The sequence below is a fragment of the Ruditapes philippinarum genome, unplaced genomic scaffold (assembly GCF_026571515.1).
Source record: "Ruditapes philippinarum isolate M1 unplaced genomic scaffold, ASM2657151v2 ctg865_1_1_1_1, whole genome shotgun sequence".
Lineage (NCBI taxonomy): Eukaryota > Metazoa > Mollusca > Bivalvia > Venerida > Veneridae > Ruditapes > Ruditapes philippinarum.
The window spans coordinates 84,575-226,831 of NW_026860212.1; the positions used below are offsets into that span (position 1 = coordinate 84,575).

Below are 142,257 nucleotides of genomic sequence, written 5' to 3' on the forward strand. Positions count from 1 at the left end.
CAATAATTGTCCAAAGTGACTTTCAAATTGCAGCAAGAATGACCGTTGCAATGTAGCATAAATGACAAGCAGAAATAATAAAAAAACAGTCGACGCTTCCGTTATAAATGAATATACATAAACACATATTTCTTAAACTTATTGTTGAAATTGGCAGTTTGTTCCAGGGGCGTGACAAAAATAAATACATGTACATAACAATGGATACTTTTTCATTCGATTGACGAAACATGCACAATTACATTTTGTTCCAGGGATTTGAAAGAGAATCCAAAAAGATAAAAATGCATAGAAATTCATACCCACTAAAAGAATTACAGCTAAACCATCTTTGCCCTGGATAACAAAATCCATTAAAAAATTAATTCATAAAAGAGACCAGCTCTATAAAAATATTAAAAAACCAAAAACAAATAAAAATAAATCTGATCATGATCAATGGCTAAAATTTAAAAATTTGAAATCGCAAATAAAAGCTAGAATTAAACAATCATACGAGTCTTACTTAGAAAACATCCTGAACCTTGCAGATGATGATGATGAAACTAATACACAAAGTAAAGTCTGTACCAAAAAACTATACACACTTATAAAAAACTCTAAACAAGATTCACAAAGTGTGTCTCCATTAAAAGATCAAAAGTCTGGTTCTCTCAAAATTAATAACACTGAAAAAGCAAACATTCTTAACAAACAATTTCAATCAGTTTTCTCACCAATTATACCACTTACACTTAAAGATCAATGTATATAAAAACTGAGACTCATGGATCCCAGAAAGTATTGTCAGTACCACCAATGACTGACATCATCATCAGTAGGGCAGGTGTACTAAAGCTCCTCGCCAACCTCAATTCCAACAAAGCTGCCGGCCCTGACCACATTAGACCAATTGTCCTGAAGGAGCTTAGAGAAGAGATTGTTGACATCATTGCAGTTCTTTTCCAAAAATCCCTGACCACAGGTAATATTCCCAATGACTGGACCCGTGCAAACGTATGCCCTGTCTACAAAAAAGGTGATACAAGTGATCCAGCAAACTATCGCCCAATTTCCCTTACATGCATCCTCTGTAAAACACTTGAACACATAGTTGCCTCTCAACTATCCTCTCACTTTACCACCCACAACATACTCTTTGATCTTCAGCATGGATTCAGAGAAAGACGATCATGTGAGACACAACTCATTGAACTTACTGATTACCTTGTGAACAACCTTTCAAATGGCAAACAAACAGATCTCATACTTCTTGACTTCTCCAAAGCATTCGATAAAGTAAACCATCTTAAACTCTTAGATACCCTTGTATCCTCAAATAATAAACTGGATACAGTCCTTCCTTATTGGCCGTAGACAGACAGTAGTTGTGGATAGTGACTGCTCATCTGAAGTCCCAGTTACCTCTGGAGTGCCCCAAGGCTCTGTCCTAGGGCCCCTTTGCTTCCTTCTATATATCAACAAGCTACCATCTTCTGTCCTTAAATCCCAAGTCAGATTATTTGCAGACGACACTGCTGTATACTTAACCATCAATTCCTCCTCAGACCCCCAACTCTCCAACATGATCTAGACAATATGGTTCTGTGGGAGAAGCAGTGGGACATGGAGTTTAACCCTTCAAAATGCCAAGTCATCCATATCACCAAAAATAAAACCATAATTAAACACAAATATATGCTCCATGGCCAAGTCCTAGAGTCTGTTACAAATGCTAAATATCTCGGACTAGATCTATCTGCTGACCTTAAATTTAATACATATATATCTCGAATAACTTCCAATGCAAACAGATCCCTTGGCTTTATTAAAAGAAATGTCATTACTAAAAATGAGAAAATACAAGTCCCTGGTCCGCCCACAGGTTGAATATGCCTCAACTATTTGGTCTCCTTACACTAAAACCAATATTGACAAAGTTGAGATGATCCAGAGACGCGCAATAAGATGGGTTAAAAGGGATTACTCCCCTCACTCTAGTGTCGCAGCCATGCAGGAAGAACTGGGCTGGCGATCCCTTGAACATCGCAGACTGGACTGTAGACTGATAATTTTTTATAAGATATACCATAACCTTGTTGCAATTAATCTCCCAACTTATGTTCAAACCCCACATAGATTAACCAGACATATGCATCCCTTATCCCTACGCCAAATACAGGTATCCTCTGACTACCATAAGTACTCTTTCTTCCCTCATAGCATTATACTATGGAATAAACTTCCTAGTAACATTGCCACCCTGCCCAACCTGAGTCAGTTCAAACAGGCAGTGGTGGGTTTGCAGTACTAGTCTTACTCCCAGTGTTTTTAAACTATTTTATCTCTTATCATCTTGTTTCACTATTAACATTTTAACCATGACTAGAATACATTTTCAGTCTCACCTTCCAAGCATGTCAATGTTTGGACTTTTCTTTTTTAGCTTTTCTTTTCACCTTTTACTAACAATCCGACGTGCACTAAATTCCTGCCTTTAACACTCGTAAGAGGGGTTGGCAGTATCCAGAGATAGATAGATAGCATACTAATAATATATGTTCGTATAAACTTGGTTTGATGATCAGTGATCATTTATGTGTTGAGTAACACAAAGATAGTGAAATTTAAGGCCAATACTAAATGTTATCACAACTTAGTCTATAATTTGGCAACGATCCTGATTTCTTGACTTTCAGGTACACTTTTTTGTATATACCGTTATAATTTTCATTATCCATATATCTATTTTAGTTATATACCAAAAATAATATATATCATTCTGGTGATATCACTGTTCTATTGTGTATATAACTAAGAAACAGAATATAGTCTACTATTGCTGATTCTATTTTACTTTTTCTGAACGATGTGCCAGTATTGTATAAAGTGTATTGCAATTAAATAATGCTATTCGTCATCAGTCTTACAGCTTTAAGTCATCATTTCAACTATTAAATTATGTAATAATTATTTGCATTCTTTTTAAATGTTAGATAAAATAAGTTGCAGCTTCCGTTTAGTTTTATTTCACATATAATGCAAGTGGTTAAATATAATAATTGAGCCGCGTCACGACAAAACCATCATAGTGCGTTTACGACCAGCATGGATCCAGACCCGCCTGCGCATCCGCGCAGTCTGATCAGGATCCATGCTGTTCGCTATCGGTTTCTCTACTTGTAATAGGGTTGGTAAGCGAACAGCATGGATCCTGATCAGACTGCGCGGATGCGCAGGCTGGTCTGGATCCATGCTGGTCGCAAATGCATTACGTTGGTTTTGTCGTGAGGCGGCTCATATTTATCGTCATGGTATACGTTGTATAATGTTGACACCACCAACAAAAACTACATCATTATGAGATAAACATTGTAAACCTATTCATGTACAGATGCATTACCGTTTGACAATAAAACGGTGCTAAGGGCCAGAATCAAATAAATCTACTAATCTGCTCCTAATTCAATTCATTTTTGGCTAACGTTGTTTGTTCGGTAGATCATGCGGTGCATATGGACATAGGACATTTAATTATGGCTTATATAAAACATGATACGACAGCAGTTTACTTATTGACATGTCTGTCGGTGCGGCTTATACCAACAAATATAGATAAGCTACATAAACTCATTCAATCCTGTTACCAATCTCAAAATACCACATAGTGAACCTATACGTATAAAAAAAACAAGCACATAAACAATTTCGAAAACGTTTTATTAGTTTCACTTATATATAGACTTTGTTCATCTCTTAATCGTAAAAAAATAATACCGGTATTTCAAAACTACATTCAAAGCACAAAAGCCAATCAGACAGCCCTGTACCTATCTATACACTTTCAAACATTTGATGAAAAATTTAAAGGTTAAGATATAAAAGTTTAGAAATTTATTCGAAATTTTATTTGTTTTTGGTAATTTGGTGATATTTTCCAAATATATCGCTACATTAATTTTTCAGTATAATTTCCCAAACAATGAAGCAGCTGCATAAAGTCAAGATACATTTAAGTATACGTTCAGAAATCTACTTGCCTAACGAGCTAATGAATTAAATAACGAGTACAATCATATCACAGAAGACATAATACTGTCGGACAGAAAAAAAATCATACATATAATAAATAATGAAGAAAAAGTTGCAGGTGATATCAAACCTTTCAAAAATTGAACCACAAATGATTGTCGCCAAAGTTGATCAAAGCGACATCAGTCTTATTGATAACTTTCTAAGAGAACAACATGAAATTGGCGAATCGACATGAACCGACATGGATCATTCTAAAAACTCAACTTAAACTATTTTCTAATAAAAAGCGCATTTAAGCATACGTTTTGCACTCATATGACCCTAGTGCAATAACATATTAACTCTTATTTAATTATAAAGAAGTTAACCTGTTATTGCACCAAGGTGACCATTTGTGCTTTCTATCGCCTTATATATCTTATATAGTGCTATTTCTTAAATATGATATAATCCATGCATTTTAATCTTAATACTTATTTGAATACTTGTTAAATATACCATACATTTACTCGCGATTCTTTATAATACTTTAATGCAATAAAATACTTTTGGCAAACATGTTATGTGAAGGCAAATGCCCGATATTTAATACTATCAACATTCAAACAAAAAAAGTTTTAGAAATATGAATAAATCATTTTTCATTTACATATTCAATACTGATTAAAACTGTATTTGAATACAATACTGATGTGCCCGACGGGCTAAATGAACATATGATAAAAAATGAAAACACGCAAACAATGAATATAACCAGATCATAATTAAAGATTAATTGAAAAAGCTCATTTACACATGCTCAAAAATAGTAAAATTATGTAAAAATTATCCCGAGTAATCTGGAATCTTTCATCGTGGCAATTCAGTCTGACAATCAAATACAAAGTTACATTAATAATTGATTTGAAAAAATACTCTCTGAAAATAAACATAAAGCTGCATTTTCTACCGGAACAAATGATGAAAAGAATTCAATGATTGTTAAACCGTAGTTCTAAGCACATCATAAATCAAGAACATTAATCAGGCAAAAATATCCAGTTTCGTAGTTGATTCTTCCCTTATAGTTATCTCCCAAATGTATGCCAGGAAACGGCGTAGAATTGGTGCGATTTCAAAAATGGTAGTGTTACATACGATCGAATCTGTCTTGGTGATGAAAGGTACATTTCTGTAGAGATACTGAAGTTGATTTATGAGATGTTTTGAACCACGAGTAACAGTGTTCTTCAATTTGACGCGTTTGTTTTGTTTGTATTTAATCTTTAACTTCTACAATTAGAGGGGCCTCGTACTGGGTGTGTCGTATTCCAAAAGTGTAAGCCGGACGTCGTACCTTCTGTACCCATACCTGTTATAGAAAATAATAGTGAAATATTAATACATGAAATTATCGTAATGTTTTCTACATGGGTGCAGTGAAATATGATAATATTTTAATCAAAAATTCAATGTGAAGTTAAAAGCAGGCTATTTTGTTTTCATTGTCACGTTTTTCAATTAATATACTGGCAAGTTTTGCATTTATTAGATAACCTTTTAACAGCTAGTTATGCGCACTTTAACAAAGCTGCTTACAAAAGAATAACTTAAATGTTATTCATGGGGCAGTATTTTTAACTATAAAAGTGCACTATGATAACGCTATAAGTCAAAACAAGCAATTTTAGATAAATAATCTATAAATAGAAATCTTCCGGCACTTTTAAGTGTTGAAAATTTAGTAAAGTTCTAGCCGGTGTTTGGGGGCATGAGGGATGTTGCACTTTTCCATTATCCCTCATGTACAGATTAATTTGTGATTAATGCTTCCAAGGGATCATATTTTGCCGAGATCTTTGTGATTATTTTAACATAAGAAAAAGAGTACAAATGTAAAATATCTTTTCTTGGGCAAAAATGAAAGGATCTTAATGCATGTATATTTTACTTTCAATTTTCAATTCGACAAAAGGATTGCATTGGTGATATTGAACAATAATTTTAGATCCAGCGGCTTCGTCGTCCGTAAAAATAATGATATTGCCCAATTATTTAACCTTAAGACATTTGTTTGATTTGATAATATGTGATAAGGCAAGGTTGGTAAAACCAAATGATGCCCCACCCCTCAAAAAGGTAAATAAATAATTTAAAAAAATGAAATATTAAAAAATATAGCAATTTCGTCAAGAAAGGTTAATGTTCCCTAACGCTGAGGCAAAAAACATGTGTAGAGATATGAAATAAACAATTAGAAATGGAACAAGACTAGTTATTATTCAAAACTAAGGCAATGAGCATATACCATACGTTGTGGTACATTAATCCATGGTACATTAAGTATCTTTTTGACAATCATATCGATGTTTTTATTTTCAGTCAGTTTGTTATCATATCAACCAAATCACGTTCCTTATTCATTATGCACATTAATATGAAAACGAAGCAAAATAGTGTGCAGACTATTCAGTCCTGTTCGCCATCTTTGTTTTGTAAAAATAGTACATGTATAAGGTTCTTTTAATTACTGCAGGATACTCTCTTGTTACTGTTTTTTTTTCATTGCAATGCATAATGATATAACAATTGAGAGATTAATATACGACAGAGTAGGGCCGGAAGGTTATAATCGGTCAGCTTGGTGAATATGAGCCCCGAGGGTTTATGCCCGAGGGACATTATTTAGGGCCGATTATCTATTTTCAAGTTCGCATTCATACGTGAAATTTCATCACCTTAAAAACGTATTGCACTGGAGATCTTTTTCCTTGGCTACCTTTGCTATCGCATCCATATTAACTGCCTAATGATTTTGGGATAATACGTAGAGCAGCGAAGAAAAAAGTAAATAAAACTAACTTGTTCCTTCGATCATCTCATTGTATCAAAATATGGTCTAATGTTTAAACAGACTTTAGCAATATTCTTTTAGACGATCTAATGATTTTTAACAAGATCTTAAGAGTGGCATAATTTTGACAGGTAAAAACCATTGTCTAGTTAATATTCACTTTTGCAACAATAACTGTTGAAGTTTAGAAATAAATGACTGACTGCAATAGTTCTCTGCTTAGAATATAGTCAAGCTATAAAGAAATTTAAGATATCATCAACGCATTCCAAGTTTAAATTATTTAAGAAAGCTTTATTCATGAAATGAGGTAATTTTACAATTGATCTGCAACTTGAAACACCCTACGCTGGTACATGAGTTAATGAAGGACAAGAGGTTGTAAAAATGGTGAACACAGCATTAATGTCTATAGAGGCATTTTAGTTGACACAGGACTTAATTTGATGATGATCTTTATGAAAGAATACGGGAAACTTTTCAACTGAACATAGAAATCTCGCTATTGATACAAATCTCGAAGACTTACAGTATGACAATTTCAACTTTCACCGAAGGGATTCCGCCCATGCGAATAAAAATGTTAGGTATTTTGAAGCAAGAGAAATGAACTTGTACGAGGGCATGGCCACACGTTCGTGGACAAATGTTATAACCACATATATGAGCCACGTCATGACAAAACCAACATAATGGGCAGTCTGATCAGGATCCATGCTGTTCGCTATCAGTTTCTCTACTTGTAATAGGGTTTGTAAGCGAACAGCATGGATCCTGATCAGACTGCGCAGGCTGGTCTGGATCCATGCTGGTCGCAAACCCATTACGTTGGTTTTGTCATGACGCGGCTCATATTATTCTTATCTAAATGAAGTGATATTTTGAAAATCACGCCCGAAGGTAAGCTGAAAACCAGATTCATCATACAGTTCTTTGTGAATTTTGGGTATGACGTCAGTTTATTCGGCCGTGTATGGTTTTTACATGGAATTCAATGTTGCAAGGAGGTTAATTTTTGAAACATTGATGCATCAGTAACATATTAGACATAGACAAGGAGTTGAAAATCAGGACAAAGCATTTAAATTTTAGTGAAATTCTCATTAGTAATTAAAAAGAGTTCAAATTCTAAAAAAGAGGGATCAAGTTATCTTAAATCATCGGCAGAATAAATTCAACGTACGTATTAAGATTTTTTACTCTAGTTCCCATAAAAAGGGACAAACAAATTAACTGACATAAATTTGGAAAAGAAACAACATCCATCGATTAATTATTGTACGACTCCATCAAGTGGGTTATGCAAAGAAGCCGTCTCAATGGTATTTCGTTTTCAATATTATCGGCTGGCCAAATTATATACAGAACTTTCAAATGGATGCAACATACCAACATTGATGATAAGTATGTATTAGTTCTATTCAAGGTATTGATTGCCTATAAAACGGGACAAATCAATACTTTTTTGTAATCTTTGATATTCTTAAAGAAAAAAAAACGTTAAAAAAAGGGAAAAGATTAATCAGGATTTCCTTCCCTTTAAAAAAAGCATTCCAATTTTGCTAGTGAACAACAAATTAGGTCTAAATTCAAAGTGAATAGCTTTTGATAGTTTTTGAGAAATGTACTTAAACAAAAGGTTAAACAAGAAGTTGAACAAGCAAATTCGTTGAATTGATATCCAGCGCCGAATGATACAAATCACTTGATTAAAGCTTCTTTGTATTACCTCAGTAATTCCCACACAAAAATACAACATAAACCCTTCATAGAGCAATAACTACAATAGTATACCTTTGGTAGTTATAATTTTTGTACACAGCACTATATCTTATTAAGGCCTATCCATTAAAGAAGTTTCAAGTTGATAATTATCTCATTGGACAATATTATAAAACAAGATTGCATTTGAGAAAAATGCTATGCCACCGCATTAATACAACACTAAATAGTAGTGTAGGAACAGATTTTCTTTGTTTCTATACAATTTTGAAGATTGTCATAATGCATAGATCCCTGACCTATCTAATTCTTATTATCAGATGAGTTAAATCTGTTGTTAACTCAATAAAAGATCAGAGTAGGAATATATCAATGCACTTGAGTCTAGTGAATTTGGTGTTGAAGGTCATATTTCACACAGCCTAAATTTCATGACCACATCAAAGGACAACATAGTAAGACACTTTGTCAAAATCTAGGTCAGCTGAAATCAAAGTTCACTTAACATCTTAATCTGTACACATGGTTCAAATTTCATAGCTGTACATCAAAGGACAAGAAAGTAGGTCACATCATCAAAATCTAGTTCACCTGATATCAAAGTTCAATTTTACAACTAAAACTGTGCACATGGTCAAAATTTCATTGCTGTACATCAAAGGACAAGAAAGTAGGTCACTGTCCCCTTGGGCAAGGCAAAATTTTGGACCCAAGGGTTTAATTCAAAACAATCTTGATACAGGTCCACCAAACAACATTTCAAGTCAAATATCTAAGCTGTAGCTTTCTCCTATTCAGAAAAGATTTGTTTTATTTTCTGTTTTTACTATGTGAACATAATGAGAATCACTGCCCCTGGGCAGGGCCAATTTAACACTAGGGGCATAATTTAAAACAACTTTAGTAGAGAACCCATAGAATATATTATAGAGCAAACATCAAAGCTCTATGCCTTGTACCTTCAGACAAAAATATTTCTTTTTTTTTTTACTATATGTACATAGTGAAAATCAATGACTCCTGGGGTGGGGCCAATTTTGACCCCAGGGCTATAATGTGTACAATCTTGTTACAGGTTCACTACATAATGTTTCATGCAAAATATCTTAACTCTAGCCTTTGTAAATTTAGAGAAGATGTTTTTTTAAGTTTTTACTATATATACATATAAGGAAAACCTATGGCCCATGGGGCGGGTCTTATTTTGACACAATCTGAGGCAAAATTTGAACAACTTTGGTAGAGTAACTATAGATGATATCATTTAACAAATATTCAAGCTCTAAGCCTTGTACCTTCAGACAATACGATTTTTTTATTTTTTACTATATGTATATATTGAAAATCAATGACCCCGGGGCAGGGGCAATTTTGACCCCAGGGCTATAATTTGAACAATCTTGCTAGAAGTTCACTTCACAATGTTTCATGCAAAATATCTAACCTCTAGCATTTGCTAGAAGAAATTATTTTACTATAAAGTTTTTACTATATACATATAAGGAAAACCAATGACCCCCGGGGCAGGGCCGATTTTGACCCCAGGGCTATAATTTGAACAATCTGAGTAGAGGTCTACCAGACAATGCCTTATGCAAAATATCTAAGCTCACAGCCTTTTGGGTCTTTACAAGAAGGTATTTTAAGTTTTTACTATATGTACATATAGTGAAAATCAATGACCCCCGGGGCGGGGCCGATTTTGACCCCAGGGCTATAATTTGAACAATCTTGGTAAGGGTCTATCAGACAATGCCTTATGCAAAATATCTAAGCTCTAGGCCTTTTGGGTCTTTACAAGAAGTTATTTTAAGTTTTACTACATGTACATATAGTGAAAATCAATGACCCCCGGGCGGGGCCGATTTTGACCCCAGGGTTAAAATTTGATTAAATCTTGGTAGACCTCTACCAGACAATGCCTTATGCAAAATATCTAAGCTCTAGGCCTTTTGGGTCTTTACAAGAAGGTATTTTAAGTTTTTACTATATGTACATATAGTGAAAATCAATGACCCCCGGGGCGGGCCGATTTTGACACCAGGGTTATAATTGAACAATCTCGGTAGAGGTCTACCAGACAATGCCTTATGCAAAATATCTAAGCTCTAGGCCTTTTGGGTCTTTACAAGAAGATTTTTTAAATTTATTCTTATAATTCCTTTTGGTTGCCATGGCAACCAGATTTCTGCATGGAATGAAATTCTTTGAACAACTTTGGAAGCCCTTCACCCAAGGATCAATCCTGCCAAGTTTGGTTGAAATTGGACAAGTGGTTTTTCACAAGAAGATTTTTTAAGTTCACTATATAATCTATATAACACACACACACACAAACAAACACACACACAGGTGAATCGCTATATGCCACCGCATCGCAGATGCTGCGGTGGCATAAAAAATCAAAGGGCAAAAGGAGTTAAAATGGACATTGGCACTTCTTCCCAGTGATATGTAACCATTTATGAATAGTTTAGTTTTATGCTTCAGTTAAAGTGTAATGGACTGACAACAGATGGAAGGGCTGAAGGACAATTGTCCAGACAGCCCATTCCAAATGTGTTGCCTTTTGGATAAAAAGGAGCATGACTGAGCAAAAATTAATTTCAGGTTAATTGGCCTTTTTAAGATTCATTCTAATTTTGACAGTGAATAAGTATTTCAAGTTTAAATTGAATACATTTAACAGTTTTTGAGAAATGCACCTTAAAAAAAGGGTAATAGGGCAAACAATGTTAATAAAACAAAAGGTTAAACTTTGCCGAATTTTGGGGGGTTAAAAATATTACAAGTTTGGGGTGAATAGCCTTGATATTTTCTACGAAAATCGACATTAACAAAAATGTTAACTAACGCCAATGCAAATGAAAGGGTCATAACAATTGGTCTAAATTTTGCCTTTGTGGGGCTAAAAGATGTATAACTTTTTTATAGTTTCATCTCTGGTGACCCCTAAAACTGGCCAATAATATTATCTAATATAAGCAATTTGCATTCATATTTGTTTAACACAGATACTTTGAAGAATGTCCGACTAGTAGTTTCAGAGATCATTGTTGAAACTGGAAGAACCACACCTTAACATCGACCCTTTCATACTAATTTATTTTATTACTACTAATTCACCATTCTATTGGGCTTATTAATGTAGCTGCTAAGATGTATCACTTTGGGTATTGAAGAAGAACAAGGTTGAAGAATATCACACTGCACAGAAACTTTAACCTAAAATCTTGATGCAGATGTAGGCAGATGTTGATGCTGTGATGAGTAGGATAGCATTCCATACACACACTACCGCTTTAATTGACAGTTTGACTATCAAATGATGTGTTTTGTTGACAAAAAAGGATGGTACAAGGATGCAGTAAACTAACTTTTGTTAGTTTTGATATATCCATTTATTTATGAAAAAGGTGTCATTCCATTACAGGGAGCACTATGTTTGACACTGTAAGATGGTAAAATTGGCCAAGAATAGTGTAATCAAAACATTCTTTGGTGATGATCCTTCCAATAGTTCATAAAGTTTTACAATGTTTTTCTAATTTCAGCTTGAATTGCTCCTATGATAGGCTGGGGATTTGAAAATGTAGAAACATGAAAAGATACCACTACATATATAAGTTTATCACACACCCGTGCCGTTTTTGCGACTCCGTAAATATGGTATTGCACGGCCGTGCATATATTTTGACGTGACGTCATTAGCGTTATACAAACATAGTGTAATGACGCGCTAAATGTTAGCGTTATACTATAGGCGCGTCAATGAAAAATGACTCTTATTTCTCTTTAAACGGTCTTTATTTTTGGTATGTGATAAATAGAATATTAAATTCGTGTAAGTTCATTACTGAATTTATTGCACTCGTTGAATAAAATAATATTATGCTCGCCAGAGGCTCGCATAATATAATTTTATTCAACACATTGCAATAAATTCAGTATTGAACTTACACTCATTCAATATCCTCTATATATGTTTGTATCAAAAAAATTAATCTCACCAGCAGTTTCAACGAGAAACTGATAAATGTCAGTATTGTCCATCCATCTTGTCTTTACAGCTTACCTTGTTCCTTTCTATATTTTATGCTAACAAACTAGCTACAATCGAAATACATACTAAATAGTATTATATAAAATCTGGCCATTATGTATTATAAAAAGCATTCAATAAAAAGCACAGGAACAAGGACTCTCTGTTAGCAAAGCAAATATTAAGGCCATTCTTCCTTTTCTAGCAGTTATATAATAACATTTAAACAAACAAAAAAGTCAAAGCAACAACAAGTTTATTTAACATCAGACATTTTATTGTTAGACTCACTACATGTACACATATGATGTTCAAAGTATAAATTTTCAAAGTCTTACTCAATAATGTTGCCCATATATATTCTCGGAAATTCATTTTGTTTTCAATGACACACCCAAAATTGATTTTACCCAAAGTTTAAATAATTTAAAGAAAAAATAGAAGAAAACTGTTCTTAATATGTTAATAAGATAAAGTCAAATTCTGATTACATAGGGAATAATAAACTTTGAGGTATTAGTGCAAAATTTCTTTTTAAAGTTCGAAAACTGAAATTTTCCCCTAAAAACCATCAAAGATATAATAAGAGTCAAAAATATAGAAAATATTATGCATCAGAAAAACAGTGTACCTTGTGAAAATGGTAAATAATAATCATCTAACAATTTAACATTTATCACAGAATTGAGCAAGAAAATTAAAAAGAAAGTAAAATAAAAAAAAACCCTTGGACAGGATTGTTTGACAATAATAATACTACCTTTGAAATAGAAAAATACTGTTTTGTGTACCGTTACATTCAAAATACCGTGAATTTCATCATCACACACAAAATGTAGCAAGGAACTGTTTGTACACAGACCTCGACCATTTCAAAGATGATGGTACAATATTTGACAACAAAGTAAAACTTGGGACGGATATCATGATTAATCTAATATGTAAAACACGACATTTATGTATGTAATGATAAAAAGCAAAAAAACTTTGTATAAGTATATATATATAAATATTTGTTTAAAAGAAAAGTAATTATAAATCAACCTGTGTAAAAAAAGAACCTAAATAATATGCATCTTTATATCTACATGTATTTTAAGCTATGTAATACTAGGTTGCATTAATGATTGAAATTAAACGTGTAATACAAAACCAACATTTTATGTAAAATAAGAATAACAATGTGTAATACTTTCAAAAATACTAGACGCTTGTACGTAATGCTGATTAAATTCCCTGCTAGAATTTTACTGTGTTATATATCTGTGCCAAAAAGAGTTCTAAAATAAGAATAATGAGTACGCGAAACACTATATACGTTATATAATATACGATATATCTAAAAATGAAAAAATATATTTTACAATAGTATCAAAAACTCACACAATCTCTCAAATTTCTGACATCTAATATCCATTTATAAAATAATACTTTTGTGGGAAAAGTTGACAGCTCTGTGTTTAACGGCAATTATTCCATATCATTGTCATGGGCTGCGATCAAATACTGGCGTGTTAAACCATATCACAGATGCCTTACTTTACAGTATAATACTTTAGATAAATATCTTTATAAAAACATTCATAAATAAAAGCAGACTTGACTTACTAACAAAAAAAAATCTGTAATTTGTTCTTTAAAAACATGATTCATAAACAAATATTTCTTAAAATTCCCTCAAAAAGCATTAACAAATACTGCATTAACTAAACTGTGTTGCAATTTATTTTAGCAATTTCAATGTTATATTTCCTTTATTATTCATTAGCCATAGTTAAAAAAAATTCCAAGAAAAAGGTTATTTTTGTAGCAGATAAGGGAAATAAATGTAAACAAATGCAAAACTTCTACAATAATTTGCAACACTCCTACTGTTAAAATACTCAGCAACATATATATAAACCCAAGCATTCTAGACATTCTGTCATTTATTAGAAAATGCAAGCATTACAGCAAAAAAATAATATTTGATCACTCCATGAATAATGTCTTAACAAGATAAATATAACATATATAATCTAATGTACAAATTTTGAAAGAATGAACATCAATTTCCTCTTTTGTTATAAATAACCAGTGTTATCACCAAAACTTGTTTAAATATAAATGTCAGTTGATTCTAAAATTTAGAAACATTTTAATCTTGAACATCAATAATCAAAGGAGCCATATATTGGGTGTGACGGATTCCGAAGCTGGGCTGAGGGGCTTGTCGCTTATGTAAAGAAACCTGAAACATATAATTTTAGCTCATGGAGACACATATCTATAAAACACTAGCTTCTATACTGTTTTCTTTATAACATCTACATAAAAATTTCTTCTTTTCCAGCTAGCTATTATTAAGAAAATAACATTCTGGTTGTTATGCAACTCTACTGAAAGCATAGCAACCAATGATATAAAGTCCTATAAAAAAAACCCATAAAACATTCAAATATTTTTTTTTCAATATAAAATAATTCAATAAATTATTTGATTTCCATTCAGTCCATGTTGCTAGTCAACCAAAAATAAATCTGATTAACATAACTTGATCAATTTCCATATAAGTTTCTTAAATATATCTAGCTGGAAAAACAAGAACAGTTTCTGTTAAATCTTTGTTGCAATTAGTTAAATTAGCAACATGTAAATAAAAAAGCAGCAATAAGTAAACAATACTGAAAATCATACAGTTAGGGCATAAATAACTATAACATTTTTTTAGCCATTCAAAACACTTTTTATAGCCTAAAACACACAGGAAAAGAAACTCAAGTTTTCCCATTTATATTTATAATGCACATAAAGACAACAGGATTACAGCATGCAATTCACTTTACATTTATTATGTTGTCATCATGCAAATGGGTGTTACATCATGTCGGAGCTTTGTTATAATTGAAGCTTTACCAAACATTATCTCCCTTTTAGTTTTAAACATTTTGATTCTTAAGACGCTCCACAACAGAAAGTAACACTTGATGTAAATGGCACAAGATAAAACAGCATGTTACCATTACATACGTTGAAAAATGGTTCCGTTAATCGCAATCTTGTTGCACTATAAGAGGTGCAGTGTACTGAGAGTGCCTGATTCCAAAACTAAACTTTGGTGCAAATCTCTTATGGGTAACTACCTGTAAATGCAGTAAATTTTCAAAACATCAAAATAAATGCTTGTTCTAGTTGTACAATGATTGTTCTAATAATAATTTAAAGTATTTGAAAATTATTCCTTTTTTTTTTTTTTTTTATCTCTGTTAATTTGATAATATCTGCATAAGAAATCTAAAACTTTAATATCATAAAGTTTTCTTCTTGAAGAAATTGATACTTTTTATTCTCCTTCTGAAGTTATTAAACTACTTTGACTTTAATTTTTTAAGAAATTAATATCAAACTTGCAAAGTTTTCTTGATAAAATAAGTTAAGAACTTATAATAGTTATTGAATCTACTAGAAAGAAATACTATTTGGTTTAATGATTATTTTTTATAAAGATAACCATACCCTAATCTAAATGCACTAATATATATGCTGCTCTATAACTGAATTACAAATAGTGGGACTGCATTAAGCTTATATTATAATGAATCTATGTTGTTTTAGTAGAGTATTTTTATTTTTTTTCTATGAATAATTACTGTTCTATAAATAGAATGCATGCATAAAATATATATAGATTAAATAATACTAATACAAGAAGATAGTTATATTTGCATGCTGTGAGTTGCATACATATGTTAGCATGTATTTAGGAAGTTGGCATAATGAGGTTCTTACACAATACAAAGTTGTTATATGGGTGATGTATCGATAACGAGGTATAAATGGTAAATATTTTGTCTTTTTTTTTTTCAAAACAAAATTCAACTTGTTCTATTGTGGCAGACGTGACACATGAATTCAACAACATGACTACATACCCCCAAATATAAAACTTGAATACTGATTTCAGTACCAGAAATTCAAGTAGAATAATGGTTGAGAATCATTTTATATTTAAAATTTTATGAACCCAGAGAGCACCATCATCGCAGAGTGAACATCAGTGTAAGATCTACACCAAAGACTTAAAAGATTTGTCTTCCGTTGTGTAATTATATAAATATGATTCTTGACCCAGTTGTCTATTCAAGATAGGTGTTTAGTTGAAATGTTAACATTTTACCAAACTTAATACTTAAATACATCCTGGATGATGATGATTATGTAAATGTGTCTTCAGGGCAGCTATTTATATTTACAGTGAACCATGCACAAGGTCAATTTAACAAAGTGAACCTATTCACAAGGTCACTGATACAGTCACAGAGAACCATGCACAAGGTCACTGATAGTCAAGGTGAACCATGCACAAGGTCACTGGTACAGTCAATGTGAGCCATTCACAAGGTCACTGATACAGTCACAGTGAACCATGCACAAGGTCACTGATAGTCAAGGTAAACCATGCACAAGGTCACTGGTACAGTCAAAGTGAGCCATGCGCAAGGTCACTGATACAGTCACAGTGAACCATGCACAAGGTCACTGATACAGTTAAGGTGAACCATGCACAAGGTCACTGGTTAGTCACAGTGAACCATGCACAAGGTCACTGGTACAGTCACAGTGAACCATGCACAAGGTCACTGATAGTCAAGGTGCTGGTACAGTCACAGTGAACCATGCACAAGGTCACTGATAGTCAAGGTGAACCATGCACAAGGTCACTGGTACAGTCACGTTGAACCATGCACAAGATCACTGATACAGTCACAGTGAACCATGCACAAGGTCACTGGTAAGTCACAGTGAACCATGCACAAGGTCACTGGTACAGTCACAGTGAACCATGCACAAGGCCACCGATACAGTCAAAGTGAACCATGCACAAGGTCACTGATAGTCAAGGTGAACCATGCACAAGGTCACTGGTACAGTCAATGTGAACCATGCGCAAGGTCACTGATACAGTCACTGTGAACCATGCACAAAGTCACTGATACAGTTAAGATGAACCATGCACAAGGTCACTGGTAAGTCACAGTGAACCATGCACAAGATCACTGGAACAGTCACAGTGAACCATGCACAAGGTCACTGATAGTCAAGGTGAACCATGCACAAGGTCACTGGTACAGTCAATGTGAGCCATGCACAAGGTCACTGATACAGTCACAGTGAACCATGCACAAGGTCACTGATAGTCAAGGTGAACCATGCACAAGGTCACTGGTACAGTCAATGTGAGCCATGCACAAGGTCACTGATACAGTCAAGGAGAACCATGCACAAGGTCACTGGTACAGTCAATGTGAACCATGCACAAGTTCACTGATACAGTTAAGGTGAACCATGCACAAGGTCGCTGGTACAGTCAATGTTAACCATGCAAAACGTCACTGGTAAGTCACAGTGATCCATGCAGGTCACTGATAGTCATTGTGAACCATGCACAAGGTCACCGATATAGTAACAGTGAACCATGCACAAGGTGACTGGTACAGTCAAGGTGAACCATGCACAAGATCATTGGTACAGTCAATGTGAACCATGCACAAGGTCACTGGTACAGTCAATGTGAACCATGCACAAGGTCACTGATACAGTCAAGGTGAACCATGCACAAGGTCACTGTGGTACAGTCAAGGTGAACCATGCACAAGGTGACTTCACTGATACAGTTGCATCAAATGAATCATGCATAAGCTCACATATAAAGTGATAGTATACTATGCACAAGGTCACCCAACAGATGCACCAGGTGACTCAAGATATAGTAGCAGTGAATAAATCATGCACAAGCTCACATATAAGGTGAAAGTGAACTATGTACATGGTTAGTTCACTGACACAGTGAAATTGAATCATGCACAAGGTTACATATACAGAGACTGTAGGAAAACAACAATATAGAAGGAGAAGAGTGTATAGCTTGAGAAAGATGGAGATGTCCTGATTTCATATCATAAGTCAATTTTAGTAAAATGACAATCTTAAAGAAAACTCAATTAAAATGAACTTTTTTCATTAACATATTTAAGATAATTGCTGACAGATTAACTTTATTTACTGATTTACAATACTGTCTACAAACAGCAATGTACAGATTTTTTATTTAAATCCTTTATTCGCTTTATTCTTAGACTAGACAAAATATTATTGTTGAAATGATATGATTGGTAGTTGAAGTAGCGAGGACATGATAAAGATAAAGCTGTGTTTATACGATCATTATAAAAGCAAAGACGTGCCTGGATTTGAAATGATTGATACATGTTCTGCAGACTTTACTATGACAACAACACTAAAAGAAGGATGCTGTCTTGATGTGCATTATAATATAATAGCGTGAGATACAACTGAATTCTTTGCCTTTCTTCCCTCAGAATTAATATATAAGCCATATAACAATTTTACATTTTTTTAAGCTTTGCATTTATACAAACACACTTTCAAATAAAGAAGTAGTTAAGCATAGCACAGTAGCCATTATGTAAACAAACAATATTTTAATTTAAACTTAAGAATATTTAAAATCAAAATTAAGATTGTTTTAACTTGAGTCATAATTGCAACACAAAGCATTCTTCTTATTATAAATAATTTAGACCATAAAATGGTCAGACTACAAGGATGTGAAGGCTGGCATAACTCTATATTGGTCGCAAAGGTAAATTACTTTTAGTTCCATTAAGGTGGGGTTGACTTTAGTTCGTCAGTCAAATGATCAAACTTATAAACAGGAATCCTGTTTATGAACTGGACTATAAAAGATGAAACAGCCTATAAACCAAATGTTCATACAGCTAGACATTTTAATGATAACATGTCACTAAAACTTGTTTTTCAGCCAAGTGCAATTCTGTAATTTGTTTACTGTTTGTCTACATCTCGACATTACTGTGCAATACCTCTCATTTAATTTGTTCTGAATGTAAAATTGTTATATTCTATGGTGTTAGTTAAGCGACATTATTTGAAGCTCTTATGTATGCAAAAACAACTCCTCTGGAACAATACTGACAAGGTGTTTTTTTTAGTACTGATAACAAAATCTATGCTTTTGCAACTTATTTTATGAAAATAATAATGTCTGCTATTTACATTTTATATCTGAATCAGATACATTTTATCTCCTTTTCTAAAGCAAAAAAGAAATAAAACTGTGTATATACATTCTTTTTTTAAAGAATTTACTTCATCAATAATAGATATTTTTATAAAAACTTTTATTAACCTTCTTCATTTATAATGACTAGAAAAAAACAAACTAAGTATGTATACTTGTTCACATTAAAAACCCTTGTCAGTCATGCAAGTCCCAAGAGTTATGTAACACTGAAAAACAAAACTGTTAGATTCTGGCAAATAAAATCTACATATAACATCAAAAAGTAAAAGAAAATCTGGTATGCGAGTATATGACTGTGTACGTACGTTTTCTGGTGAGTGGGCACCTGGGCCTGGTTTCTGGGTCGTGTCACCTGGCATCACATTTCGACTGGTCATACTGAATTGAGGTGATTTGTCCTTGTAAATCTGGGGTTCTGTTGTGTTGTATGTACCTGGACCTGGAGTCTGCATAGCAAAAACACATCATACAAGTTATGAGTTTATTTGTAGATAATATGACCCTTGGTCATAAAAATTTTCCCTATCAAATGTCTTACAGTATAGAAAGAATACAGTCCTATCATACACGTACTTTATCTAATCAATTTTACAATTTGTAGTCTACTTGGAATTAACCATAAAGTTATCTTGTTGTCTCCTATACACATCAAAGAAACATTTTAATTCTTTAAAAAGGAAATAAAAGATTTTATATATGCCTGTTAAATTATCAGTGCTATGTTACTATATTTGAAGGTTGAAGCATATTCAGGCCCTAAGACTTAAATATTGTTATTTATTGTCCAGTCAACTGTAATCCCAACATATACCAGAAGACATTATCCTCCAACTTCCTCACATATATGAGTTAACAGTGGTGGAGAATAAATGTTGATCAACATAGTGTCTTTAAATCAAATTGTTACAAAATAAACAATTGGTTTTAAATGGAAAATCTATACTCTATCTTTATTGAGCTTATCAGTAAAGTTTATTGCATAATAAAGGAAAAAATAATAAAACATAAAAGTGCATGCATATTCTCATAAAATACTCAATTCAATAGTTATAAAATAGTTATAAAATTTTAAACTTGAAGAAAACACAAATAAGTAAGCACACAAATACATATACATTGCTTTCATTATATAAATCGCAATACACATTGTAAAAAAAGAAATAGGAAATTAAATATGGTTATATATCAGGGCTCATCCGGAAGGGCGATTCAGGCGAAAACTTCGCCGTGTATATTCCAATTTCGCTCTCCCGATTGATCAAAGAGAAGTCAACATCGCCGATAAAATCTCAATTCCCAAATAGTAATTACTTAGCGATGTAAAGAGCAGAGATTGTATCCGCCCATATGACGACCGCTAATTATCATTATCCAATCAGAGCGTCGCTTTATACTACCCTTCTACCTGTAAGCAAAGCGATAGACCGCCTACTCTAAACAGTAAATAATGAGAGCATCGGCCCGAAACGGTATAATTGTGTGATAGTTTTGCGAGTTTAATACGGGATTTGGCGATAATTATAGATTGTTTTTTCCCGATTATCTAAACATGTGCAATCTTCCCTAATTGATATACACGATGCACTTCGATGGCGGGTTTTTAACCCGAGTAAAGGCGATGTGCAATGGATTTTTCACGGCTATCACAAAACTGTTAGTCAATTAAAAATAATCAATTTCATTAATGATCAGCGACCGGATTAAAAACTTAATCATAGTCTTGAATGATTTCAGTCTGTTAACATCAATTTTTACTGTAAAATTGTTATGTCGCTCACGTCATGGCTACAAGGCGAAATGCCGAAACCGAGCAACTTAAGAAAGTTACTGATTCTGATAGTTACACCTACGCGAAAATTTAAGAAAGCCAATTCGCAAAAATCTTGCGATTCAATGTTATGTTGTAGACAGTGGGGCTGTTTGGCATTAAATGCCAAATTTGACACAGTTTACGCACGTGGGCACGACATCCCGGCTAAACTACATATCGGTCGTATATCATGTAACGTATATAACAACAAAATTTGTCAGGAAAGAAGTGTTCTTTTTGTTTCAATATATATTTGTTTTAATGTCGTAAATATGACGCTCAGATTAAGATTATCAATATTGTAAATGTTAAAAAGCATTATTCTAATATAAAGATATTACCGAATTTAACATTTCATGAAAATAAAGGGAGGTAATTAGAAATTAATTTTCTACAATTTCTCAGTCAAATTTTTCAATAAGAAATGAATGTTTGTAATTTTAGTGATCAAATATAATGTGCACAAATGTTTGCAGTAATATTTTACATATTCTTTGATGTTTGAAAATTGTTTTATAAGCATAATAATATGCATATAAATGTGACATTACAACATTTAAGAATTTGAAAGAAATTTTCTGTAACCAGAACAGAATAGAACAGATATTATTAATCAATATCCAATGTGACTTCATCTTCTATTAAAAGTGAGGAAAGTAAAAAATATAAAAATGATTTTATCATCATATCTTTTCTTACACATTATTATCAACAAATCTACATGAAAATATATAAACACATATTTAGAGAAAGCTTATAAATAGCTGATCAATAGATATCAAAAATATTTTTTTTTATTCATATTTGCAGCTCAAAAACATTTAGATGTCATTGCCAGATCTACTATTAATTAATCTACTATTAATTAATAAACTGGAGAAATATTATATGTGATGTTAATTGTATTTATATTATAATTAAAGGATGTATAGCCATGCATGTTAATGCATACACATTGGGTTGTTTCCATTCTCCCTAATTTTCGCGAGGAAGTCACTTCTCCCTAAAATTTCCCCCCAGGATGAGCCCTGAATATATTATTAGTTATAAAGATTTTTTATGGGTTATATGGCCCTATATAAATGGTTGCTTTTACATATAACCAATTAGTCTCTAAATATATATGTATTAATAAGCTGTTGTTATTGTTATAACCTTTACCCCTGACCAGAATCCTATAATTTCTTAAATAATATGATCACCTTAATACAAGTTAAGTAACTTATATCTATAAAAATTTAACATATCTATTCAAGTCATTAAATACAAAATTCTTATGAAATGTTGTAGGATTTTTCAGCTTTGAAAAAACATTTATTTGTACTAGTTTTTTGTTCTAAACTACTATCAATTTAAGAATAATAAAAAAAGTTTGCATGCAATACAATATGTATCAGTAAAAGAAGAAGAAATGCATAGATTTTAATTCTTTTTTTTTTTAAATCTTTTTTTCTCCATAACATGCAGGATAGGGTTTCCAAAAAACAACAACAATTTTCTGGAAAATTTAACCTTCCATAACGGATGGACTTAAGGACTATGCAACAAATGGTTCCACATAGGTCTTAACCATAAAATTGACTCTAAATTATTTTAATGTACTTAATGATGCATTCAGTCAGCTCTATTCATTTGGACTGGGCAGTTTGAAGTTACTAATCATATACAATATGCAACATTAACCTGAGCACTTTTCAACAATACCTTTATGTACTTATTCTGATCACAAGACCCTCATAAAAGGTCTGCACATTTAATAATATCTCTTTAGAACTGAGGTAGCTTGAATATCGTAAATTCTTTGACAAAGTACCGGTCTTGCTGAAAAAACAGCTGACTAGTATTATAAAATGAAACCACACAATTAGTGTTAATTTTAAAGTTAAAGAACAATTCTCAAAATGTTAACACAATGTGCATTAGTCAATGCTCATTGGTTATTATAATTTCATTGAAATTTCGCAAATAAAAAAAAAATCACTGCAAGCTGACATATAAAATATGTCTTAATGCACAACTTGTTTATTACTATACCTTGGCCAAATCCTCGCTAAATGCTCCTACTTTTGAGCGGCCAGTTAAAGAGTAGCACGGGGCCTGTTGTTTACTGCTTTGGGCTGTTTTACCGATCATGTGTGGTAAAGTGTAACTATTGGCAGCTGTAATAAACCATTCCAACAATAAGCGTAAATAAAAAATAAAGCAAAGAGAAGTGGAGATAAGAGACCACTAAAAACCAAGTTATGCTCACACATTATTACATTATGCAATATTATAACATACATTCATTTTTATTTTTAGTCTTTTCACTTAAAATGTTCTTCACAAGTTATATAATATATTGTTCCAAAAGTGTGCAATGTTTCATGACAATTGTTCAGACGCAAACAAAATCTAAGCAAAAAGTGATAAGAATTGCAATAAAGACTTTGCCTCTTGATTGATTTCTTCTTCAGATTTTGATTCATCTTCAAACCTGTTTTAATATATTGCATATTTTTATTGGTGTGAGCATAAGTTGACTAAATGGTAAATTTACATAGATAAGGGAAGCCATTCTGATTGATATCTATCTCAATTATTCATGATTATAAAAGGGTTATAATCAATATACTTTGAATTCAGTGTCTAACTAGGCAAAATGTATTTTAATTAAATATTTCTGAAATAAGGTGTGATGTTTTTCAAATGAATTTTTTTCCAAAATTTGCGAATAATCATCAAAATGGCTGTCAACTATATCAACTTTTTTGACTCCCTGTACAGGAGAGATGATAGCAGTAACAAACACAGCTACAATCTCAGATCAGTTTGCATAAAAGTCAATGTCTATAGGGTGCGTATACAATGATTATAATATATTATATTGTTGGTGTTGACAAACCTTGGCCAGGTCTTCATGGAAACTATTGACATTATTACGTCCTGGCAGGGAGTAGCAAGGTGCTTGCCTTTTACTACTCTGAACAGTTTTACTGATCATGCCAGGTAGTGTGTATGAATTTGCAGCTGAAATGTAAATTTGTATACAACAATTCATGTTACACAGTCTTCCTGGCATTGTTTCATACTTCCAGCTCACAGGCAGTTGGTGCGTGGTTCTTTTAATGTTATCCATATAAACTATAAATGAGCCATGTCACGACAAAACCAACATAATGGGTTTGCGAGCAGCATGCATCCAGACCAGCCTGCGCATCCGCGCAGTCTGATCAGGATCCATGCTGTTCACATAAAAACCCTAAAACAAGTAGAGAAACTGATAGTGAACAGCATAGATCCTGATCAGACTGCGCGGATGTGCAGGCTGATCTGGATCCATGCTGGTCGCAAATGCACTATGTTGGTTTTGTCATGACACAGCTCAAATAAAGACTTTTTTTATAAATTATGTAATTAAGAGTACCATGCACCGACTGACTGTGTTCCAAATGTAGCTTTGACACTATAGAAAATAATGTAAACCAGAAGAGTTCAATATTACCTTGGTTGGTAAAAATGTCAAATATTGATAAGGAACAACTGTATACGAGTATAAAAAATACTTTCTGAAAACATTCTAAACTCATTGTTTTTTTAAAAAAAATTGATGCTTAAGAGTGTTTAAACTTGAAAAAATACAGGCTTGCTAGTTAGAAGAGACTGCTCCATTAAAATCAATACAATAGTCATACTATATTCCTGCCACAGTTCTAATGCAGAATAGTAAAATCAAGGACAGTATGATCAATAAATGACTATAAACATGCATTATAAATGAGATACAGGATGTGATTAGTACAAACCACCTGTTATTGCATGTCAGCATGAGATCAGAACATACAATAGAATTAAACAGTTGATGTCACATTCTCCATGTTTGAACCACTGACAAATTGAAAATTCTCTTGATAATGATTTCTTGTTGGTGCATCCACATAGTCTATCAAATATGAATGAATTATTATCTATGATTTTATAGCCTTTACAGGTTATTCTTGTTCCTGATTTTCATAATTATGCTCCTATTTAATTTATTGTATCTATTATATAATATGAAAATGCAATTGTCAATAATTTGTGGTTTAAATATAAACTACCGTAAAATTCCTAATAAACACCCCTCCCCTAACTAGAACTCCCTGAGTCGGATGTGTCGCTATGTGAAAAATATAGTTTAGGAGAAATGGCCACGACAAAAATGAAATTTGAAAATCAACAAAGGGCAATAACTGAAAAAATAAGAAATGCAGAGAAGCAGTCTCTGTGCACTGCACTTTTCTCTTAATGAGATCTATCATCCTATGATTTAGTTTCAAGTCCATAGTTTTTATACTTTAGGAGAAATGGCCCGGACAAAAATAAAGTATGAAAATTAACAAAGGGCAATAACTCAAAAATAAGAAATGCAGAGTACCAGTTCTTGTGCACTGCACTTCTTCTTAATGAGATCTATCATCCTATGAAGTTTCGAGTCCATAGATTTCATACTTAAGGAGTAATGGTCCGGACAAAAATAAAGTATGAAAATTAACAAAGGGCAATAACTAAAAAAATAAGAAGTGCAGAGTACCCGTTCTTGTGCACTGCACTTCGGGTCATTATAAGAAGCATGCATACCAAGTTTGATTATTTAGTCAATCCAACTGATAATGACTGACTTATGCTCCGGACAAGCTTTAAGGGACGCTGAGAACGCCGCCACCGCCCACAAAACAACCCCTATATGTTATGTCGCCCCCCCCCCCCCAGGCTTTTTGATATGGCAAAAAATCTGCTTGCTCTGAGTGGTGAACTCTTTAATAAATCCGTCATTTTCATATCCTTCAGAATCCATTTTATTTCATAGTAAACACAAAAATGTATCACATGAACTTTAAAATCTTAACACATTTTAATGTTATAACCAACCAATGTTACACTAAAGTTTTTTCAATGACTTATGGATTTAGGAAAAACGTGTTGAAATAAAAGCCCCCCTTTTGGAAAATGTTTAGCCCCAGGGGGCGTTTAATAGGAATTTTACAGTATTTTGAGAAATAATCTTAATATATAAAAGTTTAATTTCAAGTGGCACACAAAAAACTATTTCAGAAAATACCTGGTGTGTTATCAGTCCTTCGGTGTCTGTGTCTGATTCCAAAAATAAAAGCTGGATGTTTAAAATGGGTTGTCTGGCCGGCTGCCTCTGGGGAGTAGGTACCTGGTCCGGGTACTTTGAAAGCCATTTGATCCTTTGTTCTGGAGTACAGAGAGTAATGTGGGGTACCATCAGGGCCAGTCCTTGAATATTTTGGGGAAGGGTAGTAGCACGGTCCCGGGCTACAGTCGTCCTTGAATTTACCGTGACGGACACCAAATGGGTATGCTGGTTGTTTGGTATGTTCACTTCTAGGGTCGTGAGTTTTCTGTCCCACAAGTCCTGGTAAGGCGTAACATGGGCCTGGGCTGCTGTACATGGCAGCAATTGGCCCTCTTGGCTTAGTATAATTGTACACCATGATTGTAACTTTCGTAACTTAACTAATCCTAAACACTCCCTGAAATCAGAAGAAAAAAAACCCAACATAAGTAAATAGTGCAGTTCATGGATATTATGGTCATTCATAACTTTTAATTCAAATTGAATACAAATATATGCTCAAACATGAACTGTAAAGTTCATATTTTATCTTTTTGATAACCTTTTTTGTCTACTTCAAAAATTGCTGACCAGTCTACATATTTTCCTTTCCTTTTGGTCTGTTTTAAAAAGATCAATCAGACAATATAAAGTTTAGACAGTGTGGACTATGTACAGATTTTGTTCTTGCCTTTGACAGTTTTAAGCTTGTCATTCACTACTGTATTAAAGATAAATGTACATCCTAATACTCGTGCTGTTATTTAAATAAATATTTCAAAGTGGATCATTAATGGACCGCTATCTTTACTTATCTACTAAGATCAATAATGAAATATAAATGTTGGCTACTATGGTGGGTGATAATATACACAAATACTTATTAAAACCATCCATCAGTCTATTTGCTATTTCCCACTTATTTTAACTTGTCTTACACTATCTGGGGTTTGTTTATTCAGATATACAGAAAAATGTAGGCAAATATTGACTGACAGTCGCCTTTTCTTACTTCTTTAAAACCCATAAGCAGTGTTGTCAAGCAGTTATTGCGTAACTTTATCTTAAATCAATACGAAGAATATTGACATGAGAAATAAATAGAAATTAGACCTCCAAACACATTAGCAATATAATTCTAATTACAACACTTTTATAGCAACACAATATCCTGGTAATTAATAAAACTTCTAGGTCACAAAGATAATAAAAAATTGCTATTGAAATTTTTTTCCTATTCATGTTTTCTTTGTGAAAAAATGTTTTCTTTGGAAAATAAACAACAAGTTTTCAACTTGTACCATTAATTTGCTATTACAATCCAGGAGAACTTTCCTTAAAGTTTTAATCTTGTATTGTTACATATATCTTTTGTGTCATGCATGTGAAAAATATCTCAAGATTATTACAAGGTATTATTTCGCCCTGCCCCCCCCCCCACCCCTCGAAACATTCTAATATAGTGTTGTAATTTAACATCAACAATGTTTTTATGGCTCTTTACTATTTAAGAGTATTCAATAAATATTATGATTATGAAACAAATAAGGAAAAGCTGTAAACATGAAGCCCTTATCTGTGGTAAAACAGTGAAGAGGTAGAAAAACAAATATCTTCAGAGAAAAGATTATAAAATTTGTTTTAATAAAACATTCTTAATTCTAAACACTGATTATACCCTTCACATTCTCTCTTTTATACATGAACAATATTATCAGAGGCACTCTTAACTATGTTTTGGAGCCTGGAGCAAAAGTCTTGCGTGCTATTAATTAATTTTATCAAATATTTGCTTATCAATCATTAATTCCATAAATAAAGAAGTATTGTTTATTTAACAGTGAAATTGCAGATAAATAAGTTTTCCAAATACAGTAATCGGTCAGATATCTCCATCGTAAAAGCTTTGTATAATCCTACTAGAAGCTTCTGTCAACAACACACAGATAGATTATCAATAATTCTCTATAAAACCCGATGTTCTATTATTTCTTCCTTTACAAATATTGTTCAGTTTGACACTGATAATAATGGAATTATGAAAACCTGCACAGTGTTTGTTTTCAGATTAAAGCACATTGTATATTTACCTATAACCCTATCAGTTCAATATATTCACCTATGATATTTCTCCGCATAAGTCACTTTGTATGTAACAAATGCGCAATTTTATTACAGATTGAAATATTTTTTTTGACATTTAATCATTTATGTTAACATGTAACATTTTCACAATGTTAGTTAACTTGGAGCAGTTTTGTCACTAAGTCCTTTAAACAACTATAAAATATATCATTGAAGTAAGACATACAGTAATAGTGTTAATATCTATTCATGATACTGATAATCTATAATTTAAATCAAGATATAGCACTGGCTAACCCCAACCACCACAAAAAAGAAAAAGAAACTACCTTTTAAAGTAATACGTATTTCCTTAAAAAACTATCTGCATTTACAAAACACAATTCAACAACAGCAAATTCCTTATCAACCTATAACAATATTATTAATGAAAGACTTTATTTGTTGATTCCATTTAGAATAATTTTAATTTAAATCAATTAAAAAAAAACATTTAAAGACTATTCCTTCATTTGTCATGCAATAAGTGTATAACTATGAATGCAAACTTCTTCTTTCTGAGACACAAGATTAATGTACGTTTATAATTTGCTTGGTGAAAATAAACAAAAATGTTTTTCACAAGTTATTAAAAAATTAAGAAAGTTTGTAACTTAAGATTAAGACTGTGAAAAACTGTATAATATAGTTCCAACATGACAGGTTTAAACCTGCCTGATAAGTCAATGCACACTATCAACTTACACATTTTAATTCTCCATTAAAGTCCAATACTACATGTATGTTTAAGAAAAATGTCCTTAGATAAGAAAGTTTTTAATTTATAGTTTACCTTAAATTCAAACATAAAATTTAAAAAAAGGAAATTAAAACAGTACATAAAACTTTACCAGGGAGTTTACCTATTACATCATGTATCAAATATGAATTAATTTCTTCATTGATTGATTCAAAATGGCCGTAACTTGTTTATTTCAATTCACATTAATCTTTTTCATGAAAGTTTCAAATAATCTAAAATATACTGCTGTTAAACAAAACTAAAATATATATATATTCATAAATCAAATTAAAATATCCCACTTACTGTTTAACACACACAGTATCCAATTTTTTTTTAAAACTCCCTATATCTAAATGAATAAATAATAAAATGGTTTTAACTTGTGTGTTTGAATAGTTTAATCTGTTTGTATTATATTGTTTAGGTTCATGGTTCTAAGCAACCATGCTTCGATACAACGCAATTCAATAGCTCTTGTGTATAGAATACCTATATTGAATGTGTATAAATGAAAATCCTTCTTTATTGACTGACCTATTCAGGCTATTATATTTTTACATTGATCTACATGTTTAACTTGGACAAGAATAAAAAAAGGTTTAATTTCGTTGTGTATCGCCATAAAAACCAAATTGAATGGATAACAATCTCTCATGAATGATTCACTCAAAGAAAATAAAAGTAATTTATTGTCACATTAAATAAATCATGCTTCACGTTTTTAGGTGTAAACAATCATGGACTCGCCTTTTGTTGTGTGTTTTTTATTGTTTATTCTTGTATATTGTGTAAAATTCATAATAAACGTAAAGAAGTATGTTATTTTACATTATAATGCTGCTGAGGAATATCAATACTGAAAGTACTTAAGAAATTTTAATTTAATTTATAATAGCCTTTAAAGTGCTTAACTTCAATTTATTTGTCCTTTCTATCAATCTGAACTAAATCATTCACCTTTTTTAGGGTAAATTTCAAAATATGTACTATCAGGGATTTTTCATCTTACAAAACAGAGGCCTACAAAAGGGTTCCTCCCAATGGATATTTTCCTTAAAATCATGCAGTTCTTCCAAAGCCACAAATTAGCAATTCCTGTGGTAATTTTTCCCAAAATCAAGAGGCCAATGACTTCCAAATTAAGATGTATATTGAACAGTAGAATCGGTTTACAGCCAGGGTACTAAGGTACTTAGGCTGGCATAAAAAATCATATCAAAGTCATTTTACCTGTACAGTCCAAAATGATATAACAAAATTCCACAGACTTGATTTTATATAGTATTAAAGAAAAATTTGTAGCATACAATATGAACAACATATAAACAGTAACTCTTTAATGGTGGCTAGTTCCCCTCTCTTTAAGAGAAAATTTAAGCATTATAATTGACAATTACCTTCACTTTGGTTGAAAATAAGTAAAAAACAACATTCATTTTGATATTTAAAAAAAACACTGCAGAAAGTACTGAGAATTTTTATTCATTCCTTTGAAGTGAGTAGGGGAAACTAGAAACAACACAGATACCACTATGTTTCACTGTTTTGTCAGTCTACTGTCAGACTGACAGGCAGACAAGTGCAAATCTATAAAACTATATATTTGGTAAAATGTTAATCATTTGCCAATTACCTTAACCATCTTTTGTTTCAGGCAATAAGTAAAAATATGTTATTTTATACTTTTGTACAAAAGTCAAAATATTTCTTTGTTTAAATTTTTATACTTTTAAGACAAATAATTCAACATCGAGTGCTAGTTTTTTTAGGTGATATAAGCGCCCAAAATGCTTGTTTTAAAACTTATGTTTGCCCTTTCTGATGAAGGAAAAATGTTTCATTTCTGAGGCTTAATATGCCTTTAATTAGATAGTACAATGTTAAATATATGGTAAAAAAGAAAAGGGGTTAATTTGGAATGATGACAATCAAATTTTTGTGTACAATCTATTTGCTTTAGTGAGTTTTAAATTTGTTGTTATTCTTAAAAAAGTTTCTTTCTATAAAAGCATAGGTCATACATCTTTGTAATATTTACACAACAGTTTTTTTCTCTTCTATATCTACATACAACTACTATATCTTAAAAGATAACATAAAAGTATTCTTTATAAGATAATCTTAATCAATCTTTACTCTGTATCTTAAATTGTAGTTAAATTATACAGAATTGATATAAGTTATCTAATATGTACCACAGGACTGTTCGGTGCCTTGATTGGTCACTTCGCTAAAATAAACAAAATAAAATTTAAAAAATCACACATATATATTTTACTAAATATTTATGTCTGTTTTTCATTCTTTTTTGTAATATGTACATGCTACCAAATATGTATTGTCACAAAATGTGTGTACATATTATCAAACATGTATGTCATCAAATAATTGTATACACAAGGTATAACAAAAACTCTATTTACACATATTGATTTCATTTTTTTTTTTACTGTAAAGAAGTACAGTGTCTAATTTGACACCATTAAAAAATTAAACCTTATTGAATATTATATTGATTTTCAAGTATACAACACAGATTATGATATAGGATTATGATATTTGTCGGTAGATTAAATGTATATCTACAGCAATTGAAGACAATAGGTCCAATCATATGGCAAGATGGATTAAATGATTACAATTGGCACAGGAATATACATGATATCTTGAATTAAGGTTAATCTTTCAATATATTGTTGGAAAAATAATGTAAAATGTCTTCTTAAATATTAAATTAAAGTACATCAATTCTTTGTATTAATCAGTCAAACAGTCTATAACAAATACACAATTACCACCATAATATATACAGACACTGAAGTTATATTATAATGTGGTTTATTTAGATATATTGTTAAAAGCATTATATAATGTTTATTTTTTATGATAAACAAAATAATGTCCTCTGGAAACCAAGATTTCATGTTATTATCAGTCTTTAACCTGTGCAAGTTACTGCAAGTATTGCAATATTTAATTTACTTGAAGACAAGTTGCAGATTAAATTATGTATCATATTTTAACCAAATCAGCTTTCAATAAAAGTATATTTAATGGCAAAACATCTAGGTTTTAAAATCCCTGAGTTTTCATCATAAATCATTTTAAGAAAAAAGGAAAATTTATATGGAAAATCAACAAGTGTTCCCCGATTTTGTAAGAAAACCTGATATAAATCAATATGGAACTACAGTAGAATACGAAGATATTTAAATCTCTTCTGATGTTTAATTTATACCACATATATAAAAAAGTTTTCTTTACACAAACCTATATAACCTCACTGACTGGCAAAAATGCTAGTTAGCATCAAGTTATTATATAAAATTCTATAACAGTGAGGCCACTATGAATGATAAATAAAACATATTTGAGCCGCGTCACGACAAAACCAACGTTATGCGTTTGCGACCAGCATGGATCCAGACCAGCCTTCACATCCGCACAGTCTAATCAGGATCAATGTTGTTCGCTATTAGTTTCTCTACTTGTAATAGGGTTGGTAAGCGAACAGCATGGATCCTGATCAGACTGTGCAGATGTGCATTCTGGTCTGGATCCATGCTGGACGTAAACGCAATACTTTGTTTTTGTCATGACGCAGCTCATATTAATCTTTGCAACCATGGTCTCAAATAATATCAAATAATAACTGTAACAACATTATTTACATTAAATACTTAAACATCACATGTTTGTATATATATATATAAATATGTTCCATTTCCATATTTTTTACAAATGTTAAACGCATTTCAACATTTAATCATTCATATTAGAACATGAATAATTCTGCTTTCAGTAGTTTTCACATTTGAATTAATAAAAAAAAGGAGTGAATTTAATCTGCATCTTATTTCATAGCTTATGTACAATAAGGCATTGTTTGCATTTCATATTATGGATATTAAATTCAAGTTTACACTATAAGTCCACTGAACAGGAAAATTTCTGAATATTGAAATACAAAACAAGGCACAGAAAAATGCCCCCTACATCAGTATGTTACCCATATGTATTCAGTATGATTCAGAAAACTTGGAGAATAAAAGAGAACAATCAAGTACAGTAAATGTTTTGCTTAAAATTACTTAATTTGAACAAAGTCATTGTCTAAACAAAATAAAACTATGCTTTAAAAAGTCTTATTGACTTTCAAGACACTATACAAAACAATTCAGAAATAGTAGGAACTAACCATATATAGGCATATTAAAATAATTCAAAAAGTTCTAAACAGAATCTAAATCTAGTTTAGCAGACCCTAGGAATAATCAAGAAATTGCACTTGTTTCTGTTACTACAGTGTATTTGCTGTTACTCTATTACTACATAAAGGTACCATTCTAAATTTTAAGTAATTGTGTAAAAGAAGCAGGGATGTGGGGGTGGGGGGGGGGGTGCAGCAACTGCCAAAAAGCAAGTGTGCTAATATTGTTTATATGCAGGGTCCTCCAAAAAAGAATTCATAACATTCTTCTGTATAATCTAATAAAAGCTTATTATGAAAAATTTTCTACAAGTGGCCAAGTTTGATGCACTACATGTCTACTGTTGAATAATTCAAACTTAGATGTTGACAAAATTTTGCAGATACATATATAATTTAAACCTTACATTCACAAAAAGTGCAATTGCATTCCTTTTAACAGACATCTGTCAATACTTTTAGGGCATATACAGAAACAGTGTTGACTCTTTTTTTATTCTACCATATTTAAATTCATGTGTATACCACTGATATGATAGCTATATGTAAATGTCATAAACTAATAGATAAACATCTTGAGAAGAATGAAGATCTATTTAAATTAAAAAAATTAAAACAAAAAATATTCATACACAAACACATTCAATCATATTTATGACATCCTACTTTTTGTCTTACAACTATCAGTCACACATTTAGCACACAGTATGGTTAATTGTGAAAATTTAACCCCCATAGTCTTCATTTGCCAGAAGTCAACATTATTAAAAACTCAAGTGCTCGAGAATGATATTTAGAATAAATCATGATCTGCATGATATTTTATGACTGTCATAAAATTATCTCAAGTGTTTAATCATAAATGTCTATGGTCATCTCATACTTTTAGCATACAGATAAATCAAATCAGCAAACAATTAAGGACATGTGCAAATTTAATCAGTAAATTAAATGACTTGTTAACTTTTTGAAGAACTGAAAGAAAAGTTGGGTCTAGCGTTTCAAATGCCTGTAAAATATTTAAACGGAGAGAAAAAGTATTTAAAAACTACACTGTTAGTTAGAAATATATAAAATCTTCTTAACTCTTACCTTTATCTCGGAATAATTGACCAAGATCACAATTGGGAACAACTTTTTTACTGGAACCCCTTACCAAAAGGTTGTCAAACAAACATGGAGACGTCACTGCAGACACCACGTGAATCCAACTAACCAATCACAATACACAGATTTGTTGAAGTCGTTGTCAGCTTTTCCCTTAGTAACAAGGGACGCTACTCTAGCTTTACCTTGAATAAGACATTATTCGTACTCAGTATACTCGTATTCAGTCTTGATAATTTTTTTAGTAAATTTCTATTTGGGGTGGATACAAAAAAAATCAAAGTGTATGAAAAATATTAAATGAATGCTAAACCATTATCAAATTTTAGCAAAACAGTAATAGAAGTCACTTGACAAAATTATTTGATTTTTTTTTTAAATCTACAGTAAACTTGTAGCATGAAAACAACGGGTCCCAATAAATAAAAAAGAAAAGCATAGAAAAAAGAACAAAAATCAAAAACATTTCCCTCACTGAATGTTAATAAATACAGTACTTTACAACTTAAGGGTATTGTTGACACTTTGAGGCACTATTGCCATAATTATATATAGGGCCTACATATAATCATAGTACATGTATTATTATAGATAGCAGGTTGGTACATTTTTATAAGCCATGAAGGTAAAACCATAGAGCTAGTTATATAATACCTACATTTTCCATGAAAATAAAAACAAGAATGCAAAAGGGCCCTATACCGCTCACTTTAAGTGTGAGTTGATGTACCAGACATAATATTATAATGTTCAGATGAGCTAACAAGAGGGCCATGCTGGCCCTGAAGTCGCTCACCTGTATATAGGCCCCCTGAGTGGGGCCAGTTTAAACCCCAGGGCTTTTTTTTAACAAACTTGGTAGACACCCATTACAAGATGTTTCATGCTAAACATCTAAGGTCTAGCTCGTTGAGTTTTTTAAAAAATGATTTTTTAAGTTTTAACTATAATTATACACATATAGTTCAAAGCAATGACACCCCTAGGGCGGGGCCAGTTTTGCCCCCTGGGTTTTTTTTTAACAAACTTTGAAGGCACTCACTAGAAGATGTTTCATGCTTAATATATAAACTCTAGCTATTTGGTTTTTTTCAAAGAAGATTTTTAAGTTTTTGCTATACACATATAAGGAAAATCAATGTCCCCTGGGGCAGGGCCAATTTTGACCCTAGGGCTTTTATTTAAACAAACTTTGAAGCCACTAACTGGAAGATGTTTCATGCTTAATATATTAACTCTAGCAATTTGGGTTTTTTCAAAGAAGATTTTTTAATTTTTTGCTATACACATAAATAAAATCAATGACCCCCAGCGCAGGGCCAATTTTGACCCCAGGGCTCTTATTTGAACAAATTTGGTAGACACCCATTAGAACATGTTTCATGCTAAATATCTTAGCTCTGGCTCTTTGGGTTCTTTAAAAGAAGATTTTATAAGTTTTTACTATATGCATATAGGGAACATCAATGACCCCCTGGGGCGGGGCCAATTTTGACCCCAGGGCTTTTATTTGAACAAACTTGATAGACACTCATTAGAAGATGTTTCATGCTAAATATCTTAGCTCTAGCTCTTTGGGTTCTTTAAAAGAAGATTTTATAAGTTTTTACTATATGCATATTGGGAAAATCAATGACCCCCTGGGGCCGGGCCAATTTTGACCCAAGGGCTTTTATTTGAACAAACTTGGTAGCCACTCATTAGAAGATGTTTCATGCTAAATATTTTAGCTCTAGCTCTTTGGATTCTTTAAAAAGAAGATTTTTTAAGTTTTTACTATATTCATATAAGGAAAAACAATGACCCCCGGGGCGGGGGCAATTTTGACCCCAGGGCTTTTATTTGAATAAACTCCATAGACACTCACTAGAAGATGTTTCATGCCAAATATCTAAGCTCTACCTCTTTGGGTTTTTTAAAAGAAGATATTTTAAGTTTTTTCTATCGGTTGCCATGGCAACCAGAGCTCTGCATGGAATTAAATTCTTTGAACAATTTTTAAAGGTGACCGCCAAAGGAACATTCCTGTGAAGTTTGGATAAAAAATGGCTCAGTGGTTTATGAGGAGATGTCATTTAAAGTAAAAGTTTACGGATGGACGGACGCCGGACGAAAAGCGATCACAAAAGCTCACCCTGTCACTTTGTGACAGGTGAGCTAAAAAGTGTATCATTGGCTAAAAAAGGTCGGTTAACTGATATCAAAATTCAACTCCTCCTCTGAAACAGTGGGTATAGTCCAAATTTCATAGCTAAATTAAATTAGTAGGCATATATAATTATAAAGCTCTCAAAACAAAAAAGTCACAAGGTCACTGAGTCAAAATCTGAATCAGGATTTTTTTTAAAGATTTTACTATATAAATATTTGAAGAATATGGCAGGGTCATTTTTTACCCTAGGGCTATGATGTGAACTTAGTAGAGAACCACTACACAATGTTGATAGGATATTTGGTGTGTAGCATTGTCTTAAAGTGGGTCTCTAGCCCTTGTCAATGTTTTTATAAAAAAGTTTTCTTAGTTTACATGTACTAGTAACTATGTACATATAAGGAAAACCAATGACCCAAAGCATGGGCCAATTTTTTTCCAAGGGCTATAATTTCAACAAACTAGGTAGGGATCCACTAGACAATGTTTCATGCCAAATATTTAATCTCTGGCCTTAGTAGTTTCAGAGAAGAAATTTTAAGTGTATGTTTAAGTTATGGTAACCTTGGACTATGACACAGAAACCTCAAATCAATCAGCCATTTTTGTCAATACAGTATATCAAGTTTAAAGGTCTTGGGTTGATCATCAAGTTGTTGTGTTCTTTTCCTTTAACATACCCATGTCGCAGATATTGCAATATAAATGTATCTTAATATACTACTATTTTTTATCAAGAACCATTTTCTTAGTCAGTTACATCATATATCACCGTGCCTTTAAAGTTCTATTGTTACGTGTTTTATCAGCCACTTCAATGTTTTTCATGTGCATTTAGTAAATCTATTGTTTTAGTTCCCCCGACGGTGAATTATTGTACATGAGATATTTATGTTTTCATGTTTTACATGCTTTTCTTGCCATGCTTAATTGTAAACGGTTCTTAAGTCAAATAATTGGATTATATTTGTGACAATTAAAATGAAATTGTTTAAATGGATTAAAACTTGTTAAGTTAAATTAAATAAATAGAGGATATTGAATGAGTGTAAGTTCAATACTGAATTTATTGCACGAGTTGAATAAAATTATATTATGCGAGCCTCTGGCGAGCATAATATTATTTTATTCAACGAGTGCAATAAATTCAGTAATGAACTTACACGAATTTAATATTCTATTTATCACATAACCCAAAATAAAGACCGTTTAATAAGAGTCATTTTTCATTGACGCGCCTATAGTATAACGCTAACATTTAGCGCGTCTTTACACTATGTTTGTATAACGCTATTGACGTCACGTCAAAATATATGCACGGCCGTGCAACACATATTTATGGAGTAGCAAAATCGGCATGGGTGTGTGATAAAATAAATTAATATTAAAAAAGGAAATGTGTTCTTTCTTCCAATGTCTTGGATTATAAATTAAATTAAAAGGAAATTCACGACAACCCACACACAAAACTGGAATGATCTGCACATAAGCTCAACTATTTTATTATATTGAAAACAACAAAAAGTGTTTTACATAATATTTATTCTGGGAAAATAAAATATGAAAATAATAACAACATGCAAAATAACATGATAACATAACTGGTATGACAATTTTTTTTATTTCGCACAGTGTTATGCTTGTCAACAATTATAAAACAAGAGGGCCATGATGGCCCTGAGGTCGCTCACCTGTATATAGGCCCCCCACCCCCGGGCCAATTTTTACCCAAGGGCTTTTATTTGTTTATTTGAACAGACTTGGTAGACACCCATAAGAAGATGTTTCATGCTAAACATCTAAGTTCTAGCTCATTGGGTTTTTTAAAAGAAGATTTTTAAAGTTTTTACTATACACATATAGTTAAAAACAATGACACCCCTGGGGCAGGGCCAGTTTTGACCTCCGGGCTTTATTTGAACAAACTTAGTAGATATTTACTTAAAGATGTTTCATGCTTAATATCTAAACTCTAGCTATTTGGGATTTTTTCAAAGAAGATTTTTAAGTTTTTGCTATACACATATAAGGAAAATAAATGACCCCCCCCCCCCGGGCGGGGCCAGTTTTGACCCCAGGGCTTTTATTTGAACATACTTGGTAGACACCCATTAGAACATGTTTCATGCTAAATATCTTAGCTCTAGCTCTTTGAGTTCTTTAAAAGAAGATTTTTTAAGTTTTTACTATATGCATATAGGGAAAATCAATGACCCCCTGGGGCGGGGCCAATTTTGACCCCAGGGCTTTTATTTGAACAAACTTGGTAGACACTCATTAGAAGATGTTTCATGCTAAATATCTTAGCTCTAGCTCTTTGGGTTCTTTAAAAGAAGATTTTTTAAGTTTTTACTATATTCATATAGGGAAAATCTATGACCCCCTGGGGCAGGGCCAATTTTGTCCCCAGGGCTTTTATTTGAACAAACTTGGTAGACATTCACAAGAAGATGTTTCATGCCAAACATCTAAGCTCTAGCTCTTATGGTTCTTTAAAAGAAGATTTTTTAAGTTTTTACTATATGCATATAGGGAAAATCAATGACCCCCCGGGGTGGGGCCAATTTTGACCACAGGGCTTTAATTTGAACAAACTTGGTAGACACTCACTAGAAGATGTTTCATGCTTAATATCTTAGCTCTAGCTCTTTGGGTTCTTTAAAAGAAGATTTTTTAAGTTTTTACTATATGCATATAGGGAAAATCAATGACCCCCTGGGGCGGGGCCAATTTTGACCCCAGGGCTTTTATTTGAACAAACTTGGTAGACATTCACTAGAAGTTGTTTCATGCTTAATATCTAAGCTCTAGCTCTTACGATTCTTTAAAAGAAGATTTTTTAAGTTTTTACTATATGCATATAGGGAAAATCAATGACCCCCCGGGGCGGGGCCAGTTTTGACCCCAGGGCTTTTATTTGAACAAACTTGGTAGACACTCACTAGAAGATGTTTCATGCCAAATATCTTAGCTCTAGCTCTTTGGGTTCTTTAAAAGAAGATTTTTTAAGTTTTTACTATATGCATATAGGGAAAATCAATGACCCCCTGGGGCGGGGCCAATTTTGACCCCAGGGCTTTTATTTGAACAAACTTGGTAGACACTCATTAGAAGATGTTTCATGCCAAATATCTAAGCTCTAGCTCTTAGGGTTGTTTAAAAGAAGATATTTAAAGATTTTTCTTTCGGTTGCCAAGGCAACCAGAGTTCTGCATGGAATTAAATTCTTTGAACAATTTTTAAAGGTGACCACCAAAGGAACATTCCTGTGAAGTTTGGATGAAATTGGCTCAGTGGTTTATGAGGAGATGTCATTTAAAGCAAAAGTTTACGGACGGACGACGGACGGACGGACGGACGCCGGACGGACGCCGGACGAAAAGCGATCACAAAAGCTCACCCTGTCACTTTGTGACAGGTGAGCTAAAAACACTTGTTTTTGTTCATTGCATACATTATATAGTAAAATTTTGGGTTAACCTTGATAATTGTCCCTTTATTTCATATGTGTTGCAATCATTTTGCCAAAAACAAATGAAGAAATCAAATGCCAGTAATTCTCCTTTGCATTACTTTCCTTATCAATTAATAGACTGGGGTGCATAAATATGCACGCCATTCTACCTTTTTTAAGACCACTTTCAGCATTATACGAATTTTAGGCAACTCAAATATTTTGTATCTAATTATAATATAAAAAGTGAATATTTAAAAATATCTTTATTTTCCTTGTCACAATGTTTATCTTAATTGTAAAGGTCATACATTGCAAATTTTACAATAAACTTTAAAAAATCTGTACAATCATATTGCACAGTTATTATCATGGTCATACCTTACCACACTAAATATCTTAAATGGAAATGTGCATCTTTTAATCTGGACAAGCCATTCATCATTTTATTTTTAGAGAAAATTTCAAAATACATACAAAATGAATAGGGAAAAGTGCAGACCATGATTAGATCATGGTCTGCACTGTTCACATTGGTTGAATCAGTTGTTACAAGCAAGCTTATGGTTAAACAAAAATTGAATCTGTAATTAACATGAAAATCTAATAAAAAAGAGAAAAAAATGGCTATGAAGGAATAAATATTCAACTGCTATTTTAGTAGGTTAAGCGAGGGTTTAGGACGAGCACCACCTGATTCTTAGAAAATTTACAACAGATTTTTAAATGTAGGTAGATCTAGCTAATGATATTTATTAAGATACAAACTATTATTCTACTTATCATGGAAACTCAAATGGACCTTTCCAGGCTTTGCCTGCAAAAAATTAAGCCCCACCTTTTCAATTCATTGCTAGGTCAACTGCCCACAAAAAGTATCACAAACAATTAATCATGTTGTTCTTTTGTTTGATTTTACGGTGCAACACAATATAGGTCATATAGCGGTGAAACATGAAAAATGATTTTAGCTAACCTTGGGTGTTATAAACTTAAAGCAACACCAGGAATCAAAACCACATCACCTGCTGGAGCTAAGAGATGCATAGACTCCAGTAATTTCGAACCAATGTAGTCAACTCCTCCAATCATGCAGGGAAAAACAGTGGCAGCAATTCTGATGACTTGATCCTTAAAGACAACCCCTCAGCCCAAGGGGAACAAAGCCATGTGTTCTTTAGTGAATACCAGGTCAACCAGGGACTATATATAACCCCAGTGTTGCAACTGGATAGCCAGTCAACAAATTGGCATAGAACTGAAAACAATGGTGGCAGTGTTGGTAGTTTACCTTTCCCGATCATGGCAGTAAGCCACAAGGTACAATACAAATGACTGTATTAAGGATTTTATGATCAAACACAACAAAAGTGTCCAGCACACTCAAGAAATTGAACTCGGGGTCTCCTTTTCACAGTCCAAGGCTCTACCAATTAAGCTATCTGGACAGTTTGAAAACACTGGAAAGGTCTATTGGCTTTATATCCTTTCAACGGAATAGAAAGTAGCAATATAATTCATATTTTGTTTGTGATCAATAAATATACCTAAACTAATTAGAAAATGACAGTACAAATTGTATAATTCATGATAAAGCTTACATGTTAAACTTCTTTCACAATCAACTTTGCAATAGTAATTCTGTGGGATGTCTCAGACACCTAAAAATCACTGTGAATAATAACCATAAATGACACAAAACAAATAAATAAATAAATACAGAAATGATGGGAATGTTATGAGTATTATAATGTTTAAATTGTCTTTATTAAAAGCCTAAGACCAGCCTTAATAAATATCTTTGTTTCCCATCCTGCGGCACATGCTAATTTGGATAGGATAGGTAATATATCTTTTTTCTAAGACATCTTTTTTTTAATATAGAACATTATAATCTATATCGAAATTATATGGATTAAAAAAACAAAAACAAAAAAACAATGAAATTGTAAATGCTTAGCATCTGTGCAAATTTAGAACCAAATAGAATTTACAAATACAATGATGGTATTCTCATTGACAGACTCTGCTTCAATGTGTTATAAAAAAATTACATTCTTTTGTTATGTTTGGCAATAAAATAAAAAAAAAAATTGAGATAAGAGTGATTTTTGTGGGTACATAGCCGGAAGGGAAACAAAATTTTTTTATTTTAGGCCTAATAAGACAGGAAATTGCACAAAAAAATACATGTAAAAATATATAAATAGATGTAAGTTTAAAATCTGCATGTTCACAATATTGTACAAAACTTTTCTTCTAAATGTCAACTTTGCCATAATAACTGTACAGAGGAAGTTTCTTAATGTCAAGCAAATCATTCCGTAGAAATGAAAAAAAAATCTAAATATCTTAATGGTCATGGACTATTTAAGCTTAGCCTTAACCAATCAAAAAATACTAAGTTTGTGGAATTACATGTATGTGAAAACATTGATCTGGCGGTATTTAACAATTTGGCACATAACAGAAATAAAAATATTTAAAACAACAAAAGTACAAAATTTATTTAATATACAATCAGAAAAACTACATTACAAGATAGAATTTATTTTATTTTCCTACAATAACCTTAACCCAGCTAAATTTGCTTTTAGTTTTTAGCCACCCATTGCTAAATTTAGGGATTTCATTAATAAATATTAAAATCTGTCATTAATATTACATGAATATTATCAAAATGTAGTTGTCTTAAAACTAAATGTACAGACGGGCCTACCTCTATACTTTTAGCATATTTATTACTCTTACTATTTAAATTTTGTGTTTTTAAGTAGCACAGACACTGTTATCAAACATTGACCATCTTATGCAAATACATGTTTTATTGAAAAAAGTTAAAGAAATGAAAAACTGGAGGGCGTTAAAGACAATTTTTTACTTTTTTCTTCATGTAATTTATCAAATTTCAAAATGGTTAAAAACCATAAAATGTTGCATCACTGTATTCACATACTAAATCTGGTAAACTTGTCTAGGTAAATATTGTAAGCTGAAATAATGCCAAGCATAGTATTGGTTATATAATGACACATATATAATTGTATAATACTAAAAACATAGAGTGACATCTGTGACATCTTTCTTGCCATTATACATACAAGTATGCTTAGCTTATCTTACACAAGATTAAATATTTAAATACAATATTCCATACATTTGTACCATTATATTAGAATTGTACACTATAGCACCCATGTTAACAGTCTGGTACAGACTTCATTCTTAAATGTATATTATCAGAATAGTGATGTAATGTAATGTCCAGTTTTATACATTTGGCACAGATGTGATATGATACATGTTATAAATTAAAGACATACTATGCTCATCTTTGGGTAAAATATTTTTATTGCAGAATTTTCTTATCGAAAATCTAGGAAATCCTAGTGAATATGTCTACTGTGAATAAGAGAATGAATAAACTATGTTTGGGAAGCTGAATTTCACATTACTGGTCAAGTTAATTTGATCCTTTCTTAAAAAACTGCCAGTTTTTTTTTAATGTAACTAGTATGTATTTATATGATGTTTACCTTTAGTGTGAAAATTTTAAAACGTATCTTCTCTGTTTGTACTCAAAAGATGTTTATTTTACATCTGTATAGCAATTATCAATATTTTCAAATATCAAATTTGAGCATGATATATCTTTAACACAGATTAAATGTGGAGTTCTATATAGCACTTAAAAATATATGATGATGAATGATGAAATAATCCAACTTATAAAAGATAACAATTTCCCTAGTATGCCACTTACAAAGAAATGTCTAATTTGTCTATGTTTGCACATTAAAATAATTCAACTTGGACATGTTCTGTAATATTTCATCCTCTGTTGGTTCTTTGAGATTGGACCTAAGATAAAATATAACAGAAATACTGTAATTTAAATGTTTAAATTCTACACAATTTATTAATACAATAATATAGAAATGTGCTGAGGTAAAACAAACACATATACTTTCAATATTAATACCAGAAGATCTGACTATCTAAAAGCCACGAGGTCAACATACTGACCTGAAAAGTTTTGTTTTGTTTACTTTATTTAGCTAATTTGTACAGTGAAAAAGCCTTAAAAAAGAAATATTTTCTAAACTCTAGAAATAAACATTTTTTTCGAGAAATATTTAAAAATTGCACCTGTCATTATTAAATATGAAGACAAAGACATGATTTTTGATAAAGTTAACTTCTATAGTTAGAAAGTCATCATACAGACTATTGTCCAAGCACTTACTTGAATATATCATGGACTGTTAGAGTATTCATATTTAAAGAATTAGACCAAGTTCGTCTTCTCTGTACAGACTGTGCTGGTGTATAAAACTTATCCCACTTCATTATGAAATTCTGAAATAGAAAAAATTCATTTTGTGTTCATTTTATAAACTGCTACACAAGCCCTTACACACTGTTATACAGTAACAAAAAAATAACCATAAAATTTTCATTATTTCAGATTTAAGATAATTACAATGTATTACAGAGCAGAGCTAAACTAAAATATATATGTTCACACTATTTCAATATACACTACAGCCTCATTATAACGCTCATGTTGGGGTCCAATGTCTCAAAACCGCGTTCTAACGAGGCTCTCATTAGAACGCTCATTGCGAAATTACTGCATTACCCCACCCACCGCCTATACATACAACGCTGAAGATTTTTACTTACTTTTCAATGAATATCAACATTATCTTTTTCTAAAACAATTCAATAATGTAAACATATATTATATTCACAAATAATACTAATTATATTTAAAAGAAACAAAAAACTTTCAAAAGAAAAACATAAATCATAAATGTAGTGTAAACAGTTAGCCATTACAGTCCAGCTTTAGTTGTGTCCCCTAGTTAATCAAACGCCATTTACTTCCTGTCTGGGCCGTTCTATATACAGTGCAGGATTTTAAATTGATTTTGGGCTTGTGTGGGTTATTTAATTCAGTGAGGTTTGCATGTCACAGATATGTGTGTGAATTTTAGTTTATTTATACACACCACCGGCTGCTCATGTCACATAATTATGATATGAATTTGAGATTTTGGAAACAATATAATGCCTGACTGATCGATAGGTAAAACAACAAAAGAGCAGATAAACGCTAACCTGTGCATGTTTTTCACACCTGTAGCGCTCATAAATGTCCTAATTACATTGTTTATAGTACTTGACTGTCAAATTGAACAAGCGTTAAAGCGAATATGGTGCGCTATGAATCTAGATCTACATGAATTTTTTTTTTTTTTTTAGGGGAGCCAAGGTCTATGAGCGCTATACTGAGATAAGCGTTATAACGAACAGCGATTTATCGAGGCTACAGTGTACATTTGTAAAATTTTGAACAAGCAAATTTTCTAAAAATAATTTCTTCTAAAAATAATTTCTTAAAGTATTTCATCACTATACAGCAGTCTTGATATCATTTAAAAATCTAGCTTCTGATTTTAGGTATGGTACACCTATTATATTCATGCTGTTATACAGGTTGTTTAGGGTATCATTAACTTGGATTGTTGGTGCTACAGGGGTAAAATTTGCTTCACCTACCTCTAGAATAAGAGCTGTAAACAAATTAAGCACTATCACAACTGATGTTAGCCACCATACAATAAAATACAGATATGACCATCTGAAATAATACAACACGTCTTTATATATTATTAATAAATAGGAAACAAATTGTCTAATATGTTATTACTTTCGATGGCAGTGTTTAAAGTCTATAAAATTGCACTTGCAACTAGCAATGTGTCCATAAGACAGGGATGCCCCATATTCCACTGTTTAGTCAGTCTATGACTGTAGGACAGATGGACAACCCAGGGTAAATTTATATGTGATGTATATCCATACATAGTAAGGGCATAAATTCTTTAAAAATTCTTTGCAAGACAAAATAATGATATATACTACCAAGAGCTATTTACATGTAGATCCTACAAAGATACATCAGAAATGGGGTTACATTTTAAATATATCTTTCTAAGAAACTACATTTTAATGGTGCTATGACTACAAAATGTACAATTACAAAAAAAATCATATTCACAGGTACAATGACGAGAAAAGTAAAGGCTTACTTTGTGGTGTATTTAGCATAGGCATCTAGGAAAACAAACCAATTGTTTACAACCATTACATCCCACAGTACTACAATGGCTGCCTGAAATATTCATCATAAAATATGTTATATAGCATTAAAATAACTCTGTAAAAGCAATTTTCAGTTATACTATTTCGAATGTATGACCAAACATCTAGTACAACAGGATTTGCATATTTTAATATCTGTCTATTATGTGTAACATTACAAAGCATCTGTCTTTTTTGGGTTTTACATCACACCAACACAGTATAGGTCATATGGCTTCAATCTTAAGTTCCTTTCAAGTTTCGAACCCACAGCAGTGAGGGGCTTTACCGGTGCCCCTTTGTGCATTATTTCAGGCACAATTGAGCACCTGAGTAGAACCACTGACCTTCCTTAAACTAGCCAGATTGTTTCCTCTTAAAAAACTCTGAAGTCCCTGACAGGATTTGAACCTACATTGGTAAGGTGCAAGTGGTTTGAAATCAGCTATGTTAATCACATAACCACAGAGGCCCTGAAAAAAAGCATTATTCTGATGTATAGTGAAATAACCCAAAGAAAAATCTGTATTTGATATGACTTTCACATTGAATAAAAAATTCACATCACTTTGCGTTCTTTATCAAGTAAACTTAAAACACATTGTTTACCAATACATACTAAAGAAATATTCATGAAATACTTACTGAAAAATCATCAAAATTATTGGCCCAGTATTCCAGCTGCTCATATGTGCCACATTTACTTTCACTAAAATACAAAAATATACTTGCAAATTAAAGACATGTAATAGTATCACATAATTTGCTATAATTCAAATATCATGTAACTTACTTTGAATTTACACATTAAATTAGAAAAGTCTGAGAAAGAATTTCTGGAGAAGATCTGTTAAAAAACTTCTTTAGAGCATTTATGATCTAGTCACTGCTGTGTAGTGATAATTTTGTTTTGTTAAAAAAACATTGTACATGGGTAAATAAAATTTTTGCATTTTTTTCAACTTTGCAAATGTTATGATTAAGTATATACAATAAATGTGAATTTCTATCATATTTTCAGAAGAACACGTTAATAAGCCTGATAATAGAAAGCAGTATTTGAGCCGCGTCATGACAAAACCAACATAGTGGGTTTGCGACCAGCATGGATCCAGACCAGCCTGCGCATCCGCGCAGTCTGATCAGGATCCATGCTGTTCGCTATCAGTTTCTCTACTTGTAATAGGGTTTGTAAGCGAACAGCATGGATCCTGATAAACTGCGCGGATGCGCAGGCTGGTCTGGATCCATGCTGGTTGCAAACGCATTATGTTGGTTTTGTCATGGCGCGGCTCATTTTACTCTGGCATAAAAAAATATCTACAATGTATACATACCTGACATTGCCTTTTTGTGTGGGATATGTTATTTTATCTTGAAATAGCTCCATACCAAGCATAGCATAGAAATAATATATCACCTGAAAATAAACAAATACACATAGAACAATTCAACTTCTCTGTAACTTTATACATCGTTAAATTTAAAATGTGTACACCCTGCATTTCATTAATATCCTAGTATAGTATTTATTCATAACAATAGTCCCTATGATAAATTCATGCAGCAATTCATACTTAACACAAGTACATGTACTCAACTCATGAATCAAGGAAAAATCATGTTGTTTTTTTCATTGTCTAACACAAGCAGTATAATCTATGTTCACATTATTTCTAAATAACTAAACAGGATACTACATGTACTCATCTGTCAATCAGAAACAAAATATACAGAATTATAAAAAAGGAAGGAATACTCACAATTAAAATTCCTCCAAAAGATTTAAGATTCTTAACGAGATCTAGCAAAGTGTGTGCAACAATTGCCATAGTCTGAAAGAAATATAGAAAATACATTTTTAAAATTCATTAATGAATAACTCTTTTTAAACTCTACAATAAACAGGCCTTAAAAGACAAAGGACTTTTGTAACAAAATGTTAAGGAGCATTTGTCTACAAAAAGGTATAGAAAGTTTCTAATAAATATCACAATCTACCATTTTCCTTGAAATTAAAGCATACCTTATCTGGTTGAGACTGCATTTGTGACCTTAAAAATAATCTTTGTCCTTATTGACTTAATTGGATGCTAAAATGAAAACTTCATGTAAAACAGCTAACAATTATCAGTCTCTTTCCCCTTTGGTAATGGCCTGATTATCCCAATTTAAAACCATGGATATCTTTATAATCTAGATAGACTTCATAATGTTGTCTGCTTAATTTCTGTATATTGCTATAAAAACTCTCCCATTAACATTGGACAGTCCATTATAAATTTCAGTGTGTCTTGAGTTATTTAACATACCTTTATATGCCATATAATGCGTAGCAATCTAAACATGATGAGAATATTTATCACTCTGACAATATTCCACAGTGCAAAATTTCCATGTGTTTCTTTATTACTGAAATGTCAATTATATATTGTAAATATACATTTCTAAATTAACCTTTTTCCTGTGGAAACAAATAGTAACTAGCCTTTGCCACCAGTATAAGCCAGGCCAGCTTGCATTACCCTGCAATCTGGCTGGACTCTATACTGTTGGCTGACCAATTTAAGATTTTTATCTCGATATTGCCATCAATAATCATGGACAACTCGTAAATGGAAGCTGGACAAGTCCATTTAAGAAATTCAGCAGGTTATAGATTAAATGTAATATATCAACAATATCACTGCAAGAATAGTCATTTTAATACTTCCATTATAATAAATGTAAATATAACAGCAAAAAATATATGACTGAGGTTTATTTACTATGAACAGCATGTAACAGAAGTACTGTTTCTGACTAATTAGAAAACCAATATATAAGAATATTAATAACATTGTTACAATTTACAAACAAAAATCTCACCTGAAGAAAGGAAATCCATACAAGGAAACTGTGATCAGTTCAGAAAGCTGTTGCATAGAAAAGAAATACATGAAATTTAATCTAAATTTATACAATGTTAGTACAATACTTCAATGAAACAGATTTTTCTATGATCTTAAATCATGTGTGCTATCAATATACATATACACAAACTTATAGGTATTTCATTACACATCTGAAGAATATTCATGACATTTAATTTAACATACTTATAAGTCTTGGCAAGAAGCTAGAGTGATTCTGAATTCTACAGGTTGTAACACCTCAGTCTGTGCCAGTCATTTAACAAATTATCTTTTCACAATTTTTCACAATAAAACAATTTTTGCCTCATTTTTAAAAAAAGAAAACTAAGATTTTTTTCTTTACATACAAGCCCCATACAAAAATAGAGAGGTAATGAAAGTAAACTTGTCTGAACTAAAAACTATAAATTACTTACAAGAAGGATGACAACAATAGAACCATCATATAAGTTTGCCCAGCTATACCGATATCTTCTCCAGCCCATACACAATATAATCAAACTCTGTTCTACCACATAGTATATGATAAACAGAAAGTTTATTATCTGTAAATAAAACATGTGAACATTGAAACTGATTCTTCAAGCTGTAGATAAGTGCCAAAAGATAATACAATTGAGCCGCGTCACGACAAAACCAACATAGTGTGTTTGCGACCTGCATGGATCCAGACCAGCATTCGCGCAGTCTGATCAGGATCCATGCTGTTCGCTACCAGTTTCTTTACTTGTAATAGGGTTAGTAAGTGAACAGCATGGATCCTGATCAGACTGCGTTGATGCGCAGGCTGGTCTGGATCTGTGCTGGTCGCAAACCCATTATGTTGGTTTTGTCGTGACATGGCTCAATTTACATTTATCTATTTTACAGATCAAGTTTTATGTCAAGCACACAATGTTCATGCCACATGAGGACTTTGTATATTTACTAGTGAATAAATAACTACCCCAAACATTTCACACAGGTAACATAAAGATGCAAATTCATCAGAAAAATACCACCATGTCAGGAATTTGAACTTGTGACCAACAGCTTACAAGCAAATAAAGACATCACTATAGACCACAGACCCAATCAATTGATTCCCTTTATGCAGCTTTGAATACTTGTAAGTTGTATCTAGAGTTATTAGGGCAGGTTTACACATATACCTGAATATTTCATGTATAATTTACAGCATAAGCCAGCTTCGTTGTAGACAAACTGACCTTCAATATATCATATTATAAACAACATTTTACACTAATCATCCTTGTAATATATTCTTTCTTTTTATATAATGATTTTCAAAACTTTAAGCACATTTGTCTTCAGACTAGGTCAAGATGTACTAACACTTATACATACATATAAATTTATGAAGGCAGATTTTAACTATCAACAAGAGCTGTCGGTAGGACAGCAATGCTCGACTATTCTTAGTGCTTGATAGTAAAAAAAGCCTTGATAATGTAAAAAATTTTAAGTCAAGAAAAGGGTAAAATTTTTCTTTAAATCCATATAACAGATATAGGCCTTGGAGAGAGTCCAATTATGCTCTCAAAAAAAGAGTATAAAATTTCAACTTGTTTCAAAGCCATATGTCAATGGACTTTGAAAATATTTGAGGTATAGCAAGAACTTTAAAGTAAATTCTAAGTCGAAAAAGGGGCATAATTCTGTCAAAATGCTTGATACAGTTACCTTCCCCTGTCTACAGGTTGAGGTCATGATGGTAAACAAGTGTGCAAAGTTTCAAAGCCATATGTCAATTGACTTTGAAAATATTTGAAGTATTACAAAAACTTTAACATAAGTGGTTACGCCGACGCTCGGGTGACTACAATAGCTCTACTTATTCTTATTGAATAGTCAAGCTAAAAACTAATTACACTCACTCTTAAAGTTGATTGACTGGAGTTAAGAGACTTGTCATACTGTGTGGCCAACTCAAACTGCAAAGCAAACAGAACTTACATATTTAACATAAGATTAGAAATTAGAGAGTCATTGTTATAAATTAGAGATATGCATACTTATTTTCACAGGGATGCTATTTTAATATAATATGTAATTCAATTCAGTGCACTCGTATTCCTAATATTATTAATCTTCAATTAAGCAAATGCCTAAACAGTAAAGATAGTGTGGAAATATGGTTTTATGGATGTATTTAAATGTATTAATCTCAGGCAAATTTATGTATTGCGTTACGAACAATGATAAATAATTCACAGTCTGTTTTGAATAATTCATCATATGAAGTTAGATCTTTTCATTGGCATAAGTCTTGATTTACATGTACATAAAAGCACATAAAATGAATAGAATGAATAACACATAGGCTTTAGAAAAGTATGTAATTGCTATGTTCCCAAAAGAATTTGCAAGTCTATTTGCTCAGTTTTAAAGAAGGAATAAGCAAATAATCAGTCACATTTTTAATAAGGAAATTTGTCAAGATTTCTATAGCTGGTGGTAAAATTTCCACTTGGCTTATATAAGATCAAAATGTATACATTATAAATTCACTATGTGACAATTTGGACAAAATCTATGGCATACGTCTCCCTTTACTGTTATTAAATGTTTATTGAAAATACAGGCATTCAATCATATAACTCAATCGGCCTTTTGTACAGTACACATAGTATATGTTTGGGTGTGTTTTTTTTTTACTTTAAGCTTCAAATGGAGTATGAATGCTTGTATGTACATGTATAAGACAATTAAAAAGCTTAAAACACTTATGAAAATGAGACAAAAAGATGCAAATAACATCAAATGTTTTAACAACCTTGAAATTTAATGGTCACATTTGATTAGGACAAAGAAATTCACAATTTAAATATTTTTTTTTTTCAATCTTAAACCACTATCAATAATATTTTAAAGTCTGTATAAATTTAGAGATATAAAGAGAAGTGCTTCAATCAAATAGTATAAAAAAAACTCAGTGTTATAGTTTATACATAACGTAATAATAATGAGCAACTAATTTTTATGATACTAACAGCTAGCTAATTAGCAAACTGTTATAGGTATATACTATTGTAAAGACTAATTGAATAATGGTGATGCTGTAGGTATATATCATTGTAATGTCTAAAAGAGGAATGGTGTTGTTATACTTATAGGCATACATCATTGTAATGTCTAATAGACTAATGGTGATGTTATGGGCTTACCTGATCTTGAATTTTTAATATCTAATATACCATTGTAATGTCAAATATACTAAAAGTGATGTTTCGGGCATATAAAATTGTAATGTGTCCTATACTAATAGTGATGTTATAGGTATATATCATTGTAATGTCTAATACTTATAGTATTGTTAAGATAGCTATAATTTTAAAGTAATTGAACTGAATACAGGTACAGGTAAAAGTTGTATTGAAGATGAGTTAAAGGTTATTCTACAATATAAGGTTTTTATGAAATAAAATTGCATTTTCTACAAAAACAAGCAAATTCGTTGAATTTATATCCCCCGCAGAGTACTGGTTATTATTAACACAACAACTGAAGACATAAGGCTTTATTTATATATTAATCATGGCACAAACAGTAATATTCTTTGAACTTGATAAATGTTCAAGGCAATAACAGAGTCATAACTTTGTGTTAAATAGTAATATCTAGAAATGCCAATGAGATGTATGCATACCACATAACTAATAAAGGGCCATAAATCTGAATTATAAGTATCTGACCGGAACAAGGTGACTATATGCACATCTCCTCTTAGTATCCCATAAAGTTTCATTGAATTCCAGCCAGTAGTTACAGAGAAGTAGCACGGAAACGATTATTGCTCTGGTTGTATACTGCCTAAGTTATCAAGGGTCATAACTCTTAGTTAAAATGTCTGACACAAACAAGGCGACAATATGCGCATCTCCTCTTGGTATTGAAGGTTCCAATAAAGTTTCATTGAATTCCAGCCAGTAGTTGCAGAGAAGAAGTGAGGAAACAAATATTTTTCTATATGGATACTGAATAACTAATCAAGGGCCATAACTCTGTGTTAAAGTGTCTGACCGGAACAAGCCGACGATATGCGCATCTCCTCTTGGTATTGAAGGTTCCCATAAAGTTTCATTGAATTCCAGCCAGTAGTTGCAGAGAAGTAGCACAGAAACGATTTTTACTCCATATGCATACTGCATAACTAATCAAGGGCCATAACTCTAAGTTTAAGTGTCTGACCGGAACAAGCCGAGGATATGCACATTTCCTCTTGGTATTGAAGATTCCCATAAAGTTTCGTTGAATTCAAGGCAGTAGTTGCAGAGAAGTAGCACGGAAACGATTTTTACTCTATATGCATACTACATAACTAATCAAGGACCATAACTCTGAGTTAAAGGGTCTGACCGGAACAAGCTGACGATATGCGCATCTCCTCTTGATATTGATGATTCCCATAAAGTTTCGTTGAATTCCAGCCAGTAGTTGCAGAGAACTACTCCGGAAACGAAATGCGGACGGACGGATGGAAGGACGGAAGGACGGACGCCAAAGACGAACGCCAAAACTATATCCCCCTCCCGATTCCATCAGCGGGGGATAATAACCAAACAAATAACTGATAAAACTTTAAGAAATACATGTATTGTGAAGGACACTAAATTATAAAATATGATATTGCTTATTCTTAATATTATGGTTATATAAAGCTACAAATATAGAACATGTTTATTTTTCTTCCCAGTTTGATCATAGCTAACCCTTATCCTGATGGTGGTTACAGAATTTACCCTTGCTGCCAGTGCAGACCAAGATTAGACTGTTTGTCTGTGCCAGCTGATCATGGTCTGCACTGTTCATTGGTGTTTTATTTATTTTTTACTTTCCCTATAAACGATGAATGGTTTTGTCGCGACTTAAAGATAGACAAGTCTATTCAAGATATTTATTATGGTACTGGTTAAACATTGAAAGCAAGCAGAATTTTATAGAATTTCAAAACAAATGTTTTTATTCATGATTTTGATACTTTTGATGATAAAAACTTTTTGATATCATTTCAAATGTGTTAAATTCGTTATTAACCAATTATACAACTTCTACATCAGTACTAACCTGATGTTTGCTGGTTTCTGCCAATGATTTAAACGTTTCAGTACAGATGACTTATATTACAAGTGAAATAAGTCAAGTTGAAGTTAACATGTTCAATAAGAAAAGTTAGATAACACGAGTTCAACATCCCTACAGAATGAGGACCATAGGTTTAAAGGCAGACACACCATGCATTAGTTTACATACCTCCATAAAATACTGTAAGTAAATAATGGACAACTTATAAATGACCATTTTAATAAACATCAGTCATTATAGGTTTTAGAAGAAAAAAGATATCAGAATCTACATTGTGCGATTTTGCATGTACAGTAAATTCTGCTTATAACAAACTCACTGCAATATCATTATATCAGGAGTTTGAGATAAGCCTTTAGCCAATTTGTTTCTTATATCAAATGATTTAGTGGATAATTATAGGGAAAAACCTTAATGTTCAAGTAACCCACTATCATCAATACAGGTCAGCTCATATGCCAGCTAAATTTTAAGCTCATTCAAGATTTTAAAGCAACAAGATTGAATTAAAGGCGTAAGACCTATAAGTATCAAGCATCATATAAGTTTTTTTTTAACAGGTCTAGAAGCTAATTGTTCTATTAATTTTGGTATTACAGACACTAATGAGAATGTATGCCAACTGCCATAAAGGTACTTTCTTTTCAAATAATGATGTCAATGCTGAAAACACTCTGGTCATGTGACAAAAATGTACTAAAAGTAAATATATGAAAACTGTTGAATTAAAGAAAGAGCTGTGTCGATGGTTAATAAATATTACATGACATATTAGCCCATATTAATCAGTTCAATAGACTTCGTAATTCATAATTTTCACATGTAAAATGTTAATATATGAGACTTGCACATGCAGCTAACAATCTCTATTATTCCTGATCTCTACAAAATTAATATTGTGGTAAAAAAGTAGACACAACAAATATCACTGAATATTACAACTGCATGCATTTGGGTCTAGAAGCACTTTTTTCATAAAGCTTTCCAGTCAAAGACTATCAGGTAATTATGTCCTGGATTCTTACCAACACTAACCTGTCTATGTAACTGCCATTGGGTACACCATAAGCATCATACAAGCCATATCAAACTGATTGCATTAGACTTAATGTAACCAATTAAGTTACCATGAAAATAAACATAACCTGCACATTGGGCAAACATTCTGGTATCTGAAGTCTGTAAAGCCAATGTTGTACTGACCGAAGTTAGCAGGCATAATGTATCATACAACTTTCATTATTTTATGCGGGTAGCAAGCTGTGGGCATATAAGTTTGAAATACTTACAGATATGAGAATTACATTGATTAGTGCCATAAAGTTTCCATAGTAACTGAAGTATTTATGACAGATTATTTTCTGCAAGGCAACAAGATGTCTGTGATGCTGGAACCATCTTATGCTTGGTTTCTAAAATATATAGACATGTTATGCTTATAAAAAAAGGTTTTAGAAAAGAACAAACTAAATTCAATTAAAATAATATTTTCATATAATTATTATATAAAAAAAAGAAAACAATTTAAACAAGAGCTGTCAGTAGTACAGCAACGCTCGACTATTCTTAGTGCTTGATAGTAAAAAAAATGCTTGATACAGTTACCTGCCTCCTGTTTACAGGTTGGGGTCATGATGGTGAACAAGTGTGCAAAGTTTCAAAGCCATATGTCAATGGACTTTGAAAATATTTGAACTATTTACAAAACTTTAACATAAATTCTAAGTCGAAAAAGGGCATAATTCTGTCAAAATGCTTGATAGAGTTACCTCCTCCTGTTTACAGGTTGGGGTCATGATGTTTGAACAAGTGTGCAAAGTTTCAAAGCCATATGTCAATGGACTTTGAAAATATTCGAAACTATTACAAAAACTTTAACGTAAATTCTAAGTCGAAAAAGGGGCATAATTCTGTCAAAATGCTTGATAGAGTTACCTCCTCCTGTTTACAGGTTGGGGTCATGATGTTGAACAAGTGTGCAAAGTTTCAAAGCCATATGTCGATGGACTTTGAAAATATTTGAACTATTACAAAAACTTTAACGTAAATTCTAAGTCGAAAAAGGGGCATTATTCTGTCAAAATGCTTGATAGAGTTACCTCCTCCTGTCTACAGGTTGGGGTCATGATGGTGAACAAGTGTGCAAAGTTTCAAAGCCATATGTCTATGGACTTTGAAAATATTTGAACTATTACAAAAACTTTAACATAAGTGGTTACGCCGACGCGGACGCGGACGCGGACGCTCGGGTGACTGCAATAGCTCTACTTATTCTTATCGAATAGTCGAGCTAAAAATTGATGATGTGACGTCATGATGTGATGATGTCACAAAGAAGAATGCGCGACGTTACGCGGCAAAATCAGTAAAAAAATACTTAAAATCACTCAAAAAGCAAGAAATAAAAAGAAAATTTATTTGTTTTACATATAAGATTGAAATATATATTTCATTCGTGAACACCAGCTATTCTATTTTCACTCGTGGCTACGCCACTCGTGAAAATATTACATCTGGTGTTCACTCAGTGAAATTATATTTCAATCTTACATGCAAAACAAACAAATATCCTCTATATATAATTATTATGAAATGTATTTAAAGGGAGATAATGATTTCAGAACTATTTTTTTCAATATGATGAGTTACCTCCCTGTGGAGTTTTTCCATTTCCATCATACGGAGGACAGAGACAAAATTGTTCCAAGATAACATCTGGTCTTGTGTAAAACCTTGAGCAATTGTCTGAAAAATATATTTGTCAGTTTTAAGTTCACAAGAGACAGTTTGAAATTCACAGAGAGCAAGTGCATTTTAGAAAGAGGATTAAATATTCAGTTTTTCAGGCACCAGTGTAGCCACACCAAATGTTAGCTGTGTAATTTTTGTATTTTTATATTAATATTCACTACACTTTTTCTGCCTCCATACAGTACCACACATTTGTATGGCCATCTTCCGGATGTAAAGTATGATATCTGTATGTTATTGTTTTTTAACTTTTTCATAATTTTTATTTTAGGTTTTACTACTGTTAGGTTTCATAAAAGTGTGTTCATATAGTCTATATAATTATAGGCACCTATATTCTATAATACATTCCTGTAATTCTTCAAAAAGTCTGAGGAAAATAGCCTGTAATTATATTTACAGCTCTAGTAACTGAAAGGCTAAATTTACAATAGGCAGCTCTAAATTTAGAACAGGACACATGGATTACACAAGTTCAGGATGTATTATAACATCTGAAGTACAAATATATATATCAAATTGTACAATCATTATCACATATCCTATTGCCGTATTGCACTTTAATCAGCTTGAAGTGTTTATTAATTGTTTTCTACATTGCTTTGCACTTAACAAAACTGTACTTTAATGAAAGTATTTAAAAATTTATTTAAGGCAATTTATTTAAACACCTTATTTGTTTTTTTATGCCGATTTAAACACAGTTTTGTTCCTATCTCTGTGGTGAGTCCACCTGACCAGCTTTCCTGGATAACCAACCAGTAATTACCAATTTCTCAATTTCTGAAATGACTAATTACTAATCCCACATGATTTCTGAATCAGCAGTGAGAGCCAAATAACCATAAGACTCAATGTCTGAAAACAACTGTCACAATGTAATTTTATCTTACTCGAGGATCGATAATATGCTTTCCCTATTGAGCTAATTTCTTTTAAATCTTTAAAGGAAGCCACAAATTCAGTGGATTAAAGGGTTAATATTATTTTGTCAAAATATATAGAGACTCTTTATGATATTGCACGCTTTTCAATGGATAATTGTGACATTTACATATATACATGGCTGCTGTCAATTTATGAAGAAATCTCTTTTGTTTCTCTAAAAAGGAAGTTTCTGTATGATAAATTCATTATAAAGATTTTTGACAAGTTACATGGCCGTATATAAATGGTTCTTTGCAATATAAACCTCACCCCTTAATGAACACAACCATTTATATAGGGCCATATAGCCTGTCAAAATCTTTATAACAAGTAACATACATGGCTGCTGTCAATTTATGAAAAAATCTCACTTTTTTCTCAAAAGAATAAGTTTGCAGTATTATAAATTCATTATAAACATCTCTGACAGGTTATATGGCCGTATAAAAATGGTTATAACTAGTAATATATAATAACTTACATCAACAAGTATAACTTTCATTTCCTGCGATATTTTAGCTCTGGATACAACAAGTTTCAGATCCCTCACTGTAACACCATTGCTAATGATATAGAACAGATAATAATTTACTATATACAGTACAAAAACCAGAAATCTTTAAATAAACATAAAAGAGGTCAGAATGCAAAAAAAAAAAACAAGAAGCGCCACAATGCGACGAAAACCAGGTTTTCAACGACCAAATTTTGATGTGACAGCAATCAATAGGTCAAAGTACACTGAAGTTAATGAGTAGAAGCTGAAAATTCTATTGTAAGCAAATGACCTTGAACTTGCTCCCAGATATCAAAGTAGCAATCCAAAGCTGCCACTCAGCAAGTTTATTGTCAAAAAAGGTCAAAGCAAACTCAAGTTATAAAAGCAATGAAACCTAAATACATTACCTTGAATCCATCAGACACCTGGGTAGGCAATCCCAAGCTGGCCTCTTTTTATAATTTAAGCCTACCCATTCATTCAAGTTTTGGTGTCAAAAAGCGCCAAAGGCAAACTCGAGTTTTTTGAGGCGGAAACTGGGAATTTTTTCTTTTTTTTAGTAAACAGTGGACCTTTGGGACCTTTGGATCAACAGACACCTGGGTAGCAATCCCAAGCTGCCTCTTGATAATAAGCTATCCATACACCAAGTTTGGTGTCAATAGGCCAAGCAAACTCGAGTTATTGAGCAGAAACTGAATTTCTATTTTTAGTAACAGTGACCTTGACCTTGATCACAGACAACCTGGGTAGCAATCCCAAGCTTCCTCTTGATATAAGCTATCCATACACCAAGTTAGGTGTCAATAGGCCAAGCAAATCTCAAAGTTAAATTGAGCAGAAACTGAATTTCTTATTTACGTAATAACAGTGACCTTGACCTTGATCACAGAACACCTGGGTAGCAATCCCATGCTGCCTCTTGATATAAGCTATCCATACACCAAGTTTGGTGTCAATAGGCCGAAGCAAACTCACAGTTATTGAGCGGAAAACTGAATTTCTATTTTTAGAAAACAGTGACCTTGACCTTGATCACAGACACCTGGGTAGCAATCCATGCTGCCTCTTGATATAAGCTATCCATACACCAAGTTTTGGGTGTCAATAGGCCAAAGCAAACTCAAGTTATTGGAGCGGGAAACTGAATTTCTATTTTTTAGTAAACAGTGACTTGACCTTGATCACAGACAACTTGGTAGCAATCCCAAAGCTGCCTCTTGATATAAGCTATCCCATACACCAAGTTTGGTGTCCAATAGGCCAAAGGCAACTCAAGTTATTGAGCGGAAACTGAATTTCTATTTTTAGTAAACAGTGACCTTGACCTTGATCACAGACACCTGGGTAGCAATCCCAAGCTGCCTCTTGATATAAGCTATCCATACACCAAGTTTGGTGTCAATAGGTCAAAGCAAACTCAAGTTATTGAGCGGAAACTGAATTTCTATTTTTAGTAAAACAGTGACCTTGATCACAGACACCTGGGTAGCAATCCAAGCTGCCTCTTGATATAAGCTATCCATACACCAAGTTTTGGTGTCAATAGGTCAAAGCAAACTCAAGTTATTGAAGCGGAAACTGAATTTCTATTTTTTAGTAACAGTGACCTTGACCTTGATCACAGACACCTGGGTAGCAATCCCAAGCTGCCTCTTGATATAAGCTATCCATACACCAAGTTTGGTGTCAATAGGCCAAAGGCAAACTAAAGTTATTGAGCGGAAACTAAAAGTTGACGCCCGCCCGCGGCCCCCCCGCCCGCCGACTTCGGCCATTACAATAACCCGGTTTTCATTGAAAACCTGGTTAAAAACAACAATCACAAGTTCATTAAGCAAAGTCAGTATTGTAAAGAATGCATCACTTCTAGTTCCAATAAGCATTTATCCTTTATATAATTCAGCATGACAACTTTAAAGAAATGGCAATTATAAAAGACGAAAGCAAAAAGAACAAAATTTCTTGAGTACATTGCCAACTATTGATTTTTATAGAAGATTGTTTATCGGGCCCGATTTTTTGTTGAGAGTTTTAAAAGTGCCCTGTCCAAGTCTAAAGCCTCATTAAAAATGTCTGCATAGAACCTTGGGCAAAAGAATGGCAATAATAGAACTCTGACAATAGAATGGCAATAATAGAAATGGCAATCATTGAACTATGACAATAGAATGGCAATAATACAACTCTGACAATAAAATGACAATCATAAAACTAAGACAAATAAGTGACAATCATAGAACTCTGACAATAAAATGGCCATCACATAACACTGACAATGAAATGGCAATCATAAAACTCTGGCAATAGAATGGCAATAATAGAACTCTTGACAATAAAAGGCAACAATAGAACCCTGACAATAAAAAGACAATCATAAAACTAAGACAAATAAATGACAATCATAGAACTCTGACAATTAAATTGCAATCACATAACACCAACAATTAAATGGTAATCATAAAACTCTGGCAATAGAATGGCAATCACAGAACTCTGAAAATAGAATGACAATCATAGAACTCTGACAAAAAAATGGCAATCACATAACACTGACAATAAAATGGTAATCATAAAACTCTGACAATAGACTGGCAATCACATAACACTGACAATAAAATGGCAATCATAAAACTCTGACAATAGAATGGCAATCATAGAACTCTGGGAAATGGAATGGCAATTATAGAACTCTGGGAATAGAATGGCAATCATAGAAAACTAAGAATAGAATGGCAATCATAGAACACTGAGAATAGAATGGCAAACATAAATATAAACAACAGAACCGCAATCATAGAATTCTGACAATAGAATGGCAATTATAGAATTCTGACAATAGAATGACAAACATCTTACATTTCCAAAACCATGTGTCTTGTCTTAATTAACTGAAATAAACTCTAATACTTTCAGGGCATGATCATTCTTGCATTTATAAGCATATTAAGATTTTTTTCTATAATGAAATGAGTAAGCAATTTAAACTGATATGGCATATTTAATAGTTGATAAAAAGAGTCATTTTGCTGATGATTATCATGCAACTGGATGAAATTAAATAATAACTTTTTTTACTGTAAAAATTCTTAAAGATCATGTTTATAAATGATATTATGTAACAATCGTTATTACTTTACTGGATAATAAATACAAATAAACATCACATATTAGTATATTTTTAAATAATATGGCCAATGAAAATGTTTCCAAAGGTAAACGTGTTATCTTCTATGTACAAATGTTGCCAATTACAAAATTCTGTGTTTTTTCAAATTATTTGATAGCAAAATGTTACCTATCCTGCTATATGGTAGAGAAATTTGGGGTTTTAAAGAGTATTAAATGTCTTGCATGTAAAAAATACTTATGTGTCAATGAAAAAACATCTAACGCCTTTTCACTAGGCGAATGTGGGCGTTATCCTCTCTATTATATTCTTATGTACGGTGTTTGAAGTATTGGTTAAAAGTAATTAATATGCCCGATACAAAGTATGTAAAAAAAATGCTTTAATTTTCTATTGGACACAAATACAGATCGTCATTTTAATTGGGCCACAGAGATAAAACATTGTTGGATATTCATGGTTTTAGCTATATGTGGCACAATAATCAAAATTTAAACCACAATAAATTTATTTAAGAGTTTACTGAAAGGGTTAAATCCCAGTATTTGCAAAATTGGTATAGTGTTGGCGAATCATCATCAAAATTATCAGTATATACGGGTATAAAATTAAGTTATGAGCATGGTTATTACATAGATATTTTATTTGTATGTAAATTGAGACACTGTGATGCTCATATCAGAGCTGGCGCTTTAATTAATTAAAATTAGGCAGACATCAAGGTATTCTGAGAGAACAAAGACTGTGTAAATTATGCAATAGATCTAAAATCGATGACGAGTGACACTTAAATATAATTATAATGCATATTGTTAATCAGTAATATTATTATCATAATTATACTTCGTACATTTAAAGACAATAAAATAGGTAGGATTTAAATAACAACATATTGCTGACATCTTACTGATATGTTTTCTATTCAACAATTTACATGTAGTATGTTTACATCATATATTTACTCATCTTAAATTCAATGTATTTATTGTGTACACACCTAATGTTTCTGTATTGTACATCTATGTGTCAAGATTGTACATTTATGTGTCAAGGGCCAGTGGTCATATCACTTATATATGATTTAGCGCGGAGGAAGGTAGTCTAGTACAAGTGTAACTCTCCAGGAACGATGGTTAGGAAACTACCCGCCTATATGACTGAAATACTGTTGGGAAAAGGCGTAAAATGAAACAAACAAACAAACAAACAAACACTTATATATGAGTTGAGAGTATAACTTACCAGGAAATATCCTCTAAACTGATTATAAATGATAGCAGTCAACATGTTCATAAAACAATACAGACCTGTAAACAAAATAAGTGACATCACTTACTTACATGTGATAATATTAAGTTGTAAACTGGTTGTTATTAACACTTATAAATTTTTCTATGACAGACATAAACTATCTATCAGAGAAAACAAACAAACAGTCTGAATAGTGAGTTTAAACAGTGACTAAAAATGTTTGTGGCAGCCTGAATGGCTGAATGGTTAAGGTCACTTGTGCATAAAATCAGGGGTGAGGGGCACCATAGGTTTTCCTCTACCAGCACGTCTCCAGGATTTTTATGGGATATGTATGACTAAAGATTCATCCATAACTAATGAACAATTTTTAAACAACATGATTTTTGACTTTCATATAATAAAATGGCACCCCTAAAATGGGTTAAAACAATTCCTACTCAGGTGTGGCGATCTACTATTTATTGTCCGATTATCAAAAATACAAAACAAAAGCTTAATGAACTTTACAAGAATAAATCATAAGTAATTATTTTCTACATGTTTATATATGATTCAAAAGTAAATCATATGATATCTTACCAATTATCAAGAACACAATAAAGAAGAGGGCATATAATCTGTTTCTTCTATAAGCAGGTAATGTTACTGGAATAAAGAAACAACAGTTTGTAAATAACATTTGCAGTATTTAAAGTATAAAATTTGCTATTTTCCTCAGTACATGTATATGAAACAATATTTCCTTAGCATGACTGGATTTAAAATAAACAAAATATACATCACTTTCCTTAGAATTTTCTTTACCTTATAATTTATCATAAATGTCATAAAGAAGTAGGTTGGCCAGTAACTAAGGCCTGTAACAGAGACCTATAACACAGGCCAATAACATAGGCCAATAACACAGGCCAAAAACATAGGCCTATAATATATGCCTATAACATAGGCCTATAATACATGCCTATAACACAGGCCTATAACATAGGCCTATAATACATGCCTATAACACAGGCCTATAACACAGGCCAATAACATAGGCCTATAATACATGCCTATAACACAGGCCAATAACATAGGCCTATAATACATGCCTATAACACAGGCCAATAACATAGACCTATAATACATGTCTATAACACAGGCCAATAACACAGGCCTATAATACATGCCTATAACACAGGCCATTAACATAGACCTATAATACATGCCTATAACACAGGCCAATAACATAGGCCTGTAATACATGCCTATAACACAGGCCAATAACATAGGCCTGTAATACATGCCTATAACACAGGCCAATAACATAGGCCTGTAATACATGCCTATTACACAGGCCAATAACATAGGCCTGTAATACATGCCTATAACACAGGCCAATAACATAGGCCTGTAATACATGCCTATAACACGGGCCAATAACATAGGTCTATAATACATGCCTATAACACAGGCCAATCAATATTGCAGGAAGTATACAACCTTAAAAGCAATGGAATCACCCTTCTTTGAATTTGGGACAGTTCATTCAAATTTTAGTTCATTTCAACATCAAAATACAAACAGTATAGAGCCTGGTCAGACTGCACAGATGTCTGACTCTATAATGGTGGCAAAAGCTTAATAATTACATTTCCTTGCAGAACAGGGGTTTTAAAGATTCATTGTTAATACTGAAACCATAAATCATAAAGATAAAAATATTTACCATCTGGATTGTTAGCAGTTGTAAGTAGCACCAATAAACTCATGAAGGAATCTGTTAATGTTCTAAAATAATCTGACTCGGAATTACCCTGAAAATAAAGTAATACCATTTGAAAATTAATCATTAAATAAACAAGATAATATAATTAACTTAGGTATTTTTTACAAATATTCTTTCACTTATCTTGCTCCATTTTCAATCACTTTAAAGCAATAATTATATTGTACTTATTTGTGAAAGAAGAAACGCAATAACAGTTATAAAGACATCTAGAACAATTGCAGACACCAGGGTATGCTCACCAGTATTAAACAAACATGATATAACATACTTGCATTGATCAACTTTTTCTTAATCTCTATGTATTTTATACCAGTTTAGAAAGGAAAGAAATATTCTTCAAGGAACACTTCAAAGCAATGGTGCTGTAAAATACTAGTCCTCAATATGGCAAAAAATACAAAGCTATTTTACCTGTGTGCTGTTTGATGTACTATTGGCAAGGTCACCTTCAATGTCAAGGCCATCTACTATAGTAGAAGCAGCTGTTGATCCTTGCTTCGGGAATAACAGCATTCCAAATAATGTAAATATATAGAGATGTAATGCCATCAGTAACAGCACACTGGAATACAACAAAATAATGTAAATATAATTAGATGTAACTGGACATGTTAATATTTCAGGATCACAAAAAGGAGCAAAGTATATATCAATTTGAACATTGTAGTCTTAATGTGCAGGCTTTTTAATAAGTAAGGTTTGATGCATTTTTATTTACAATTAATTAAAAGGACTTTTAATAATTTTGAGTAGAGATTTATGAAACATATGATCTAAGGATTTGTATTCCTACAGTGCATTTAAATTTCACACACAGATACAACATGTATATACTAGTGGTGAATAACTCACTGTTGTATCATTTTATTTTCATATCACAGTTTATGAAAATATAATTGACTTTTTCATTGAAATTTTCACAAAATATGTTACTTATGAATCACACTTACCCTAATATTTGTGACAAAGTTTTGCTCAGTGACTTGAGAATTTTCTTCATAAGAGATGAGTTTTGTATTATAAATATTGGTCTCAGCATGCGTCTAACTCTTACAACCTGTAAACATCACATACATGTATATACTTGAACGGATGAAAGGGTATTCACTTAAAAATTATATTAATAATCAGATAACTTTAATATGAAATTTTGATAAAATTTAGGAAGATTGAGGAAGGACTTAGACTGTATTTTAATAAATTTTAGAAACAGACCGTATTTTGATAAAAAAAATTAGTGTGTAAATACAGAACAACTTCTTCCATGCTTAAGTAAAATGTTAAAATGTTGTCTTAACCATAAATGTATTTGTTTCACAAGTAAATAAGTATGAACACCAGTCAACATTTTCAAAACACCATTTAACACTTTCCATATTCCACATAACATTTTCCTTTAACATAGTACATGTATCAGCGTAAAAAAAACAAAAAACATTTCATTCTTTAAATGTAAGTGCAATATTATAACAAAAATTTTTCTGTTTCAATGATGAAAATTTTCATCACTTTTAATTGACAAGTTTCAATACTATCTGGTGAGATGAACAACAATTACCTCTTTACAGCCTATAGATAATGACACTGACCAATCAATCAGAGAAATAGCCAAAACAACTCCAGAAACAACCAACCATTTGTTGGTACGTAGATGATGAATTCCATAGATACGACCCTGAAAATATCAATCAAGTTGATCTAATAACAAAATTCCCTTCAAATCAAATTCCAAACAGAAATAAAAATGTAAATACAAAATTCACAAAAAATTATTCAAAAAGAAAAACATAGCAAGCTTTATTGCATCAATTGTATCATGAATAAAAGCCATGGTTAGATTAAAAACTCATTTGACCAAGTCTTGTCTTTTCTAAGTACTAGACTTATAATATATAGAATTTACTAGTATTTGACAAAAATTTAACTCCATATTGATGTTTATTATGAAATTTGACAAAATCAATTGAAGTACAAACATATTTCCTACTCAATATATAAGCTTACCTTCAAAGCAATATCTGCTATCAAAAGTAGTAGACAAAGTAATTCTAATGTCTCAGTTACTCCACATGGAAATTGTACTCTATCTTCTCGTGTACGTATATCTGATGTCCAACTCAGAGAGGAAGGAAACTCAAAAAATGCCAACATATGTAGGAAAAGAATCACAAAATTTCTAAACCTGAAATGAGAATTTTTTTTTAATTGAGACCACACTGATGTATTGATAAGATGCTTTAACATTTGAATTTTATCTGTCACAGTGCAGAACTATTCAATAATCAGAGGAGAAAGTATGACAAGATGGCTCAGTTGGATGAGCAGCAAATTCTAGCAATGCAGTATTCACAGGGTCCTGGGTTTGGGTCACACTCAGCCTTCACATTTTTCTCACCCTGTGACATACATTGTCAAATCTATAAAACTAAACAACTGATTTAAATGAGTCAAAGCAAAGTTCTAGTGTAAAATATGGACCACATCTTACGATGTATAATTGAATTATTTTAAAAGTAAATAAAGCAATAAAAGAAGCTAATTTAGATCAGTTTTTCAAATAAAAACTAAAGTAAAAAGTTGTCTCCATAACTGTTAATATAGAATTTCAACATACCAAGAGCATGGTTTTGAGTGGTAAAACTGGTATATCTTCAGTGATTTGAAGTCCACTTTATGATCTATAGAACGATACTGGAATATAAATAAACTTATTAGCATTTTAATTCTGAAAAAGAATAATACAAGAGGGCCATGATGGCCCTGAGTCGCTCGCCAGAAACAACTGCTTTTCAGTGTTGGAAATAATCCATTGTCAATATTTTCTTATATTAAATTTGAGCATAGAATATGTTTAACCTTTTACCACATGAGCATATTGTGAAAAATGGCCGTTTTCATTGAAAAGCCTCCTGTTACAAGTTCAAACTGCTCTGAAACTATGAAAAATGCTTAAATACTGATAAAAACTTGCCACAAATGTTGACTGAACGCTAATCTCTGTAACAGCATGTTCAATCTTAAATTTCATCTTACCATGGCAACTGGGGAACGTCTTAAAAATTGCGAAAAATCACTATTTTGCATTGTTTTTTTTCATCAAAACTGATTTCTAAGTGCTGCAACTTCTCAATGCATTGAGATAGAGTAAAAGGCTTTTCAGCGTTGGTTACACATTACCTTAAGATTGACCTGAGGCTATTTTTAGCCCGTCACATGTCCAAAATTTCTTAGCGATGATGGGGACTGTCAAACCCCCCAAACAAAAGGGGGCACATCCCCCTTATGGCAACTCCCAGATGTATTTTTTTGATGGGGGGGGGGGGGGCCGTGCCAAAAAAGTGATCACTTTTTTTAAACAACATTTCTCAAACGAAAAACAGTGTTTGAGGCCTAAATAGGGCATTTTTTTTACTGTCTGAGGCCTCAAAAGGGGTCAAAAAGCCGCCAAAACACGCTTGTATGAGGGAAAAGGTTAAGCAATAATTTGAAGAAATGCCATGACCTGGGGCATTTAAGCTTTAGCTTAAATGGGGCCAATCAAATTAATATGAGCAACGTTGATAAAAGACTACCTAAGAATGCTACAAAGTTTGGTGATCATCTATCAATTAAAAGGGGCTTTAGCGGCCCCTTAAAGGGGCCAATCAAATTAATATGAGCAAACTTCATAAAAGACTACCCAAGAATGCTACAGACAATGTTTGGTGATCATCTATCAATTAGTTCTGTAGTAGATGTTTAGTTTAACTATTTTTAGCTCTGTTGACCCCTAAAAGGGGCCAATTGAAATGACATGAGCAAATTCAAGTGTGACTGTCACAAGGATGCTACTGACCAAATTTGAAGTAAATCTGCCCAGCAGTTTCAGTGAAGAAGACGATTGTTGACGCATGACGACGGACACTGGAGCATCCCCCTTTAATACTAATAGCTCACCCTGAACCTTTAGTTCTGGTGAGCTAAAAATGCAGATTGATGAAGTAACAGTTGGAGGTTTTTTAAAAAAAACATCTCTTTACAATTTTTTCTTGATTATTAATGAAAAATTTACCTTTCTGAAATGTTACTATCTAATTCTGATATCAAAATTTTAATTTACTTGGAATGATGATGATAGTGAATATTGTATAGATTTAAAAAAGATTTCAGCTGAAGACTGAAGCATTGAAAGTGCTTAAGTATAAGAAACTATTGAAAATGATGGACTTTATTGTGCTTAGTATTGATAGTGATGGAATTTGTTATATTTTTTTTTTAACTTTTCTTTCTTTCTTAGTTGTTATTAGTTCTATAGTTTAACTTTAAATTAGTTATATAGTTCCTTGAAAAATATAACGCTTGTAGAAATGACTTTTCACTTACCATTGCAGCATCTTCAAGAAAAACTTGAGCTTGTAAAAGGCTCAAATTCTCTGAAACAAAAATGAGTTTTGGTGTGTATGATTTAAAATTCAATTTATAATATTTGAGCACCAATAACATACTGAAATAGGTACAAAATTTTCTTATTTCAACTACTATTGTGATTTGAACAGTGAACACCAAATACATGTACTAATTTAACTAGGGTTAATTTTCAAATTGACAAAACCTGACACTGTTTGAACATAGGAAAATTGGACAGTTATTTTTTTGTACTTGCAAATTACTTGTGTGAATTTAATGTCTCAGTGTAGGCTCGGACAAACATTTTTATAATCAAAGAAATTCACTTAGACATTAAATTCACATATCTGCTACAAAACTATTAATTGATGTACTTAATTAAACGAAGTTGAAATGATCCCTTTAATTTGAAATTTTTTGAACAATTTGCTATCTTGAATTTATCAAAAATGAACGATCAGCACTAGCTCAACTATACTTCTATTGTGAATTGAAAGTGGGAGGTACATTATAATATAAATACATAATTGAATATGCACATAGTGTCAAAGTAATGAAAATGAACATTATAATATACAGCGAACAAGGCAGTGAACTATTTGGCAATTTATTTTTAATGTTACACTGATGCATTTATATGTAAATTCTATGTAAAAATAGATCTATTTCATCACCTTACCATGATTTTATCTACAAAATGTATTTAATTTTATCACTCCCTTACGTACCACCCCTTACCATGATTTGAGTCTGTAGTTGTATTGACAGAACTTGTTGACTCTCTGTCTTCTCCCGCCTGAATAGATCCATACTGACTGACAGGTACTGGACAGTCATATGAGATACCAGTATTTTGCTCAGGGTTTGGAATAAGGAACTGCTTGTCCCCATTCCCAATGTCATAATCTGTTTCCGAGTTGCTGTCATACACTGAAACCAGGACTGAATTATCTGCATCAGTGCCTTTAAGCTTATTTTCTGCAGGATTCGCACTGTTCACTCCCAAATCATTCTGACCTTTTGGTTCAAAGGAGGGTATTGGAGATGTTTCAATTCCTGAATCCATTTTATCAAAACTTTTTCTTTTCTTTTTTTTCTCTTTACTTTTTCACACCTAGATCTGTGTCTTATACAGTATATTTCTCAACTTTTGAAATAATTGCACTTATTTAATCATAATTTTGTCTGTTTTACAGTTTACATCAGCAACATAAACACTTTTAACACTTCTATGACTTACAAATCTATTTATCAGTTTTTATTCTTTTTTCTATTTCTTGGCAGAGTGATGTCCCTTGTTGCATTTTGATTGTTATTTAACAAAATTTCTCTCAAAGAACGTAATTCTATGTATCTAAGCCTAATTAGCCTTTAGACTATTTTTATGTCGGCTTTTATAGCCAGACAAGTAAGCCATTCGAACTGACTGATTAAATTCACGTCTTCCAGTTTTAGATTTTGTCTCATAGATTTTTACATACTTAATGTAGTCGGAGTACTGTTCGATTAAATAAAAGTAATGTTATCATGAAAATCAAGCACTTTTTAAAATGGCGGCCCCCGGAGTGGCGGTGAATGCCGGTAATTTTAATTTTAAATATATAATAAAAGTAAATAATGAGCTATATTGTATTGCTTTTACTAAATGAAATAAAATGAAATCGTTATTTAGATATTCAGAACAATTTGAAGCACATGTTGGTGAAATTTTCTTTGTTTTTGCAATAGGCCTATTTGTTTTCAAAACGAAAGAAAAAATACGCTAAGATAAGATAAGATAAGATAAGATAAGATAAGTTTTATTTCAAGTCGGCAAGTTTTCAACAATACAACATAAGCTCTAGGAGCTTTTATAACCGACTGTAAATAACATAAAGTATAAGATCAACAAATATAAAACAGCTACAATAAAAAATGATTAGACATGTTAAATATACATCACATGCATAAAATAGACCTTTTAGGATATATTTATAAAAACGAATCATATGCTAAAAAACTAAAAAATGATAGTTTACCCAAATCTACATCACTAGCAAAGTCTAGTATCTAAAAATTTACTTAAAGTTCAATAATATACCGAGTAAACAATTAAAAATTTAATGAATTATTTAAATAAATAAATAAATAAAAATACTAAAAAAACATACATTTTTATATATAATTTAAATATGAAAGACTATGGATTATCCGACTACACAAAGACAGAACGTATTAAACATGTAAGTCATTAGTTGAACTCATTTAACAGCTAGCTTGAGTCATGCTGGAAAAGATAAGCAAAAAAAAACAACAAAACAAAAAGCAAAATCAAAACAAAAGATCACAAAATAAAGCAAAATCCTATCTAGAAACTAAATTAGAAACTAAATGATAATATTAACATAAGCAGGGAAGAATAGCAAAAACACATTTAAAGCAAGCAAGGAAAAAAAAAAAAAAAAAAAAAAAAAAAAAAAAAAAAAAAAAATAAATGTGACCCAAAAGAAAATGTTCATACCCAGAAAAATAAATAAAAAAGTGGAGTAAATCAAGATATAGAAGTTAGCTGCAAGCAATACATTTACACTGTTTACCATTCCAGGATGAAATTAACTTTTTAAACTGAGCAAAATTTGAACATTTTCTAAAATTTTCGGGAAGAGTATTCCATAAAGCAGGTGCAGCATACCTGAAAGATTTTTTACCTGTAGTTGTAGTTCTTACTTGCGGGATCTGCAAAATATTTGAATATTTAAAATTAATACCAGTAGTTTTCTTGACAATAAGGTCAGACAGAACAGCAGGAGACATATCATGAAAAATTTTAAAAGTTTCAATGGCCATAGCCCTCATTCTTCTTATTTTTAGAGTTGGTATATTAACTTTTATCAGCATATCTTCATAACTTGAATTAAAATCATTATAGACAAATCTGAGTGCTCTTTCCTGTAGTTTTTCCATCTTGTTTGTATTATTTTCTGAACAGAAATGCCATGCCATAGGACAAAAATTAAAATTGGACAAAATAAAAGTATGAAAGATTGTTAGCCTATTTGTTTGATTTAAATTGTGACCTATTCTTTTGAGGATGTTTAACTGATTAGCAGCTTTTTTACATATATTGCTTATGTGAAAATTAAAATTTAATTGTTGATCAATGTCGATGCCAAGGAGTTTTACAATTTCGTCACATGTTATTTCACTAGTATTAATTTTGAAAGCTGGGGATTTAGTGAAAGTTTTCTTCCCTACAGCAATAGCTTGAAATTTATCAGGGTTAGCTTGCATTTTATTAAAATGAAACCAATTTATAAGATAGTTACTTTCTTGTTCTAAGGTACATATAAGTTCATCAAAATATTTAGTCCGAAAAGAAAGGGTATTGTCATCTGCATAGTTATATAAAGTACATTTTTTTATAAAGAAAAATATGTCATTTATGAAAATATTGAACAGTAGAGGGCCCAGGATTGATCCTTGAGGGACACCTTTGGATATATTAGCCCATGAACTTACAATATTGCCTATTTTTATTTGCTGTTTCCTGTTTGACAGATAAGATTGCATGAGGTTGGTGGCAGGGCCTGATAAGCCATATGCTTTTAGCTTATCTAAAAGAATGTCATGTGGCAGACAATCAAATGCCTTAGATAAGTCCATCAAAATTGCTGCCACATATTCATTGTTATCCAGGGCCTGTCTCCAGTCCTCAAGCAGTCTTAACAGAGTAGTTTGACACCCATGGCCTTTCCTAAAAGCACATAAATAATTGTCAAATATATCATCAAAAAAAGCAGAGAGCTGATCAAATAATACCTTTTCAAAAAGTTTAGATGGAATAGGTAATAAACTTACTGGTCTATAGTTAGATTTGGTCATAGCGTCATTTTTTTTAAAAAGCCAAAATCAAAAAGAATTCACGAATTCGAAAACCTAGCTAAACGCCGTTTTCCGGTACTTTCTGTACATAGCTCTGGGGAATTCACCCAATGGAGTGTAATAGCGAACTCGATGTTTTCGGCCTTTTTTAAAATCAAATTGAAATAAAGTAATTATTTCTTTATAAGAAAATAATAAGATATCATTGTATGAATAATTCCATACAAAAAATAAAGTAAATACACAAGTTAACGCACAAAATAACCTTATTTATTATGGAAGATTCCACTACGTCTGTTTGAATTTTATTGATTTTCATTATAAACAATTTATTTTTTTGAATAATTTGGAATAGATATTAAAGGAATATTGATAATTTTCAAAAACATCATTTTTTTCACCTTAAACAGTTAAATAATGATAGAAAAATCGAAATATCACGTAACTGTGTTATGTACTTCATTTGATGTAATTCCCCAGAGCTAAAACGGTAACGTACCGGAAAACGGTGTTTAGCTAGGTTTTCGAAAAGGTCAATCAGTAAAATTAATAATAATATGAAAAAGGCAAAGCTTCAAAGCGAGCTCAATTTTCTTTTACCGTAAGATAGTTAAAAATAATCATTTTTGTTTTACATTTTCCGTTTTAAATTGCCATTCGGTATTTTATACACTGCTTCCGTTTATTCTGGTTCCCTCTTTCTATCATGGTTCATATATAAGTGCGCAGGACACCAGTCTACGCTTCCGTTTTCAATCAGAGTACATCGGCTTTTATCGTTATCTTGTAATTCAAAAAGTTGTGATGTGTCCAATTCGGTACTTCGGACTAAAGTTTTCAAAACCATCACGTACCAGGTCCTTGCATTACCGAAAAGCTCACTTTGCGAGCCGGCCCTTTCGGGCCAGCGCATCGAGCTTGCTATGAAAAAGGCGGCAATCTACTGGATTAGACCCCTATGTGTTTTTCAGTAGTAAAACTTGTATATAATACACTAAAGAAAACGGAATGAACCTAATATATACTCCTGGTTGAGACTCCGGGGTCTAATCCAGGATGTAAAGCCTCAAAGCGAGCTGGATTTACTTTTACCATGAAATGGTATAAAATTATTGTTCATTTTTATTTTACATTTTCCGTTTTAAAATCGTCATTCGGTATTTTATACACTTCCGTTTATTCTGGTTCCCTGTCCTCTTATGCTTCCCATACAAGTGCGCAGGACACCAGTCTACGCTTCCGTTTTCAATCAGAATACCTCGGCTTTTATCGTTATCTTGTAATTCGAAAAGTTGTGATCTGTCAATTTAGCGCCTCGGACGTAAGTTTTCAAAACCATCACTATATAGCAGGTATTGGCGTTACCGTAAAGCACGCTTTGCGAGCAGGCCCTTTGAGCCAGCTCTTCGAGCTCGCTATGAAAAAGGCAAAGCCTCAAAGTGAGGTCAATTTACTTTTACCTTGAAATAGAATAAAATAATCGTTCATTTTTATTTTACATTTTCCATTTTAAAATTGTCATTCGGTATATTATACACTGCTTCCATTTATTCTGGTTCACTGTCTTATGATGGTTCCCATATAAGTGCACAGGACACCAGTCTACGCTTCCGTTTTCAATCAGAATACTTTGGCTTTTATCGTTATCTTGTAATTGAAAAGTTGCAATGTGTCAATTCAGTACTTTGGACGAGAGTTTTTAAAACCATCACTTTTAGCAGGTACTCGCGTTATTGAAAGCTCGCTAATAAAATAATTGAGAAATGAAGAAATTATACAGTAGTATTGAAAATGTTGTATGGCTCACTCAGTTTGTTCACAGACAACAGTGTCAAATAAAATTAAAAGAAAGTGAATCCGGGTCAAATCAGTCCTAAAATCAGTCCTAAAACTAACTTGGCTTATGAGTCATCTCAGCCCTTTACCAACTCAGCATGTGTCAACAGTGATTTTTTTTTTAATTTATAAAACTGGCTTTCTGAAGGGGAAAATATAGCACAATAAATCAGTAAAGGGAAAATTAAATTCTAACAACTGAGAATTTCTATTCAATTTAACATGCATGGTACAAAGCAGAGGTTATCTATAGATGATATAAGTCAGATGTAGGGTTGGATATCGTTCTTCACGAAACGGTCCGATACCGATACCGGTACTGACGAAACGATACGGGTATTTTATCGATACTGATACTGATACTTTTACAATACCAAACCCTTTGCTGCAAGTATAAGAACTGAAGAGATAATTATAACATGTAGTAATAGAAAATAAATATGTTGCATTACTGGTCTTTCGGAAATTTCATGCTGTAAAGTATACTTTTCTTTTGTTTTTTGTGTTTACTCTTTTTTACAACATTTACATATGTTAATTGTAAAGTACTTTTACTTTTTCATCAAAAGAGCATGACATAATTTAAACACAGCAAAATATCTTATGCAGGACAGCAGTCTGCAGCTGAAGTCTACAAATTATTGTTTTAATCTCGATATCTATACATCTGAAAGAATTTAAGACAGTTGGTTATCTATTATTTTCTTACAGCTATTATTATTACTGTGCAGCAATGTTATTCTGATGCTGATATTCTTTTTTAAATCACATTATTGTTTACTATAATAAATGAAATCACTGGATTGGTTGGCTTACTTTGCAATTTGGAATTACATGTAAGAAATTTCATTAGATGTTTTTTTCAGTCACTAAAATATGTTTCCAGTCTGTTCTACTGCAACAGCACAAACATATTTTCCACCAACAATTAACTTAGAAATTTTGAAATACATGTATATGCACAGTCAGCACAGACTGTTTCCAAAATGACTTGTTTACATTTTCTTGTTAACCTAATATTAGTCCTTGTAGAAGTCATAAAGCATATACCTATGCTTTACAAATAATAAGGATTTGGTGTTTATTAATATTGAATTTACCTTTCAATTTTATACATCTTTTATTTATCAATAGCATGCACCGTGAACATCTTGCTACAGAAAGAAAGGGTATTGTCCTTACCAAATTGCATAATTCCATACTGCTCAAATACGCAAAAATACTAGCCAACATTTGCAAAAAAATCCTACAAAACACTATATGAAATATGTTTCAGTTGTTTAAAGTATCACAGATCTAAATGTGTAATACACAGAAGTTGACCTGTGACAGGTGCATAATAGGCTATTCAAAAGAATATGCCTCCCTTTGATGTTGTTACTCTATCACCATCAAAGAGCCGCCGACATTCACACTTTTTGATTGAAGTTCTGTCAGCATTCTTTTGTTAAGAAAATGTGTACATGTTTAATAATAGTTCAGTGTTACACCAAAAACAAAAGGAGGCATATTTTGATGGAATATTTCGGCCTCATTTATGTTCAAATCGTAATTCACGTGTGGATTTGTACATGTGGTAATGGATGAAAAGAACCTGGAAACATTAAATATGTATTCATTATGAGTGTTTAGAGACTTAAACTAAAAAAAGGATATAATTATTTTCTAAAAAGCATTGTTTGAATAAACAATTGTCATATGTTGGATTTACATTGTCATTACGGCAAAAGCTGTGGAAGGACTGTGTGCGATGTGTCGATGATTACTCAAGTATTTGATTTGTTTTCTTGTTGTTTCTTTGACATTTAAAACTTACAACTTTTCAGCAAAATCAGTTCAAATAATTATATTTTCCTGCCGAGTACAAAAATATTATTATCTTGAACATAAGCGGCACAATACTTTTACAAAAATATCGCCGCGTCAAAAACTTCAACTTTGCCGCGAAAGCCGTACTCGTCGCATGATAATAGTACACGTAATTCATAGTTTGTTTTACGTGTTTGTAGGCTGTTTTTATTTAAAAATCTTCTTATTTTTTTGACATATTGACTATTAAATTATTTTTTTTTACAAAATTACAAAAGTATCAAATCCAGTACCGGTATTTTACGAAACGGTATATACCGGTAATTTACGAAGTTACTATTCGGTATAGGACCGATACCGGGAACCGGTGTCCAACCCTAGTCAGATGCTGTTAAGTGAAGAATGTGCACAGAGCATTTTAAAGGGAATATGTACCTATTTTAGGGAAAACAGCCTTTATTCGGCTGTAAAATACAGTAAAAAAAATCACTGGTCAACCCGGCCCATAACGATATATTGTTGGTATTAAATGGTTACTTTTTTTTAATAACAGGCTGATTAAAATGCCCTATTGGTCTCTTATCACATAAAAATCATATTTCTGGAAAATGATTAATATAATGTATGTTTTTTTCTAACTTGTTTTGTTTATTAAGCATTATATATGATACAAATCAAAATAAAAATATTTTGGTTACCTTTTATTTTCTTAGAATTATTTCCCTTTTCCCCTTTTCAGGAAACAGAATATTTGAAGTTCATAAAAATGATGCTGTAATGTAAAATTCTTAACAGAAATGTGTCTAACAACTTCATTTTGCTCAAGATTAATATGGAATTAGGCAAAGCCTATGAAGGGTTAAGTCCTTAAAAAAATTCCTTTCATTTTTCCGTTGTAAAGGTGTCATTAGATATTTCATTTTCACTCTGAACATTCAACGATTATTATTTATCTGAAAAGTTGAGATTTGTTCCGTTATCGTTTTTAAATTACCCATCTTTTATCATTGAGTTACATTTTAAATGGCGGCGCCAAACTAAAACTAACACTGAATATTTCATTGTTTGGTATAGAATTCTATATATTTTTTAATTGTTTTTATTTGATTTTCTTTTAAATATACATGTGTAGTCTATAGCCGGGCAAACCAAAGCCCAGGCCCGCATATGCTATTACCTTTATTCTATACTGGTTGGTGACCATCAACTGGACATTTTTCCACACAGATTACATAATTTTAAAGCTAAAAAAGCTAAATGCAATAATTTTAGACTATGACTTATTTATTAATTATGCTTTTTAGTTAATCTAAAAGTACCAATTTGGATTTTTACATTTTTACCCCCAATGTTTGTGGCAGAAAAAAAGTATTATGCCTTATCATATAGTTATGTCACAGATAGGTTTTATTTTGAAATTAAATTGCAATTTGCAAGAAACATCTGAATTTATTTTTGTTGATATATTTTTAGCTGCAAGAGTATGGAGTCCTTACAAAGATTTTCAAAATGTAGTGGAAGCAGCAATCCACAAGAGGCAGACAGATGCTATACATGACCTGGAGGTCATGTTGAAAAGACATAAAAATGACTTTTTAACTTTGCTGAAAAATATTGTAAGTAAGAGTAGAAAAATGGTAGCATTTGAAGATTTGATCCTGCCTTCTATCAAAGTTTCAGTGTGTGCTATTACTGTTTTGAGTTGAAACTGATAAGTGAATACACATTTAATGGTTACACAATATTATGTTGGAAATGTTTAATTTGTATAATTTTGAACTTTAATAAAAATGTATTAAACTTACCAGTAACATATTGACTTAAGGTATTAGCACCCTAATGCATTACCTCTGCTTTGAAGAGTATTCAAATAGGCTAGAACTACTGTTAATAACTACATTGAAAATGAGGGCCATGGGTTCAATCCCCAGAAGGGTCAACTTTTTTTTTCTTTCTTTTTTTCTTTTAACATTATTTATGTATCTCTCATGTCCCATTTGGAAAGAAAAAAGTGTTTAATTTTGATTTTTTAATTTATATAGGTATTTATTGGCTAAATTATGCTAAATCTAGTAATAAATATGGTACCTGATATTTTCAAAGTGTAATATAATCAAAACTAGACGGTAAAAGTATTTCATATTTTACAAGATCAACCAATATACTTTTTTAAAAATTTAGGGAAACTTTGAAAACAGGCACTAATTGGGGTAAATTTTAAGAAATTTTTTAATTAGGCTCCCTAAGTAGAAAAATGGTCAGACACATGGTAAAAATGGGTGGGGTAGGGTAACATTTTTATACAGATTTCATAAATTTTAAGTAGAAACCATAATTTTGCTTATTTGGATTGTTAGCTGAATGGTACTATTTGTTTCTTACCAAAAATTAATGGGAAAACATTTTTCATTAAAATGTTATTGCAGATTATTTAAAGGTTCCTACTTTCTAAAAAAGGGCCCTCATAACATCCTAGCTTGAGTTCAGAAAAGTGGCCATAACTTGATTTCCGTACGGTAAACTTTGTTTAAATTTTGCATACAGGTGTACTTTAAGGTATACATCTGACTTATGATGTCAATTTTTTAGTTCCTGATAGTGCCCATTAGGGTCCTAATACCTTAATCTTCTTTGAAATCGATGTCTATTTGAAAGTTTGAAACACATTTGCAAACTTACTATTTTATTTCAATAATAAAGGATTACTTGAAATAGATGGACATTTTCTAGCTGTGATATAAAGCATAAATGAGCCATGTCATGACAAAACCGACGTAATGCGTTTGCGACCAGCATAGATCCAGACCAGCCTGCGCATCCGCGCAATCTGATCAGGATCCATGCTGTTCGCTATCAGTTTCTCTACTTGTAATAGAGTTTGTAAGCGAACAGCATGGATCCTGATCAGACTGTGCGGAGGCGCAGGCTGGTCTGGATCCATGCTGGTCGCAAACCAATTATGTTGGTTTTGTCATGACACGGCTCAAATTTTCCTGACTTTCAGCCTAAGAATGCCACACATCGTGAAGCAGTAAAGAAGTCAAACACAGTTGGTTTACCAATCCATGGAGAGCAGAGAACACAGACTTTCCCAGACTCCTTTATTGAAGAGGCTATTATTATCAGTGATTTGTTTGATCTGAATGAGTTTGCTGCACTAGAACTGTTGATTGCTGGTAACACTATACTTTTGTACAGTGAAATTTGAGAAAACCGGACGCTGAGAAAATCGGAAATCTCTAAATACCGGACGAATAATTCAGTCCCAAATTTTCCCTTCTTTAAACTATTGTATTAAACATTGACAATACCGGAATCTGTAAAAACCGAATATCGGACTGTTGATAGGGGACAACAAAGTCAAATATATAGATAATTACCCTAACATAACCGGACAACGAAGGTGTGAATAACCTTGTGTACTTATCAATTGGTTGTGCCTAATACGCTAACTGAGCGGGAACGGAACAATGATTATCTGATTTGTTTATTATGTCTCTTTTCACAGTTTGTTTAATTGTAAGGTATAGATGTTACCGTTTTATATGAATGCCAAAATGCACGAGGTATTGATCAGTTTAAATCAGTATGAATAAAAAATAGAGTATTTTTATACTGCATTGCTTTTTGTATATATATTTCCAAAAATGACAACGCAACGGTAACGACATTTATCGGCGCTAAGTTCTATTCAAGGCCGAAAAGAATTCGTCGAGAGGTGTCTATAAGTAACAAAGTTAAATTAATTAAAGACAGTGAAACTTTGCCGATACCTACTTTAAAATTATTTATCTGACAAATATGGTATCGACAATATTTACAATTGCGGCAGTATTATAAACAAACAAAGTAAACTATGCTGTAAACATATGGGGATGTAATCGGACTATATCGCTACGAGATAACTGCTGTTTGTTTAAATCTAAAATTTTATTGTATTTATATGCAATAATGGGACAAAAGCAATTAAAACATATTTTATTGTATTTTTATCATTTCCTTATTTAGTAACATACGTACACATGATCATGAAAATGCAAATATACAGCACCCTTTCTAAGTCATTGATCGGTATATAGGATTCCATGAACAGCTGAAGGGGACATTGAGAATACCGGAACGCTGAGAAAACTGGACTAAACCCTCGGTCCGAAAGCCGTCCAGTTTTCTCAACTTTCACTGTATATGTTCAATGTTATAATTTTGGTTAAAATTAATAGATCAAATGTTTATACTTTATTTTATGACGGTTGAACTGGAAATTGTCAAGAATTTGAAGAAGTCTTTGCTCCAGATAAATTTCAAGTTCATTTAATGATAACAAATGCTCCTTAAAAATCTTTGATAATGTTCAGCCAAGTAGTCTCATAACAACACAGAGATGTTTTATAATGTTTCAAGTTTGTAAACTTCTGCAGGATTTGTATATAAACATGAAGCTTTAAATAATTTGAACTGCAGGATGGTTTAGGAGGATGACATGGCATATTTGTTTGATATTTAATTGTTGTAATGATGCCTTTAGGTGAAGACAATCGGCCAGATTTTCCGGGTTTGACCCGGGGACTTGTAGCTGTGTTGCTGTATTATGATGGCCGTAGAAGTTTGGTCAATGCATTACGGACACTGCTTTTGGCATTGTCAGGAAGGACATGGACCCTTGGTCTATCACCAGATCTCACATACCTTACCAATACTTATGTACAGAAGTTGGTAGAGGAGAATCTTACAAACAAAATTCTTGGTAACTATATGAATACATATTTCTTATTACAATAAACTATGTTACCTAAGAAAAAGTAAAGCTTATTATTTCATAAGCCCTTAAAGAGTATAAGCTGAAAACTACCTCACCACCAAATCTAAATGGGGGGGGGGGGGGGGGGAATTCTCAAAAATATGGGTGAATCCCCCCATCCCCCTTCCTAGAATAGACACTGATATTTTTAAACACATAAACTGTAAAATTGTATTGTTCCAATGATATTATGAAAGATTTGAAATAGTTGTTACATACAGTGACACACATGAATATTGTATGTAAACAGAATGACATGTCCCTGATCATAATATAATGCTGCTGTTTTAAATCTAGGGTTTTAACGCTTAAAGGGACTCCACTGAGGTTAGCACAAAAGCCTAAAAATAACATTTTAATTTCTTACATAAATGAGCTGGGGCACTATATGCAAAGATAGTTAAGAAATATACTTTGAAATAAGTTAAAAGTCATATACATGTATTTATGCTTTTCTTAGCCCGATTTGAGTGAAAAGCGTTTAAAGCTTTTCATTTTAGGTCATTTTTTACAATTTGAATAATTATTATTGAAAAACAAAGTGCACTGATGATCTGAAATTTTGCACAAAGATTAGTGGTCTAAACCTTCATCAAATGGTACATTGATCTGGAAAAATAATTTCAGTCCCATCATGTCAAAAAACCTCAGTGGAGTCCCTTTAAGCAACAATTTCATGCATGTGACATTCACTTTAAAGGAAATCCGAAATATACAAACATATCATTCATACAAATAAGAAGTATTCTTTGTTCAAAATTCAAAATGTTGTGTTATTTTTGCAGTAGACATATACATTTAGCTTTATACACTTTAAAGGAAAGGCTTTATATTGGTTACCATCAGACTTGTGAAAACAGATGTAATGAAACAGTATAATGAGTTGTTTTCTTAATGGATCATTCTGCTGACTTGATGCATTTGATTAGAATAGACCTGTTCATTTATATAACTTATTAATAATTACTCTGTTAATTTTTAGATGTGTTGAAAGGTATGAATGTGACAGCAGAACTTGATAAACTACAGAATAACAGAGCACTAGGACCTCCAAAACATAAAAAACAGGTACTCTAAATATTAGCGTATTATTACAGTTGTACATGTATTAGTAATAGTTCACCTTTATCTTTTATGTAATAGAGCATCATGAAGGAAAACTTTGATATATGTGTTATGATTTGTCATGTTTTTGTGTTTACTAATTCTAAATATTAATAATTGTTTGACATGAATTGACAAATATGTTGCTTGGGAACCAAATGTTTTTAAAGTTTTGATGATTTAAATTAATATCTTAAAATGGTCATCCATGATAAAAAGTATTCACATACCTTGTATCATGAGGACTTTACCAACATGAGTTTAAATTCTTTCTTTGATCATTAAAGACCCGTTGTTTACACATGTGCCCAAATGTGCCTTGTCGATTAATGACTGGAGTTGCAGTTAGGACCTGTCTTTTATCTGTCTGGATATTTACAATAACACTTTAAGTGTTTTTGCAACTTAAAAACCATATCTCTTTAATATCATTCTACCATTCTCTTTTACCTTGTTTTTGTTTAATATTTGAGCCGCGTCATGACAAAACCAACAGAATGGGTTTGCGACCAGCATGGATCCAGACCAGCCTGCGCAGTCTGATCAGGATCCATGCTGTTCGCTTACAAACCCTATAACAAGTAGAGAAACTGATAGCAAACAGCATGGATCCTGATCAGACTGAGCGGATGGGCAGGCTGGTCTGGATCCATGCTGGTCGCAAACCCATTATGTTGGTTTTGTCATGGCACGGCTCATTTATATTGTGTTACATATATTCACACAGATACAGGATATGTATGAAGAGATTCAGGTGACATGTGCTGATTGTTTGTTCTGCCTGTCGTGTCAGAAACCTCTCAGTAAGGATGACACAATACAGCTTATCTCCTATCTGAAGAACGATAACTCCCTGCAGGCCAACGGTTCCCTGTCATCAGTTACGTTAAGTCTACTAATGGCTTTACTCTATTGTTTTGATGTCTCTGTACTAGAGAGAGAGGACGCTGAAGGTTTGTAGGTCTCTTTTAGTAAATCATATACAGCATAACTTTTCGTCAAAAGAAAATTGTGAAATATTCTCATATTCAGTAGTTAAAAACAAGTATGTTACACTGCAAAATTTGTGAATATTTGGAAACATGCTGTTGGCATAAATTTCTTAGGGATACAGGTCTAACTAGCAAAGGTTTTAAGTTATACTGTTAGATAAAATATTTGTAATGATATGTCTTATCTAATTAACTGTTTGTAGAGAAGAAGGGCATAACCCATCATCTGTGTATTTTGACATTGAATGATGGGAGAATGATGTAAAACGTTTATAAATTAATATGTTTCTCTTGCAGAAATCACAGGTTCTATGCCTGTATTTAGTGATCCTAGCTATATTAGTGATGTACACAAGGAGCTGAGAGATGGTGGGGACTGGAAGATACCAGGTCTGAAAGCTATTGTCCAGTTTGCATGGGGTGTCATGCTAAGACAATTATCTCAATATCCACTAGCAGCTGGTGAGTATTTTCCATGCTAGTAGATTAGTATGCGTATTGCCTTTGATACCCTTGAAAATAGAAATGGCTACTATGTTTGCTCACATATTAGACAGATTGCTAATAATTCTTAAATAAGACTCTCTAGGTGTATAGTATAATCCTTGAAATTGAAGGCTGAAAACTAGTCCTATATATTGGCAGATATTTATACATGTTGATAGACTAAACTGATTACTGTCATCCTCACAAACATGCATTAGTTATTCTTAAATAAGTTATACATTTCCAAAAATTAAATGCCTTATGAATAATTATGATACTTCTTAATGTCATTATGAATATGTGTTAGTAAGGACTATATTAAGCATATGATATAAGGGCATATTACAAGCACTTTGGCATTGAATCATAATTGAGCCGCGCCATGACAAAATCAACATAGTGGGTGTGCGACCAGCATGGATCCTTAAAGACTGCGCGGATGCGCAGGCTAGTCTGGGTCCATGCTGGTCGCAAGCGCACTATGTTGGTTTTCTCATGGCGCGGCTCGTATTTTCATAAGATACGAGATATAAGATTTTACTGTAATATATCAGGTGCAGGAGAGTATTATGAAGAAGATGAGAATTTTATGGATCAAGCCATTGACGGTCAGGTGTTCAGCTTTCTACATAAATCAGTTGTTTCAGTAGAGAAACTTCATAAAGAGGTCAGTATTGTATCTGTATATATGTGATATTATACGAGTTTAGGTTCAATACTGATTTAATTGAAAGAATTGAATAAAGTGATATTATGAGAGCCTCTTGCAAGCATAATATTATTTCATCAACAAGTTCAACAAATGTAGTAATAGACCTACAATCTACAGTCAATGAATTTAAGATTTTGAATTTACAAGCCCAAATTCCAGATTTGAAATTATTCTACTATATATTTAACTTAATTTTCTTAAAATTTTCACTGGCTCGAACTAATTTTCACTGGCCATGGGCCACCGGGCAAGTGCTAAATTCGATAACTGAATCTATTTAGCACATAACCAAAACAAGATATGCAGCCAATTAGTCATGTGATCAGGTTATTATGCAGGACTTCTGACCCAGTGAACAAACAATTAATAAGGGTTATCAGTTATCTAGTATCTACTGGTCATGACTAGTCACAAGGTAATAATAATTGTGACCCCATAGGTTGTGTGAAGCAATTAAAGTTATTACAAATCTTACCAAATAATATATGCATAAATTTTATGAATCATGTAGGCCTCATTAATGACAGCCAAGTTGTTATATTACATAAGACATTCAAATGTGAATACCAAAAGCATTTTTAGTTTAATATAAAAATATCAACCAAGGCAACTTGAGTTATTGAGTTATTGGTCAGGAACCGTCATTAAGTACAAGGTCAATATGACATTGACCCCTTGACCCCAAAATCAATAGGGGTCATCTACTGGTCATGACCAATCATCATACCAAGTTTGAAGTTCCTAGGCCTAAGCATTCTTTAGTTATTGATCAGAAACCATTTTTACCTACAAGGTCAATGTGACCTTGACCTTAGACCCCTTGACCCCAAAATCAATAGGGGTCATCTGCTGGCCATGACCAATCATCATACCAAGTTTGAAGTTTCTAGGCCTAAGCGTTCTTTAGTTATTGATTGGAAACCGTTTTTACCTACAAGGTCAATGTGACCTAGACTTTGACACCTTGACCCATAAATCAATAGGAGTCATCTGCTGGTCATGACCAATCATCACACCAAGTTTGAAGTTTCTAGGCCTAAGCGTTCTTTAGTTATTGATCGGAAACCGTTTTTACCTACAAGGTCAATGTGACCTTTGACCCCTTGACCCCAAAATCAATAGGGGTCATTTGCTGGTCATGACCAATCACAATGCCAAGTTTGAAGTTCCTAGGCCGAAGCTTTCTTTAGTTATTGATCAGAAACCGTTTTTACTTACAAGGTCAATGTGACCTTGACCTTTGACCCCTTGATCCCAAAATCAATAGGGGTCATCTGCTGGTCATGACCAAACACCATACCAAGTTTGAAGTTCCTAGGCCTAAGGGTTCTTTAGTTATTGATCGGAAACCGTTTTTACCTACAAGGTCAATGTGACCTTGACCTTTGACCGCAAAATCAATAGGGGTCATCTGCTGGTTATGACCAATCACCATATCAAGTTTGAAGTTCCCAGGCCTAAGGGTTCTTTAGTTATTGATCGGAAACCGTTTTTACCTAAGAGGTCAATGTGACCTTGACCCTTGACCCCTTGACCCCAAAATCAATAGGGGTCATCTACTGATCATGACCAATCACCATGCCAAGTTTGAAGTTCCTAGGCCTAAGGGTTCTTTAGTTATTGATCGGAAACCGTTTTTACCTAAGAGGTCAATGTGACCTTGACCTTTGACCCCTTGACCCCAAAATCAATAGGGGTCATCTACTGATCATGACCAATCACCATACCGAGTTTGAAGTTCCTAGGCCTAAGGGTTCTTTAGTTATTGATCGGAACCGTTTTTGCTTCCATGGTCAATGTGGCCTTGACCTTTGACCCATTGACCCCAAAATCAATAGGGGTCATCTACTGGTCATGACCAATCACCATACCAAGTTTGAAGTTCCTAGGCCTAACGGTTCTTTAGTTATCACTCGGAAACCATTTGGTCGACGGACCGACAGACCGACAAGTGCAAAGCAATATATCCCCTCTTCTTCGAAGTGGGGGCATAATAAGAACTGTAAAAAAATCTTTTATGAATTGACATGCCTACAATGAAACATTAAAATCAAGTGCACATTTATGCTGTTTGTATAACGCAGATGATGTCCATCAAATTATTATCACACCAGTGTAATATCGTTTTTTATTGAATGGCTTATTGTCACTCCTGGGCCATGGTTTATGTGATAAATTATTTTTGAAGTCGGATCTGTAAAATTTCTTTCACCTTTTTATCATAACCATTTTTTTTTTAGACTGAACAGCTGTTCTTGTTGTTTTACTCTGTCTGCCACAAATCGTTTAGATTCATATGAAGTACTTTATTTCATATATTCATGTTTGTTATTTAATGTTTTCAGGAGTTCTATGTAAGGCGACTTCATGGATTATTGACAGACTTCATTTATTACATGCCCTTAAAGGTAATTATCATGTGTTAAAATCTTTCACATTCAGAAAACAACTTCATTGAAAGATATGTTTATCTTTTGGCCAGGATCTTTTGTTCTTGCCCATATTTCTTTTGTCTGCATGCCTTGACAATACTGAAATATGCTTTCAGAGAAGTTAATGATGTAAAAACTAATTTTATGCCCCCACCTGTTGAGTAGGGATGCATATAAATTTGTTTATCCATCACACTGTCACTGTATCCTGCTGTCCATCTGTAGACTGACAGAAGTGGAAAGTGGGGGTATCTGTGTCCATAGTCCTTATATTATAAAATTATTTCTGATTTTGATATTGAATTATTAGTAGATATCTGATAGAAATAACATGAAAGTTTTTTTTAACTGTAAGTGTTATTCTTCTATATTTGTGTTGTTACCTTGCTTTATTTGTGAAGCAGACTTGTGAGACTGTGAATTTAGAGTTTTCCAGATCATTACAAGGGATTTCCCAACATATATACTAGAAGTTTTCAACCATCATTTATCAATATACAGTCGAGACTGTCATATGTGACTTTTCAAGGGAACTTCAGAAAAAGGTCACATATGACAGGGAGTCTCTAAATACAGTCTCAAAGACTTAACATACATAACTGTGTGAAGGAACAATATCTAACCAATTGCAAATAAACATAGGTATTCTTACAAAAATTATGTAAATAAAATAAGAATCCATGTAAAACAAATATATATTTGCATGTATATCATATAAATTTTAATTTTATTTTTTTGTATTAAGATTTACAGTAAATTGAATTTTTAAGGTATAAAATAAACTGGAATTTGATGCATTCAAATCATTGAAATAAATATCATACTTGTAAAAGTTAAACATATCCATATCCAAAGCTTTTTCTGGTTTGGTATCAATATTTTTTCCGTATTAATTATGCAGCCATAGAAAGGTAAATTAAAAAAAATGCTGCCTAAAAAAATCTTCCGTTGGCACTCTTTAATTAAAAAAAAAAAAATCTGACACAAGTCTTAATCCAGTTTACTCAGGTTACTATGTACATTACACACACATCGATTGCATCATGCTTATTTGGCAGTAGGGAACAGATGCTACATCACTCGATACCTGTATACATATTAACTGTGTAACTGAGACAGAGGTGTGTAGACTTTGTTTGCTACTGGATTATAATTGGACTTAATTATTTTGGCCCTCTGGGTGTTAAAATAGGTATCATTTATCTGATTGACGGACAATTAAAAGGTGTCAAAGTCGTTTAAATCAGACCAAACTTTGCATTGGGACCAGACAATTAGGGTCGCTTGTCACATATGACAGGGAGTCGTTTAATTCAGACCATTTATATAGGAAAATACGTTGGGATTACTGAAACAAGGTCGGATAGGACAGGGAGGTGTTTAAATCAGGGGGTCGCTAAGGCAGTCTCGACTGTACAGTTAAATCGGAGTGCATTGATATTCAAGCTACTAGCACTAGCCTGTCATCTACACCTTCTGATGTAAATTTAATATAGTAAGATTAATCTTCATTTCAGGTAAAAGAAATTCGTAACCGTGGTGACGAGGCAGCAAGAATTATAATGGCACATCTACAGGAAGGTCAAGACCCCCCTGCTAACTTGAGGAGAGATTTTGAACATCTTTTACTATTGGTATACATTATTATTACCTTAAAACTTGACAACGTAAGATTTGTTCATTATTTTGTAATACATAAATATGTTTGATCCATACAGTAATATTTTATGATACATTTTAGCTAATAATTTACCTTGACTATTCAACAAAAGTATGTATAATGTTAATTTGTATATTCAGCTGCAGTGATTTTTTTTTGAGTTTCACACACGTCTTGTAAAAACTTTTAGCAATATATTGTACTAAATGAAACCAATTTTAACCATTATATATATTTCAGATTAGTAAGTTATATGAGAAGGACCCACTTGACCTTGACCTATCACTGGATTACTGGTGTCCTGAACCTACAAGTCAACAAGACTCATTCCATCATAGACCTCCACAAAGACAGGTATAACATGATTGTATTATTTGTGTTTGCTTACCTTTCTTTCTTTTCACTGATCCTTTTTAATTACAATTTTTGTCTTATGGTGATTTCACCCCATCTAAATTTTCGTAAATCGACTTGTTTAGCTTCTATAAGTTGAACTGTTCATTACCAATTTTGGGGATCTAAACTTGAAAATGTGTCGCCAATACTGTAATCACTGTATACTGGAAGCATAAACGGTCAATTTGCAAGTTGTAAATTAGAAATGTGACACTATAATTTCAGGTAGCATTATACAAGTTTGTACGTATGGCAGGAGATTTATTACCGGCCTCCCTGTATGTACCGTACATCAAGATGTTGACAGGACTAGCTTCCTCTAAACAGAGTGCTCAACATTGTTACAATCTACTCAAGATAAATGGTATGTAAAGTTTGAAGATTCTCGTAAATTTGAACTCTATGTAAAATGCAATCACTGGTTAGCTGTTAATTATCTTAAATCAAGGTTTCCTTTTTAGCTCGACTATTCGATAAGAATAAGTAGAGCTATTGCAGTCACCCGAGCGTCGGCGTAACCACTTATGTTAAAGTTTTTGTAATAGTTCAAATATTTTCAAAGTCCATAGACATATGGCTTTGAAACTTTGCACACTTGTTCACCATCATGACCCCAACCTGTAGACAGGAGGAGGTAACTCTATCAAGCATTTTGACAGAATTATGCCCCTTTTTCGACTTAGAATTTATGTTAAAGTTTTTGTAATAGTTCAAATATTTTCAAAGTCCATTGACATATGGCTTTGAAACTTTGCACACTTGTTCAACATCATGACCCCAACCTGTAAACAGGAGGAGGTAACTCTATCAAGCATTTTGACAGAATTATGCCCGTTTTTCGACTTAGAATTTATGTTAAAGTTTTTGTAATAGTTCAAATATTTTCAAAGTCCATTGACATATGGCTTTGAAACTTTACACACTTGTTCACCATCATGACGCCAACCTGGAAACAGGAGGAGGTAACTCTATCAAGCATTTTGACAGAATTATGCCCCATTTTCGACTTAGAATTTACGTTAAAGTTTTTGTAATAGTTCAAATATTTTCAAAGTCCATTGACATATGGCTTTGAAACTTTGCACACTTGTTCACCATCATGACGCCAACCTGTAAACAGGAGGAGGTAACTCTATCAAGCATTTTGACAGAATTATGCCCCTTTTTCGACTTAGAATTTACGTTAAAGTTTTTGTAATAGTTCAAATATTTTCAAAGTCCATTGACATATGGCTTTGAAACTTTGCACACTTGTTCACCATCATGACCCCAACCTGTAAACAGGAGGAGGTAACTCTATCAAGCATTTTTTTTACTATCAAGCACTAAGAATAGTCAAGCGTTGCTGTCCTACCGACAGCTCTTGTTTGAAGGCTTTACTTGTTAATTGACTTGATCTAAATTACTTTTTTTGCCCATCGTCAGATACCCACAGCTGAAACATTAGTATTTATCAGCCTTGGGATTTTTGGCCAATATCCAATCGATTAAAGGTGTGTTAAAGACAGCTCTTTCATTGGTTGCCTCAAGATTTTATGAGGTGGTTAAAATCCATTAAAACGCTCTATGTGATGTTTTATCTTACAGACAAACTTGCGGCAGTTTTTGTTAAACACGATTTCATTGGTCGATATTTTATGCACATGTTGGTGTATATCGACGCAAATTGATTCATGTTACCCATGGCTTGATAACGTTAAACAATTGTGGATATTCGAGGATGTTTTTTTGCCCATAATTTTGTATTCATTGCTTATAACCCTATATCCTTTACAGTAACACCTCACATGTAGTTTAGATTACACCGTCAAGTCAAATGAGAGAAAAATGTTGCTTTGCTAAACATGATAAATGTGATACAATAAATAAGTTTGCTTATTGTTCCTATATCATGTTTTTCAAATTATGATGATTTTCTTTACATGTTAAGTAACTGATATTCATTGAAATTTTTTTTTTTTTTTTTTTTTTTTTTTGATAATTAAAAATGCAGACTGACTAATTCACAGGGAGTACATCAAGTACAGTGTCATGGGATCACATTTTCACGTCATTGAATCAGTACTACAGTAGTTTAAGACGCGAGTCTCCACTCACTTCTGATCCCTCTATGTCATATAGACTGCACAGTCGTGTCATCACCCCACAAGAGCTGGAAGGGTTGATCATGGTGTTACAGCTAGTGAGGAGAGTTTGTGAGCAGGTAATGAGTTTTATTTGTGATTGTAGCTTATGCTTAGCATGAACAATGTACAATAACTAATATTCTCTTTCTTTATTTAGCATTATTTGAGATACATGTAAATGATTAAGTATTTTTATTAAGTTTGTATTTTCTTCAAATTATTGCACCCTCTAAAAGAAATAAATAAAATAGTTGAAGTCTACAAGTCAGTTTTCTTTAAAAAAATATATAAATCATTGTATTTAAAAAGTGTTCCCACACAAAAGTTTTTATTCCCTTATGAAATTATTGAAATTACTTGCTTTTATGTTGTGTTTTAGATCCATATAAGAAAAGAGTCTTGTTTGAGTTTGTAGATGTACAGTAAATGAATTTTTTGTCTATGTTTACAGAGTGAGAATTGTTGTATAGCTATATATGAGAATCAGCAATGGTCAGTGGTGATGTTATTGTTTGGACTGGTCAGTTGTAGTGTTCCTCCACAGATGAAGTCTGAGTTATTAAAGGTTCTAGCTTCGCTAGCTAAGATGCCAGAGTATGCTGCTACATTATGGCAGACGCTGGAGGCCTCACAGGTATGTCTTACACCAGAAGTTGTCACACAGGTATATATGTGTGGCTAATGGGAAGCCTTTAAGGGCTGAGGCATCGCAATCACTGCCACCGTTTATCCCTGTGTGATTTTAAGTGGTGACTAAATGAGTTCAAATTACTTAAGTCTATGCATCTCTTAGCTCCAGCAGGTGATGTGGTTTTGACCCCTGGTGTTGCTTTAAGTTTATAACAACCAAGGTTAGCCAAAATTATCTTTCCTGTTTTGGCGCCATATGACCTAAATTGTGTTAATGCGCTGTAAAACCAAACAAATCAAACAAAATATATACCAGAAATTAGACACTTACTTTCTATGTTATAAGATAAAGGTTACAGTATGACTAATACAGATCTTATTTGGACAAAAACCTAATGCTTTAGTTCTAGAGTTTAGGCTGATTGATTGTTAGTACAATATTCAATCACTTATTAGCCTTATAATATAGATAGAAAATAACTTAAAGAAAAATAACTGTTTGCAGTCAAAATACAGTTACTTGAATCACATGACTTGATATTATAGTCTTAAAGCATGAAGCTTGGTTGCAATCAGCTTGAATAAGTTTTATGTGGGAATGAATTTTATTAGATTTTTATTTTAAGTTTAATCAGGCTGTTTAGTAATAGGGTTTCAGTCAATCAATCATTCTTTATTGGTATGCTGAATATGCTGCTATATATCCAGTGTCTATTCTAGGATTCGAAAAACGGGGGATTTTTATCGAAAAGTGAGAATTTATTACATCTGTTGATCTTTTTTGTAAAATTTTCCCCCTGTCTCTGAAAAAAAGGGGGGTGGGGGATTCTCAGAAATATGAGTGAATCCCCCTCCTAGAACAGACACTGATATCTATATACACATAACACTTTATAATTTAATGGTGGAAATGTGTTGCAATCTTGCATATTTTATGAAAATAGGAAAGAAATTGCATGTTTACCATAAAGGTTTTCTTTCTAGGAAACAAGGAATATATATTTATATACAATGTACAACATTTATCAGGTACTGGTAACAGTTCAACAAGGGAATAGTAAACAGTCTGGAGGTATACAGGTAGAACTAGATGAGGTAGAGTCTAGGAATGAAGAATACCCTATAACATGTGCCTTTCTACACTTCCTCACAATGTTAACAGACACACCTATACCTGCAGCACTCGGGGCTGGATCAAGGGCACCAGGATTTGATCCCTACCTACACTATGTCAGAGATGATGTGTTCCTTAAGTTTGGTGCTAGAGCTTACAAAGATCCAAAAGAAAAGGTGTGTGTTTTTTCTTGTCATATGTAGGCTTGTATTAATTTTCTCAACAGGGATAAAAAAGAACTACCTAATTCTGGTATCTGCATGTTTTTGTCATGAAAGAAAATATTTAGAGAGGTTTCAATTTCAGAATTGCAGATTCTGATGATTTTAACTATCATGTAAATTGAATTCATTCTATCATTTGTCAGGATATTCATATTTAAAAAAAGAGATGTAAAAATGGATATGAAATCTTTAATTCAGTTTGACATATCATACAGGGGTATATCAGTATCTTAAAGAACAAGGGTCTCCAAGACCAAATGGTATAGTTACTGACATTAAATCACTTGTTCTGCAGTTGTTTGGGTTCAAATCCTGTGATTCATATTTATACCCCCGCACAACAAAGTTGTAAGGGGGGTATACTGGAATCAGCTTGTCCGTCCGGCCGTCCGTCCGTCGGTTTTTTCTTGTCCGCCCAATAACTTAAGATTCCTTTGACCCTTAGTCTTCATATTTGGCATGGAGACTAGTCATGATTAGTAGATGACCCCTATTGTTTTTGAGGTCACCAGGTCAAAGGTCAAGGTCACAGGGGCCTTGACTTCAAAAAGCTTGTCCGCCCAATAACTTAAGATTCCTTTGACCCACAGTCTTCATATTTGGAATGGAGGTTAGTCATGATTAGTAGATGACCCCTATTGATTTTGAGGTCACCAGGTCAAAGGTCAAGGTCACAGGGACTTTGACTTCAAAAAGTTTGTCTGCCCAATAACTTTAGATTCCTTTGACCCACAGTCTTCATATTTGGCATGGATGTTGATCATGATTAGTAGATGACCCCTTTTGATTTTGAGGTCACTGGATCAAAGGTCAAGGTCATAGGGACTTTGACTTCAAAAAGTTTGTCCACCCATTAACTTAAGATTCCTTTGACCCACAGTCTTCATATTTGGCATGGATGTTGATCATGACTATAAGGTGACCCCTATTGATTTTGAGGTCACTGGGTCAAAGGTCAAGGTCACAGGGACCTTGACAAAAAAAAGCTTTTCTTCTCAATTGCTAAAGAATGTCCTGTCCGCAATGTATTGATTTTGACATTTTCACATTTGAAGCATGTAGAATACATAACTTAGCAATGCACTGGCTTAGTAACCTCAGATTTGGCAGGGAGGTTGTCCTTGAGCTCTAAATGGCCACTGTTGATTCTGACAAAGTGGTATGCGGGGATATTCACGCCATGATAGTGGCAGTTCTAGTTAATTCTGTTTTATCATGTAGCTATCAAACTGACCTAGCATGATTTGTGGTTTAACTACATTTGTTTGTTTGTGCCTTATATTTTTCACCTGTGCACCTGATTAATTAGTATATTAAAAAAATTCTATGTAAACAAGGAACATAACTCCTAAAATATTGCTTTTGGAATTATGCCCCTTACCTTACAACTACATCCTATAATGCAAGGTTAGTTAGTTGCCATGAGACCTTGATAGTGCTTATATGTTTTAAAACTGCACCATAAAAATATTATAAGGACAAAGAATAGATAACTTGTGACATCTATTTGTTAACATAGTTACGTGTATAAATGTAACAACTTGTCTCTAGAATGTGTTTTTCTATGTTTTCTAACAGTGGGAGGTAGCATCACTTTCACTAGGTATCCTCAGAAAGTTACTTCATGACTACGAGATCCAGGGAGATCATTTTATGGATCAAGTGATAGAGATGGGAACTGGTCAAACTATTGTAGCCAATAAACCTGCAGGATTTACACTGATGGTCAACATGTTGAAAGATAGTAGACTTTATCAAATGGTATAACTTTGTTTTTTCGTGTACTTTTTTGTTTGTTTAAAAACCCTTATCAAAATTAATGGTATGAAGACTGGATAACTGGTTTAAGAACTTATACTTTTGATTACATTAATGTAGTAATGAACTGCCAGTTTTATTATACAATCACACTGATTTCATGAAAGGAAACTGAAGGGATTGTGTCTTGTGACCCCCTGTGAATAGTGTCCTTATTTGCTCTCTCCAGTTAAAGGTCACTAAAGACTGTCTCCACTGAACCTGTATTTTTAAAGTGAAATAATGTTAATAATCCAATTTCCTTTGACATATTTATTTCCTCATGAAAGACATATATATGCATGTATAAATGTAAAATTGTAAACATTGTTCTTTTAGATTCTGCGGATCTTAGATGATGCAATGACACATTTTGAAAGTTATACAAACACACCAGGTTAGTAAGTTCATAATAGCTCTATCTCTTCCTGTTTGGAAGAAATTGTCTATTTAGCTTATTAGCTATTTTGATAGCTGAGGCATCGTTGTCTTTCAAAAGCTTTTATGTAGCCCATTTCTCAAACAATTGTTAAGGTATCTACACAAAACTTGCAATACTTAATTATCATGATAGGATGTATGTGTAAGGTAAGGGGCATAATTCCAATAATATTTTAGGAGTTATGCACCTTGTTTACTTAGAATTTTTATCAAGATTGTTACTTATGAAAGAATTATTCTCAAGATTGTTACTTATGAAAGAATGTAACAGTTTCTGCAATACATATATAGTTCTTTACTGCCAAATGTTTGGCAGAATTGAAATGGCTTCAATACTCAAATATTCTTATATTTATATGTATCAGGACAGAAGAATTTAGAGAAATCTGCCTTATTGTGTCTACAAATAATAGAACTCACCCTAGAGAAAGAGGAACTGTTTATTGATATGGTACGTGAGACAGGATCTGCACTCCTTGTCACACCCGTGGAAAGGCTACTTCTTGGTATCAACCCTAGGACAAACCAGGCAGATTATATTGTCACTGTAGCAAAGTAAGTAATAATAATGATTAAAACAATTATCATATCACATCCCAACTGAATTATTATCATAATGTACTAAAAAGTAAAATATGTTCAAGTGAAAAAATAAAATATGTTCAAGTGAAAAAAGAAAGTAAAAATACAGTGTATTGTGCAAAATCCATACAAATTACCAAATGTGGAAATAGCAAAACGAGCACTTTATGTATAGAAATATGGTAATGAATACTGCAAAATCAGCCATTCTTTGCATGTAACATGCAAATTATTACTTGAATTGTAAATATTTTTACTTTTCTTAAAAAAATTTTTTCCTTAAGATTGATTTTCTTATTTTATTTGTTTTGGCTCATCTGGAGGCATGCAGCTTTAAAACTGAAAAAAGAGAGACTAAAATAATATTTCATAACAAATTATTGTTTTTTTAGAATGTCAGGAAATACAGATAGTTTTATAAGTTGTTAGCATATTTGAGCCGCGTCATGACAAAACCAACATAATGGGTTTGCGACCAGCATGGATCCAGACCAGCCTGCGCATCCCCGCAGTCTGATCAGGATCCATGCTGTTCGCTTAAAAACCCTATAACAAGTAGTGAAACTGATAGCGAACACGGATGCGCAGGCTGATCTGGATCCATGCTGGTCGCAAACCATTATGTTGGTTTTGTCATGACGCGGCTCATTTGTGTTATCTTAGTATCCCATGTATTGGAGTAAATAATTTGTAAAATCAAGTTAGCATGCACATCCGAACAGAATAACCTTACTTTAAACTGTTCACTCCTTAAGATTATATCTTAGAAATGTGCATCCATTATACAAATTAAAGTTTATAGATGACAATTTTCTATTTAGGTACATAATGTTCAACAGTACAATGCCTGAACACACTTTGGCAGCTACAAGGATATTATACATGGTGGGAAAATCCAGCACCATACAGTCTGATCTAGTCACACTCTTTAATGAGAACAAGGTAAATTTTTATTATATTCTATATTGTCATGTAACAGTTATCTGTTATAGTTCAGCACTTGTCAGTGCCCAGTATAGGGCAATATGCAATACAAAAGTCATTTTAAAGGTAAAAATCTATTGAATGTTTCAGAGACAAATAAGGTTCTTAAATTTGTCAGGGGCATAAAATGTTAGTTGACTAAGACAGTGCTAATATTGTAAGATTGGTGTAGACATAACTTTTAGAAAGTTGTTGAATAAAGGTCATTGAAGTTTTATAACCTATTCAATTGTTTTGTATAAAGGAGACGAGCGAGCAATTATTACACGGTTTTGTGGATTGTTTGGATACTGATGACATGGAGGAGGAGTTAGGAGACACTCTAGTTGATGATGACACTGATGTGTCCAGCAGTAAAGTTAGAAACTCTACAAGACAATATCTTATCAAACTGATGATAAAGTCATTGGAACAGCCGGCTCCAAATCTAGCCCACTTTCTCCTAGGGTTTGAGTTGAGAAAACCTGTGAACAAAACAAACTTGCAGGATCAAGGTAAGTCTCATGGGTCTTTCTGTATAAAAAATGCTCCATTTTCTTCATGTTTTTGGGAGTTTTTTTTTTTTTTTTTTTTAGTGTCTAACAGCTGAATTTTAATTTGAAGTCATGTTATGTTTAGCTATAGTTTTCCTTGTTAAAAAAGGGGAAGAAAATTATTATTTGAATAATTTTAGTATATGAATTTTTTCAAATTATTACAGACAAGAAGTTGCATTGATTTGAAAGTACATGTATATGTTTTAGGCTTACCAGTAATCTTTATTTGCATTCCTTTCATTAAGGCTGTTTGTTTTGATTGCCAAATAAAATAGTATAAAAGCATAGTCTATGCAATTACCTTGTGTATGGTAAAATTATAGATATCACAGTTTTTCTTTGTTTGTGGAGAGAAAAAAAGCGCTGCAAAGTTGAATGAAGCAGCACAAAGTATTATCATATTAAACTTATTTACAATTTTATTAGGTGTTCTTACGTCACCAAAGACTTGCCTGCATTCAGTTCTGACTATACTAACAAGAGGTATAGGGGCTGGTACTGGGCCTCAGTGTCTAACAGAAACCCCTGTACTTGCTGAGCTCGGATACAGACTAATTTACATGCTGGCTGCAAACAAAGACACATCACTACCAACATTACGTTATCTCAGGACATCACATGATTTCCTCTACAGACAGTTACAACATCTGCCATATGATGCTAAAAACTACAGTAAGTTTGATTTTAATAGAAACAGATATGTGATGGTAAATATTACATAAGAAATAATATATCGCAAACAGTGATTTTATCACTCAATAAAATCACTGTTTGGAGTTGAGATGTGAGGGCGTAGCCTGAGTGATATAATGATACGCATCCAAATGACAAACAGTGATTTTATCAAGCGATAAAATCACCAATTTGGATATATTATTTCGATTCTAACACAACATCATCAAATAAATGCTGCTGTACCTGATATTAACCTAAATTGCGCCTGATTTGTGTCCATACTTGCTTTCAGCGCGTCACATTTTTAGTGGTTATGTCACGTGTGTAATGATTACGTCACATGTCTAAATATAGAACGTCAAACTGTGATTTTATTGTATAATAACACACCATTTCGGTTCTTCTATGTTCAATGGGGAAAAATGCAGGTCATGTTAGAATCATACATAATCTAATACAGTCGACTCTCGTTATCTCGAAGTCATTGGGACCGTCCAAAAAATATCGAGATAACGAAATGTCGAGATAAACATATTAGGGTTAGAACAAGGCGAAACTGATTTTTACAAAAGACATGTGCATACCTTATGTGAAATGAAATATAATATCCCCATGTCTTGTTTTCATAGGCCTAGTCAATATTTAACAAAGTTACATAAGCGGATGTTTACCAGCGGAAATACGGGTGTCTGTGATAAAAACGCATGAGGTTTACTCAGTAATACACCAATATAGTGAATCGGATATGGTTGATCCGGATATCCTCCCAGGTTATTTATCGGGTCTTTCTCAAGATTGTTCCACCGCTGATTGATTTGGTGGTGATGTTGTGAAACAATATTGCAACGATAGCGTTTCTATACTTTCACTTTTTCATTTACATTTAAAGTCATAATGAATTGATACAGTGTTCGAATATTTAAAAAGAATGTAAAATTCACTCATTGTGGACATAAGTCAATCAACACGCTAAATAGATTAACTTTTATAAAAACAGCTAAACTTGTTACAAACATAATCGACATTATGACACGCGCTATTAATTGAGCAATTATCGTCCAGATTGTGTTTTTCACACGTCTGAAGGGAACGGACGAAGTCGAGATAAACAAGGATAATAGTGTGGAAATAACTGTTGGGGCTGAAATTTTACATCGAGATACTGAAAATATCGAAATAGAAATATAGAGATAAACAAATATTTCCAATATAGATAAAGAAGGAAGAAAATCGGGACTTTCAAAATTTCATCGAGATAACGAAATATCGAGAAAAGCGATGTCGAGATAACGATAGTTGACTGTACAAAGCATTGTATATTTTAGTTTTTACGCTTAACCGGCTGTGTTTTTTAAATGGACTTGTACAGTTCCTACTTTTGGAACCACCCATTATCAAATTTAGTATTTTCAACATGAAAATTTAAAGTTAGTCAAGCAATTACTAGTTGGAATCGAAAATTGAAACCATTTTTGTATCATAAGTTTCATAACTTATGCTGATTTTGTTTTTCCCCAGAACATTCTGTAATAAATCATCAGTCGTGGTTGTTGAAGACATTAGCTGTAGAGTTGAGGGTGACATCTTTAAACAGACAGAGGTCACATACACAGAGGTTGATGAAACTTATCCTTGATGACTATGATGAAGATCAGACCTCTGGTATATACATTTCTGTTTATATATCTGTTATATATCTGTAGATCTGTTTATATATCTGTAGAGCTTCAAAATTTTAAAAAAAATTAATATTTAAAAATAAAAGACGGAAAAAGAACAAATAAAGATACATATATGTTTATATATCTGTATAATTGTAGTCTGGATACAATGTTGATATGCTGACATGTTATTGCTATATTTATGTTAATATTGTTTGTATTTGACAGTGTTGCAGCCTGTAGGTCAAGGTCCGGAAGAGTCTGAGTATTTCTCGTCCTCTAGGCTAGGAGATCTGTCATCATCACATTATACCAGGACTGTCAAAGGTAGTACCCTATTGTTACCGTAAGGTTTACATACCTTTTGTTATCATAGCCACTTAAGTATCAATTAATTTACTTTGTATGCAAGAGCTAAGGGTTAATTCAAGCACAGGGTCATACCAAAGACTGATACAGAAATGCTAGCAAGCCTAGCATTAGCTTGATTCTTGCCATTCTGCAAGAATAAATAGATTAAAATCTGGTCATTCAAGTGCCTTCTAATATGCTAGATAGGCAATCTTTACTATTGCATCATCTCTCGTTGAAGCAGACTTATAAGTTGGGCTGTTCCAAATATCGAGCTTGATCTATATGGTTGAGGAAGATACTAAAATCAATTGCTCTCTTGTATTTCTCTATCAATAAATGAAGAGGTTAAAATCATAAATGCTTGTCCAGTTTAGGTGCTTTTGTAAATTTAGGAAGTGATTGTTTTAGGTCGGCAGTATAGAAGAAGAATAATGAGTTTATTGGACACTGTACAGTTTAGTCAACAGTACCCAGCGTCAATACATCTGATTTTTTTGACTTTTCGCCCCCATTCACCCGGGTTTATATCTAGCATAGAGAGGAAAGAGGGAAGAGGGATTTGACGTATTATAAATGTAAAAATCATTTTCATCGTAAAATTGATGAAAGAACTCAACAAAACTACAAGGCACACAAAAGGCTGGTCAAAGACAAATTTATTGTAGAAAGGGATTTCAAATACATTTTTATGGGTTTAATAAAAAAAAAAATAGTTTTTAATATTTTTGGGGGTTAGTTTTAAGATAAATAAAGGAAAATTCATATTTATAACTTTCCAACTTTACCCAAGACCCCGAATGCTAATGTGTACGTTATTTTTGGCAGGTATTTTTTAGACTAAGTATAGCAACCTTTGTATGTTATCAGTTTTAATATAGAAAAATATTACTCAGATCACTCTCAGATTATTGTTTTTATGTAAGAAGATTGCTTTACATTTGTATGAACGATTGTTATGACGATGGGCTGTGATATGTTCTGTCTGTCAGCTAGCACTTTTAGTAGCAGGATAGTTTCTTTGCATTTAGATTGCAACTTACTGCATTGAGAGTTTTTGTAGTTAAACAACAATTATTACATATATTTAGACTATAGTTAAAAGAAACTGAACTGAAAACAGTTATATTTTATTTGACAATGCTGTAAAATGATTCAAAGAAATATTTTCTCTAAAATTTCCAACTGTACTGTTTAATTAAGTAATTTTAACATGTTAGTAAAATGTTTTGTAATTTGTCTGTATTTCTGTCTAGGAAATTGAAGGTATTTTACGAATGGTGATAGAACGTAACAAGGTGTGTCAAAGTATGCACTCTAAACATCAGGCATTTGACTCGTGGAGACAGGTAACAGAGATTATACTAACAGCTTGTCCCGAAGATTTACTACAAGGTGAAACAAGACAAAATGTCCTGTTTGAGATGTTACAAGATCTACTCATGAAGGTAAAAGAATCAGTTCAGTTCAGTTCTCAAGAAATTTGTCTGGATGCCATAGGGCCCTTATTGTTGATAAAAGGAAACCATTTTGATGCTTAAGATCAGTGACTTGATAATTATTTTATGTTACACTTATTATTACAGCATACAGTTGTAAAGAAATATAAGGGAAAGGCTGCATTGTATATTTCCTTTAACTTTAACAGTTGAAAAGAGTGTATTGTACTACAACATGCATTGGTTAAATTGATAAATTATATTTTAAGAACTTGTATATTTAGGTGGCTGATGATGATGCTTTACCAGAGTTAACTGCCCCTGTTTCTGGTGTCATTCTTACATTAATGGCAAACTTGCGTCAGTGTTTTATGTCAGAGGATCAGGACCCGTCGGAGAAAGATCGCCGCGACTGCCACTATATCACCTTGCTAGACAGGTCACAGGCAGCCGCTAAGTCTGTGTCATGGGGTCAAGGGTCATCTGGCTCTAGAACTCTTTTTGCAACATCTCTTCAAATGGTATTGAAAGGTGTCATAGAACATATTCTTAGATCCAGTAAGTATGAATTATGTATTGTCACATGAAATCTATTTTAAGTATTTAATTCATTAAAAGGAGAATATGAATTTTTCTTAATATTGCTTGAGTGTATGTGGTATTGAAAATGTTAAGCTTTATTCGAGAATCAGTTTAATATATGAAAAAAATGTTTTGATTTGAATTGTGTTTATATCTAAAATATATTATTTATTGTGTTTGTTCAATAAGGTGGGGGACAGCAGAGGGTAAGAGCAAAGCTATATGGTGCCTTGTTGTATTACCTTCAAATAGCCAACAAACCAAAAATCTCAAAGACACATTTACAAGGTAAGGTTATATTAACATTTCATGACTGTGTTTATGGTCATGGACATTAAATTACTTGAGATCCTCTTGTGTGACTTCCAGTTTGAGGAAGCTATCCGAATGCTGATCTGATTGTTCCTAAAATCTTATATATAAGATGATCTTTTTTCACATAAAAGCTTGAAAATTGTCACATGATCTTAACAGTGTTGGAAAGATTTAAGATATAGTCAAGGCCACTATGATGGATAAACTGATTAAGGTTCTACACCAGTAGTTCATCATAAGGAAAGTCAGTGATTCTACCCAGGTGCCTTATTGTGACTGAAATAATGCAAGATTTTACACCTGAGGTTTTCCTCTACCAGTAAAGCTAGAAAGTTGCGACATGACCTTTAAATTTAATGTGTCTGTGAGACTTGAAAACAAAATTCAACAAAAAGAGCAATAAAAATTTAAAAAATTTTGTTTACAGATGAAGCTGCAGGTAGTGTAGAGGCGCGTTTACTAGCTGGTAGTGACTCAGAGTACGATCAGTTACGTAAGGAGAATATCTCCTCAATTATCTCCTATGGTGATACCTTCATGGACCTACTGTGTAGAGATGCTTGTGATGGCCTAGATGTGGGACGGGTAAATTTGAGCCGCGTCATGACAAAACCAACATAATGGGTTTACGACCAGCATGGATTCAGACCAGCCTGCACATCCGCGCAGTCTGATCAGGATCCATGCTGTTCGCTTACAAACCCTATAACAAGTAGAGAAACTGATAGCGAACAGCATGGATCCTGATCAAACTGCGCGGATGCGCAGGCTGGTCTGGATCCATGCTGGTCGCAAACCCATTATGTTGGTTTTGTCGTGACGCGGCTCATTTGTAATTTCTTAGTATGTGTTTGGAGTTATAAATAGAATCAAACAACCCTTACATATCATATCTGACTTAAAGTTTAGTCTGATTTGTGCTAAGTTTTGTTGACTAAAACAGATATTTTTGTTATTCTTGCAAATATTTGTTTGTTTTTCCTGTTCTTGTTTTGTACCTAACAGAAATACATATACCGATATTAAATTTATTAGTGCTTTATTGATAATTTGGTATTAATGTAAATTAATTAATTCGTTTGTTTTTCTTCAGATGTTAGCCTTGTCAGTGTTGGACTGTATACTAATGATGGACAAATTTAACCAATGGTTGACTTTCATATCATCTAAAGGATATCTTCAACATTTAGTGGACAGCCTATCTGCAGACGATGATAAATTAATGTCGGTACTGGCAGGCAGTGTGGATAATCTGAAAGTGTTGTATTTATATGAATCTAAATTAGTAAGTATTTATCTGCTAGCAGTGACAGTATAACCAGAATGTTACTTTCGACCATTCATTTCTCTAAGTCTTATATTTTTCAATGTAATATAGATGAATTTGGGGAAGTATGATGATTATACTATATCTCAGAATGTTCAGTGCGTATGCATTAATTCGATTTATCTGATGTAAAAATCCACTATCTCTTTGACTTATTAATCTAAGATGCACATGTATATGTGTAGATATATTACACTTAGTTGGCCTTTGAGTAATCATGTGATACAATATATTAAGTTTGATTATTTCTAATAATATCTGTCTATTCAAACATTACATAAAGTCTCAGTTCATTTCATGTATTAAATACTTTAGCTTTCAATGTAAGCACTATGTCTTACATGCTCTTGTCACAATGATACTGGGGGCGACCGTGGCCGAGTGGTTAAGGTTGTTGACTTCAAACCACTTGCCCCTCACCGCTGTGGGTTCGAATCCCGACAGGGACTTTGGATTCTTTCATGTGAGGAAGCTATTCAGCTAGGTTACGGAACGTCGGTGGTTCTACTCAGGTGCCTGTTCGTCCCTGAAAAAATTGCACGGAAGGATACCTGAGGTCTTCCTCCACCAGTAAAGCTGGAACGTCGCCAAATGACCTATACTGTGTTGGTGTGACGTAAAACCCAAACAAGCAAACACAATGAAACAGCTTTGTCAGCCTGCATTTTGTGCAGCCTTGTTAGACTATTAACTTTTAAAAGTTCAGTAAACTGGTTCTGTGTTGAAATTTCAAAATCAGTTGAAATCTCAAGAGAGATTATGTCAAGTGAGCTTAAACAAAGTTTTTTGATTTCTTTATCATTGATTTCTATGTGTAAGAATTGACTTTTACTTGTAAGGTTCATGTAGTACAATGCTATGTTATATTGATTGTAGAGTTTACTGACTCGTGCTGCAGAGACTGCTGTAGGTGCTTCAACATTACTGAGTTGTGGGGTGATGCAACAGCTTGCTGCTTGTTCCTTCTTTGATATGAGACCAGATATTGACAGGTATATATGAGCCGCACCACAACAAAACCAACATAGTGGTTTTGCGACCAGCATGGATCCAGATCAGCCTGCGCATCAACGCAGGTAGCAAATGCACTACGTTGGTTTTGTCATGGCGCGGCTCATATTATAATGACTTGTCCCAGGGCTTCCTTTAAGTTCCAAATTTGGAAGTCAGAGACTGAAAATGTCTGACACTGGAAATGACATTATATGTAAAGAAGAAAAATTCGAAGGAAATCATAAGCCAAAATTAGGAGTATTTGACTCCCAAACTTATGCTAATGGATGCTCTGTTGTTCATGTAGTTTGAATTTGTTAAAATTGTGATTGTGTGAAAGAAATTTGATTGTCGCCATGGAATACATTTGTCAGTGATAATTAAGTTGATTTTCTTCTTATTGTTTTTTTTAAACTTAGTATAAAGAGGTTTTATATACTTTATTTAATTTGACTTTAAAGAAATGTTAAACAGATGAACAATATCACTCTTTACTTTGTATAAATAAGATAAAAGTACATATGAGTGTTTTTTATGTAGAATATTGTATTATGATTTGAACTTGAAAAATATTCATTTTATTTGTAAAATTGGTTAAAAAATGTTATTTAAAGGATCCAAATCTAATTAAACCCAAACTTCTTGTAATTAGATATAGCTGATAATATTAATGAAAATTTATTTTTTCTCTCATGCATCAGTAATCAAACAATGTTTGGTAGTAACGATGCATTCTTACCAGATCCAGTTTCACGATACAGACATTTGTTGTTCACATCACTCCGGTTCTGTCTAGCCCTTCTTACTTCCCTTGGGGTAGAAAATAGAGATGCTGGTATTCAGGTACAAGAGTAATTATTGTAGTACAGTTGTCTTTATAAAAAAAATATCTTAATTAGTTATTACTTTAACTGCATCACATAGTTTAAAACCTTACTGAAATATTACTGACTGTTTTATCAAATTTATGCTTAAATTATTAGTTTTAACATACACATGTACTGAGTTTCGCTCATGAATATTTAAAAGCTTTCTTTTAATTTATTATTTACATCCTTGAATTAATCAGTGTGTTATCATAGGAACACAACAGTTGAGTAGCAGGTACCTTATCAGTTAACCACAAGGCTACCTTTTCCCTTGCAGCAAGTTTTGTTTCTTGTTTTATGTTTGAAATTATTAACCACAATCGGACACAAGGTCTTCCATCCATTAATGCTTGATAGTCGCCTGGTTACCTTAAAATATGATGATGACACTTGACCTTAAACCTGCGCAATTTGTGTAATAAATCAGCTCTTCTTTAGCCTTGTGCAGTCCATTCAAAGTGTAAGGGGTTTTAATACCAAAATACAAAAATTGAACAACCAACAGTAAAGAGCTTGGTCAGCCTGCACAAATATTCATGCAAGCCTAGCTCTAAAATGGTGCCAAAGGTTGATCACTTAGTTCCAGAAGATTAAAACACTGCAATATTAAAATGTAGTTGTGCTTGTGGTAGGAATTGTTTGCCATTTCAGATGCTTTATTAATTTTTTATAAACATTGCATTTTATATAAATGTAACATGCATTGAAGTTGCATTAAAGTTGCATTTAATGTAAAAATTTAAGTTACATGTATAAAATGTAATGTAACATGCATTAAAGGTGCACTTAATGTAAAATTTTAATTTACATATATAAAATACAACATAACATGCATTAAAGGTGCACTTAATGTAAAAAATTTAGTTACATATATAAAATGTAATGTAACATGCATTAAAGGTGCACTTAATGTAAAAATTTTAGTTACATATATAAAATGTAATGTAACATGCATTAAAGGTTCACTTAATGTAAAAATTTTAGTTACATATATAAAATGTAATGTAACATGCATTAAAGGGGCATTTGATGTAAAAAAATTTAGTTACATATATATAAAATGTAATGTAACATGCATTAAAGGTGCATTTAATGTAAAATGTTTAGTTCCATATATATAATGTAATATGCATTAAAGGTGCACTAAATGTAAAACGTTTAGTTCCATATATATAATGTAATGTAACATGCATTAAAGGTGCATTTAATGTAAAATGTTTAGTTCCATATATATTATGTAATGTAACATGCATTAAAGGTGCATTTAATGTAAAATGTTTAGTTCCATATATATAATGTAATGTAACATGCATTAAAGGTGCACTAAATGTAAAACGTTTAGTTCCATATATATAATGTAATGTAACATGCATTAAAGGTGCACTAAATGTAAAACGTTTAGTTCCATATATATAATGTAATGTAACATGCATTAAAGGTGCATTTAATGTAAAACGTTTAGTTCCATATATATATATATAATGTAATGTAACATGCATTAAAGGTGCATTTAATGTAAAATGTTTAGTTCCATATATATAATTTAATGTAACATGCATTAAAGGTGCATTTAATGTAAAACGTTTAGTTCCATATATATAATGTAATGTAACATGCATTAAAGGTGCACTAAATGTAAAACGTTTAGTTCCATATATATAATGTAATGTAACATGCATTAAAGGTGCAATTAATGTAAAATGTTTAGTTCCATATATATAATGTAATGTAACATGCATTAAAGGTGCATTTAATGTAAAATGTTTAGTTCCATATATATAATGTAATGTAACATGCATTAAAGGTGCACTAAATGTAAAATGTTTAGTTCCATATATATAATGTAATGTAACATGGATTAAAGGTGCATTTAATGTAAAATGTTTAGTTCCATATATATAATGTAATGTAACATGCATTAAAGGTGCACTAAATGTAAAACGTTTAGTTCCATATATATAATGTAATGTAACATGCATTAAAGGTGCACTAAATGTAAAACGTTTAGTTCCATATATATAATGTAATGTAACATGCATTAAAGGTGCATTTAATGTAAAATTTTAATTTACATATATAAAATGAAATATAACATGCATGAAAGTTGCATTTAATGTAAAATGTTTAGTTACATACATAAATTGTAATGAAACATGCATTAAAGGTGTACTAAATGTAAAATGTTTAGTTCCATATATAAAATGTAATGTAACATGCATTAAAGGTGCACTTAATGTAAAATGTTTAGTTCCATATATATAAACTTGAGAAAAACTATAGTATAATTGACACAATTTAATATATTATACAGGTGATGCAGTTTATAGTATCCCATGGCGACATATTTCACTCTATTCTACTGGACAGACAACAGTCCCTGAACTTATACACTCTACAGGAACTAGCCCTTACCACAGCTGTAATCTTGAGAGCAAATTGTCAAGGTCAGTTTTCTCTTGTCAAAGTCAGGTTGTTCCTTATCATGCATGTGTTCATAAATGTTCTTAATATAACTCTATAGATATAGTGTTGAAATAGGAAAAAACATGTGCATGAAATACGATTTTTTCTAAAAACTGAAATTTTATTTGTAAAATCTGTTAAAATTTCAAAGAAATGTTTAGCTTTCATCCTGTGTTGTAAAATAGAATTCATTTTATATAGGAAATATAGTTATTGTTTTTATATATACATTTTTATGATGTTTTAGAAGAGGACCAATATGCCGAGGTTGACTCTGCCGAGATTGAGTTCAGGGGTCATAGGGTTCGTATACAACGACACATGGTCGGACTGCTACCAAAATACTGTGTCTCAGAGAAGCTTAACAAGCAGTTAAAGAACCTTGATTTACAACACGAAGATGATAAACGAGATATCAAGGCAGAGGTGATGCAAGCTTACCTGGAAGTCGCCACCAACGTAACATCATACTGTAGAGCTCTTGTTTCTAATTCAGGTATGACTATAGTGAGATAATTTATTTGATAAGGATTTAAGAGTAGCTATAACATAACTATTAAAGAAACTCCACTATGGTCTGGAGTTACAGCTATAGTAGAAAATAGCATAACATAAAAAAGGTGTATACTATTGACATAAATTAGTGTTAGATATCTAAAAAATGTCAGTTATACTTCCTTTTATTTTATGCTTTTCAGTGGATTACTGATTTATCCGTGAAAATTATATTTGGTAATTTCACAGTGAAAATTATCAAAATATAATTTCACTTTTTTCAATGACGAAACTACTTTTTTAAGATTTTCCCCATGTGGTACCTCAATTTTATTTTTGCTGACAATTCTGACAATGTCAGGCTGTTTAAAGAAAAAGCAAAGCTGAAATTGATAAATACCTTAAACGTCAAAAGTAATAAAAAGAAGAAAACTTACTTCTATTCATTCAAATTCCAATCACCAAATTTCGTCTCTAAATTTTTTGTTTCATTTTTACAGTCTGAAAAATACATTCCTTCCACATGCAAACTGCTCTTGATGACATTTGGGCATATTAAAGTATCCTACGAGTAATAACTGCCGTATGCTTTATGAAAAATTGAAAAGCAATGACAGCTACAGCTCGTAGAACAAGTAAACCACCCAGCATTCCGAGCAAGTTCCAAGTCTTCCATTTTCATAGCTGCTTTTTTCATGTTTTCACATCTGTCAACACTTATTTTTTGTCTGTTTCAATCCTCAAATATGTTTTCTTTCTTTTAAAAAGGTGTATGACTAACAATTCCAAATGATATCCCTCTGAATCAAACACAATTATTTTCCTCCCGTGAAATACACAACTTTAAAAAATGGCTGCCGCTTACATTTAACAAAGCCAGGTCTAATATAAATTCGCAGTAAGTAACAGAAATATGGATGGATGGTTGGAATTTTTCTCCTACACGAATTGTTTGTTTTTATTATTAAAACAAGCGATCATTCATATTTTTTAAACAAAATAAATAATATCACTGTCATTTAATGTTGATTGTCGGACTTATTTTTCAGCTCAAGACTTCTTGTTTTTAATGAGAAATTCGCACGAAATGAGGCTCTCAATGGGGAAACAGATTTTAATATTTATGTTAATATTATGGAAATTTCGTTTAAACTTGTTTTTTAGCATAAAATAAAAAGAAAATTTGTTTGTTTGTTGTGTAAGATGTAATTTTATTTCATCTCGTGAACTTTAAAAACAGTATTCTCACTCGTGGCTACGCCACTCGTGAGAATACTGTTTTTAAAGCCCACTCGATGAAATAAAATTTCATCTTACACACAAACAAACAAATATCCTCTATATATTTTGCAGTTTCATATAAATTGAGAAGATTAGAAGTGTCAATTCTTCTTAAATAACGAGGGGAGTGAACTTTGTTTCTCTCTACCAGTTAAAGCCGAAATGTTGTCATATTGTTTAAGCAGTGTCAGTAACAGACAGTATTCAACATGAAATTGATGTTTATTTGGGAAGTTAAAGCTTTATTTTCATCACATATGACATATATGTTTATAGGACCAGATGTTCAGTACTGTCGTGTGTTGTTCTGGCCAAACCTAGAGGAAGCAATGTCTAGAGATATACATGCTGGTGGAGGTGAGAAGATAAACTTAGAATTTCCATTAAACATTGATCCTGTTTATAGTGATCAACATAATAGAATCTCATACTGCAACTGGTTCTAAATTACTCTTCTTTCTTATTATTTAATTGGAATATTTGAAGAATCATAATGATTTTGTGTGCTTGTTCTATCTGTACAACATGAACTCCTGAATATATTCCTTAAAAATAGTCTTTTGGGTGATTATTGTTGGTCAATGATCAATACTCATTACTCTACAGTGTTCCCACTTCCATTTTTTATTAGGGATATTAATTTTTTACCACTTACCTTTAAAAACTGGGTGTAAAATAAGAAAAATCAGGGGGTACATAAATTTGTACAATAATTATATGAAATATGCTTAATATTAAAGTGCAAAAAAGTGTGAAAAAGAATAGTTTGAGTTCTCACTGTGATTTTCAAAAAAAAAAGAGTGCTGGGAATGCCAAGCCAGAAAAAGTAGGAGCCCCAAATGACCATTAAAATATGCTAAGTCGTCTTTGCTGGTCAAAAGTTTTATTTGGGAAATTTTGTACCTAAAAACGATAGTTGAAATATTTGAAGGATAATTATAAAACCATACATCACACCATTATGCTGTTTCTTCATGATTCACTCTACACCCCTCCCCCTCCCTTTAGGTAAAATTCATTGTGACCAACACATACTGGCATATTTTTCCATCGCCTATTTTCTTGTGTTTGAGAAGTCTATATAAGTAATGAATTATTTTAACATTTTGTTAGCATTGATTTGGTAGATATTAATGCCTCATGTTTTAAGCAGACGATATGTTTATATTGAAGTACTGGAGAAAAGTCTACAAATACACATATATGCAAGTGGCAAGTAGTATTTGCAAAAACAACAGATACTTACATTTAACATCACAAAAAAACCCCAGTAGATTCTGAACATTTGAAGTTTTTATTATTTCGCAGCAGCATTTCATCATTACATGGTAGTAATTATTATATTTTATTACAGATTTTTCTTTGTCAACATTAAGTCCTGCACAAGTACCTAACCTTGGTATCGTAGTGTATCAACTGAAACAATGCACCAATCATTTTATGACAGTGTATGAGAACAGAAAACAACATCTCAGTAAACTAGAGGGACTATCTGACCTCAGTGTGGAGGATTTAAAACAGGTCAGTGTTACTTTCTCAATGTAGAAACACACTAGATTTTATGTTTTTTAAGGCAAATACATAAAATTTGATTTTGTAAAGTTTCTTGCTTAAGGAAACAATGGCTCACCCCTGACCGGGTTTGAACCCACGCAATTTGAAACCAAACTAAATGAAAACTTTTTATTTGAAAAAATAGATAGTTTTCTGGTAGAAGAAATCGTCTTTTTTTTTCAAACATATTCAATAAGATAACATCTGTGGTATATGTTATGAATTTAGATAATTTATTTGCTTGTTTTGTAATAATGGTATATTGTGGGTATTTCAGTTTTCTACAATAACTGGAGAAGAAAAGATGTCATCCCAGGTTAGACAAATGATTGCAAAGAAACGATTGTCACAACTTATAGCGTACAACTACAAGGAACTTCAGGCCTACTCATGTATCCTTTATATAAAACATGTCTTTATCATGTTTTGATCTGCATGATCGTACGAGGCAACTAAATGGGTTCAAATTATTGCAGTCTATGCATCTCTTAGCTCCAGTAGGTGAGGTGGTTTTGACCTATGGTGTTGCTTTAAGTTTGTAACACCCGAGGTTAGTCAAAATCATTTTTCCTGTTTTGGCATCGTATGACCTAAATTGTGTTGGTGCTCCTTAAAAACCAAACAAATCAAGTTTTGTCTATTTGCATTTAGTGTCTTAGGCTCACAGCTAAATCCTGATTGATATAAGACTTTAAGATAAATACTTTGTACATTTGTAAATTATTAAATAAGTAAGTTGCACACATGAGCTAGAATTCCTTAATAAGTGTAAGATATTATAGAGAACAGTTTATTTCTGTTGTGGCGCCACCTGGAGTATTATCTGATACACTGTGTCCCGGCTGATAAAGGCCAATCACAATTCCAATCACAAGCTAGGAGACAGCTTCAGATGAGAAGACTTCAAGGTATGATGTTTTACTTACAGTCCTGTATATTATGAATGAAAACATTGTTAACACCTACCAAGCTAAATGTTCATACTTTCAATCTGGCAAGGCGGTTCATTCTTTAAGGAAAATTTCAGGATAAGTTTGGACTGAAACAGTGCAGACAATGATTGGACGACCAGGGTTGTGCTGCCAGCTGATCTTAGTCTGCACTGGTCACATGGGTATATTCTGTAGCCCCTTGCAGGCTGAACCTTTAACTTAAAGATTTTACATCATGCATCTTATATATATTATATAAATAAATGATTCGGCAATGATATTGTCTTTAATTCTTACATTTACATGTTAAGCAGACAATTTTAATAAATCAGTTTAGTTATGTCTTAAGGCCTCAACAGACGGTAGGATTTTGAAGTACAACACCAATTAAAACTAAGATGTACAGACAAATCTTAATGTGTGAAGGGTACTATTTCTTGATTTCGGAAACCTTATGTCAAGATGTAAGGGATAGGACATGTTCTATTTTGAAAATCTTGTCGTACCGATTTTTATAGACCTCCCACAATGACAAGTAACAGATAACCAAATTATCTCCTGATAATGGGTGTAATGAATGAAATTCCAGAACAATTAGGGCTAAAAGGTAAACATAGTAGTAAGATGGGGTAAAAATGATGTTGAAAAACTCTTCAGGAGACCCAAAGTTGTCTTATGTTTGAATTCTAAATTATTTCGAAAATGATTATGTCACGGTATTGGATTGTTCTCTAAATAGGGGAGGGGAGGTAGTTTGTAGACGACCAGATAGCTTAGTCAGCAGAGCCGCAGTACGGTATTCCGAGGGTCCTAGGTTTGAGTCTCGGTCAGGCTTCACATTAAAAAAAAATATATATATATATTTTTAAATGGAGGTTTTTCAATCATTACTGATGGCGAAAAAAGTATTTAGTGAGTAAAGTATGTAAAGGATCAATGTAAAGGGATCCTTTTTAGGGGAAACCTCAGATGATTCTTACAGTGTAGAATTACCGTCTGAATGCAAGTGTTGTATAGCTTTGAAAATTGTACATCTTATCTCTAATTAGTGCTGTACAGCTAAATCCTACCGTCTGTTGAGGCCTTTAGATAACACTGGCACTTTATGGGTAATGTAGAAGATTTTCAATTTAGTTAATATAGAATTGATAAAAGTCTTGCATATAATTAAGTGATATGATTTAATTAATGGCAGTTTTTTATAATGTTCAGATGCCATAGGTTTACCTCAGTCACCTATAGACAGATCAGCATCAGGTGAGAGTGCTAGTTTTGACCTGGGAGATTCAAGGCAACATGTTAGAAAGCAGGATATAGACACATTGAAACAAGCTGCAGTTACCATACTTAGTGACTCACTCTTCAAGAAAATACAAGAAATTAATGTGGTAAGAATTTTTGGTTATATTATTCTAATCCAGTAACTTTTAGCTTCACTTTACAAAGAAAAGTTAGGGTATCCTGGTCACTCTGTTATAACACTTGGATATTGACCTAGAATTTGATTCTAAATGCATGTTTGAAGCTCCAAGTCCTTGTTTTGAGTAGTCAGCGGATATACAAACTTTAGCATGGATTTTAACTGAATTATGTTTTCTATAAACTTAAATTACTGTTTTACTGTGTGCAAAATCTCCACACCCACTGAAGGTTTTCAGTTTATATACTCACATGATTTTAATAATTGATTCCACAACTATATTGGTGTTTTACCGATCTATTCCTATTTGTGATCTTTAGTGTTCTGCATGACTCAGGCTCATATTTTACTATTCAACACAGAATAATCAAGTGCAGTGTCTGAAATGTAGCTCTGTTTGCACTATACTCCATAAGGAAGATTTGCTTGAATGTGGTGAACAGATTTACATAGTTTCTACCTCATCCATCCATACCTTAGTTCAACTATCTCTCCAGCATCTGTCTGATTTGTTTCTGTTTTCTTGTTAGAATTATGTTCTGTTATGTAATCACATCTATTTAGGTATTTTATGCCGTTTTCTTTAACCTTTATTAGCTTACCAGAACCAAAGGTTCAGGGTGAGCTATTAGTATCAAAGGGGGATGCTCCTGCATCCGTCGTCATGCGTCAACAATCGTCTTCTTCTCTGAAACTGCTGGGCAGATTTACTTCAAATTTGTTCTGTAGCATCCTTGTGGCAGTCACACTTAAATTTGCTTATGTCATTTCAATTTGTCCCTTTTAGGGGTCAACAGAGCTAAAAATAGAAAAAACCTTTAAACATCTTCTACTACAGAACTTATTGATGGATGATCACCAAACTTTGTAGCATTCTTTGGTAGTCTTTTATCAAGTTTGATCATATTAATTTGATTGGCCCCTTTTAGGGGCTGCTTAAGCTAAATATAGAAATACCGTTCAACGTCTCCTGCTACAGAACTTATTTATAGATGATAACCAAATTTTGTCTGTTTCATTCTTAGGTACTCTTTTATAAAGTTTGCTCATATTAATTTGATTCGCCCCTATTAGGGGCCACTAAATAGGGGCCACTAAAGCTAAAAATGGAAAAACCTTTGAAGATCATTTCCTACTGAAATAATTGATAGATGATTACCAAACTTTGTCTGTTGCATTCTTAGGTAGTCTTTTATCAAGTTTGCTTATCTTAATTTGATTGGCCCCGTTTAAGCTAAAGCTTAAATTCCCCAGGTCATAGCATTTCTTCAAATTATTGTTTAAATGTATTCTATGCTCAAATTTAATATGAGAAAATGTTGACAATGGATAATTTCCAACACTGAAAAGCAGTTGTTTCTGGTGAGCGACTCAGGGCCATCATGGCCCTCTTGTTAAAAATTATAACACAATCCCTGATTCTTAGAGGATCACAAACTTTTTGTCAGAATAATCTTATAACTTAACTCAAAAACCCAGTAACTGATCCATGATTATAGTAGTTATGTTTTAAATGATATATTATTATGATTACAATTTTGATGATGATACTGATGTTGTTGAAAATGATGATGATGATGATGATTGTGATGATAATGTTGATAATAATAATGTTGTTGATGACAATGTTGTTGTTGATGTTAAAAAAAATGATGTTGACGTTGTTAATGGCAATAATGATGATACTATAGTTGCTGATAATGATATTGATAATAATGATGGTGATGATACTGTTGTTAGTCCCCTACCGGTTAGTTCCCTACCGGTTTACGGGACTTTAGGTTTACACTCCGTCCGTCCATCCACAAAATTGGATCCCGCGATAACGCAAAAAGTACTGAAAATATTTTAATGAAACTTGATATATGGATAGATGGCAGTATGGAGATTATGCACGTCATTTTCTTTTCTTCCTATGTTGAAAACTCTGGTTGCTATGGCAACAAATAGACTGAAAATATGGCAGACTTTACACATAACCTGGATCCTGCGATAACGCAAAAAGTACTGAAAATATTTTTATGAAACTTGATATATGGATAGATGGCATTATGGAGATTATGCACGTCTTTTTCTTTTTTTCCTATGCTGAAAATTGTGGTTGCTATGGCAACAAATAGACTGAAAATATGGCAAATTTTACACATAACCTGGATCCCGCGATAACGCAAAAAGTACTGAAAATATTTTTATGAAACTTGATATATGGATAGATGGCATTATGGAGATTATGCACGTCTTTTTCTTTTTTTCCTATGCTGAAAATTGTGGTTGCTATGGCAACAAATAGACTGAAAATATGGCAAATTTTACACAAAACCTGGATCCAGTGATAACGCAAAAAGTATTGAAAATATTTTTATGAAACTTGACATATGGGAAGATGTAAGTTGCTAGTCATCAACCACATCATATGTGACAAAGTTTAAAACTCTAGGACAAAATTTATCAGAATTACCTCCCTTGAACTTAAAATTTTCATGAAAAAAATATTGTTTTTTTTAACAACTTCTTTTTTTCTGAATGTATCTACTTCAAACTTCATATAAATGTTTCTTATTATCACTCAACATTTGTGAGAAAGTTCAATACTCTAGCAAGACTATTTCCAGAATTATGCCCCTTTTGAACTTAGACTTTTTTTTGAGAAATTGGTAATTTTTACTCCAACTTCTTCAATCATGATAGGATTTTCTTCAAACTCCCACATAATAATAATTATTATGACAAGGTTTATAAATCTAGCATCCATATTTCCAGAATAATCTCCTCCTTAAACTTTTGATTTTTCCTATTCGTTCTTTTTTCACTTTCATTTACTTCAAATTCAAAATAAACATTCATTATTCATTACCTTCATTACTAATTGTTCTTAATGTTACACTCACATCATGTATGACATCTTGCATCTTAATTGTTATTGTTGTTAATGATGATGATGTTGGTTATAATGATGATGATGATGATGTTAATGTTGTTGATGACCATGATGATGATACTATAGTTAATGATGATGTTGATAATAATGATGATGATGATGTGAATGACCATGATAATTTTGTTGATGATGATGATTATATTGATAATAATGATGATGATGATACTATTGTTGATGATAATGCTGTTTATGATGTTAAAGCAGATAATAAAAATGATGATTATGTTGATGATGATGATTATGTTTGTTATAATGATGATGATGGTGTTGGTGAAGATTTTGCTGATGATATTTTGATGATAATATCAATGATTTGATAATGTTTTTGCCTTGAATATAAGATTTTACATTTGATGTCCAAGAATGGGACAGGGGGTAAAAATTGGAAAATTTTTATAGTAATTCCTTCCCTTGACTTAATGATTTGGTTTATACAGAGTTTATTCTAGTTGGATAGTGTAGAGAGCTTATAGCTTATATAACTTTAAGATGCATGTATCTGTTCATAAAATTATTAAGTAGGGTTTTATTTTAACATTATAGATATGTTTACAATTAATCTTAATTACATAAACTTCCATTTATGAAGTTTATGACCCTCTACAATGTTACAGTAAGTTGATTTAAACAAGTTACTGAAAAGTCTGCATCATTTCAAATTATATTTTATAAACTTTTTAAATCTTTTATTTCAGTTAATGATTATAATACATCATGCAGAATGTCATGTTAAATATTTCAAGCTGTCTGGGTTGTGCAATAAAGATAAATTTTATAGGAATATTTTTTGCATATTAGGATTAGTTGTTTGAATATTCCCATGACCTAGAAAGACATTAAAAAGGCAAATATATTTTTAAATGTGCAGATGGTTAAAATATGAATCAATCCTAGAATAGCTCCTCCTATTGGCCGGGGATCATCAACCAAACACTTTTTAAACATTTTTTCATGCATATTTTATCAATTTAAAGCTAGAAATCTGAAAATTTGACATAGTACAAAAAGGTTCTTCTCCTTTTATTCTGTTTATTTCTGAATTTGTTGACACTAACATCTGAGGTCTGTAAAGGAGGGAATAAATATTTACCTTAATTGACCACACTACAGTACCATGTGTTTGGACAGATATGTAATTAACTTGATTTAATCCAGATAAAAGCTGGGACATTTTAATTTTATACTTTTAACATGATATAAAATATTTCAGGTGCAAATGCTGAAGTTTTTTATATTCTATTGTTTACTCTGCAAATGATTATAGCTCTTGATGTCCAAATTTTCAACATCAAAGATCTTAAAAAAGACATTAAAATATTACCGTTAATGAAAGTTGAAATAAATTAAAATACTTTATTATAGAAGAAACATGCATTTACTGTTGATGTAAAAAGCGACTTATTGATTGACAACCACTGAACAAACAAAAAACTAAAATCTGGCATTTTCTGGGCCTTCCCGGTTTGATAGGTTGTCCGGTTTTGATAGTCCCTGACCAGTAAAGTTTGTTTTACACATAAACTGTCCTTGCCTTATAAGGGTTATGGGAACTGAAAAGTAAATTCATTTGAACAATTTCTACCGTTAACCAAGACTGGGTTTTCTCTGAAAGTTTCTTCTGCCAGCAATAGATGGTTCTTTATCAGATCTAACGTAAATATGTACCTTCAAGTTCATTAAAAAATTTGTTATGAGGTTTTCCACCATCTTGACCCTTAACTGAATAAGTTTGTATATATAATTCATATAACTTCAAGACACGTGTATCTGGTCACAAAATGATTGAAGACAATATATATTTTAAAATTTTTAAAATATTTACAGTTAATCTTAATTGCATTAAGTTCTGAGGTTCAAAGATATGTGTTATTCCTCCTGACAGTGAGGAATAACTGAATGATAATGTTGTCAATTTGTTTTATGATGTTTAATATATATATTTTCAGACATTTTGTAAAAGCCGCAGTCACTATGGCTTTGTGGAAGCTGTGATCAGGAGAATTAAACGTCTGTTGAGACTACATACTGGTAGCTGAACATCGTGACAATTTATACACTAACACAGACATTTGAAATGAGGATTATTATAACATTATACAGACAATTTAAATGAAGATAATATTTTTTCTATATTTGTCATCTTTGTATCAACTTGTTTGTATCAACAAACAGCAGCAAGAGTCAGCTATACATTAGAACAACTTCACATTATTGTACAATAAAACACATCATGCTATCAATATTTGAATTTATTTTGTGTTTATGTATGAGTAACAAGTGTATTTTGACGTTAGTCAATTGATTACAAATTACTTGCGAGTAAGTGTTATAAGAAACATTGATAGATGGCCATGGAGCCAAAATTCATATTTGTGTTGACCATACATTTCAATATAATTTAAAGTCAATGAATTATTTGTTGTTTTTCTTTTTAGCTCTACTTTTTCTAAGAATTTTTTTTTTATAAAAGCTATTGCTACTGTTACGTCATTCGTTGCCTTTCAAAAACTTAAGTTTGGCCATTATTTGTTTATTTCTTAATGGATTGTCTTCATACTAGGACACAACAACTCTTTGGACAAGACTGAATTTGACCTCAACTTATGAATGACCTTGACCTTCTAGATCAAATGTTTGAATTTTGCTTGATTTTTGCTATAATTGACATTACGCTGCCTGTCAATCAAGCAGGCAGGGGTCTTACAGATAAGCCAATTTATGATTGTTATCAGTTTCACGCTAAGATGCCTGCAAGGTCCGCCATTTTCCTTACACAAGCTACTTGTATAAGACAAAAGTGCAAAAATATAGCAGCTTCGAAACATGCATCCTGGTGCATTGAAAAGGGAAATGGTTGAAACAAATACACAAATTTTTTATTACAATTATCTTTATTCATAATCACATATTTTAAGGTCGCACAATATCCAGAAGATATGAAGTTTGTTTTCATTTATAATGTAAAAAATGAAGTTTGTTTTCATTTACAATGTAAAGTGCCATCATTTACAATGTAAAGTGCCAATAAAGTGTCAATAAAAGCGCAGCCGTAGAAAAAAAGTGATTGCAAATATACAGTGTAAATACAATGAATATTTTGGATGAAACTATGTTACTTGAATATTTCTTTAAAAGTTCAATAAATAAAGAAACATCTGTTTAGGAAACTTATACCAATAACATCATATCTGATGTATGCAAAGCTTATTGTCCCCGCCTTTGCGAAGAAAAAAGGGGGATATAGAAATAGGCTCCGTCCATCCGTCACAATTTTGTGTCCGATCCATAACTTTGTCATTTATGAAAGGAATTTGAAATAACTTGGCACAAATGTTTGTTATAATAAGACGATGTGTCATGTGCAACAACTGGATCCCTACCTCCAAGGTCAAGGTCACATTTGCTGATTAAAGGTCAGCATTGTCTGTTGGAGGGTATATGTCGTGTCAGGTCCATAACTTTCTTATCCATGAAGGGATTTTGTAAATACTTGCCATAATTGTTCACAATAATCAGACGATGTGTCATGAGCAAAAACCGGTCACCTACCTCCAAGGTCAAGGTCACATTTGGAGGTCAAATATTAACATAGTCTGTTACAGGGTATATTTTATGTCCAGTCCATAACTTTTTCATAGATCAAAGAATTTTGAAAATACTTGGCACAAATAGTTACTATAATAAGAGGATGTGTCATGCGCAACACCTGCATCCCTACCTCCAAGGTCAAGGTCACACTTAGAGGTCAAAAATTAACATAGTCTGTTATAGGGTATATTTTGTGTCGGATCTAGAACTCCTTCATAGTTCAAGGGATTTTGAAATAACCTGGCACAAATAGTCTCAATGATAAGACATTATGTCATGCACAACACCTGCTCCCCTACCTCCAAGGTCAAGGTCACACTTAGAGGTCAAAGCTTAACATGATAGATTTTTAAATTCCGTGTTTCATTTTATTTTTTTAACAAATTTATTGTTGCATTTGCAGATTTGCATTGATCATAATTTTGGGCTAAATGTCCTGAGATCCATACCTCAATCTTTTAAATAGCACAATTTTATGCTTCATATAAAACTTCCCGAGGCGGGGGACGTTGGTAACTCTGTTACAAATTCTTGTTTTAAAGAGAATAGCATTGCATTTCATCGCAAATCATCAAATGTACAAAAAATTTCATACAAAAAAAAGTTGTGCTAGGGCAATTTTTCAATCAATTTAACATGTGTATTATTCTAACTAAAATTCACACATAAACCCTAAAAATTGTAAATGTTACTGTGACACTGAAATTATTTTATGTTTCGCTATGTCAATCTACATCTACCTATAATCCCTCTTTGAAAATGTAAGATATAATGATACTTTTTCAGTTTAAGATCTTCATACAAGTCAATGAGAAATAATGCAATCTTTGCAAAACGTTTCATGCTCCATTGATACATGAATGCTGTTTTTTATGCCCCCGGGCATATAGTTATTGAACAGTCTGTCAGTCCGTCCGTATGAGGTTAACCTAGAAAGGCAAGTTGGATTTTTCTTAAGATCTATGTGTACCAATGGCTTCTTAGATTACACACTTACTAATCAATACAAAGTACATGATCTGGGGAAGTAACATTACTCTGGCTTTCATATTTACTAAGTTATTGCCCTTTTCAGCACTTAGAAAATGAATAATGGTTAACCTAAAACGGCAAGTTGGAAATATCTTAAGTTCTATCTATACTAATGGCTTTATAATTTCCACACTTATCAATACAAAGCAAATGATATTGCCAAGTTATATAACTGTGTCATCCATATTTCCCAGTTATTTCCCTTTTTTCACTTTGAAAATAGGGCCTTGCCTGGTTAACATATTTCAGCAAGTTGGATTTATCTTAAATTTCTCCTAATTGCTTAATTTCTTTATTGATATTTTTCATTTTTAGTAGGTGGATACCTTTGATGGTCATCTAATTTTTTTGAGAAAGCGGCCCCTATGGTCAAGGTCATTGGTTTAAAAAATAAATATAAACATTTTTGCTCATACAGCCTTTATTTTTTAGTTGATGTCTTAGTTTAATACAAACATGCCAAGGGAGGTCCTCCTTCTTTGGGTGTAGTAAGGGGTCAAGGTCAATGTTACCAATGTCAATGTCACCAATGTTAAAAATAGATTTTTTCAGGTGTATTAACCTTATTCTATAGACAGATGTTATTTATAATTGATAGAAACATAAAATTTGATGGAGTTAGTGGTCAAGTTGGGTCAAGGTCACCAGTGCTTAAAATAGATTTTTACACATTTGCTCATACAGCCCTTTTTTAAGTGACAGAATATATTTTATAATTTGGTAGGGAAGATAACTTGCATGGTATTCATCCTTTTTGAATTGGGGTAAGGATCAGTGGGCGTCAAGGTCACTTGTGCTAAAAATGGATTTTTACAAATTTTTTCGCCCATACAGCTTTTATTTATTGACAGATGTATTTCATATTTTGGTAGGAAGATAAAACTTGCATGGTATTCTTCTTTTGGATGGAGTAAGGTGTCAGTTTGGGTCAAGGGTCACCAGTGCTAAAAATAGATTTTTACACTTTTGCCCATTACAGCCTTTATTTATTGACAGTATTCTGACATATGTATTTTTATATTTGGTAGGAAGATAACTTACATGGTGTTCTTTCCTTTGGATAAGAGTTAGGGGTCAGTTTTGGTCAAGGTCAAACCAGTGCTCAAAATAGATTTTTACATTTTGCCCCATACAGCCTTTATTTAATGACAGATGTATTTCATATTTGGTAGGAAGATAACTTGCATGAAGTTGAATATTTTTCAAACTTCACAAGTCAGAGCAATTATTTTGGCAACTTATATTTTTTCACAACTACAAAATGCAATGACTTTGTCAAGCTATATAACTTGTGTTTACAATTTTTTGGCAATTTTTCTGTCCATAACTGAGTGAATGGGTAAACATTTTTTGAAATATTGCTACTGACAAGAATCTGAGCCGGGGGGGGCATTTGTGTTTAACAAACACATTCTTGTTTTTACTTATACCATTATAATAGTACATTGAACTATTCAAATCATTCATATCATTAATTTTATATATACCAAAATTATATCTGGTAATTTATTAGTCACATTAGTGACAACAGTTTTGCAAAAACACCGGTATCATCTTTTGTCTAAGATACTGAATGACCTGGTCACATGAAACAGTGGACAGAACATTCTGTTCTCTGGCGTAATGTCAGTTGGCTGTAACTTTGTAATTTAGGCGTGGATTGTCTTCATACTTGGACACAACAATCCTTTAGAAAAGAACTTGAAGTAACTTAACTAAAGTGACCGTGACCTTCACTTGTCAATTACCTTGAAGTTCAAGTTGTTGAAAATTGCTTAATTTTTGCTATAATTGGCTAGAACTTTGTTATTTATGAACGAAATATCTTCATACATCAGCACACTACCCTAAGGACAATATCTTAAAGAAGATCAATCTCAATTTGACCTTGACTCATAAATCACTTTTACCTTGAAGGTCAAATTATTGTGATTTCAGTTTTTTGTTGGCCCTGCTTGCAGTGAGCTCGACTTTGTTGTCACTTTTAGCGTATAATTCAGTGTATGTGCCTCCAGATTTGTCCGGTCTAAAACTTGCTCATTCCTTCAAGGATCACAAAATAAATTGGTACAAATGTTCACCATGATGGGGTGGTTTGCTGCACACAAAACCAATGTCTGCCACTCAAAATTCAACATCACACCTGGGGTCAGAGCAAAAACCCGTGTCCGGAGTGTAACTTCCATATGCATGGAATTTTGAAATAACTAAAAATAACTACGTTCTCCATAACATGGCTGAGTGGCCTGCAAAAATTTAGGTGTCTGTTTTCAAGGTCAACATAGGGTTCAAAGGTCCAATAACAGTAAAAAGTTCATTTGCGCGTATTATTTCTATATACATGAATGAATTTTAATATAACTTGGCACAAATATTCTCCATGTTGAGTTATCTCCCGCAAAATGAAGGTCAAGGTCACCAGAGGTCAAATAATTCAGGTGATTCTGGTTCAGGTCAAGGGGTTATAGGTCTAATATCAAAATAAATTCTTTTGTATTACTTAAATATACATGGATGGATTTTAATATAACTTAGCACAAACGTTTTCCATGTTTAGATGCAAAATGAAGGTAAAGGTCACAAGAGGTCAAATGAAATTTTTAAAATTTGTTGGCACTGTATCTTGCTGGCGTTTTGACATATGCTAAGTGGACAGAGGTTTTTTTTTTAAATTGTTAAGCCCACTTGTGGTGAGGTTGGCTTGGTCACCACTTTTTGGGATTTGGTGTATGTACGTCTGTCAGTCCATGAATACATCTAGATTTGTCTATCTATATTTTGCTCATTCTTTGAAGGATTACAGAGTTTAATACAAATGTTCACCATGATTGGGTGGTGTGTCACACGCAAACCCAGGTCCACTGTTCAAAGGTCAAGGTCACACTTGGGGGGAGGGTCGGCACAAAACCTGTGTGCGGAGCATATCTTCTACATGCATGGCAGGTTTTGTCCATAGTGAGGCAGAGTGTAGTGCGAAAAATTCAGGGGTTTGGCAAAGGTCAGGACAAATAACATTAAAACATTAATTTGTGAGCATAACTTCTAACATGTGTGGATTTTAATATTACTTAGAACAAATGTTCTCATTGGCAAGTTGAGTTGTCTTGGGCTAAATGAAGTTCAATTGGTCAAAGGTCAAATAAAAATATCAAAATTTGGTTATCTGCACTGTATCTTGCAATTGCTTTGAAGTATTATGCTTGGTAGAGGATTTTTGTCAAACCTGCTTGCTTTGATCTTGACATAATTGTCTAAATGGCTGTTTAGTGTTTCTGTGTGAGTGCATGCATGCCATAACTTCTTTGTGCATAGAGGAATTTTCAAATAAAATGAAATGAGTTTTTTCAGCACAAATGATCATCATGAGACTTCTTTTCATGCACATGAACCAGGTTACTGGGTCAAGGTCTGCTAAGATTATGCAATGTCAAGATTTTGCCTTGGTATAAAGAGAATGTGTTGGGCACATTTCACTATGTATACATCTTTCTCTTCGATCTGAAGCTTATAGGTTCAGGTTTGATTTAAGACAAGTGGGCTCAACATTCTGCCTGTGGGCGATTCTTGTTTGTTAGAGTTGACTATGACTTTAAGTAATTAATGAATTGTCTTTATACATGGGCAGGGCATAACAATCCTTGGGACAGAACATTATAGATGACTGAATTGAACGTTATCTTAATTTGACCTTGACACACTGTCAAATTAGTGAATTTTATTATAATTGGCCATAACTTTTTTATAGATGATTTACACATGCACAAAAGTACTTTTATAATAAATCTGGTATGTTAAGTAATTCAAATATTACTTTCACCCGTAAATGGCATTGACTATCAAATTAAGAAATTAGAAATTAAGCGTCATAACTTTTTTTACTTACAGATTTGATTTATGCTGGGATTAAAGAACTCCAATATTGAATTATTTGCTTTTAACCTTGACCTGTATTTGTCCTTGACCGTTAAGGTCAAATTATTGAAATTTGCTGAGATTGTCATAACTTTGTTATTTATTAACAGATTTGATTTATACTTGGACAAATGAACACATATGACAAATCCAACATGTTGAATTGTTCTGATATGGCTTAAAACCTTTAATTGACCCTTACAGTCAAAGTCAAATTATTGAAGTTGCTTTAATTGTCATAAGTTTGATATTTATTTACTGATTTAATTAAGTTTGATATTTATTTAATGATTTAATTAATTCTTGGACAAGTAAACACTTTTTTGAAAACAAAATTGATATGATGATCTATTCAAATTTGACCTTTGAATGACCTTGACTATATATGAGCCGCGTCATGACAAAACCAATGTAATGGGTTTGCGACCAGCATGGATCCAGACCAGCCTGCGCATCCGCACAGTCTGATCAGGATCAATGCTGTTCGCTTAGAAACCCTATAACAAGTAGAGGAACTGATAGCTAACAGCATGGATCGTGATCAGACTGCCCCTAAAATTGAAAGAGAAATGTAGAATAATTTGTTGATCTATGTTAGATTATCAAATTTATGTTTTAGGCCTTTGTACCCTCCATTGGAGCTCCTTTAAGACAATGTAGCGATCAAGAAAATTGTAAGGTTTTGTTGGGTTTTTTTTTTCGAGACGTGCATTTTTTTATTCAGCAGGAGATAAATTCAATGAATAATTTCTATCCATGTATTATAATGCAAAACAGACTGAACAGATTACAAAATTGCCTTTAATTTGAGATAGTAACTTAAATGGGTTTATGCATGCATACATATGATCTATAGTATACTGAAAGTAATCTGTTGATATTTTATTTGAAAATTGTAAAAAGAAAAACCATTAAATGCTCAAGGTTGTAACAAGTTTGAAAATTAAATTACATATTTTATCAATTATTGCAGCAGGTGGTTTGGATGATTTAATTTATAGTTCTTTTTTATATTGTTGATATGTTTTTGAATAAGGTTTGGTATGCCCCCCCCCCCCCCCCCCCCCACCCCCTGAAAAAAAAAAACATCAAATTATTGAGGAATGTGAAAAGTTTTTAAGATTTTTTAAAGATTGATGAAATTAAAGAGAAAAAATTCATTTCAGATGGACTCTCATTAGTCCCCTAATTTTATAAGCTGTTTCACTTATTTCGTAGTGAAATATTTTCTGTAAAAAAAGTTTTAAAAAATTAGTTGTTTTATTGACTGTTAACAATATGTTCAGTGTACAAAAGAAGTGTATTAATTATCACTTGGAAGTGAATGGCTAGCTTTATGATTGACTCATTAAGTAAAAAGAAGTGGCGTGTGTTGGACATAGTGTTAAAACACACCCCATTTCCATTTCTCAACTTCTGCATGCATGATGGGATTTCAAAGTAAATTGGCACACATAATTATAAATTGTATATTAATGTGAAATAATGATACATTGTAACTGATTACAAAGATTTTTTTATTACTAACAATAACAGCTGTGAAATGTAATATTTATTAAAATTTGTTGAACAACAAGGATCAGATTATATAAATGTATTGTCATTGAATCATCAATCAACATTTATGGCTTTCTGTTTACATGATTTTACATGAACTACAACCTGGTCTATATCTCATATATCACATTTTTTTGCAATAGATATAACTGTCATAAAACATTGACATTTTGATCATGGTAATTTAGATTTGATGATCAGAAGTAGCAAATAAAATCTTATAATTATTAGCTCGACTTTTTTTTTTAAAGTAGTTGTATTGTTGCCGTTGCCATTCACAAACTTGTACCTGGATCATAACTATTTTAGGTGTACTGTCTTCATACTCGGCCACAACAACCTTTGGGACAAGACCTTTCAGTAGACCACACTAACCTTGACCTTCATCCATAAATTACCTTGAACTTCAAGGTCAAAAGTCCAAATTTTGCTTGTTCTTGCTATTATTGGCTGTAACTTTGTTATTTATGAATGGATTGTCTTCAAACTTGAACATAATAATCTTCAATGATAGCCCTTAAAAATAATCAGACATACTATGACCTTCACTCATAAATGACCTTGACTTTGAAGGTCAAATTATTGAAATTTTCATTATTTTTTTTGGTTATTTGCTGTAACTTTGGTTTTTTTAATGGATTGTCTTCAAACTTGAATATAATAATCTTCAATGATAGCCCTTTACAATAAGTAGACAAACCTTGACCTTCTTAACTTTGAAGGTCAAATTATTGAAGTTTTCATTTTATGGGGCTATTATTGGTTGTAACTTTGTTATTTTTTAATGGATTGTCTTCAAACTTGAACATAAAAATCTTCAAGATATAAAAATAAACAGACATACGAGTACCTTGACGTTTTTTCTTTTTTTACTTCTGTAATACATATGGAAATGATTCAAAATTAATTAATGTGACAAGACAGACCGGTTAAATTTATAGAAAGGATACGTTAAGTTTTGTTCAAACATTTCTTTATTTGCTTTTAGAAAATGTAAAAAGTCGAGCATTGCCCCTGCGCCGGCGGTGGCTCTTGTTATTAATGTTGTGACTCTACACCAGGCATAAACTGCCAATTGATTTATTACTGAGCATGGGTTATCATTAACCTTTATGTGACACAGCAAAATTATAATGTTGGGATTTTTACCTGCTGTTTTATTTTAAAAGTTATATCCTACTATTATAAATGAATGCGATTCCATCAAGTTAGTATAATATGGAACGCCATAGCTGCCTCATGTTATTACATTTCTTTTTATCTTGCCCAGAAAGCGTCGTATTATGTCAAATATTAGCGTTGTAATGCCATTGTAATTTGTTGACTTGTCTAAACATTGCCTTTTTATGCGTAACATTAGTCTTATCTCTTTAAAATGTGATGTTGACTTGTGTTAACATTGTTTAATTATTTCAAACAGTATTTTGACAATCATGTCAAAATGTCGTTTTGGCTTGTCTGAAATGTGTCATATTATGTCAACTAGTCGCGCTATTTGGTCAAATTGTGGAGCTGTTTTGTCAAAAGACTGTCTCATCATTTGAAACAGTAGTGTTCTCTTGTCGAAATGTGGTGTTGACTTGTTAAAGCACAGCTTTATTTTATCAAACTGCCGTGTTATTTTGTCAAAATACGGTGTTTAAGTGCCTTAACATTGTCTCATTTTGTAAAACAACTGTGTTAATATGCCAACGTACACTACTGAATTGTCTTTTCATATCAAATATTCGAATTATCTTGCCGAAATGGGGTGTTGACTGGGCTAAATCATGCCTTATTATGATAAACTGTATGCTAGTTTGTCAAAAAGCGGTTTAAACTCAGTCTTATAAAGTCAAAAAATTGCGATATCTTTTCAAAATAAGGCAATGACTTGTCCAAACTCTTTCTTATGATGTAAAACAGAAGTGTTATATTGTCGAAGTTTGATGTTTTCTTGTAAAACACAGAAACAGTCTTATGATGTCTGATAATCGTGTAAATTTGTTCAAATTGAGTTCTGTCTTGAGAAAGCGCTGTCTGATTTTGCTTTACTGTCCCGTTATCTTCTTTGCTCTATCTGTTCACGCTCCGCGCGGGCACTGGTCACGTGATACTAAATTTTGGCAACATCGCATCTGGACAGGATAACACGGTTATCTGACATAATGAAAGGGTATTTAGACATGTGTACGTCATAAACTGACAAGTCAACGCCGCTGTATTACATAATGATACTGTGTTTCAACAAGTAAACACCACAGTTGAAAAGGAAACATGATACTTCGCCATAAAAGGACGATGTTTAGTAAAATTAATACCGAACCTTGACCAAATAAAATAACACTTTGACAAAACGATAGTAATTTTAGATAAGTCATCACCAAGTTTCGACAAGATGATATGACTATTTTACATAATAAGACAAATATAGACAAGTTGAATCTGCATTTGGACACAATAACATGACAGTTTGAAAAATTAAAATAGCGTTTTAACAGTTCATTACCATAATTTGAAAAGATACCACCATTATTTTACATAATAAGACGGTGTTTAGGCCAATTAACATAAAGTTTGGATAAAATAGCATGGCGATCTAAGAAAATAAGGAAGTGTTTAGACATGTCAATACCATCTTTCGACAAGTCAACAATACTGTTTGACATAATAAAATAACGTTATACAAACAAACAAAATTTATTTGCAAGTCAACATTATTATTTCACGTAATAAGTATATTTTTAGACAGGATAACAACAGTTTTAGACAAGAAAGCATTGTGTTTTGGTACAATAAGACAGAATAACACCACCTCATAGAAAGCAACATAAGTTTGACAAAACAGGACAGAACTCAGCCAGGTCAATTAAACGGTTGAACACTACTAGCCGACATAATAAGACATGAGTTTGACAAGTTGACACCAAGTTCCGACAAGATAACACTACTGTTTCACATAATAAGACAATTTCTAGACGAATTAAAACCACAGTTGGACAAGACAGCATGCTATTTTGACATAAAAGACATTCTTTAAGCAAGATAACACCGAATTTGAACACAATGACATGGCAGTCTGACAAAATGTGACGGTGTTTAGACAAGTCAATACCACATATGGAGAAGACAGAAGGACAGTCTAACATAAAACAACAGTGTCATAACATACCATGATCACATTTGGACAAGATGACACCAACTTTTAACAAGATAACACTACTGTTTCACGTGATAAGACAATTTCAATGCAATTCAACACCACATTTAAACAAGACTGTGTTCAGACATATTGAAACTCAATTCGAAAAGATGGCGTGCATGTTAGACATGTTAAGACTTCCATTCGGGATGTTAACACCGGATTTGCACATAATAATATGACGTTTTGAAATAATAAGACAGTGTTAAGACAAGTCAGCACTACGATTTGACAAGATAAAATGAATATTTGACCTAATAAGACTACGTAAAGACAGGTTCTCATAAAACTTTGGCTAGCCAACACTTCTTTTATACATAATAAGACGCTTTTAGGAAAAATAAAACGAAATGTCACAACATGAGGCAGTTATGGCGTTCCATAGTATAAGATTGGGCGATCCTTATGTAATGTTAGTAGTACGTATTTACACAATTAAATTGGTCGCTCTTCCGCGCCTGACCAATTTAATTTTGTGAATAGTTCTAATTAACTCCTATATTCAGATCCTACATATAAGTATCATGAATCTTATTTAAAATGTGATACTGTAGTTCTACATATTCAATTATGATGAAGCAAATAGTTGTTCGTATAGCATAAATTTATTTTTAAAAAAACCCAAAGCATTCGAAGAAGGGAAGGCATTTTTCACTTATTGTTCGAATCCGTTTGTATCCGAACGTTCGTTTTATTCGGGGGAAATCTCATAATCATTAAACAAATTTCAGAGACTTAATATTAATCATTTATGTCTAACGTACATAATGAGGAAGGTATATATTTTCCCCTGCCGGTCTCCCTATTTACCGACAATAATCCGTAGAAGAAGTTGAAATGGAAAAATAATTTACAGTTGTATTTCAGATATTCATCAAAATAAAGTCATTACTTGCAATACATATTACATGAAAAGCCCGCCTAATTTATTACGGACTTTAGTTCTTTAGATATCTATACCGAAAAGAAGTCCATCTCTGTTTCACATCGTCAAGAACTCCGTCGTTTTTGTAATATTACTGTTATTTAGAGTATTATATTAAAGTGTTAAAATTATATTTTTGTTTATTATAATTAAGTTGTAATTTCCCCAATTATAAGATAAAGGTTATGTTAAAGATGTAAATATTAAGTTTAACCAAGAAAACACACATGAATGATAATATTTTCCTGCTCATACTGAGGTAACATTATGTCTGCACTGCTGGGAATGAACCATTGAGAATAATGTTACATACAATGTATTTCACAACTTTCAACATTTTACATACTCATTTCACTTATAGTCCTTCGCTTCTTTCTTTCTATGGTACTCTGTCGCTTTCCGACGAAGAACTTGAGGGCGCTATGTAGCAGAAGATTGAGAGACTCTGGTTCCCGCTCGTAAGCATGCATTATAGGAACCATGGCAACTGCATACATAAGCAATGAACTATTTGGAATGTGCTTGATGATTCCATGCTCCTTTGCCCAAAGATATATAGCATATAATGTATGTGGAATGAGAAAAAGAGAAAGCTCTCTTCTCCTGTTTTCTCTCTCAAAAAGAACACCGAGTCCAGCGATAAAGCCAGCCATTGTTGGTATCCATGGAGACAGCGGCGGTTTCCGGAACTGGAAGTTGCGCAGTATACATATTCCGTATTTGGCCAACATCACCATGGTAGCAAGAAACGCAGTAGAAAACACGATATTTTTCAGAAGTGAAATTAAAACCCTTTTAGGTCTGAAATAAATTGGAAAGGTTGAAAAAATCGTAGCATACATCTACCCTAGAATTTCATATTTATTCTTAAACATTAAAATCATGCACCAGTCAATTGAAACCACACCCTCTGGAGGAGGGGGATACTGACTTACTGATTATCAGAATTCCGCACAGCAGAGAAATTTCTGCCTTATCTTTCGCAATTCAAGTAGGTCATAAGCCCTGCTGTTTTGAGGTCAAAACAAAATCATCCCGTTTTGTTCCGGTAGTACGGGGTACAGATGAAAGGTTAAAAACGGATTTTTTCCAGGTATGAGGTTAAAACTGATTGGTGCATAAGTCATATTTGAAGCATTAAATCTATTGCTTACATTATCCAAGTTAACTGTATATTTGCATAAAATTGCATTAGAAATAATCGATCAGCTGGTAGGAAATTTATTATACTGCTTGATTTGAACGTGAACAACTTTTTCCATCAGTAAAGAGCCAGACCATCCTTCACGTCTGTAAAATCTGACCAGCTCAATATACTGTTGGTAGTTCAATTTTGATATCTTTTAATAGGTTAAAAGTTTATGGCATACTACCTTTTTATAAGCCGTTTGTGGTTGAAGAAAATTATTGGCGCCATGTGAATCGGCAAATACAGCTTCGCAAATGGGGGTAAACTTTGGAGAAAGTCCTTGAATGCATGGTATGTGCAACTCTGTTCATGCAGACCGGCTTCTGCGCATGTCAAAAAATGAGCTCCTGGTTCCCTAAATAGAATTTTGAGTTTTTGATCACTATAGTCACGTGACCACTTTAATACTGAACGGTAATACCCTGTAAACAAATATTGTGGTTTCAAAGCAGTGCAATAGACGAGGAACGATGTGCACGAACAGAACAAAGCCGTTTCGCTATATGGAACTGCTGGCACAATACCACGTTTTACGAGCGTTGTTATCATGGCACCAATTGCACGTGCAATGGCAAAGAGACAATATATGCGTCTTCTCGTGTGATCTTCTACAATCATTGACAGACCTGCAATTCCACCGGCAATGGCGCTGTTAAAGTCATCCTGAAATTTTAAAATCTGAAGTAAGCATTCTAGTACATTATCATAATTGTACATCCGCATATTTGAAGGTTGAAAAGGGTAATCTTTTATCATCTTCGCTACATTTGAACAACGAGAAAAACATTAAAATCGCTTATTTTTTTATAGCCATGTTCCGTGTCGTTGGCTTAAACGTGCAATGACCGTGTTTTCCTAGTTTGTTTCTAGTTATTTTAACCCTAACTTATTTAAGGTTAAACCAACTGGATGAAATCTAAAATAAACAGCATGCTAAGATATTAAGATATCCTGAGACTAACAATCTATGCTCTTCGTGTTTTGCACAATTATGTTTGCAACCATTTCAATGTGTGGTTTATTCTTATTGTTCTTATTGCTATTTGTTTGTTTGTTTTCTTGTCATATTACATGCACCATTATATCATATGTATAGCAATGAACATATTGTACATGTATGTTAATGCTGCTGAATAAACTCTTGAACTCTTGTGCAAGCTTTCCACTGACACCGAGACCTAGTTATGTAAGAATTAAATTGTAACTGAAATGATTACTTGCATTTATCAATGGTGAATAATGAGGGCAAACTCGCACGTCTGTTATGACTAGACCTTTCGATATATCCCCAACATAAGCAAGTTGTTTTCTACGGTGTTACGTGAGGGCCATCGTTTATAAATAAATAAAGTAAAAATGGAAAGCGAATACACGAAAAAACGAGGACGAAAACGCGGAAGTACGAGGATTAAAACTCGAATGTATGAGTAACAAAGACACGAAACAACGAAAGTACGAGGACGAAAATGCAAATATACGAGGACGAAGACGCAATGACGAGAACGCGAGAAATTTAGTCGATATTTATCTACTTCAAAGTTTTCGTCCTCGTATTTCCGTATCTTTGTGCTCTTATTTTCGCATTTTCGTTCTCGTACTTTCTTTGCTTCGTGTTTTCGCGTTTTCGTCTTTGTACTTTCGAGTTTTCAATCTCGTACTTTCGCGTTTTCGAACTCGTATTTTCGTGTTTTTGAGTTTTTGCTTTCCAGTTTACTTTTTATCAGGCGATGGCTCTAACCCCAGCAAACATTCCCATATCGGGCCGATATCGGCTACATGTCGGAATATGTACGGCACACTGTTGTTTTTACTGCTGGTGTAACACACTTACCCGTCGTCCTCTATAATGTTCTAGTAGCTCTACGACGAGGTCGTAGATACTTGGGAAAAGGCCGAGGAAAGCTGCGAACTTAAAACTGTCTTTTGCAAGAAACTCCGCTCGGATCTTCGGTAAGCTGTGAAAGAAAACACAATAAACAACAACAAAACCTGAAAATCAACAATAATTGTACAGAGAACAATGAATAACAATGAACAATAACAATAGGTGGTGTTTTTTTTAGGTTACCCGCAAGATCACGACCGTAAGCCACTATGAATGTACAACTTCCGCAAGGAACTGATGTTTCTTCTGTACATACCAGAGCAGAGGTACAGTGCAAATGACCGTAGAAAGGATCTCGTTATAAATATTAACGGAAGTGACCCGCAGTGTCTGAGAATTGAACCCGGGTCGCTAGAGGTCCAACTCATTCGTGCCGTCTTTATAATTGCTGTTCGCTACTTGGTTAGTACTTATTTTTAATTTTCCTAGATGTGATTAATGAATTTTCCAGTTTTAAAGATGGAAAAGTTCATTTTCTTAAGAGTAATCTGGGACATACAATACTTTGTCCCAGGAATAATGACATTCAGCGTGGTAAATGTTATAAAAATATTTTCCTTCCAAAATAATCAAATGCAGCCATATTTAACTCCTGACTAAGCAGGTATATAGTATAGTTGTGCCAAATGGAAATTTGAATAGTTATGCTTAATATTTGAACACATATACATTGAGCAATAGACAATATATAACCGATGCTTCAGAGACAATGTAAAAATATTTCATTATTCTGGCCTTGAATTGTATGACTGCACATATTTGGCAAAGTGAAAAATTAGCTGTATGAATTTGCATATTTTGCAATTCAATACATTCTGTTTTAAAACGTATATACGCACAATTCATTTTTAATGTCACACACACAGGGAATGCACCTTTAGTACGCAACATGCTAAAATGCATAAATTCTGATGAAATGTTATAAAAAAAGTTATGCGCAGACGGCAATTAAAAGCTTTACACTATTTGATACGCTTAAATAAACAATTCTATATCTACTTAAGTACAAATGTATGTTATTAGAGAAATATTGCCTGCTTTGTACATAATATTATAACAACGGCCTTATTATGTACTTTAAGTGTTTTATAAAACTATTTTGAAGACCACATGTAATGGAGCCAATCAAAAGATTGTGTGCATTTTAACTTCTGTGTTATTTACAATGTAAAAAAGAAGCTTAGTTGGTATGTGCTTGATTTGTTCATGCAATTTGAAAAATGTAAAAAACAAAACAAAAAACAACAACAAAAAACAACAACAAAAATAAACGATGAGTCCTAGTTTTGTCGTTTGGTTTTTTACTTTACTGTATAAGATACCTTAAGAACTGACAGATGTTCTGTAAATTAAGATTCTTGTTAAAGGGACTCCACTGAGGTTCAAATTCGAAAAACATAAAATTTTAATTTCTTACATAAAAATTTCTTACGGGGACACTTAAACCAGAAAGATATACAAAAAAATAATTTAAAAAATATACTCAGAAATAAATCGAAAATCGTGTATGTATGATATTCTTAGCCCGATTTGAGTGATATGCGTTACAACGCTTTTCAACTTGTGTCATTTGCCACAATTAGAATAATTATTTTTGAAAACCGGATTGAGCGAATGACCTGAAATTTTCCACACAATTGGTTTATTTCTTTAGACCTACACCAAATAGGACATTAATCTCGAAAATTTATTTTCAGTCCCGTGATGTCAAAAACCCCAGTGTCCATTTAATAATCATCTTTCGTTGTTGTTTTTTTTCCAAATTAAATTGACCGTCGGATTGACACTAGGACAAGTTGCAAGCTTAGCCACTGAGTGTACTTGTTTATAAAATTATCGGGGCTTGCCTTTAAAGGTCCTTTTGACAGTGCTTAGATATAAGAGGGTTTATTATGTAAGGGAAATGACCTTCACCTTATATGCTGCATATCCAATCTCAACATAACAGCAAAACACCTTATGCAGAGCTTACCTAATGTTTAAATTCTTCACATTCAGCATGGACCTAAGCAGAAAATGCCCCGTAAGTACGTGAAAACATTGATGTTACTTATATATAACATGAGCAATGAGGATAAAGCTTGGGGGGAAAACATCATATTTTATTTATCATTTGATGTATGCCATGATCCATATAAAACAAAGTTAACTATTTTATTTTTTGTGTAAATGCACATAATCAATGTCTGGTTAGTGAGTGCGAAACAATTACATTCTAAAGCATATATGACTATCTATCATATTAACGTATCATTTAAGACCGACTAGTTAATGACCCCGGTATAACATGTAAATACATTATTCATGTTATCAGCTATGCATATAAATTATTAGGAGAATCTTCTATATTTGCTGATATAATGTGATTTATACATACACGAGATCAAAGCACTGAAGGCACTGGTGCTGTTAATTCAGATGTCAAATACATGTTCGTTCGATTTATAATTGTTTTACATAAATTATGAAAATAACATTTGTAAGAAATGTAAATATCATACGTATCTATGTATAATCAATTTTAATTATTTTGTCACGTTTTATAATTTTGCTAATGCTACTGCTGTGCTACCGCTACTGCCAATTTCACGTTTTATAATTTTGCTATTGCTACTGCCAATTTCATGTTTTATAATTTTGCTTCTGCTACTGCTGTGCTACTGCTATTGCCAATTTCACGTTTTATAATTTTGCTACTGCTGTGCTACTGCTACTGCCAATTTCACGTTTTATAACTTTTTGCTACTGCTGTGCTACTGCTACTGCAGAATTTCACGTTTTATAATTTTGCTACTGCTACTGCTGTGCTACTGCTACTGCAAATTTCACGTTTTATAATTTTGCTAATGCTACTGCTGTGCTACTGCTACTGTCAATTTCATTCACGTTTTATAATTTATTATTGCTACTGCTACTGCCAATTTTACGTTTTATAACTTGACTACTGCTACTGCTGTACAACTGCTACTGCCAAATTCACGTTTTATAATTTTGCTACTGCCACTGCTGTGCTACTGCTACTGCCAATTTCACGTTTTATAATTTTGCTACTGCTGTGCTACTGCTACTGCCAATTTCTTGTTTTTAACGTTGCTACTGCTACTGCTGTGCTACTGCTACTGCCAATTTAACGTTTTTATTTGTTTGGGTCGTCAGACCAAACAAATAATGGTAGCGAAATTTCAGAGTCTAATGCTGTTAATTGCAAATGCCGAATGTAGTCCACTTTTTTGAAGCGGTTACTTCCCTTTTGTATGTACACTAACGCCGAAAAATTCAGGGGAGATCACTGCGTAAAGGTGGTCAAAGACAGGCGCATTTATTTTCAAGCAAAATAACCGAATGGTCGAAGATTTCTAATATTGTTTAATTGTATTTTCTGATCGAAAATAAGTAAATACAAAGCGGATATTCAATCTCTGACAAAGAAGTTTACGACAAACCTAACAACAAGTAGTTCTCACAACAGCTTAAAACTAGCGATGTAAAAGAAAGAAATATTTTTATTTTGTTACAAGTATCCAACAAATTACAACGCATTCAAAGTTTAAAAATAGAGTTGGCTTATAGAATTGTCAATAAATGCACAATCACAAATTACGCGGATGAATATGATTTTATCAATGAAAATACTATTTTTAGCGATGTCGATTACCGAATACTACACAAACCGAGTAGTGGAATATATAGATTCTACATGTCGGACTGTTTGGGCGAGAAGATTTTCGCTAAATTATTTACTTAAATTTTAAACAACAGGTTTATCCTGAACAAAATACCTCGAAATTAATAAGGATTTTAATTCAAACCCGAAAATGCAATGGAAGTTCTAAATTTAGAATGACTTGATGTTATTCAAACATTGTTAGTATAACTTTTCCGTGGTGCAGGGGTAACGCGCTCGCTTCGTGAGTGAGTGGTCTCGAGTTCAAATCCCAGTCCAGGAAACTTTTTTTAAGTGTCCGTGTTTAGGAAGTAGCCCTGATATGCAAGAATAAAGTGTGGCTGTCGTAAAAAATGAACATAAATGATTTTTTGATGCAACTCTAGTTATGCATTATTCCGTATGTATCAAACTCTGGTGCCTTGCAAAATGAATTATAATACATAAAAATAAACTAATACAGGAAAATGCATACAGATATACAATACGATTTAGATTGCAAAGACCAGAAAATACCACATAACTTGCAACCCTTTGATTCTTTATAAATATACATGCTTATAGAAAGCTCCAGGATTATTTACATCTGTGTTAAACAACAGTTAAAGTCGTTACAAGCCCTAATTTAGAATAATATGGGTTTCTTTAGGCCGTTCACATATAAATTCACCGTGGCTGAAGGGTTTTCGGGCTCGCTTAGAAAGCGAAAGGTCTGGAGTTCAAATCCCAGTAAAGGTAACTCATTTATTTTTCAAATTGTTTAAGTCAAATAAACATTGGATTGAATATCAGTGTTGCAATTAGTCTTATAGCCAATTTACTACAATTAAAACGCTGAAAAAGAAAGCATTGGTGGCACTATACATATAATCTCACAACCTGCACCTTTCTTACATTCTGAGACCCAAACAAATTCAGCGCCTTCTGTGCTTTGATATAATTTTGCTACCGCTACTGCTCACTGCTCACTCCTAACTTCCTACCGGTATTACCTTAGTAATCAATTTTTGGTCGCATACACAATGCTATAAGTGTTTTACGTTTACAATAACACCGGTTATCAAATTATACATTGCCTAGTGCGAACGGACGACAGCCCTCCCAACTCCCCTCTTAATTCTTTTTTTTTTCAAAATATTATTTGTGGCAGGATTGTTAATTGTAATTTATAAATTCCAAAAACACTGTAAAATTATGATACCACCATTCCATTTGAAATTGAAAGACGTCTGTTACATGTGAAAATATTCTTTAATTTAATATGTTTCCGTGCAAAAATAACCGTTGTTGTTACTGAGATAACATAAAAATGTTCCCTATGATATTTGTAAATCTGTATAATAATTACATTGATTAAATACATTTTCAAGACAGCAATGGCAAATAGCTATGAAGGAGGTGTGGGGGGGATCCGAAAATAAACTATTCTAGGTTAACATGTTACACCTATTGTTTAATGTACCAAATCTTCCTTTTGGCATGTGATTGATATTAAAACAACCTTGATAAGATATACTCTCGTTTTTGGACAGACAGACAGACAGACAGACAGACAGACAGACAGACAATTTGAATCTATCAGATTACTAATCGTTTTTGTGTTTTATGAACAATTGCTGCTTTTGAAAGTAAAATTAATCTTTATCACCTTTCCCGGAACGGATTCCTCATTAATGACGTCACGATCTTTATACCAGTGTATACCCCTAACCCGGATCCAAAACCTTTCAGGAAACGCACCATGAACTGTCTAGCCCTCATGATTGCCATTTCTGACAACCTTAAATTATCTTCGTCATCAAAATCATTATCATCCTCGTCGTCGTTGCTATGGGAACGTTCTTCTTCAATTGGGTGTAATGATGACATTTGGTTATATATTTTACGTCAACAAATGGAGATTAAAGTGCTAATCCTATGTATATATCAATAATCGTATGTGACACAATTTCCAATCAGCAAATATTCATACATACAGGCGTTATACAATATATTTTATAAGATCAAACTCCGAGATCACATAGAATTAGTAGAACTGTTGTGCTTAAGTGCCAATTAAATTTTTGCTCTCATTTCATTCATTCCCACATAACAATACATATACAAATGTTCTCAATAATATTTGATGATATATTATCTATATACATGTATATAAATGATGATACAATGTTTACTGTACATGTACAACAATCATTTGACAACTAATGATAACACTTCATAACGGGTACTAACGTTTGTTTATATGAGATAAAAGTTGTAAAGTACATGTACATGAGGAGTCATACACAGTTATCATAACCTGTATATTTTAAACTTTACAAATACAGACTTTCTTTAACTTCCCAGTCAGCTACCCTCCGCTCACCACTCCTGTGATATTAAAGTGACACTATGCCTATCCAAGGGTGGTATATAGTGAGTGAACAAGTGAAAGACAGAATTAGTTTATATTTTGCCATAATTCATTTACTTCGCATGGACGATACGGAAATCACTGCAAATATCCATCGGAATTTATCAGTACGTTAATTTTTTTAGTGGGGCAGCCTTTTTATATTTTAGGCAGATTTTTTATTTTATACTTAACATTTACCAATATTAATTGTTGGTCAATCACCATGATAACAGTAAATATTTTAAGATATCTATAATTTCACTTAAACAATCACTTTTCACCAATATTTTAAATTGTTAGACATGTACAGGGTGTCCAAAAAGAAAGGTAACACTTTCAGTTATTGATATATAATATTCAACGTTATCAGATACATTTCAAAATTTGTACATGTACAGAAAATGCATGAAACAAATTATGCAAAAACAATGATATCCTAAAGTAAACTCCTGTTTTGTATAAACAATACACTGGAAATATTTATTCACACTCTGGCATCATTTTAGTAATTAATGACGTTTTCCAAGTGGCCACCTTTCATTTTTCTTTCCTTTCCGGACTCGCACTAAGAAATCGTCAACATGGCCGCAGTTTTCCTTGTTGATTTTCCTCACTTTTCGTTTGTTGTTACACAGTAACATGTTGGTGTTCAGAGGTTGGGTATGTATACCATTGACTTCAGGTAGCCTCAGAGAAAGTGTAAAGGTACCATAGTGAGCAGCCAGGTCATTTATAGTTTACTCTCACGTTATTAAAACAAGGGCTCCAAAGGCTGCTTTGTAAACTGTGTGTACAATTTTGGATTTCTAATTCAATTTAAAATGAACATTTACATTCCGGTGGAATTCCAGATACTGGGATTTCAGTAATGTAATATATTCTCTATATAATATCAAGTATCTTATCGCAAGGCCATGTAGTTCTTTCTTCCTTTTAAAAAGTCGCGCAAGCAAACAATATTAACGCACACACACACACACACACACACGCACGCACACACGCACGCACGCAAATTTACACGACCGCTATAGTGTTATTACGTTACTTGGATGGGGATTTGCAATCCAAATATAAAATCGCACACACTTCGCTGACAGAAAGCTTATATCGTAAACTAAATATTTCTTATTCATAACAACTTTATCAAACCTATCTCTTTACACTTTTCGTTTGCCTACTGCTGTCAACACTACACTAAGCAGTACATCAAACATAAATCAGCTACTTGCAAAACAAAAAAATAAATATGAATTAATAAAATTACGACTTCATGGCATCGTCTTACCGTTGAAAAAAAATACAAACATGCAGTAGCAAATGGATTTGAAAATAAATAAAACTGTTATCATTTGAACTGTTTTAAATGATCGACTGTTTAAACAAAAAATAAATATCTCAGGAATTACAGACACTCTCAAACCAAAATGGTACTTGAACGAAAATTTATATTAATTTATTTTTTGGTTATCAGATAATGGGTTTTATAATTGAATATGTAATGTGTTATTTTGTAATAAATACTGAACTGGGCTAAGTAAATATAACCAATTGCTACCAAATAAACGCTTCTTACCATAGTTTTTTTATGTGTTTATGTAACCGTTTATTCATTAAAGCCACTGTCAACAAGCAGGAAAACAGATCTGAGTGCAAAGTCCTTCGCTTACACAGGACAGAAATCTGTCGTAGCTGGGTTTTTTTTTTTCACAAAAAAAAAAAAAAAATCAAAAACAAAACAAAAATTTTTTGGCGTGACCGAATGCTATATGCCGAATTTGAAGTAATTCTGCCGAGCAGTATCAGAGTAGAATATGAAAGTTGACACAT

General features: G+C 32.6%; 4 protein-coding genes across 10 annotated transcripts; 1 reads left to right on the top strand and 3 right to left on the bottom strand.

Annotated features, from left to right (window-relative positions):
* Window positions 1-4,629: 4,629 nt before the first annotated feature.
* Window positions 4,630-34,957, bottom strand: LOC132759245 (ciliary microtubule associated protein 1A-like). 7 transcript variants are annotated; one of them, XM_060750981.1, is made up of 6 exons: window positions 34,799-34,957; window positions 26,607-27,045; window positions 23,561-23,685; window positions 20,022-20,162; window positions 15,621-15,733; window positions 4,630-5,365 (listed from the first exon to the last, which is right to left on the bottom strand). In XM_060750981.1, the coding sequence occupies exons 2-5, from the start codon at window positions 27,004-27,006 to the stop codon at window positions 15,638-15,640; spliced, it is 762 nt and encodes a 253-aa protein (XP_060606964.1). In that variant the 5' UTR covers window positions 27,007-27,045; window positions 34,799-34,957; the 3' UTR covers window positions 4,630-5,365; window positions 15,621-15,637. The 7 variants fall into 7 exon arrangements, with proteins under 7 accessions (XP_060606964.1, XP_060606969.1, XP_060606963.1 ...); XM_060750980.1 differs by lacking the exon at window positions 4,630-5,365 and adding an exon at window positions 12,851-14,841; XM_060750982.1 differs by lacking the exon at window positions 4,630-5,365 and adding an exon at window positions 12,851-14,841 and having other exon boundaries at window positions 15,611-15,733.
* Window positions 34,958-42,155: 7,198 nt separating this feature from the next.
* Window positions 42,156-70,604, bottom strand: LOC132759254 (two pore channel protein 2-like). Its single transcript, XM_060750996.1, has 25 exons — window positions 70,026-70,604; window positions 69,264-69,313; window positions 67,516-67,592; window positions 66,906-67,083; window positions 66,460-66,576; window positions 65,852-65,958; window positions 65,313-65,463; window positions 64,839-64,926; window positions 63,710-63,775; window positions 63,032-63,183; window positions 61,181-61,242; window positions 58,729-58,864; window positions 57,219-57,314; window positions 55,859-55,981; window positions 51,362-51,418; window positions 49,901-50,029; window positions 49,438-49,484; window positions 48,882-48,981; window positions 48,333-48,404; window positions 47,907-47,989; window positions 47,215-47,278; window positions 46,518-46,600; window positions 45,985-46,066; window positions 44,666-44,778; window positions 42,156-44,280 (listed from the first exon to the last, which is right to left on the bottom strand). The coding sequence occupies exons 1-25, from the start codon at window positions 70,351-70,353 to the stop codon at window positions 44,202-44,204; spliced, it is 2,640 nt and encodes an 879-aa protein (XP_060606979.1). The 5' UTR covers window positions 70,354-70,604; the 3' UTR covers window positions 42,156-44,201.
* Window positions 70,605-70,742: 138 nt separating this feature from the next.
* LOC132759255 (nuclear pore complex protein Nup205-like) lies at window positions 70,743-119,510 on the top strand. Its single transcript, XM_060750997.1, has 40 exons — window positions 70,743-70,868; window positions 78,267-78,409; window positions 79,798-79,969; window positions 81,319-81,537; window positions 82,574-82,659; window positions 83,423-83,648; window positions 83,985-84,149; window positions 84,728-84,840; window positions 87,231-87,293; window positions 88,835-88,951; window positions 89,218-89,331; window positions 89,599-89,737; window positions 91,383-91,576; window positions 91,951-92,133; window positions 93,159-93,419; window positions 95,046-95,228; window positions 95,604-95,661; window positions 96,071-96,260; window positions 97,109-97,229; window positions 97,516-97,765; window positions 98,234-98,479; window positions 100,001-100,144; window positions 100,372-100,470; window positions 100,906-101,017; window positions 101,391-101,415; window positions 101,751-101,942; window positions 102,218-102,491; window positions 102,705-102,803; window positions 103,258-103,415; window positions 103,924-104,115; window positions 105,034-105,149; window positions 105,852-105,993; window positions 108,331-108,463; window positions 108,730-108,978; window positions 110,535-110,615; window positions 111,613-111,779; window positions 112,090-112,204; window positions 112,586-112,720; window positions 113,957-114,132; window positions 119,049-119,510. Exons 1-40 carry the CDS (start codon window positions 70,838-70,840, stop codon window positions 119,136-119,138), a joined length of 5,973 nt encoding a protein of 1,990 aa, XP_060606980.1. The 5' UTR covers window positions 70,743-70,837; the 3' UTR covers window positions 119,139-119,510.
* Window positions 119,511-131,542: 12,032 nt separating this feature from the next.
* Window positions 131,543-140,159, bottom strand: LOC132759246 (uncharacterized). Its single transcript, XM_060750987.1, has 4 exons — window positions 139,684-140,159; window positions 134,318-134,441; window positions 132,671-133,149; window positions 131,543-132,098 (listed from the first exon to the last, which is right to left on the bottom strand). The coding sequence occupies exons 1-4, from the start codon at window positions 139,902-139,904 to the stop codon at window positions 131,636-131,638; spliced, it is 1,287 nt and encodes a 428-aa protein (XP_060606970.1). The 5' UTR covers window positions 139,905-140,159; the 3' UTR covers window positions 131,543-131,635.
* Window positions 140,160-142,257: the final 2,098 nt, after the last annotated feature.

What these genes read in the sequence shown, in the direction of transcription:
- LOC132759246 (XM_060750987.1), bottom strand. Translation starts at nt 139,904, where the DNA reads ATGTCATCATTACACCCAATTGAAGAAGAACGTTCCCATAGCAACGAC. An exon ending in AGGAATCCGTTCCGGGAAAG is followed by an intron (nt 134,442 to 139,683) that starts GTGATAAAGATT and finishes TTTCTTTCACAG; the next exon opens with CTTACCGAAGATCCGAGCGG. An exon ending in CACAAACGGCTTATAAAAAG is followed by an intron (nt 132,099 to 132,670) that starts GTAGTATGCCAT and finishes AATTTATTTCAG; the next exon opens with ACCTAAAAGGGTTTTAATTT.
- LOC132759255 (XM_060750997.1), top strand. Translation starts at nt 70,838, where the DNA reads ATGGCGGCCCCCGGAGTGGCGGTGAATGCCG. An exon ending in CACTCTTTAATGAGAACAAG is followed by an intron (nt 97,230 to 97,515) that starts GTAAATTTTTAT and finishes TTTTGTATAAAG; the next exon opens with GAGACGAGCGAGCAATTATT. An exon ending in ATGGCCTAGATGTGGGACGG is followed by an intron (nt 103,416 to 103,923) that starts GTAAATTTGAGC and finishes GTTTTTCTTCAG; the next exon opens with ATGTTAGCCTTGTCAGTGTT.
- LOC132759254 (XM_060750996.1), bottom strand. Translation starts at nt 70,353, where the DNA reads ATGGATTCAGGAATTGAAACATCTCCAATACCCTCCTTTGAACCAAAA. An exon ending in AACTGCTAACAATCCAGATG is followed by an intron (nt 63,776 to 64,838) that starts GTAAATATTTTT and finishes TCTTTATTCCAG; the next exon opens with TAACATTACCTGCTTATAGA. An exon ending in ACAGTCCATGATATATTCAA is followed by an intron (nt 44,281 to 44,665) that starts GTAAGTGCTTGG and finishes ATTTTATCTTAG; the next exon opens with GTCCAATCTCAAAGAACCAA.
- LOC132759245 (XM_060750981.1), bottom strand. Translation starts at nt 27,006, where the DNA reads ATGGTGTACAATTATACTAAGCCAAGAGGGCCAATTGCTGCCATGTAC. An exon ending in TTAGCGAGGATTTGGCCAAG is followed by an intron (nt 20,163 to 23,560) that starts GTATAGTAATAA and finishes TTTGCTATGCAG; the next exon opens with ACTCCAGGTCCAGGTACATA. An exon ending in GTGCCCACTCACCAGAAAAC is followed by an intron (nt 15,734 to 20,021) that starts GTACGTACACAG and finishes CTGCATTTACAG; the next exon opens with GTAGTTACCCATAAGAGATT.